The following is a 127,091-nucleotide window of genomic DNA, read 5'->3' on the forward strand; positions in this document are numbered from 1 at the left end:
GGAGTCTCCAGGTCTCCCACCCACCTGGGGGCTGTGCATGACAGTGAGTGAGAACCCAGGTTACCACAGCCTGTGTTTCTAGAAGACAGCTTCCAGGCTGGGGTCTTCATGCAACTGTCCCTGCAACCTGGAAGGGCTAACGTGACCAACAACCTTAAATCTCAAGTCATTGAGGAAAAACCTCTCAAAATTCAGTTAAGCATAGCTCTTCTGTGTCATCACCAACAGACACCTTCTCCTTGAAAATTCGTGAAAAATGAGAAGATATTGTGCAAGTATCAAGAAGAAAAGTGTTCAAACTGGTTCTATTTGTAGAGGAATGATCCGCCTTGGATTTCTGCAGCTGTGACTTCTAAATCTGGGCCCTCTGTCGACTTTGGGTGTATAATTGCTTGTCTTGCCTGTTTTCTCCCATATAAAATGGAACAAAGTACCAATCTGATCAGATCGCTCTGAAGAGTAACTAATAAAAGGGTTATATGAATCATGATACAGATGTTGTAGAAATGCCTTTTGTGAATGAGTCACTTTCTGCAAGAGGTGTTGCCATAAGATAGTAAAAAGGAGACTTTGGAACAGATGTGTTGAAATCCTAGCCTATCCACCTAGCTAGATCTTAGACAAATTAACTTAACCATTCTGAGCCTCAGATTCTTTATTGCCAGTTCTGGCTAATGATACCTACTTGCAGAATTTTTGTAAGAGCTGAATGAGGTCATGTGTGAAGACTCTGGGTATATAGTAGGTACTCCAAGGTGTATTTCCCTTCCCTTTATAACCTCAGTCTTAGTATGTGGTAGATTAGTTGAGATATATTCTTTTTTACAGTATAAACAAAGATTACCCCTCCTCCCCAAACAACAATAACGAAAGTCACATAAGTGGTTTTTTTTTTTTTCAATGTCTCTCTTATACAACAATCTGAGCATAAGGAATCCGGGCTGATGAGATATTTCTGGCAATAGGCATCCAGAATCTTTCTGTCTCATTATCCTGCCATTTAGAATATGTGGCTTCCAAATCATATTGTGACATGGTGATTTTCAGGTTGTAGAAAGGAGAGAAGGGACGATGGGAACAATCTCCCTAACTGTGAGGATGTGGCCTGTGAGTTCTCAAATCACTGAGCTGAGTGTGATGTAAGCTCAGAAGCCACACTTTGGGGGCTGAAGTCCCAGCTCTGCCACTTACTACTTGGCCAAGTACTTAATGTACTTACCACTTGTCCAAGTCACTTAATGTCTTTGTGCCTCTGGTTCCTATTACCTATAAAGTTATTGTGAAAATTAAACAGGCTAAGACATCTAAAGCACTTAAGATAGTTACCTGGCACATATATGAGAGAGTAAGCTATTATTATTTTTTTTAATTTGTTTAACCAAATGGCTACACCTAAATGTGAGGGGGTGGGGTCAAGAGAAATGTCTTTAACCAGGTGGCATTGTGTTGAGCTAGAACTTTAGGGTGTGTGTGTGTGTGTGTGTAGGGGATGGGTGATTGAACCCAGGAGTGCTTTACCATTGAGCTACATCCCCAGTCCTTTTTATTTGTTTTGAGGCAGGGTCTTGCTAAGTTGCCCAGGCTGGCCTTGAACTTGTGATCTTCTTGCCTCAGCCACCCCAGTCGCTGGGATTGCAGATGTGTACCACCACACCCAGTTTAGAATTCTATTCTTGTAGGAGGGGAGAGGGGGCATTAAGAGGCAACTGGAGTCTCTGCTGTGTCTTAAAAACCTACGTGCATTCCTCCTTGTGTGATGGGGTGAATGTGAACCATTCCTAAAGATAGGAAAGAAGAAAAAAAATACTCCTATGTGAAGCTCTGTCTCAATTGTCTTTAGGGACTGTTCAGAGGCCCCACAATTCTCTGCTTTTGTGAAAAGTAGCATTTCTTTTCACCCTATTCTCTCCCCAGGTCTCTCTGAATGTTTGCCATCTGCCAGGTGCTATGGACACAGGCTAGTGTCCATGGTGAGCTCTTCTCTCTGGCCGGGTTGTCACTGTGATATGTTCAAGGACCTCACAGGCAAGATGCTAGGATTCCCCACTTGAAAAGCATAGAACCCATTAAGGGGGTTCCCTTGCTCCTTTTCCATCAGCCCCACACTGGGAGTGGTGCCAGGAGATCTAACCGGCTTTTCTGGTTGCAGATGCACCAGGTCAAGGAAGGGGAGGATCTCAAGTTCAGTTTGTCATCCAGTAATTAACCTGTTGCTAATATTACTGCAGCTTGTGTAACTGAGTTCTTGCTAGACGGGCCCAGGGCTTCAACTCAGCTCCCAAAGCAAGCACATGCTGGGGACCCAAGGAAAAACTGCTTTCCAGTGAATTGCATTTGTACCAGAGGATAAAAATAAATAAACAAACAAATAAAGGAGAGGGTAGTGATTCTTGGCCTTATAAACAAATAGGCGAGAGAATTTCTAGAACAACCTTATCATACACTTTATCTTTAATTTTCCAGCAACTCTTCAAGAATGTGTAACTAGGGGCTGGGGTTGTAGCTCAGTGGTAGAGCACTTGCCTAGCATGAGTGAGGCACTGGGTTCGATCCTCAGCACTGCATAAATATAAGTAAATAAAATAAAGGTATTGTGCCATCTTAAAAAAAAAAGAATGTATTACTAAATCTTTTTGTACCCAGTTGGTGTTTTATTGGTGTTTCTTGGTGATGACTCCTTTGGATAAAGACACTAACAACCTTTAAATTCCTCCACTCCATCTTCCCCCAAATTATTAATTGACCATATACAAACATTTAAATATTTGTTGGCTCCTGGGGCTCAAAAAACCCTCCAATTATTTCTTTCTAAAGCAAAGTACTTAGTAAGCAGATATAACCACTCTGTGAATTGCTTGCTTAATTGTTCCTTTTGGAGAATACCTTCAGGTGAGTATGTTATGGGTATAATTATTCTGCTTTTTCATCTCTGCTGTCCAATTTTTTCAGTGAGTTTCTGATTGTATTTTGGAATTATCTCGGCACTTCTTTGGGTGTAGTCAGCTTTGGGAGGACAGGTATTTGCTCATCCAGTACCTTGGGCAGAAGAATTCACACGTGGGCGCCTAATGAATGCTAATTAACAAAGATGTTTTTTTAAAAAAAGAAACAAAGATGTTAGCATCAGAAATTTCAAATTCACCCCTGTTTTAAGTTCTTATAAAAGAACCCAGAGGGGCTGGGGTTGTGGCTCAGCGGTAGAGTGCTCCCCTAACATGGGTGAGGCCCTGGGTTCGATCCTCAGCACCACATAAAAATAAATTAATAGAAAAAAATAGATATTGTGTTCAACTACAACAAAAAATGAAAAAATATTTAGAAAAAAAGAACTCAGAATTCTTGTCATTGCTACAAATAAAGTCTGTAGGTTTGGGCCCCTGGAAGCTCAATGAAATATCATTGACAAGCACAAGGTATTTTTATCAGCCATGTCTTCTGACTGGATGGATTGATTTCTTCATGTCTTGTAGAACTTCTAGGGTGGCTCCTCTAAACTCAGCTGATATTGTCTCTGAAATCTGTGTCCATCTCACTAGGGACTCATCTTCAGACGTGGTTCATTCATGAGTCTCAGACTGCTTGTGATTCATGCCATCTGTTTCCTCTTTTGAATGTGATAAACGAACCCCTGGAAGATGTGGTTCAGGAAAACTTGACCTTCCTTCAACACATCTCCGTATTTTTCTGCTCTTCAATCTGGCTTGTGGGTCAAGTTGGCCACCCTATAGGAGAAAGTTAACTGGTATCCTCCCTTTTCTTATTGGTCTTTGTTTTTGTGGGTGCCAATTTCTTTTTCTACCTATTTGTCAAAGTAATTGCTGAAAAAAAATGTAGGGAGTCTGCAGAACAAATGAGATTCAAGTGTGTCACCCCTCTAAGAAGACTGTAATATAATCTGCACCCCTTCCTCTATCTCAACCAGAGTGAGTGAGCATGGTGAGACCTCAAGCTGCCTGAAGTCTTCTCGATGGGATTTCTCCATGTCTTCTCCTTTGCCAAGCACAGTGTAGTGAATGTGTGTGGGAAAACAGAGAAGGGGCAGTGAAGGCCCATTATATTCTACACCAGAATCAAGAAGCATTGAAACTCCCTTCAGCAGCATTTCTCAGAAAACACTCTGGCCTGCAGCTTCTGGTTAGAGGGGTTGTGTCCTCCTCCAGGGATTTCCTCCTCTATCCCCTTGTTCTTTGCTTAGCTAACTTTGAATGACCCTTGAGAACAGTGTAAATGTCTGTTCCCCGAAGTCACTGTTCACGAGGCCCTATCTTGCCACCCTCCTCCTGTGCTTGAGCCCCAGTCCACCTCTGTCTCCCACCTCTTGATGAAATACTCACCAGGGAAGAGATAGTGTCTTCCTGAGCCGTGTATTCCAGTAGTGAATGGTACAGCTCGGTAAATAAATGCCAAGCCCCTGAATGCAGCTAAGAACTCTGAGGAGTCTCTCTTCCTTTCTGAGATCAAGAACTCTTAAGATTTTTTTTCCTGTGCTGGAAATTGAACCAGGGCCTCATGCATGCACTCTCACTGAGCCACACTCCCAGCCCTAGAAGGTTTTTTAAAATTTATTTTTAATTGACATATAGCAATTGCACATATCAATGGGTTACAGCGTGACATTTCGATACATGAATACAATGTGTAATAAATAGATAGGGTAATTGGCTTAGCTCTGGATGTTATTTCTTTGTACTGAGAACATTCAAAATCCTCTCTACTAGCTATTTTGAAATATTCAATTACTTGCTTTCAACTGTTCTATGGAACATTAGATATTTGTCCTCCTATCCAACTGCATCCCTATACCATTTAACCATCTTCTCTCCACCTGCCCCCAAACCCTTTGTAGGCTCTGCTGACCACTGTTCTGTTCTTTACTTCTATGGGATCAACGTTTTAGCTTCCACATACATGTAAGTCTTTCTGTGCCTGACTTAGTTCACTTAACATAATATCCTCTAGTTCTAAACATGTTGCTATAAGTAACAGAATTTTATTCTTTTTTTGTGGTGATTAATATTTTATTGTGTGTGTGTATTTATATATATATATATGTATATATATATATATATATATATATATATACGCCATATTTTTCTTATCCTTTCATCAGTTGAGGGACACTTAGGTTGTTTCCATTTCTTGGCTGTTATGAACATGAGAGTGAAGTTGTTTCTTTGACATACTGACTTCATTTCCAACCAGATAGTAGGATTATTAGATCAGAGGACAGATCTAATTCTAGTTTTTTGAAGAACATCCATATTGTTTTCCATAATAACTGTACTAATTTACATTCCCACTGACAGTCAGTGGGAGTCCCCTTTCTCTGCACCCTCACTGCTTTATAAATTATTGTTGTTGTTGTTGTTATTATTATTATTATTATTATTATTATTTTATTTGTTTGTTTGTTTGGTATTGGGGATTGAACTCAGAGCCACATCCTCAGCCCTATTCTGTATTTTATTCAGAGACAGTTTTTCACTGAGTTGCTTAGCGCCTTGCTTTTGCTGAGGTTCGTTTTGAACTCATGATCCTCCTGTCTCAGCCTCCTGAGCCACTGGGATTACAGGTGTGTGCCACTGTGCCCTGATATTTTTTTGTTTTTTGATAACAACCATGGGGTGAGATGGTATTTCATTGTGGGTTTGATTTGCATTATCCTGATGATCATGAATCCTGAACATTTTTCCTTATACTTGTTAGTCCTATGTATATTTTCTTTTGAGAAATGAAATGTTTGTTTAGGTCATGTGCCCATTTTTAAATCAGATTAGGTGGAGTCTCTTTTTGATGCCATGTTTGAATTCCTTATATGTTCAGGATATTAATTCCTCATTGAATGAACAGTTTGCAAATATTTTCTACTGTTCTTCAATCTGTGTCCTTTTCTATGTGGAATCATTTTAGTCTGATGTAATCCCATTTGTCAGTTTTTGCTTTTGTGACCTATGTTTTTGGGGTCAAATTCAAAACTTTTGCCCAGACCAATGTCCTCAAGCATTTCCCCTGTTTTTTGTTTTGTTTTGTTTTTCCCCAGTAGTTTCAGGTCTTGCATTTAAGTCTTTGATCTATTCTGAGTTGAATTTTATGTATGGCAAGACATAGAGGTCCAAGTTTATTTTTTTCAAATCAGTGATTAATAAAATTATTCAAAGAGTTAAGATAGTGGTTGGCACAAAACAGGCCAACAATAAATTAGGTTATTATTATTTTTACGTCTTCTGAGAATCCCTGTTTCTAATCTAATTCTTAGCATCCCTCCATAATTTCCCAATCTTAACCCTCTTCTGCCTTTAGCACATCCCATTTTACTACCACTCTCTTCCGTATTTCTTCCCGATATTCTGCTCTTGGGTTGTCCTGTGTATGTAAACTCTATGTCCTCTGAGGTCTCTGGAGACCCTCACAGGGGAAGCCAGGGGTCCGAGGGAGCCAGGCAGGAAAAAGAGGGACTTTACTCTGTATCTTAATCAGAGGGTGCCACATTTTATTTGACCCACTTATAGTTTTTAAAATAATGAATTAGTTGCCAGGATTTAAAAATCAGGATTTCTGGCAATACCAGGTCCCAACTCCTATATGGTAATAAACAAGATTGAGGGGCTAGGGTTGTAGTTCAGTGGTAGAGCACTTGACTAGCACGTGTGAGGAACTGGGTTCGATCCTCAATACCACATAAAAATAAATAAATAAAATAAAGATATTATGTCCATCTACAATTAAAAATATTTTTTTTTAAAAAAAGATGAAATCAAGCAGAAACCAAGATAGTCCTTGTAGAGTATCTGTGCTCCAGTCTACCACAGAACCCACCACTCCCTATTACTCCCCCAACTGAGTTTGTTGAGGGTTAATTGCATAATATTCCCAAATTCCCCAGATGTTAGTTTGTTGAGGGTTAATTGCATAATATTCCCAAATTCTCCAGATGTTAGTCTCCTATGGAAAGATATTTTTATTTCCTATGGAGAAATATTTCTTCTCCCTGTCTCAAACCAACGTGGAAAAATGACAGCGAAACCCAGGAGGTCATACGTTTCATGAAAAAAAAAGGGAGTGAATGTTTTCTTTTCTGTAGAAAGTAAGGAAATCACCACGAAGTTAACATGTAAGCATGGAAGTGTCTGGTTCAGAAGAATACAGTATAAAAGGCCCCTCGGAAACCAATCTGAGTCTAGTCCTTCATTATCTTATTTGTCAAACTTTGTGTTCTTTAAGATTTAAGATCTCTGGTCAAAGTGATAGAACCTCTTGAAACCTAAACAAACCCCAAACCCAAAAGTTCATTGCCCAATGGGTTTGGGTCCCATCTCTGCCTGTTTTCAAACGGAGGCACCCTAGACTAACTGGTGGCTTTTGTGATTGGAGAAGGAAGAACACTCTTACTTCTTAGACAATGTCCTGGTTTCCCGCAGGACAAATACTAATAGTTGTGGGGTGCATAAACCACAGGATTCAATGTGCTTGGAGATGTGAACTATAATTGTGATTGGAAGTATACTTTTTTAAAAAAATAAAGGCATGATTTTATTGGGGTTGAATACATAGAATGTAATTGCTCACATGCAGTTTAAGGCAGTTTTGAACAAGAACAGCAAGGAAAACAAAATCAGGCAAAAACATTAAACATGACTTAGAAAGTTTGGAGGGCTGGACGTGGTGGCGCATGCCATAATCCCAGTGACTTGGGAGGCTGAGACAGGAGGTACTCAAGTTCAAAGCCAGCCTCAGCAATGGCAAGGCACTAAGCAACTCAGTGAGATCCTATCTCTAAATAAAATACAAAATAGGGCTGGGGATGTGGCTCAGTGGTCAAGTGCCCCTGAGCTCAATCCCCGGTACCAAAAGAAAAGAAAAGGTAAACAGACATACATAAAACCAATGACTTCTAAACAAAGAAGAAAACTAATGGACATTTAGAGTAAATCACAGAAAAGGTGGCATTTGAAATGGGCAGGGAAGGGTGCTGATTCTGAACTGTGTGTGAAGGTAGGAGGCTGTCTAGGCAGAAAAAAACTGGTTATGGACATAAAGTGGTCAATATGTAATTGGGTCTAGAATGGGAAGCTTTCTTCAGTAATTGAGAAAAAGGATTGGGAGAGATAGGTTGAATTACCTTATAAGAGCCCTTACACTATATACTTAGCCTGGGGTTTCAGGACAGTAGTAATACTTCATTTTGTTTATTTATTTAATGTGGTGCTGGGGATCAAACCTAGTGCCTCACGCATGCTAGGCAAGCTCTCTACCACTGAGCCCCAGCCCCAGCCCTTAGGATAGTAATTCTTGTAGGAAGGTAAAGAGTGGACTGAAAGATATTGAAGGAATGAACCCCAATCAGGCGGGTTCTAGGTGGAAGATGAGCACCTAAATTTAAGCAGCATTTCAAAAGTAGCAGGCCACTTCTAAGCAACCATGTATGATCACTTCTCTGCCATTCTGTAACCTCAAAAGCTGAAAACCAAAAAGTGTTTGTTTGTTAAGTTTTCAGAAGATAGAGTTGGTAGAAAAACCTGAACTGATGTGAAGCTATTTATCATTTTTGTTCTCTCTCGGTGCATTAAAAAATGAGCACACTTCCAGAGGTAGTATCTATTGTCCCTCTCTTTGAAACTGGGCTAGCCTTGTCTTTGGTTTTGGCCAACAGAATATGGCAGAAATGATGCTGTGTAGTTTGAAGATCTGGACCTTAAGAAATCTGCAGCGTCTGCTTTTGCATTTATAGAAAGTTCCCTTTAATAGCCAACTCTGCAGAAGTCCCATATTCACAGAGAGAAAGGTTAGTCAGAAGGACTCTGAAATACCTGAATGGAAGTGAAGCCTTTTTGGACTTTCTAGTCCTGCCTAGCCATCAGCTGAAAGCAGCTGAGTAAATGCCTCCAGTCAATACCAGATAGAGCTAAAGAACCTGCCAGCCAAGCTCAGCCCAAATTCCTGGCCACAGATTCCTGAGCAAATAAAGCACTTATTTTACACTACTCATGTTTGGGAACATTTGTTACAGTGCAATAAACAACCCAAATAGACTGTCATTGATACATTTTCACTGCAGAAAATTAGTGTATTTGATTAGAGTGCTGCTCCAGACCTCACTATGGATGCATGGTATGGTATGTGTGCATTTTATCCTTCTAAGTTAAAGAAAAATCTGAATTCTGAAATCCATCTGGCCCCCAGGGTTTTTGGAAGGGATTATCCTTTGCATTATGAAAACAATTGTCTCTACTTCCTTTTGTGTTACACATTCACTAAGTGTCAAGCATGTTGCCGGTCATTTCATGTATCTCTGATTTTCCCCCAAATGCATTAGCAGTTTCTCTAAGCTAGTAGCTCTCAAGCTTCACTTTGCATTAGTGTCTTTTGAAGGACTTATTCCCACACAGCTTCCTGGATCTATACTCAAAGGCTCTGATTCAGTGGGTCTGAGGTGAAGCCTGAGAACCTGTGTTTCTGGCAAGTTTCCAGGGTCGCTGAAGCTGTAGGTCCAGGGACCAGACGTTGAGACCTACTGCTCTAGGAAGAGCCCTATATTTAATAGTTTTATTGTGTTTACCCCCTAGCCCAAGGTGCTTATCCAGTGTACATGGACGGGATGGCTCCAAATGTTCATCTGTACCATGCTTCTGAAGCCCTTTACTCTGAGATCCACCTGGCTAGGCCCCAGACTTAAAAGAAACTAATTTCTTGTTTTTCTAGTTTGTCTTTTGTAAGTTCCTTCACTGTTGATTAAACATTGTGGATAAAATGTCTTTCTGATCTCTTTTTAACTTGCCTTGGACCAGATCAACGGGTATGTCTTCACTGAATTCAAAGCTCTTATTTGTGACCAAAGATTATTTCCTTTCCCTTTGGTGGTTTCAGAAGTTTTTTGTTATCCGTTCACAAAACAAGAGGGGCTACAGACAAGACACCTTTTAGGCCGGAGTCCGTCCGTCTAGGCCTGTCGTTTTTACAGAAGGCACAACTGAGGCCCAGAAAAGTGAAGCTATTTGCTTTTTGACCTACCACCAACAAACACAAGTACCCTGCCTGAGTCAGGTCTAATCTGACCTGCACAAGCCGCCACACTGAGGCGTCCTCATCCCCTCCCCCATCCCCCAGGACAGAGCAGCCGATTTGTCACAGTAAACTTCATTTTGCACAAACCACACCTTTCAGGCTTTTTTGGAAACATTTTCCCCCAAGGGTGATGGGTCGGTCACATTGATTCATCTTGAACCAGGAACCCCAAACATCTCCCCCCTCCCATCTCCGGCCCAGGCGACCGATCCCTGCTGGAGAGCGCCTGGAAGCGTCTTGCTCTCCAAGGCCAGCGATTAAGTTGGTTCCTCAAATTGTTCGCGACAGGAGGGGCAGGAAATAACACCGCGCTCCAGTGGCGGCCGCAGCGGGAGGGGGGAAAGGGACTCCCAGGCAGTCCTGGCGGCCTGGCATCGATCTCGGGTCTAAGGTCCGACCGGGTCATAATTCCAGCCACTCTTCCCCCAGTTCCAGTCACCACCCACCCCCTGCCTCGGTCATTCTTCAAAGGGTTGAGTCCCTGAAGGCCTGGGTTTCCCTGAGGGGCCCCGGATGCCCCAGGGACCTGGCCAGGTGGAAGGAAACAGGTCAGCGGCCGCGGCCGCCCGAGGAAGGCGGAGCCTGGCAGGCTGGAGCCTAGAGGGCAGGCGGCGGGGACCCCGGCCCTCGCCTCCGCGCGGCTCACGGGAATGCTGGCCCAGCTGCACTGAAAGCGACTTTCTCGGTCGCTAGGTGTCCCGCAACAGGTGAAGAGGCCGCGCGCCCGCGACGCCTCGGCGGGGCGGTCCCTCTCCAGCCCGCCTCCCGCCCGCCCCTCTCCACGCCCCCTCCCCTCCTCCGGGCCTCCGCCGCCTTCCTCGGCCGCCGGGCGGCCTCCCCTCGCTCGATCTCCTCCTCCTGGGCCCCCGCGCCGCCCCGGAGCCCGCGCGCGGAGCTGCGGAGGGCGCTGCGCACTTGCGGGACACGCGCGGCTCCTGGATTGGCCCCGGAGGGCGCCTCCGGAGCGCCCAGCTCCCAGCTCCAGCCGCGCTCCCCTCCCGCTCGCCGGTGTCCCCGGGGCACTGGGCCGCGCGTCAACCCCCGGACGCGCTGGGGGTCCCCGGGGACCGGCCAGCCCGATCCGGGCGCGACGATGGAGGAGCCGCAGCGTGCTCGCTCGCACACGGTCACCACCACCACCAGCTCCTTCGCCGAGAACTTCTCCACCACCAGCAGCAGCTTCGCCTACGATCGAGAGTTCCTCCGCACTGTGCCCGGGCTTCTCATCGTGGCCGAGATCGTGAGTGCCAGCGGGCCGGGGGCGGGGGAGGCAGACGGACCCGGCGCGTTGGCACCCGCTGTGCTTCTCCAATGGAACCTGCTCAGATCCTCGCGCAGGCTTTGGGGAACTCTTTTTTTTTTTTTTTTTTTTTTTTAACTCAGCCTCTATTCTTCGCAAAGTGCAAAACTCAGAAGGAGATCCTTTCAACCTCTTGGGGAGAGAGAGGGTGGTGACTCTCACGATGTCTGGAGGGGGGAAGAAATCTAGTTTGCTGGGCACTCTCAGTGGAGATGATCTGTGCTGGGAGCAGGATGCCTGGTGGGTATTCAAGTTTGTGTTGCATGTCAGGGACACTTGGTGCCTCCTTCACCTGATTTCCACGTGGATAGCCTCCTTCCTTAAAGTAAAACTTTCCTAAGATTGGGGGGGTAGTGTGTGTGGGGGGGCTTTTCCTTTTTCTAATATCTCCCTGGTAAGTAAAAATGAAGTGAATGGGGTTGGGGGGTGGATAATCACTGAGTAAAATCTGAGAGTATCAACCTCTTTGAGAATTAAAGGGCCTCCTGTCTGGTGCTGTGCACATCCTGGTGCGGGCTCAGAAGGTCCTGCCAACAGGTGACAGGACATGTATTTGCTCCCCTCCATTGTTACACATGGAGACTGAGGACAAGTGATCTCCCCAGAAGTCCCAGCCAATCCTTCATGGCTGAGAAAGGACTGGAGCCCTGTTAACAGCTAGCAGTGGTCATTTACTGAGTCTTCCCCCTGTGCCAGGGTTATCAAATCCCTTAGATGCCTTAGAGATCTCATGTCCTCCACACAACAACCCTCAAGGTAAAGGTGGCTTTAATTAAACCCATTTTACATGTGAAGAAACTGAGGCCTAAGAGAGGAAGTCAACTATGCCTGTGGAGGGTGGAGCTGGAATGCAGACTCAGGCCAGCCTTTTTCCTGGTCTCTGTTCTTAACCGCTAAGGGGCATTCCTTCCATTTGTCTGGCCAGTACTCCTTCTGCTATCTCAGAGACTTGTTTAAACACTGTGGAATTCAGAACTGAGCCTGTGTGAAAGCTAGAAAGTAGACATATACAGTCCTGGACAGTCCCTTTGAGAAACCTTTGGTGAAACCTGTGTACATCAAAGAGCTTGCTTGCTCCTCCAGCGGCTCAAACCCCATCCTAGAGCTAGGGAATCCATCTCCCAAGTGTTCCAGTGCACAGAAAGTTTGAGTGATGTTGGCCAACTGATTTCCTGGCTGGTACTAAAGACTCGGGAGACCCAATAAAAAGCTGAAAATATTGGAATCACCTTACAGGGCCTGACTTTACAAAGTTCAACAAATATTTGCAGTGAGAGTGAAGGAGCTGGCAGTCGCCCTGCTTGAGCAGGGCAAACAGAAGCTAACACGATGGAGTTGGGGCTTCTATTATGGGGTGGGTTTCAATCAGGCATGAAATAAAATGCCTCTTCGTTTTCTGACAACAAGCTCAGATGTGCTCTCTGTGCGATACTTTTTCAGACAATATGAAAGTGAAGGAAGAAATGTAAATAGCCCACAATCCCATCACTAGAAGTAACCATTGTTGACATGTTGGCATGTATCCTTTTAGATTTCAGTGAGGTTTTTTTTGGGTACTGGGGATTGAACTCAGGGGCACTAAACCACTGAGCCACATTCCCAGCCCTATTTTGTATTTTATTTAGAGACAGGGTCTCACTGAGTTGCTTAGCGCCTTGCCGTTGCTGAGGCTGGCTTTGAACTCGCGATCCTCCTGTCTCAGCCTCCTGAGCCACTGGGATTACAGGTATGTGCCACCGTGCCTGGCATTTCGGGGAGCTTTTTGAAAAAGGTGGAAAAACCATGTCACCCTTATTACTGCTGTAGGCGAGTTATTTATTTATTTATCTATCTATTTATTTATTGGTACCGGGGATCAAACCCAGGGGCACTTAACCAGTGAGTCACATCCCCAGCCCTTTTTTAATATTTTATTTAGAGATAGGGTCTCATTGAGTTGCTTAGAGCCTTACTAAGTTGCTGAGGCTGGCTTTGAATTCAAGATCCTCCTGCCTCAGCCTTCCAAACCATGCCCTTGCTCCACGGCACCTGGCTGAGTTTTTATTTTTGACAGAGATAATTATGGACATGTTTCAGAATCAAACAGTACTACAGGCAGAAATCTTTTCCTCGCTCTCCATTCCTAGAGACAACCATATTCAAGACTCTCAGCGCTCTGAGTAATGTGTCTCTAAGCTTAGAGTTTTCCCCCAGCTTGCCTGCATTGTCCCACCGCCTTTCTGCTCTGAAAGCTGAAGCCTTCACTGTCTCAGACCACCTCCAATTACATAATACCCTTCCTGTCTCCCAGGACGGTCATCAGGTGATTTGGTTTGGACCAACAGCCACTACTGACTCATGATACCATGAACACTTCAGAGCTGAGCCACAGAGCACTTTTCCTGCCCAATTTCTTGCTTTCTTTGGTGTTAGTAATGCCCTTTTCACATTTCTTATTTCCCCACATATTTAGTCACCGATTTAATTGGAGTTGTCCAAATCTCTGGCTAGAAAGAGCCCACTGTATTCTATCAGGGTTATCCTGACCTGCCTGACCCCCGGGCCTCTGACCTGCTCTCACTTGTCTGGTGACTGCACCGTCACGTGAAGTTCTGTGCTCTCTGTCTCGGGTTGGAGGCTGTACCTCTTCTGGTCAGTGTCCTACTCTGATTTGCTTTACCTGCAGGAGGTGAGCAGCTCATAGTTACCTAAGAAATGATGCAAGTGGAAATTGAGATTTTCATCTTTCAGAGTTCTACTGTTACACATAATTTGACTGTTAGACTGGAAATAGTTGATCTTCAGAATTTTAAAAGTATTCTATAGTCCTTTAGCTGTTCTGATTAAAAAAAAAATTTATTTCAATTCACCTCTGCTCACCACATTGGAAACCTATAGAATATTCCTTCTCCTCAGAGATCTGAGGTATCAGTGATGTGTTTTCTTCCCTTATACTGGGGACTTAGTGTGTTCTCCCAAATAAGGAAAACTCATGTAAGTTTAAGGAGATTTAAAAAAAAATTGTTTTTCTTTCCACTTTTCATTTCTTTTCGAAACTCTTTTTATACTTATTTTTTCTATCATGTGGTTTTTGCAATTTTTCTTACTGATTGTGACCTGCTATTTGTACCTATGATGCCATGAACATTTTTCAGATCTCTGTTTTCTTGCATTGTTAGTTTTCTCGTTCTTTTCTTTTTAATATTTATTCTTAAGTTTTAGGTGGACACAATATCTTTATTTTACATTTATGTAAATCTGGGTGCTGAGGATCGAATCCAGTGTCTCGTGCATGCTGGGCGAGCACTCTACCACTGAGCCCCAGCCCCAGCCCGCATCGTTAGTTTTCTATCATAAGGAAATACCATATTTGATTTCCTTGGTCCTCTTAAGACAAATACGTTTCTAAATTTTACTAATATAAGCAATGCTGCAGCTGCTGTCCTTCTTTGTCTATCTTTCTGGGCTTGCACAATGGTTTTCTTGAGGAAAAGTTCCTTAAAGTAAAATCATTGGGTCAAAAGGTATGCAAATTTAAGGATTCTGTGACATATTCTGCAGTTTTACTGGTCAAAATTGTCATCAGCAGTGTGCACTTTTTAAAAAAAAAATTACTTTTTTTTTTTTTTTTTTTTATTAAACGAACTCTTAACATTCAGAATGCTGAAGAGCCCCTGAAATGATATACTATGTTTTGATTCTAAGATTTTTTAAATTCATGATTTGACATTTGGATCAGGATGTAGCTTCAAATTGATGGTTTCTTGGATATTATGAATTATGGTACCACTGATTCTTTATCTGGAGGGGTATATGTGTATTTCTAACTATCACTGTCCCTTTTCTGAGATTATGCTAAACCCAAACGCAGAAAAATGCTACTTTTCCAGCCCTGTAAAAATATTGAGATGAAGAATTGCTGAGATCCTGACTTCTGCTTGGATCCGAGGAAATGAAATAATAGAACAAAACACAATATTTCCCCAAATCACTTGTCAAAATTGCTTTCGGGGCTGGGGTTGTAGCTCAGTGGTCAAGCGCTTGCATAGCATGTGTGAGGCACTGGGTTCAATCCTCAGCTCCACATAAAAACAGATACATAAAATAAAGGTATTGTGTCCATCTATAACTAAAAAAAAATATTTAAAAAAATTGCTTGCCCTGGCCTTCTTGCGGGGGCGAGTGGCAGTAGCTATGCCTACTAAGACACTTAAGGCTATGCCAGTGTAACACCGTGTTGAAACCAAATCATGGCAGTTTCCTTCCTTTTAAAGTTTTATAACAAGCTAGAAGCAATCCAGTACTTGACCTGTGAATTGTAGGATGCTGTGATCTCATACCTATTACAAGTACTTGAAGAATAACAGTGATTTATAAGAAGCTGAGTTAATTGCACCCTTCCTGTATTGGTGACCTTAAAATGAATTATAGCATCCACATAATAATGTTAGGTCACCTTTTATTTACTTACTGTCATGAGCAGACTTGGTTGGGGAAGGACAAATAGGGTTAACTGAGAACTGTAATCGAAATTGCTATCTTGTTCCTTTTTTAAAAAAGTAGTGAACGTGGCTTCCGTTTCACAAAAGCAATACCCAGACTTTGTAGGAAAATTGGAAAAATGCAGGTAAGAAAAAAAAAATCAAAAAATGAATTCTTGCTCCCACAGTGGTTTCTCAAGGGCACAGTCTAGAAGTGGGTAGGGTCCTGAAGTTGTTTTGGTTATTGTACCACCTGGGCTTTATACTGGTGTTTAGTGCCCTGGGGAGTAGAACTATTAAATGTCCTGAAATGTATGGAACAGTCTCCAACAACACAGAATCCCTTCACCAAATTCCAGTAGCCGTTGGTTCACTGTTCATTGTTGGGGAACTGAGTGAACCATTGTTTACCCTTTGGAGTAAAGTGTTCCAAAATTTCTTAAGTAATTTTATATTATTAACCAATACGTTTTGGGAGAAAAAAAATATTCTTATTGTTTCTTGCCATGACCATCTGTGCTGGTATCTGCCATTTGTCCCCAGATCCATTCTCCACCTGTTCTCTACCTGGGAGGCTGACCTGCTGGACTCTCAAGGACTCCCCACCCTCTGACATGCCTCTTGCTTCATTCATTGGTATCCCCAGCAGGAGGTTCTGGGGGAAAAGAAAGCAAATTCTGGGTACCCATTCCCCAGGAGTCCTCCTTGCTGGGTCTCAGCAGGTTGGCTGTGTCCCTCCATGGAAGGTGGGCTATCTGGCTGCTGTTTTCTCTGGCACTGATCACTGTCCACTCCCGCTCTGCTTACTGTTTCCAGATACTGTGCTATCACTTGTGGTTTTCCTGCATCCTGCTTTACAGATAGCACCTTTATTAAACTCTGCTCGGATTACCTAATGTGAGTGTGCCTGGTTTCCTGCTGAGACCTGACCTATTGCATTTCTTATCAATGATTAATTTCTTAACGACATTCTTAATGGCCACGTAGTATTCCAGAAATATCTAGGCTCCAACTATTCAATGTGTGTTTATTTCCTTTTCCTAATAGCCATGTAATAAATATCCATTAAGCTAAATCTTCCTGGATGTCTGATATTTTCTCAGGATCAAACTTAGAATTGATAAAAAGCGTCAATGAATCTTTTTTTTTTTTTTTTTTAAGTTTTTTAGCTGTAGTTGGACACAGTACCTTTATTTTACTTATTTTATGTGGTGCTGAGGATCGAACCCAGTGCCTTGCATGTGCTAGGCAAGAACTCTGCTGCTGAGCCACAACCCCAACCACCAATGAATCTTCTTTAAAGCCAAGTTTATTAGATGTGCAGTAAAATTTACACTTTTTGGTGTAAAGTTCTATGAGTTTGGCTGTGTGTGTTTTTAAAAAAAACAGCGTCATTGAGATATGATTCATATATAAAGCTGACTTTTTTTAAGGTCTACAGTTTAAGGAATTTTAGGTTATTCATAAGAGTGTACAGCTATTACCACTATTCAATTTTAGAACTTTGCCTGAAAAAAAAAAATCCCCTCTTAGCAATCACCCCCCATTCCTCCCTTTCCTCAGCCTTTAGTAATCATTAACCTGCTTTCTCTGGACATTTCATGTAAATGGAATTCTACACTATGTGGCCCTTTCTGTCTGGCTTCTTTAAGAACCATCCATCCATATATAGAATTCATAAGCACATTATTCCTTATGTTGTCAAATAATATTCCATTGTATTTATATGTTTATTTTTTCATTCATCAGTTGATGGACATTTGGGATTCCATATTTTGACTAGTGCGAATAATGCTGGGATGAATTTTCATGTACAGGTTTTTGTGTGGACATTTATTTTTGGTTTTCTTGGGCATTTGGCTGGAAATGGAATTACTGGGTTACATGGTGACTCTGTTGAACATTTTGAGGCACTGCTAGACTGTTTCCAAAGTGGAAATCAGCAACAGAATGTTCTGGATTCTCTGCATCCTCACCAAGACTTACATTCTATATTTGATTCATGTCATCCTAGGGGCTATGCAGGGGTGTCTCATTGTGGTTTTGGTTTACATTTCCATCGAGACTAATGATGCTGAGCAATCTTCATGTGTCTATGGAGCATTCGTGTGTCTTCTTTAGAGAAATGTCTATTCACATCCTTTGCCAGTTTTGGGACTGGGGTTGTGGCTCAGTGGTAGAGCACTTGCCTGTCACATGTGAGGCACTGGGTTTGATCCTCAGCACCACATAAAAATAAGTAAATAAAATAAAGGTACTGTGTCCATCTATAAGTAAAAAAAAAAAAAAATATATATATATATATATATATATTATATACAATATATAATACATATACATATTTATAATATATAAATATATATGTATGTATTTTTTAACAAACCCTTTGCCGGTTTAAAAATATGATTAATTTGGCTTTTAGGGCAGAGTTGTATGAGTTCTATACATATTCTGGTACAAATTCCTTTTCAGCTATATGATTAGAAAATATTTTTCTCCCATTCTGTGGGTTGTCTTTTCAATGAAGTTCTTGATAGTGTCCTTTAAAGTGCAAAAGTCCTTAATTTTGATAAAGTTCAATTTATGTGTTTCTTATTTTGTTTGGGTTTTTGATATCATATCTAAGAAGACTTTGCCTAATCTACAGTCATGAAGATTTACTCCTGTATTTTCTTCTAAAAGTTTTATAGTTTTAGGTCTTACATTTATGTTCATTTTGAACTTGTTTTGTGATCTATGGTTCATTTTGAACTCGCTTTTGTGTATGATGTGAGGTAGAGTTTAACTTCAGTCTTTTAAATGCAGATATCTAATTTTCCCAGTACCATTTATTTTTTTTTTTAACCATTGAATTTTCTTGGCATCCTTATTGAAAATAAAGTGACCATAAATATAAGGATTTATTTCTGAATTTTCAGTATATTTGATTGGTCTATATGTATATCCTTATACCAGTACCACCCTGTATTGATGACTATAGCTTTGTGCTAAGTTTGAAATCAGAAATCGAAATCCTTCAAATTTATTCTTCTTGTCTAAGATAATTTTAACTATTGTGGGTCCTATGCATTTCTACATGAATTAGGATCAACTTTTAATAACTGTAAAAACATAAAAAGGCAACTTCCAATTTCAGTGTGGCTTATGTTGAATCTATATACCAATGTGGCAAAAATTGCCATTTTCACAAAATGATCTCCCAATTCATGAACATGGGATGTCTTTCCTATTATTTAGGTCTTCTCTAATTTCTTTCAGTAGTATTTTGTGTTTTTAGCATACGTGTCTTGAGCTTCTCTTATTAAATTTATTCCTAAGTATTTTATTATTTTTGATGCTATTGCAAATGGAATTATTCTCTTAATTTCTTTTCCAGATTATTTAGTACTAGATTATTGAAATCCAGTTGAGTTCTACATCCTTGATATTGTATTCTACAACTTTTCTGATATTTGTTAGTTGTAATATATTGTTTTTGTATGTGTGGTTTGTCATATGTTTTTATTGTTTCTGATATTTCAGCCAAGTTGTACAAAAATGTTGTGTCAATTTGCATTTCCTCTAGTGGTGTTTCATGAGTAACAGGATTTGTTTCTGCAGACCCACTCTTTCTTTTGATATTTGCCAATTAGAGATGAGAGAGATTCAAAATAATAAAAACTCATTTGGCCTGGGAACCTGCCAATCAGAGAGAACACCAGCCATAAACAATATTCAGGGGAGCGTGGACATGTGAAAAAGAACAAATTGTTTTTGTTTGCATTTCTGTGATTATTGAAGGAAGTTGTACATTTTAAATATGCTTATTAGCTATTTCTTTCTATTTTGGGTAACTTCTTGCTTTTTCTTCTACCTACTTAAAAAAGGAGGGATATTTCTTTCTTTAAAAAACATTTTTAAAGATATAAAAGAGGAAGAATCCCTTAATGAAAATTACTACCTGGGAGGGAAATAATAATGAATTGGGTGTGTGTTTGAATGGGGATTTTTGCTTGCTTGCTTGCTTTTTCTTTTCTTTTGTATCTGGGATTCAACCAGAGGTGCTTAACCACTGAGCAATGTCCCCAGCCCTTTTTATATTTTATTTTGAGACAGAGTCTCACTAAGTTGCTTAGGGCCTTGCTGGATTGCTGAGGCTGGCTTTGAACTTGTGATCCTCCTGCCTCAACCTCCCAAGCAACTGCCGTTACAGGCATGAGCCATCATGCCTGGCTGGGATGCTTGCTTTCTAACTCTTTATTTTTATTTATGATTTAATTTAATTTTTTTTTTTTGGTGTCGCTGAGGAATGAATCCAGGATCCTATGCATGCAAGGCAAGCACTCTACCAACTGAGCTATATCCCCAGTCCCTATGATTTAATTTTTTAAGAATGAAGATAAATTTTTGCTTAAATGTAATTGAAGAAACTTAAAATATAAAATGTACGTTATAAAAATAAGTTTCAGGTCACTTAAATAGTCTCTTTCATTCCCTCCCTCATTTATCTGAAGTATCTTAATATTTTTCCACATTATTTTCTTGTATACATTTCCTGTATGTTATGGTTATTAATTTTCTCATCTGTCACCTGCTATTAATGTCATCATGCCATGTTTCATCAAAGAAAGTTTTTAATTTGTTTGAAGTCTTAACTTTCTTTAGCCTTCTGAGCTTTAACTTGCTTAAACAGGGCTTCCCCATGATTATAAAAATATTTGAAGAAATTATAGGAGACAAAAATTTTATGTTAAGAATACTTACATACTTAAATTGTCAGACATTCTCTTTGTGTAATATAACAATTTTACATTTCTTCCCAACTGGATATCCAGGTGTCTCGCTATGAATCAATTATATTCCCCTATGTGCATAAATATTTCTTGACTCTCTTTTGTTTTATTTTTAAGTCAATTCCAGACCTCTTTAATTATAGTTGTATTGTGCATTTTAATACCCACTAGGGTAAGTCATACAAGTTTATTTCTTTTTCTGTTCTTGTATATTACACTAACACTTGTGGCTTTTAGAGTCAGCATTCCTTAAATTTCATTACAACTTGGATTGTAGACATGTTACATTTATAATTTAATTTTAAAAGTTATCTTCCTGGTATTTTACCATCTAAGAATAGTGTCTCCATTTATACAGGTCCTCTTATTTTCTTAAAATTCTTAGTTGTTTTTATTTTTCCAGTAAGTAAAAGTTTTTATTTTCCAGGTAAGTCTTGTGCATGCCTTCCTTGATTTAATTATTTTTCATTGTTGATGAATGATATTTATAAAAAATGAATTTGGTTTATAAAATTTTGATTACTTGTGATATATAAAAGCTATAGACTATTATTTTTTGTAGTGCTGGGGATGGAACCCAGGGCCTCATGCATGCGAGGCAAGTGCTCTGCCACCAAGCTATATCCCCAGCCCTTTTATTTTGAGACAGGGACTTGCTAAGTTGCCCAGGCCACCCTTGAATTTTTGATCCTTTTGCCTCCACCTCCTGAGTAGCTGGGATTGCAGGTGTGCACCATAGAACCTGGCTGAAAGCTATTTGGTTTTTAATTTTGATCTTGTGTGTAGCCATCTTATTTGAATTATTCTCATAATTTTTATTATTTTTTATTTCATAAATAAAAGTAATATCTGTAAATACGGTTGTTTTTCACTTTCTTTTTATACTTTTACTTTTTCATCATTGTATGAGTTAAGACTTCTAGGATAATGTTGGATAATTGGGATAATAAGGATATCCTTGGTTGACTCATAATTTTAATTGGATGTTTCCACTGTGTTATGGTTTAGATCTCAGTATATCCCAAAGGCTCATGTGTTGAAGGTTGGTCCCCAAAGCAGCAATGTTCAGAGGTGAGGATTTTTACAAATGATTGGATAAGGAGAACTCTTATTTCATCAATGGATTAATCCGTTGAGGGATTCATAACAGTGGAGATGGTAGATACTGTAGGATTTGGAATCTAGTTGAAGCAGGTCTTCCCCTAGGGATTCTCTCTTGTCCCCAGGCCCTCTCTCTCTGCCTTCCAGCCACCATGCAATGAGCAGTTTTATCCTACCACATGCTGCTGCCATAATGTTCTGTCTCATCTCAGTACAGAACCATGAAGCCAGCCAACCATGGACTAAACCTCTGAAAACATGAGTCAAAATAAGTCTTTCTCCCTCTATGTTGTTTTCTCAAGAATTTTGTGTCAGCAACAAAAAATTGATTAACACACACTGTTAAAATGATAGTGCAGTTTTAGCTTCAGGGTCTGATAGGTCTTCTTCCTTGATTTAAGGAAGGGAAGTTCAATTGTGTACTCATTTTAATCAGGAATGTGATCTGTGACTGTGAATGGAAATGGAAAAAGGAGTTTGGATTTGGATGGGGGTAGCTTTTTATTGAGGTGATTGTATGGGGTATTGTTTTCTTTGGTTTGCCAATGTAGTGAGTTATATTAGGAAACCTAATGTTGAAACACTTTTGCTCTCTTGGGATAATCAATATTTAGTTATTCATTATACACCACATACCATTTAGTCAATGACAAACTGCATATACAATGGTGGTCCCATAGTTTATATTGTCTAGTGACATTTTGGTCATCTTGATTTGTGTAACTGTACATCATAATGATTGCACAATAACAAAATCATATAATGAAGCATTTCTCATAATGTATCCCCACTGTTAAAATAGCACATGACTGTAATGTATTCTTTTAATAGACTATTGGATTTAAAATGTCTTTTTTTTTTTTTAACTCTTGGATTTGAGTTTTTAATATGATATCTGGGGATATCGTGTCTTTTAGTTTCCTTTGCTGTGTTCTTTATCAGCTCTATTCATAGTGGGGATGGGAGGGGGAGCATGGGAGGATTAGATGAACTCTAGATAGGGCAAAAGGGTGGAAGGGGAAGGGAGGAGTCATAGGGGTAAAAAAAAATGGTGGAATGCGATGGATATCATTACCCTGAGTACCTGTATGAAGACACGATTGGTGTGAATATACTTTATATACAACCAGAGATATGAAAAATTGTGTTCAATATATGTAATGTAAATTGTAATGCATTCTGCTGTCATATATATAACAAACAAGAATAAAAAAATAAATTAAAAAAAATCACCTTATCAGCTCTTTTGGAGCACTTATCTATGTTTTCTTCCTGTTGTTTTTTTTTTCAATTGAGATGAGATTTACATAACAAAGTCAATCAGTTTAAAATGAACAATCAAATGACATTTAGTCTATTTCCAGTGTTGTAAAGTTGCCACTTCTAATTCCAAAATATTTTACCTCCTCCAAAAGGAGATACTTTATTTATTTATTTTTTTTAAACCTTCTTTGTCATCTTGTTATTTGTACATCTTCTATGTCATACGTTCATATAGCTAGATTTTACTTCTATACCCAGTCTGGGAACTTGTCTTTCAGTATGAAAATTTGACACATTTATAATTATTGTATTTTGGGTTTTTTTTTGGTGGGGAGGGAGAGGGGTACCAGGGATTGAGCTCAGGTATGCTCGACCACTGAGCCACATCCCCAGCCCTGTTTTGTATTTTATTAGAGACAGGGTCTCACTGAGTTGCTTAGTGCCTCGCTGAATTGCTCAGGCTGCCTTTGAACTTGCGACCCTCCTGCCTCTGCCTCCAGAGCCACTGGGATTACAGGTGTGCGCCACCATGCCCGGCTTAATTATTGTAATGGGTTATTTGGAATTCTGAGTTTTCCTTATTTTCTCTTCTAGTAATTGAAAGTTATTTGTTTGGAGTTACTCTGTAATTTCTGTCTACGTTTAAATTCATATTTTTTAACTACTTAGAGAATTAATCAAGATGTATGGCTGTATTACTACATTCAAAAGAACACTGTCTCTCCCTTGTCCATTTCTAGTCATGTACCTTGTGTTAGCCAATATTTTTCCCCTGGACTATTTTTTTTTTTAAGTTGGAAACCCCTTGCTTGTCATTAGTTTGACACCAAATGCCCCCCAGGAATCCCTTATTGCTCCAGATTGTGGTTGCTCTTTCTAGCTTTCAACACTATTAGGTATTTTAAATTTCTTCAAAATCATTTTAGTGAGATTTGGGGAGAATAAAGAAGTCAACATACAGACGTAGTCAGCTATAGAGAAGTTCTACTGTTTTGTTACATACAGATAGTTTTAATGTATATAAAGAATATTGACCTTTTGTTTTTATGAATATGTTTCCATTTTGTCATCCCTTAATTTTCTTTTTCGTAATTGTACCCATAAACCGAAGTTTATCTTCAGATCTATCAGCCTCATTTTCCCCTAACATTTGGTGTCATGCTTACTAGCAAAGCTAAGTATAGTTGATGAAATTGATCATACATTCATATTTATGTATATTTTTCTTGTGGTACTTAAAAATATTTGCTGTGGCTTAAATGTGTCCTCTGAAGTTCATTTGTTGAAAACTTTATCCCCAATGCAATAGTGTTAAGAAATGGGACCTTTAAGAGATAAGTAGGTCATGGAGACTCTTGTCTTCAAAAATATTATTGAGGGGCTAGGGATGTGGCTCAAGTGGTAGTGCGCTCACCTGGCATGCGTGAGGCACTGGGTTCGATCCTCAGCACCACATTAAAAAAAAAAAGATATTGTGTTCATTCAAAAAACTAATATAAATAAATAAATGTATGTTATTGAGTGAGTAGATTCATGATAAAAGAATGAGTTTGGCCCCCTTACCTTCTTTTACTCAGGAGAGTGAACTCTTGCCTTTAACCTTCATCCATGAGATGACCCCAAAAGAAGACCCTTGCCAGCCAGGCATGGTGGCACACCCTATAATCCCAGCAGCTCAAAAGGCTGAGGCAGGAGGATCACAAGTTCAAGATCAGCCTCAACAACTAAAGTGAGGCCCTAAGTAACTTAGCAAGACTCTGTCTCAAAACAAAAAAAAATAAAATAAGGCTGGAAATATGGCTTAGTACTTGAGCACCCCTGGGTTTAATCCCTGGTACCAAAACAAACAAACAAAAAAAGAAGGCCCTTGCCAGATATAGGTCCCTCAACCTTGGACTTCCCAGCCTCCAGAACTGCAAAAACCAAATCTCTGTTCTTTGTAAATTGTCCAGTCTCAAGTATTATGGTATAGTTGGCATAAAATGAACTAAGGTAATATTTAACCTTAGTACTGAAATTTATTTTAGCAGAAGTTGCAAAGTTGGGTTCTAACTTTGTTTTCAAATATCTACTCAGTTATCGCAACATTTTATGTAGATAAATCCGTTCTTCATTTACTGATCTAGATTGCTTCCTCCTTTTTTCCCCATTTACTTACTTTTTATATCTGCTTGGGTTAAATCCTATACCGTGTTTTGGTGTTTTACTATATCTGCAGCTTTAGAAATCATTTGAACATCTCATAGGGTAATCTACCCCAGCTGTGATTTTTCAAAGTTTCTTCCTAATTTTCACATGTTTATTCTTCAAGTTGACTGTTAGGATTTTTTTAAAGTCATTCACAGCTGTGTCCCCTGTCCGTTGTCAAATTATATTGGCTTTTTATAAAATGCCTGGGCTACTCTAGTTGCTAGGAGGGAAACTCCTCATCTGTTTCCTGCCCCATATTACCTTAGTTTTGGTTGTTTTTCAAGGTCTTTCCCAGTCTAAAATGCTATGAGTTTTAAAGTGAAAATTCACAATAATATCTTGTTTATTCAGTCATCAAAAATGTGGAATATTTATCAGATGCCAGAGTCTGTGTCTTTTGACACTTAGACCATAGAGAGAAATTTCATCTATTTTTACTTAAACAAATGATCAATGATAAGATGTAGGACATGAAAAAAAAATATGCTTAGGGAGATGTTGAATCATAGTAAGGGAAAAAAAAAAAAAAAAAAAAAACCTCAGGTTTTGAAATTTGAGCTGAAATTCAAGAGGCACTTATTCTTTCCAGGCCTTGGATCCTTTATTCACCTCACAGAGTTAAGTCTAAAATGCAGTTTGCTTCTAATTTTCACTAAGATTTATGACTATTTCCAGGAAGGTGGCAATACTTTTTCTTAGATGAACATTTACCCCTTAAAGGATTTCCACATTCATTGCCTTGCTTGATAAGAAACCAGCCCCTGTGTTCTAGGGAATTCCTCCTTTATTTCATTTCGTTTCTGGTTGAGCCATGATTTGAAGAAACAAATCATACATGAATGAGTTCATCATGCCCTTGAGGACTGCCAGATGGGAAAATCCCATCTGATTGCTTGTCCCAGCCAGGAGATCCTTGGTAACCAGCCCAGTAGCATCTTTCTTCCATGGGAAAGTAGGATATCCATTGTCTTGGTCAGGGTTCAGTTGCAGATGACAGAATCCATTTTAGCCAGCCATAGTAGCAAGGGATTTGCTGAGTATCATTGGATAGCTTTCAGATTTTCAGTAGGGTTGAAGGAGCAGGCTGTACACTAAATTTCCAGGAATAACATCTAGAATCATCCATGGACGCAGCCTGACACAAACAGGAAGGCGAGGAAGCAGTATCGACTCTCACAGACTGCCAGGTCCTGGTTCTCCACCATCTCCACTGTCACACATGGTACTATAGGGTACAAGCTCTCTGATTCACCTCAACACCATGAAGCCAGCAATAAGATACTGGAATTTCAGTTACCACCACCACAGCAAAACAAAAACTCCTCCCTAGGTTGTGTCTGCCAGTGGAAACACAGGTGTAGCCAAAGCGTGTCCTCTGGCCGTGATGTTGTTTGACCTTCTTACTCTTGGATGGGTGTGTCTGTGAAGCTACATAATCATGTGTGGGACCTGAGCGACAGTCTGGCTTTCCAGCCTTGTGTGGGCAGTGAGGGAGTCAGGGACAATTCAAGGGAATAGAGGAGAGGGGATCCACAGGTAGCTTCTGTTATATCTGCTTTCACAGTAGTCTGCCGGGTCACTGTATTGAAAACCAATTGTGATTTGCTGCATTACTAAAACATTGTAAGGACTTAACTGTTTTTTCATTGGAGACATGCATTTGATTTCTAGCTGTGTGCTCTTCTATAACTGATCTAATATTTCCTGAACTCCCATCTATGATAATGAGAAAAGTAATGATGACTTTACACGTTAGCAGCAAATCAAGTGAGCTAAAGCACATGAGAACTCTATCCCAGAGGTAAATATTAGCTTATTCCTTGGATAAAGGTATATTGATTCTGTTACTTCTTCCCTCAGTGCATAGGTCAATCCTGCTTGGACAGGCATTTGGGGTGAGCAGACATATCTCAGCTTCTAGAGCATTCTCACTTAGCACTGAGCATGAGCATAGAATTGAGCCTCTCTGATATATACCCAGCTTAAGATCATACCTTTAAAAAAGGTTTGAAGCTTAAGAACCACAAAGATCTGCTTATTTTAATTAAAAACAAGTTTTTTTTTTGTTGTCAATGGGTGTTTATTTTATTTGTTTGTTTATATATGGTAGAATCGAGCCCAGTTCCTCACATGTGCAAAGGCAAGTGCTATACCACTGAGCCACAACCCCAGCCCCAATTTTAACTTTTAACATGATGAGTTCATTCAGACTTTGTAAAAAACAAGTCAAATGATCTAGCCATAATAATGAACAATACTAGCCTTGCAGGTACAATAGAAAGATCTCATCAACTAACACACCTTTTTAAGCCATGGGGTGGTCCATTTCCTGGCGGTCTGAGTGTAATGACCTGTGTTGGAAAACATGCAAAGCTCTGAGCTGCTTCTTCCTTATCTCACCTTGCCCTTTCCTTCGAGTATCCAAAATCTAATTATAAGAGGTGCCACTTTCTGGGGGCAGAAAGAACTCAGAGGAGAAAGACATCTTTATTGTTTATTTATAAACCTGCCTTGTTTCTAGGAAGGGCTTGAAGCAGGACAAAAATCTTTAAATTGAGGCTTTAAAGGTTGCAACAAGAAATACATAACAATCAAGCATCAAAGATGTTTTTTTTAGAGAAAAAAAAACCTGGTCAGAAACATTAAGCCCCAACCAGGCTTGAAGGGGCATCTTTGACTAAGATACATGAGAGATGGCTAACAGTTTTCATGACTGCCGTGCATAGCAGTCAACAGCAGGAATGTATTGAGGACTCATCATCTAATCTCCCTTGAACTGTAGGTTTACTTTAGGGAGAAAAAAGTCTGTGTGCTTTGGAGCACTGACCTTGTGATTCATAGGACCAGAATTTCCTTAGAGATAGAGATGTTTGAGGAAGTCTGTAATTACTGAATTGAATATTCTATTGGCTTATACAGCGGAAATTATATCTAAATTTCCTTTAGCTGTGATGTGAATCTTGAGCGGTTTTCCTTTTCATTCACATTTGAAATCATGAGCTAGTGTTTGTACTGTCGTGGGAAGCTAATGTTGGATTTTTTTTTTTTTTACTTGCATGTGATTAAGTTGATTTTGTGAAAGGTAGAAGACCAGCGCTCAGTTAACTAGGATCCAGGTTAATGCTGCCTTAGCTGCCATCCTAGGAACCAGAGCTTGGATGGGAGTTGACACTTAAAGTTTCCTGTCTCCCAAGGTACTGGAAAAATCAGGCCACTGTGGTTCAGTTGCTGATGTGTGTAACTGGGAAATGGGACTGTGTCTTCTGCAGACTCCCATGCTTCCAGAACAAAGGTTCCTTCCTTTTTAACTGCAACTTTTTTGTGTGTGACATATTCATGAAGTACTAAAACCCACATGGAATTTAAAGAAAAATAAAACAACCATATGCCAATTTGGTCCATGCTACTATAACAGAATACCTGAGACTTGACAGGTAATTGAAGTTTGTGTCTCACTGTTCTAAACACTGGGCAGTTCAAGACCAAGATGGCAGCAGGTTTGTTGTCTGCTAAGAGTCCAGTCGTTGGTTCCAATGGAGCCCTGAGTGCTGCATCCTCTAGAAAACTGTATCCTCACATGGCAGAAGGTGGAAGATCCAAAAGGACCAAAGTCCTTTTGTCTAGCCTTGTTATAAAAGCATTAATCACCCTAAACACCACCCAAAAGGCCCCACCTCCCAGTGTGGTTGCATTAGGGATTGAGTTTCCTATACATGCATTTTGGGGACATATTCAGACCAGAGCATCAACCACTGAGCTTAAGAAATAGAGTACTGGGGCTGGGGCCATAGCTCAGCAGTAGAGCGCTTGCCTAGCACATGTGAGGCCCTGGGTTTGATCCTCAGCACCACATACAAATGAATAAATAGAATAAAGGTATTAAAAAATCCTTCCTTAAAAAAAAGGAGGAGGCTCTTGGAGGCTCTTTGGAGGCCCTGCCCTTCTTCCGGTAACCACTGCCCTGTTTTTTTTTTTTTTGTCTATTTTTGTACTGGGGATTGAACTCAGGGGCATTCAACCACTGAGCCACATCCCCAGCCCTATTTTGTATTTTATTTAGAGACAGGGTCTCACCGAGTTACTTAGCACCTCATATTGCTGAGGCTGGCTTTGAACTTATGATCCTCCTTCCTCAGCCTCCTGAGCTTCTGGAATTACAGACATGCACCACTATGCGCAGCTTGGGTTTGGTTTTATTGAAGCATGTATATTCTATTTTCTATAAAGTTCCAAATGTTCTGGGTATTATGAAGCCTTGGCTCATTTTGAACTTCACAGAAGATAAAACTTCATGAATATTTTCCCCTATGAGCTGCTGCTTTTTTTTTTAATCACTGAAAGCATTTTCCTACATTAATACATGTAGATGTTGTTCACTCTTTTAAAAGTTGTATCATATTCCATTTTATGAATGTATCATATTTTGTCCCTTCTATGTTGGTGACCTCCTGAATTTGCCATCTTTTATCCATTTGTATGTCTATGTCCCTTTTTTTTAAATTTATTTGAAATTTACTTTTTTTTTTAAAATTGTGGATGGACACAATATCTTGATTTTATTTTATTTTTTCATGTGGTGCTGAGAGTCGAACCCAGTGCCTCACACATGCTAGGCAAGCAGCTCTACCACTGAGCCACAACCCCAGCCCCTAAAGTTACTCTGTTCTTCAGTGGATTCTCTAGCTGTCTTAACATAGATTCTTAGTCAATTTAGGTTGAATTAATCTTTTTACCCTGCTCCCAAATAAAAGAAAGACCTCAGAGCTCTAACTCAGATGTCATCCCTCATAATTCGTTGTACTTTCTAGTTATTTAGTTCTATCCACTTTCCACCTACAAGTTAGGCATCCTAATTATTTTGTACAGTCAACACTTTAGCTGAGACCCACAACCCACGTCGTTGCTTGTTATCTTGGCTTATTGTTCCTTCTTACATCTCAGCCCTCCCATCTGTTTTTGTTTTTTTCTGGAAATCTTTTTCTTATTTTCTCAAGAGATAATTATAAGGGTTGTAGAATTCTAAGTCGAAAGCTATTTTTGTGTCAGTGCATTGAAGGTATCATTCTTCTGTCTGATTGGTTTCTATGGTTGCTGTCAAAGTTGGCAAATTGTAAATTGCCATTTCTTTCTAATTTAGCTGCTTTTTGCTTTTAAATTTTTCTTTGTCTTTGTATACAGCAACCCCATTAGGATATGTCTAGCCGAGGATTTCTTTTTATTTACCTTTGGGTTTGATTGGGATGATGCATCCTTCTATTGGAACAATCGCAGCCATTATCTCTTGACATGTTAGAAATATTGTCTTTCCCTTTTTACTTCAACTTATTATTTTTTTTACTTCAACTCCTGAAACTCTTAATTTTTTTTTTAAAGAACAAAATGAGTATATGTCTTTTGGACTACCTGATACAGAAGATAGTATAGTATGGTTGGATAGTATAAATGATAAATAATACAAATATATTTTATCTGAAGTAAACAAAGAAAGCTTACATTGCTTTCCCTTGGAGACAAACTCTTGCTTGACTGTATTACTGAGCAAAGATCAAGCTGAAGCTGAAACACCCATCTTGTTTGACATGTATTTGGAGACAGGCAGGAAGACACTATTTGTTTTTTTTTAAAAAAACTAACCATCCCTTAAGGCCTGGTCACAGAAGTGTAAACAATGCAAATGAATCCACCATTACCAGTTTTGGTGTCATATCTATGTCACCTGTGTATTCTTAGATCACACACATACCTGCCAATATACCTCGGAAGGGTTGCTATGTATCACAGTTACACTTGATTTCTTGGCAGGTAGGAGAACTGGGGAAGAGTAATTTGGAACAATTTTACCTCCTATTTAGAAGACAACACTAGTAATTCCCTTAAATAACAGGTTGTAATAGAAACATACTGCCTGGAAGTTATCTTTTCACTTTGGTTCATCTTAAGTTTTTGCTATTTACAAGGGAAGTTGTTTGATTCATTTGCTTGCAGTACAACCCTGCCACAAAGTATTAAAGCACAAGATACCTATTATTCCTTCAGCATCTCCGTCTTTCAAGTTTTATACTATACTACATCCACAGTATGTCAGCAGTTCTTAGATAGTCGAGAAAAATAATAAATGGACGAAACTCTTACTAAAAATACCTCGGAAGGGTTGCTGTGATATATAGCAACCCTTCCGAGGTATATTGGCAGGTATGTTTGTCTCCAAGGGGAAGGAGAAAATGAGGAATGAAAAAAGCAAACTTGTTCCAGGTGCAGGGAATGTGGTTCAAGTCTTTGGGTTTAAAAACGAGAAACTCTTTAATTTTGTATCAGATGCCTCAGACTTCATCTTCCATGTCTTTTCAACTGATAATTTTCAACTCTGGGTTCCTGGGCTACATTAATATTATTACTGTGTGTTCTATTTTAGGTAGTGTTTTCTTAGCTGTTTAATTCATCTGTTGAATTTTTAGTTATGTTTCTAGAAATTTCTTAACCTTTTCAGATCTACTGTGTTTTTCATAGCCCACATAGACTCAGACCCAACTCAAATGAGAGACTGACTGTGGTTATAAATTGAAAGGGACCCATCCCCATCCCCGCCACCCACCCACATACATACCTGTATTCATCGCAAAGACTGAGATAGTGAGCTTTCCTGCTAATTCATCTGGACAGTGAATTAATTTCCCTCATATGGAAGGGATAGCCTTTTAAGATACCATCTTTACATGAGTAGTTCTCCTTGAACTCTTGGCTTTGTCTTCCACCATCTAGCACCTAGATGGAAGCTTGGCAAGGGATTTGAGTAGTTGTTTCTCTGAAGAAGAAATAAATGGACAATAAGCACATGAAAAGATGTTAGATTATTATTAGATTTTAGGGAAATGCAAATTAAAACCACTGTGAGATGCCACTTCGTACCCGCTAGGATGGCTATAATTAAAAAGTCAGACAATAACAAGCCTTGTGGAGGAATTGGAGTCCTTTTATCTTGCTATGGGATTGTAAAATGGTGCAGCCACTTTGGAAAAGCAATGTTCCTCAAAAGGAAAAACAGTTACCATATGACCCAGCAATTCTATTCTGAGTATGTATCCAAGAGAATTTAATAAAACATATGTTGTCACACACATACACACACTATATGTGGATGTTCACAGCAGCAGTGTTCACAATAACCAACAGGAAGAAACAAATCAAACATCCATTAATTAATAAATGGATAAGCAAAGTGTTTAGTAGCCATACCATGGAATATTACTTGGCCATAAAAAGAAATAGAGTACTGATACATGCTGTAGTACAGATAATCCCTGAAAACATTATGCTAAGCAAAAAAAGTCTAATACAGAAGGCCACATATTATAAATTCCATTGTGTGAAATGTACAAGTAGACAAACCATAGAAAATAGAATCATGATTGCTAGAATCTGGGAAGAGGAAGGAATGGAGAATGACTGGTTTCTTATGGAGGTGATAAAAATGTTCTGAAATTAGATAGCTGTGATGGTTACACAATTCTATTAATATAAAATTATTAAGTTATATCTTTTGAAAAGGTTAATTTTATGGTATAGGAAGCATATCTCATAAAAGCTATTTAAGACAAAAAGATGCTCAAGGGTCTCCGAGGTTCATCAAAGTCTCATGTGCAAACTTGCTTTGGCATTTCAACATGCTTCTTCCAAGGACAAGAACAATCTCTTATGCAACCACAGCCTAACTACCAAGTTCATCAAATTTATCCTTGATCCTAAGAGAGTCCACACCTGTATCTTACCAATTATCCTAATAATGTCCATTTATTTTTTACTTTGAGACATGGTCTCACTAAGTGGCTGAGGCTGGCCTTGAACTCATGACTTCCTGCTTCCTGAGACATTGGGATTACAGACATGTACCACTGCACCTGCCTCCATTATATTCTTTTCCCCTGTTCAAGGTAAACTCCAGAATCATGTGTCGTATGCAGTTGTCTTGCCTCTTTAATCTGGAATAGTTCCTGGAGTAGACAGCGGTCTTTATCTATTTCATGACCTTGTCTGTTTTGAAGAACCTTGTGGAATGCTCTGCAAATTGGGCTTGTGTGGTGTTTCTTCAGGGGCAGATCCAGGCTGTGCGTCCTTGGCAGGAATGTTGTCCACGGCAGCATGTTGTCACCAGTGCACCCCAGCAGGAGGCACGGGTTGCTAGTGTGTCTCGCGGTTACTGAACCTAACCAGAATCCCTTTTTCAGAACCTAAATGTGGCACTTTTTTGGAGCAAAAGTGAAGTAATTTGACTGAAACAGATCTAACTTCAAGTTTTGGCCTCACTGTTGTTAGCTCTATGCTCTCAAGCAAAACATTTAATGTTTTAAACCCATTCTGTAAAATATGTCTCAATATCTATACTTCTTGTGATTATTGAAAGAATTAAATGTGAATTCTTGTGAACTGTTTATCACAGTGCTTGGCACATCGTAAGAACTCATAACTCTTGTTTTGGGAGAGGTGATATTACCCAAGTGGCTTGGGGACCTCCTGTCCCTCAGGAGTATTGCTGAAATGACTCAGAATCTCAGTATCTATGTAGACAGAGCCTGAAGGCCTCCCACATTCTTCAGTCTTTGCCCGGCCTTCTCTGCCCTCTCCATTATCTCCTTACCCTTTGATATTGCCCATCTCTAGTGCCAAATGAAGCCCACTCACCCCGGGTGGTGGATTGGTTTTGCAAATTGACCAGTAATGGAGGGGGGGACCCTGGCAGAATGCATACCGGCCTCCCACTTCTTTCTCCCCTCTTGTTTTATCACCTTTCCTTCCTGTATTATTCATCCTCCTCACCTCCTAATCCCTCTCCCTATACAATGCAAGGAAACTCTTCAGCTCCTACCACCTGACTTGTGTACCTTAGCCAAGTGATGGCGTCACTGAGCTAAGGTTCATCACCAGTTCAGGCCCCAGCTCCCTAGAGGGCAGAAGGTGTTATATTTAGGAATTCCTTTTTCAATAACTTGGCTGTTTTTGCTCTGTTCTTTGTGCTATTTGTGCGACAGCAGTGCCGTGATATTTCTCTTATCTGTATTGGCTTGAGAAGACACCTGTGGTTTGAACCTGGGGGGCCATGCCTCAATGGAGGCACCACCCAACTGGCAATTAGATTGGCTTCCCTTGGCTGCCCACAGACCTCAGCAGAGGTGAACCCTGAAGAAGAAAAATGGGCTCAGCTGAAGCTGTCACATAGATCTTTGTTTTTTAGGGGCGAGCATTACCTTGCATTCTGCTGATGTCACTTAGGTTGTCTTAACCCATCTGGTCAAGGTTTCGTGCATAATGAGCATTGGATGTTGCATCTCATGCATCTTCCTTTACACCACCTCCCACTGCTTCTCCAAGGAGCCGTTTATCTGGGTGGACTTGTTTGGTGAGGCTCCCAGAACTTCCACATGAAACTGAGCGCTATCTTTTTCACTTGCTATTTCTTGCACAAATGGGTGGTATTTCCATGGTGCAGTTTTCCAGCCTGTCTCTGGAGAAATTCTTTAATCTTGAAAAGATGTGGGGAAGGGAGGAGAATAATCAGTGTTCGTCCTGGCCCAGGCCACTCATGCTAGGGAAGCCCCAAGCAGGGGTGGGGACAGGGACTATGGGTAGATCAGCAGCATGGTCATTGCTCTGTTGACTTGAGGGACTTGCTCATTCTATTCTCCCGGGAGAATGTGACCGCCCTGAGAACTGCATTTGAGGGTGACAAGAGTTGACGAGAACCATCTTGTGTTGCCCAAACTCTGGGTCACTGTTATCATCCTAAACTAGGTTATTCTAATAAAAAGACTGAGAGAAGTCTGTGAAACAGAAGTGACACTGTCCCCCCAAACCAGTGCAGGCCTGTAAAGTGTTGCAAAATCAAAATTAGTTGGCAGTATGTAAAAGAATAAAATCCAGATTTCTACATTCTCTTGGAAAATTGGACAAAATGTTCAGCACTGAGCCCACAATCCCTCATGACAATAATTCTTTGGAACCAAGAAGTGGCTGCCCTCCCTGCATGTAAGAGTTGGGCAAGACGTGTGTTTGAGTGTTGTAACAAAGACCAGATAAGTGTACCTCAAACAAGGGAGAAACCAGTTTTGTTCTCATTTGACAGTCAAAGCGCCTGTTGCTCAAGGGTGGAGGCAGGTAGGTCGATCTTGTCTGTTCCACCGGGTCCCTTGTTCTAGTCCTGGATGCTTTCTTTCCCATTGTCTTGTGCGGTCCAGCCCACAGAAGGAAAGGGGAGTGGAGTGATCCCTTCAGGACCCAGCCTGCAAGATGCAGGGACCCTCTCCTGTCACATCCTCCTGGTCAGAACTCACTGGCCTGGCCACATTTGGCTGCAAATGATGCCGGGGAAATATGGTCTTCATCTTTGTGGTTCACTGAGTAGCAAAAACCCACTCCTTAATGAAGTGAGAAGACAAGTGTGGACAGGATAGAGACCCACGTTCTGTGCAGCGATGAGCCATGTGCTCACCTATTTGCAGCAGTCCTCAACTTTCACTCTCTGGTCTTCCTGTAACTGATGCCAAAAGCCTCTGCCTCATTTCTCACGTAATTGACTTATTTATGGTCCCTGCAAGGTCCCTAGGTATTTGAAGTTGCCTTCTCCTCATTGCCCATACAATCACAGGGCACCTCTGTGCTTTTATACTTGCTGCTGATTATGTTTAGAATCACCTGCCCTCCCTTCCAGACCTAGCAGACTCCCTCTCAGGCTAACTCGGTCTTCTGCTTCCTTTCCCTAATGAGGCTCTCTCTCCTTTGTCCCATCCGAATGCGGAAACTACTAGTTTGATTTTAGTTTACTTCCCTTTACATACTCCATGCCTTGCACAGTGCTTGGTACATAGTAGACTAGTGATCGGTTCTTCTTACTGAGCACTTATCCAAAGAGAGACACTTACTAGAACTCTTATAAACTTTTTTTTTGTACCAGGAATTGAACTTGGGGGCACTCGACCACTGAGCCACATCCCCAGCCCTATTTTATATTTTATTCAGAAACAGGGTATCACTGAGTTGCTTAGTGCCTTGCTTATGCTGAGGCTGGCTCTGAACTCACAGTCCTCCTACCTCAGCCTCCTGAGCTGCTGGGATTACAGGCTTGCGCCATTGCGCCCGGCATAAACGTTATTCTTAATACACCACAGTGAAATAGGGTATTGATCATGGTCTTTACAGTTGTAGACGATGAAACTTTGGCCAAATTAGCTTAAACAGCAATAAAAAGGAAGCTGAAGTATCTAACAAGTGGAGGCTGAGTCTGGATTCCATATGACTGGAACCAGGAGCTCAAATCACAGCAGCCTCAGGCTCTCTCCATCTCTTGATGATACTTTCTTCCATGTAGACTTCATCCTCAGGGATGCTTTTGCTATGAAATGACAAAAATCAAGCATAGTCTGTATTATTTGTACAGTTACTAATTCCAGATGAAAAAGCATGTTTCTCCAGAGTGGTAACCAAGTGGTAACCAAACACTGGAGGGATCCCTGATTGTCCTGGTTCAGATCACATGGCCATTCTAAATATTTTTTAGTTGTAGTTGGACAATTGTGCCCAAATAAATAAAATACCTTTGTTTTATTTATTTATATGTGGTGCTAAGGATGGAACCCAGGGCCTCGCACATGCTAGGTGAGTGCTCTATCACTGAGCCACAACCCTAGCCCCTCTCTTGTCTTATTTTACTATTTTCTCCCCATTTCTACCCAGTCTGTTGTCAACACAGCAGCCAGAGGGATCCTGGAAAATGTGGCGTATTATGCAACTTTCTCACTGGAGGAAGAGCCAAAGTCTGTTCAATCTACAAGCCCCTGGGGATCCTCCGGTACCTCTCCCACCTCATGTCCTCCTTCCCTCCTGGGTCACCACTCTGGCCTCCTTGCTGCTTCTGTAACATGGGGGTGGTCAGTGAAGCAATGTTTAGAAAGCTATTTTCAGGGATCAGGGGGCGATAATGAAGAAAAATTTAGAAAACACTATCTTAGCCCAAGCTGTAGGCAGCACAGGGTCCCTTGGTGCCTGCTATTACAATTGTTAGTGTCTTTACATTTTTTCCTTCCTCTTTTTCCTCTTGGGGACAGTCTGTGCTTTATCTACAGCATCTACATGTCTTACAGCAATACTTTGGGGTTGGCTGTAACTGGGGGAATGGCCATTTGCATTTCTTCTTTTTGGGCAGAGCCACGGTCTCTTGAGCTCTGGCTCTGTGGCTTCTCCTGGTCTCTGGTTCCCCGGGGAACAGCATCAGATGCTGGAATGCTGTGCCCCCTGACCAAGGCGTCGTCTTGTAGACAAGGCTGCTCCCACAGTGGGCAAGTGTGAAATGACCAGCACTTCATGGGCCAGTAGCTTTCTTCCCCATGCGGGAGCTGGAGTCTGCAAGACAGGACAGGGACTGAGGCTACATCACATGGGACGCTTGGCATTTCAGGCTGGCAGTTGAGCTTTGGGACTGTCCTCTCACAGCAGAATTTACACCTTCTCTGGCTCCCAGGAAGGGAGGCTCAATCTGCTTTGCGCGCGCGCGCACACACACACACACACACACACACACACACACATCCCAGGTTGAGAACCAAGGTGTCAGGGAAACTCCAAGCAGAAATAAGGAAGAAATAAAGACAATCCGCTCAGAGAGTCAAACGTCCTCTTGGATTATGGTCAGAAAACAATCCTTAGGTTGAAGGACCTTTGGTATTTTTTTTTTCTGTGAATCTCCATTTGTAAATATTTATAGATCACTTCTTTCCAAAAAGAATTTGAAGTAGTTTTATAAATATACACAACCCCCCACCACCACCACAACACACCTATAGACTTAATCAAATAAAAATGAGAGAAAAGGGAAAGAAAAGAAAGCTGGCCTGAGAGAACAGGAAGAAGCAGGGGAGGCCTAAGGGTTATATCAGGGCCTGTGAAGGAGAACCATGGGCAGGAGGAGGCCAGGTAGGGTGCTTGCTGCCTCACCTGGGCCCCACTACTTACTGGCTTTTTTATTATCATTCATAATTTTTCCCTTTAGTCATCATGTTGTGTTTTTTTATTGAAAATGCCAAGTAACTGATTATATGGTATCCTTTTTTTTTTTTTTTTTTAAGTGGACATAGGGCTTTTCGTAGGCATCTTAGAAGATTCTTATCTGTCTCTACTACTGGCCTCGGATCACGGCTCACTGAAGGCGTGAGCTGTGTCTATTCATCTTTATATTCCAGCATCTGGAAGTAAAAATAAATTAGTGGAATCACAGTTCTCCGTACCGGAATGGAAGAAGCCTGCCAATTGTTTGAGAGAAAGGTTTTTATTTTTGTTTTTTCCTGGCTCTATTTTGGGAGTTCTCACGTGTGGGCTGTTAGATCAGGAATGTTGAGTGGTGTCCTGCGCCTTCTTCTCAAGAAAACTGGAGAGAATTACAGGCATAGGATTGACTGGGCCTCTACTTATGAAGGGAAAGTGAAGGCATCTCAGAGGCCCCAGCTGATGTGATCTAGGTAGATCTAGGTACGTGCCTGTTGGTCATCTGATGTGGTCCAGGAGCAAATGCAGAGTCTGGAAGGAGAATAGAGGACAGTACCTGAATATATTGCTTTCAGGGCAGCAATGAGTATACACTGGAGATGGTTTGGTTTAAGGTTCTATAATATGATAGCATGATACAAAGACCTTGCTTAGAATGGTACGTAAAGATACACCACACACGAAAGTAATAAGTACCTGCAAAGTAATAAGTACCTGCAAATATGAGTAAAATCCATTGCAAGCTCTGTAGACTACTTAAGTACATTGTGCCCATATAAGTTTCCTTGTTTTGATAAGTGCTATAGTTACATAAGATGCTTCTATTGGAGGAGCTGGGTGATGAGTATAAAAATCTGTGCACTATTTTTGCAACTTCTGTAAGTAATTAATTCAAAATAAAGAGGTTTTTCTTTTATTATTTTTTCTCTTCCTTTCTTCCTTCCTTCCTTCCTTCCTTCCTTCCTTCCTTCCTTCCTTCCTTCCTTCCAGCAGAGCATTGACAACAGAGCTGGATTCAACTCCGTGCTACCCGGCTGAGTGGTGACTTTTTCTTTTAGTGCTTATGATTGGTAACCACATGGTTTCATGCATTGCTCAATGACAGGGGTAGGATCTAAGAAATGTGTCATTAGGCAATTTTGTCACTGCATGACCCTCTTGGAGTGTACTCACACAAACCTAGGTGGTACAACCTCCACACCTGGGCTGTATGGTGTATATGTAGGATACAGCCTAATACAGCTAGTGCCTTGAGGAAAGGCATGAGACTAAGCCAAGCATGAGAGAAAAATGGTGCAACCAAGAGATGTGGTGACCTCAAGATGTCTGAGGCTGCTGCCAGCATAACAGCTTACTGTCTTCCCAGAGTCTTTTTTTTAAATTATGATTATTAACAGAAGGAGTACACTGTGAAATAAACATGCAAAGCATAGCACACTAAATGCATACGTCAGTAACATAGTCATTTGTTGTCATCGTCAAGTATTAGGTACTGTGCATCATTTTGTGTGCTATCCTTTTACATGACTGTGGCAGACTAGGTTTGCTTATACCAGCTCCACTACAAACACCTGAGTAATGCCTGCACTGCGCTGGCCTGAAAGCTGTGACGTCACTAGCTGAAAGGAATCCCTCAGTTGCATTAGGATATTATCAAACCATCCTTGAATATGCAATTTTTTGTTGGCTGAAATGTAACATGGCTTGTGACTCTTTGCTCTTTGCCTTTCTCACCCATGGGTGCTAAATTTCCAGCTCCTACCATAGTACTTGACATTCCCGCCCTGCCCCTTTTTTTTCTGGTACTGGGGATTGACCCCAGGGGTGCTATACCACTAAGCCACAATTCCTGCCCTCCAAATTTTAAATATTTAAAGTTAAAAACAAACACTTTAAAAAAAAAGCTGAACTTGGAATTTCGTACAATATTCTTTTTTCCTCAAATATTTAAGTACATAAAAACCAATTTTAGCTAGTGATCTGAACGAAAGTAGGTGGTGGGCTGGTGGTAGCCCAGGCCCACACTGGTTCTCTGCAGTAGGCAGTACCATTTTTGGCAAGCTCATTCTCTGTTCCACTGGCCATTGCACACACAGCAGCTATGGAAATTAGGGGACAACAGTGCCCCCTTATCCACAGCTTCACTTTGTGCAGTTTCTGTTACCCAGTACAGTATAATAAGATATTTTGAGAAAGACCACATTCACGTAACTTCTACTCCAGTATATTTTCTTAATTGTTCCATTTTATCGTTAGTTATTGTGCCTAATTTATAAATTGAACTCTATAGGTACATATAGGAAAAACAGATATTCAGGATTTGGTGCTGTCCATGCTTTCAGGTATCTGCTGGGGATCTTGGAACACATCCCTTGCGGATCAAAGAGGACCACTGGTGGCAATGTCAGTGCTCCCCACAAAGCAGTTCTGTGACCTGAGTTTCTCTTTGGGCTGAGAAGAAGGATGTTCCTGAGGCCTAAGTAAACCCAGCCTGGACTTTCCTCAGGAAGTTTTGCAGGGTTGGCCCATTTCCCATATGAAATGTGAAAAAAATACTCTCGGCTCTAGGCATCTTGCTATGGTGTCCACTGAACTTGTCTGGTGGGGAGGACAGATCTGGGCTCACACCCAGCGTTACAGTTCCTCCCACCCTGTGCTTGGGCAGGGCTTGCAGGCCTGAGGAAGCTTGGATTCCTTCACTTTAAAGTTGGGATGGTGATGCACAGTGGATCACACTTGAGGCTGTTCACGGCTTTTGTTTGGGGCTAGCTAATATGTATTCAATTCCCCTTTCTGCCTAAAGTCATTATACTGATCGAACCCCATGGAAGCTTTGAGGACTGAAATGGAACAGTGTTTTAATGCACCTGGCACTTAACTGCCATGTTTATTGGGCTCTTTCTAAAGGGTTTAAATTTAGATGAGCTGAGATTGTAAGGTTGTCTCCATCCTTTTAGATACATACAACAGCCTCTCAGTTCTCTGAAATTGAAGTTTTCCTTTTTTTAAAAAAAATCTTTGTCAGAATTAGCATGACACAAAGTCATTAATTTTTTTAAAAAGTTTTATTTAAAACCCCCATTTGTTTTGTTTCTAGACAGATTGGAGACCAGTGTGATAATTGTCCTAACTCTTAAAATATTGAAACATTTCAGCTGTTAGTGCTATTAAACTTTTTTTTTTTGCTATTAAACTATTTCTAGGTGAGTTATTTTTTTAGTGCTAAAATACATTTTAGTATGAATTGATTTAGTAAAGTCTACCAACAAAGTTTTATATTATATATGAAAAAATGATGGAGAGGTGCCAATTCAAAGTAAGATTATGTTGAAACATTAGAGTTAGGGAAATAAAATTTTAGTAGAAAATACAAATGTCTTTTGAGATTTATTAGGTTAACAGAATTGAAATAAATATTTTAGAAAGTTATATTTTGAACAAAAATGCACATTATTTTATATATTTTCCCAACCCTATAGAGATGGCCAAATCAGAAAAGACAGTAAAAGTGACTTTGGTTTTAAGTGTCGGAGGCATAAGATTTTCTAGAGGCTGTTGGTAAGATTATGGTGGAAACCACCAACAAATCTGCAGAAACATCCATATGACAACCAACAGTCACAAAGCAGTTCTCTGCAGTTGAAGTTTAGCAAGACTTCAAGCATTTGTGGCTTAAGAAAATTACTTATGAAATTTTAATTCATTTTATATTTATATTTAATTCATTTTATATTTACTATTTACTTAACATTTTATTGTCAATCATAAAACTGAGGTTCTGGAAATTAAGTCACTGGCCAGATATTATAGAGCTAAACCTGGAATCAAAAACCAGGGAACTAACCGTATAACCCAGAGTCTTTTGACAGCACCACTTTGTTTCTCTATACCCAGAACTCTGCAAACACAGGGTTTTAGATGACAGGTCTTTGCCCCTGAGCTTACAACATAGTTAAGGAACTGGCTTTCATACCTGAGGGTAACTAGATGAAAATATAGCTAGCATTTCTAAGGCTATTTAGTTACTGTCTCATTTGAATTTGCTATAGCTATGAAACAGCTCAGGCACAAGCCATTAGTTGATTTTCCAGGTGAAGAAACCAAGACTCAAAGAAATACTGACTTAAGATTATACCAGTACATGATAAAGCTCAAAGTCTTAATATTTTTATTTTTATTTATTATTTTGGGTACCAGGGATTGAACTCAGGGGCACTCAACCACTGAGCCACATCCTCAGACCTATTTTTTTTTTTTTTTTTTTTTTTGTCTTTTACTTAGAGACAGGGTCTCACTGAATTGCTTCTTTGCTGAGGCTGGGGTTGAACTCACAATCCTCCTGTCTCAGCCTCCCCAGCCATTGGAGGTACAGGTGTATGCCTCCATGCCCCATTCAGGGTCCTGATCTTTTACCTTTAAGGTTGCTTTTACACCAGTGTTCACGAAATCAACTACATGTAGGGGTCAGGCAGGCAGCTTAAATGAGCAAAGTAGCTGGTTATAAAAAACAGAGAGCAGAAGGTTTTTAGTGAACCCCAAATTTCAAATTCCAACTGATTGTAGCCATGGAGAAAGGAAGGGCCCAAAGGAATCAAATGAATAAATAGGAAGTCAGGAAATTTCCAAGAGCCATGGTATCAGAGAAAGCTTCCTGGAGGAGGTAAAGTCTGGAAAGGGCTTTTAAGGATAAATAGTAGAAAGGAAGGAGTCTGGTTGGGAATTGTGATATGACAGAGAATGTATAGTAAATACCAAGCACAGCACTCAAAATATTATCTGAAATTATAATACCAACAGTGATATCAATGTGCTGTTAATGATATATATAAAAAAAAAAAAAAAACAGGAAAGCCAGTCTGACTGAAATACATTCATAGAAAACATAGGCCCAGCTACCAAAACTTCCAGTAAACATCATACTTAGTGATGGAACTTCCAAGGCATTTCCTTCTAAATATAGAAAAACATAAGAAATTAGGAACATAAGGATATTTACTGTCACCATTTATATTTATCTTAGTACTAGAGGCCCTCACCAGTGTAGTAAGAAATGTAGGAATTAGAAAGAAAAAAATCAAACTGTCATTATGTGTAGTCAATATCGTCTGCAAAGAACATCAAATGATTAAAATCATAGTGTACATAAGATTGTAATATGAAAGACAGTTTCATTTCTTTACACAAGCAATAAGCCACTTGAAAATATAATTTTTAAAACTTAAAATACACATGACCTTTAGGGAGCAAGACTATGACACTTCATTGAAATGTAAAGATCTAAATGGATAGAAGGCTATATATACCATGTTCATGAATGGAAAACATCAATATTGTAAAGATTTCAATCCTCTCCTCAAACGACACATTCAATATAATTATAGTCCAAATAACAACAGTTTTGTAATGGTATATATGATATGTGTGGACTAGGCTGCCTCTAAAATGCATTATTATGTGTAACAGATAATCTGAAGCCAAATTTGGAGGACTTTGGTACCAGACTATGGCATTTTGACCTCCAGTGTTCTGATGTTCTTCCCACTGAAGTCAGTGTTTGTGTTTTGAGGGATATAAATTTTTTTAATATATTATTTTAATGATATAAGCAAATTCTGGAATTCTAAATTTGCCTAAAACCTGCTAGGTAATTTTAGGACAGACACCTGGTGTTTATATTTGTAGTCACCTTGGTGCTGAAATGTAGTAATTGGTCCCGGACCTTTGACAAAGAAACAAAGCAGGTTGATTATGTAAGTATTTGGTTAGACCAAGTGTAGGCCAAATAATGTCACAGCTCAAAAAGGGATCATAGCAGCTGGAGTAGAATAGGTGGGGAATTATATAGGTTATGGTATTGTCACATAGGATATGTTAGATGACACAAACTTTGTAAACCCAAAAGAAATTGCCCAGCTCTTGTTTTATGTTGTTGTACTATATTTGAGTGGCAAATAGTGGTCTGAGTTGATAAAAATAAATAAGGCTGTTGATTTGAATTTCATTGGAGTTGTGATTTTTGTGTTCTATCTAATTCGCAGATTTAATCTAACTTTCTCAAAGCAGAACTAAAAGGTGTACATTTGGTTTTATGTTCATACCGACATTACATGAGTTGGTCATCACTGAAGATTGCTTTAAGAATTATTTTCACTTCACAGAGGATCATACACTATTCAAGTTTGAGAAATTCTACAATGGCCATCAGAATTTGAGTAGGGACGAGAAATGATATAGATTTTATTTATAAAGTTTTCACCGCTGGCAATTTGCAGGACAAATGAGGTGAGCGGCAAAGGTGAGTTTGTATAGAGAAGAATATGTATTGAAGGTCGACTGTTGCTGAGTCATTAGACACTTAATCCATTTGAAACAGCATCAGGAGTAACTGAGGCTCAGAAAAGTTAAGTAACCTAAATTCACATAGATGGAAAGAGAAGCAGATAGGATGTCAGTTCAGACTGCGTTCTACCAGGGTATGCTGATGCAGGGACAAGTGGCAGCCATACTGGGATGGCTGCAGTTGCCTCCAGAGAAAGGAGCTAATTCAGCTGGGTGTGGTGGCACACACCTGTAATCCCAGCGGCTCAGGAGCCTGAGTCAAGAGAATTATGAGTTCAAAGCCAGCCTCAGCCAAAGAGAGGCACAAAGCAACTCAGTGAAATAAATAAAGCACAAAAAGGGCTGGGGATGTGGCTGAGTGGTTAAGTGCCCCTGGGCTCAATCCCTAGTACCAAAAGGAAAAAAAAAAAAAAAAAAGAAAGAAACTCTAGGAACTAAGTATAAGGAAGCCTGGTTTGGGCCCAGGCCTTAGAGTACTCAGGGCACTGGTTTAATTCACCATGCCCCCAACAGAGACTGGGTATCTCAGGTTTTCTGGTGGAAAAGGACAATTCAAGATATAAGAGTTCCAGATTAGTTCCTTTCTTTTTTGGGGGGAGGGGTGGTGCAAGGGGCACCGAGGATTGAATTCAGAGACAGGGTGTCACTGAGTTGCTTAGTGCCTTACTGTTGCTGGGGCTGGCCTTGAACTAGAGATTCTCCTGTCTCCTTCTCCCAAGCCATTGCACCTACTCCTAGAGTTTATTATTAGAGGGGGAGGTCTTTGCTTCCACTCCACCTAGAGCTAGTAGGAACTAGTCTCATGGCCAGTCTTACAGTAATTTCTTATTACTTGCTGTAATAGGATCTTAGGCTATAAACATTTTCTTGGAACTTGAGAAATAAGTTAGGTGAGACGATATTTACTTAAACTCCTCCAACAGACTTACAGTTGTCATCACCTTCTATCCAGATCTACCCTGTGGTTTGAGTTTAGTAAGCTGATCAGGAAACACCGGATGTTTCCCGCTAATCAAGGTGCTTGTTGAAGGAAATATTAGAAGAATCTGAGCATTCGTGAGCTAGAGTTTGAGTGGTGGAAATGCCTGCATCCTACACTGAACCCACATCCCCTTGCATGTGACCCCCTCCTTGGGCAGGGCAGCTTGAAATGGGAGATTTCAGAGACCTCGAGCCCCTCTCCTATAGGTATGTCACGGATGAGGAGACGGAGCCTAGAGACAGAATCCTAAGTTTCTGACAGTTGAATCCCAAACCCAGGCTCCCAAGTTCTTATTGAGATGCTGTCCTGTTTCCCGTATGTTGCAATCGTGTGTTTTTCTTTTCCTAATTAAACCCAATTTTCAAATAGGCATAGTCAAGGTATATGTCCACATGACCCAGATGTCAAAATTATGACAGAAATCTTACTATTCCCCCTACCATTACCATTTACCCTGCCTCTTCCACATGACAACCAAAGGTTTCATGTTGATCCTTCCTTTATTTCTTTAGGTCAGGGTTCCTCAGCCTCAGCACTATTGACATTTTTGGCCTGGATGATCTCTGTTGTGGGGAACTGTCCTGTGCAATCTATATACACAGCTCTTTTTCCTGATGAGTCATCTGTCTATTATTTATTGTTCTATATTCTGATAGATACATAATCTAGGTTGTATATTATATATGTATATTATGTATAATATATATATATATCTAGGTTGTATATTAATAATAAATGGGTATATCATATATATTTCACACATATGTCCCGATGCATAACATAGGTCCTGTAGCTGTATGTTACTTTTACGTGTGTAGAGATCCTAGATCTCCTAGATCTCTGGGTCAGTGCGTGGAGTTTGTCCTTGCTTTGGTAGCTTCGTGGCATTCCATGGTTTGGAGGCACCATAGCAGACTGAGCAGTTTGCTGTGGGTGGTGGGCACCGGTTTCCAACCCACTGTTATCAGACTGTGCTGAGTAAGTGAGCCTATGTACGCATCATTCTTCCTTTTGCCCGTGCACCTGTGGGGTAGCTCCTCAGAACTTGGGTTGCTGGATCATTTGGTGGCTGCTCTCAGATTCCTCCTCCATGAGCGCCATGCCCTTTGGCACATCCTTTCAGCAATGATCTGAGAGGTCTGTTTCCCCATGGCTTCAACAATGGGGTTATGACACCTTTGGATCCTTGCCATTCCTGTAGGTGAGAAATGCCTCCGTGTTTTCTACTAGATCAGCGTGGGGCTTATTCAGAATAGCCTTACCCATCCTGAGCAGGAGCTGAGTGACCTCAGCCTCAGCCTGCCTTCCCCTGAGGACCCGTGTCCCGGCTGGGTCAGTCTCCAGACCTTTGTTTTACTCCTGCTGCCCTCCACCAGGAGTGCTCTGCCACCTGCCTTTCAGATGTTATGCTTCTCTCTGAGGCTTCCTAATGCCATCTCCTTGGTTCATCCCGGTTTTGCTTTACAAAATATATTTTTAGTTATACATGGACACAATATCTTTATTTTGTTTATTTATTTTTATGTGGTGCTGAGGATCGAACCCAGGGCCTCACATGTGCGAGGCAAGCGCTCGGCCACTGAGTCACAGCCCCAGCCCTGCCATCGTGTCTTGCTCCTCCTCATTCCCTTTAGCCAACTGAAGCTGCTCTGTGCTGTTGCCCGTCATATCTTGTCTCGTTGCCCAGTTGGGTGGGCATCTGGGGCTGGACAGGTATGGTTTTGAATCCCAGCTTTTCTACTTGCCATCTGCAGATCCTTGGTCAAATTTCTTAACCAAAGTGAGCCTTGGTTTTCTCACCTGTAAAAAAAACCTAGAAAAGCAAAAAACAGGAGAACCCATGTAGGGTATGTAGCAGCAGATAGGCATTTAATAAATAACCCCAGGAGGACAGAGGCATCCATCCACTATGTTTTGCACCTGCCTTCCATATATGTCTTTGCAAAGTAAATAAACTCATTGGGTCTGATCTTTAAGAAACCAAATTGTCCCTATAAATGGGCGGTGATTTATTCCATAAGTATTTCAGCACCTGTTTTGTTCTAGGCTTTGGAACAAAACATGTGGGAGCAATGAGGATTTAGCAGTGAAGAGAGACAGATCCCTGCCTTGTGGAACTTGCATTCCATTGGGGTGAGACACAATGAGCAGAAGTCAATGATACAGTAGTAGGTATAGATCCGCCTATTTTATATAATCTCTGAAATCCTCTAGCACCATTGGATTATCCATCTTTCACCCCTATGACAAAGTACCTAAGATGTACAGTTCAAAAGAGGAAACTTTTATTTTGCCTCATGGTTTCACAGGTTTCAGTCCACAGTTGCTGGGCCCCATAGCTTTGGGTCTGTGAGGAGGTAGAACATCATGGTGGTGGGACCATTGAAGAGACTGCCATGTCATGGTGGCCGTAAAGTAAAGACAGAGGAAGGGACCAGGGTTTCAATATCCCCTTCAAGGACTTGCCCCCAATAACCTAATTTCCTTTCACTAGGTCCCACCTCCTAAAAGATCCACTACCTCCAACCTCCCATCATTGTGGGAACAAGCCTTTAACACATGAACATTTGGGGACACTTAAGATCCAAACTGTAGCAAACATATTTTGTTAATTGTTTCAAGAATTATTATTTTTTATTTATTACATTCATGCCCTAGGGGATGGTACACAATGACTGTTCTTCATCAAACTTCCTTGGTGCCTAATACAATGGAGGAGAACCAAACCCAAATCTATTAGTATGTCACCTCTGCTTAAACCTCTGAGCCATTCCTCATGGCCCTTCAGGGTATGGCCCAGACTCTTGCTGGACCTGTGAGGCCGTGTGTGGCCTGGGGTCTCTTTTCCTCTCCAGCCTCCCTTGTTGTCTGGCTGCCTACTCACCCCTGCATCCCACACTCAGGCTCCACTGGACTCCGGGTTCTGGAACGCTCTTTGCTCTTTGATCTCTGCTTCTTTGCAACGCTTTTCCATTTGCCTGGAATAGTTTCTGTGCCTTTCTCGTCTGGTCATTATCTCTTCATCTTTTTGGTCTCTCTTGGATGTCACTTCTTTAAGAAAGCCATCCTTGATCTCCTAATCCCCTAGTCTGGGCCATACACCCTTCTTCTGTGCTTCAGTAACAAACAGGACTTCTTCATTGTCAGACTTCTACATTATATCGTGATTGTCAGGTTTTTTTTAAAAAAAAAAAAACATTTTTTAGTTGTAGATAGACACAGTATCTTTTTTTTTCTTTTTTATTTTTATGAGGTGCTGAGGATTGAACTCAGTGCCTCACACATGTGAGGCAAGCGCTTTACCACTGAACTATAGCCCCAGCCCGTGATTGCCAGTTTTTACTTGTTGAGTTTCTCTGTTAAAACCCCCTGGAAGCAGACACATCTCTCTCATCTTGTGGCCTGTCTGCAATGAGTGCCTGACACAATGAGTGATGGATTGAGCAATGGATGGTCAAGTTTGTAGAACGGGCCATGAATACATATTCTGAGGCTGTAGTTTGAAAAGTAAGTGTCCCCCACAGATCCGTGAGGTTACTCCTCAGCTTGGCGCTATTAGGGAGTGGTCAAGCCATTAGGAGGTGGGACCCACTGGGAGGTCATTGGAGGTGTGCCTTTAAGGGGATTGTGAGGCCCCATTTCCTTCCTCTTCCTCTCCCTCTTTTTGTTCCTGGTCACTTGGTGAGCCACTTTGTTCTGCCACATGCTTCTGTCATGATCTGTATCATCACAGATCCAAATAAGGGGGCCAATCATTCATGGAATGAAACCTCCAAAATTGTGAGCCAAAATTAAATTTTTCTCTTTGCAAGTTGATTACCTCGAGTTTTTGTTACAATAATGGAAAGCTAATACATCTGACTTGGCTCTATTCCTGTCCATCCCTGAACGGTTCCTAAAACATTCAAACCTGTTTTCCTTTGTAGGAATCTGTTGTCCCTTTTTCACTCCCTTGATCTGTCTCTGCTTCTGGTCCATCCCCCTGAAAAGATCACCTGTCACTCTGGGGCACTTATTTAAATCGACCCACTGAGGCTGTGGGATCATTGATGATGTATTTATACAGGAATGGCACCCCTTTGGGTGGTGTAATATGCCCATGTTGCTTTAGATATTCCAGATGTGAAGTTCCATGGGTGGGGCCCGCCAGCCTTTCTCACCCAGGTTTTTCTTGATAAGAGCAATGCTGAATTCAACTACAAAAGGAAAAGGGAGGGCGTATATTGAGGATGATGATGGTGATGGTGGTGGTGGTGCTTGGCCTAGCCAGTAGAGGGCAGCAGAGCCATCTTCCTTAATGTTCACATTGTAATCATTTTAATAAGCCACCATGAGAATACCTTTTCCACTCACCACCCCTCCACCGGGTGTTTGCCCTCAAAATAATGGTAAGCTTTTCTGGATGGTTTGTGGTCTAATCACTCAACAGGGATAATAAACGCCCCCTCGTCTCTGTTCCTTTAGAAAGATGATTTTAGAAAAGTTGCCCTCTAGATTTGAAGGGGGAAAAAAATCACTCCATTTCTTCACCTTGGAAGTAGACAGTGTGTACCTACATTTTTCAAGAAGCCATTCTTCTCTTCTGTGGACCAACATTTGTGACCTCATGGAGAAAATGGTTGATTTGCCCAGAGAATGAGTGGCTGGTGTCAGCACTGATTGCTGCTGGGGCGGACACTCCCAGCCACTCTGTGTGTCTGAGATCCCAGTGGTGTCGTAGGATCTTGCACAAACATGGCTGGTGGAAGATAACATTTTCTCCCATTGTTCATTCACCACTCTTATCTGGAGGAACATTTAATTACAGCTTGCGGCAGTTAAGGGAAAATAAAGTTCTTAAACTCAGGGGGATTTGGCAGGTTAAAATAAAGGCTTGCATGTGGGAAAATTAAGGCCTCTGTGTAGGAAGGACTTGGAGAAATGGTTCGGGTACTAATTTAAGGACTCACAAAGTGTTTGTGAGGAAAACCAGGATAAGAATAACATTTGAAAAATCAAAGATGATGAGAAACTCAAGGGCCAAGGTAAAGGGGTTGGTATGTGTTGTCCCCTTAGGGTTTCATGGTCCTTAGCAGCATTCACTACTCATAGAATTCCAACTAAAGCACCACAGTCTCCTAAGACTTCATGTAAATATTTGAGGATCGAAAACACATAGGACTGTTTTTTTTTTTTCTTTCCAAAATCGTTCACTCTTTAAAAAAAAAAAATCAGAATGTGACTCTTGGTCCCTGTTAAGGGAGAGACCCTACCTAGATATTTTTCTTCCATTCTGCTTCTGTTTATTAAACAGCCCCAACTTCATGTTTCATTTTTTGTCCTGTGATATAGCCCCTCATTGCTACTTTAAATCCTTCTTGGGGTCCTGAGCCCATCTGATGTTCCAGGGAAGAAGCTGGTAATGTTTGTTTATTTATTTATTTATTTTGCTTTTTTTTCTGTAGAGTGTCAGAAAGTACTTTAGGCTTTGCAGGGCAAAACATTTATTATCTGTAGCTACTAACTGCCATTGTAGCATGAAAGCAGCCAGAGGTAATACATAAAAATTAATGCCTGCAGCTGTGTTCCAGTAAAACTTTATTTAGGGACACTGAAATTTGGATTTTCTATCATTTTCATGTTGTATTTCATATTATAAAATATGAGTTTTATTTTTTAACCAAATAAAAATAGAAAGGTCATTTTTTTTTATTGTGTAGGTCCCTAGAAACAGATGGCTGAGATTAATAAGTTGCAAATGATTTTTATCTAATTAAGATGCAAATGTTTTCTCAAGTAGACCTTGGGGCCACTGTCCTGTTATGCCCTGAAGGACATCAACCAGTTTTGCCTAATTTCCAGCCCTATTCCAACATCCACTTTTCCACCCAGTTCCCCCACCTTAGGTTTTTGTACCCCGTGTTTGACCCAGCTTTTTCTCCTGCTGATCCTCACAAGGGACTCAGGAAATATTTGGCATGTGTACCCTCTATGAGTCAAATGCATAATTTTCAAAAAATTAGACTTTGACCACCATATATATTAAGAAAGATGGGACATTTTAAATAATAGTATATAAATTTACGTCTGTTTATTTTTAAAACTAAGAATGGGGCAATTAAATAATTATTCAAAGAAGGCAAACAGTTTATACTTTATCTTTCCGTACTACCCATTGGATACAGGAGATGACCAAGGGAGAGTGAAAGAGGATGGTGGGGGAGATACATCCTTGGACAGGGTCCTCCCTGTGCCCCCTGGACTCCTGTGTGGCCAACCCAGGCATCAATGGCGACATTATACTGGAGATTCTTGAATCTCATCAGTTCCTCACAAATCATTTTGGTTTTCATCCAGTAGTTCTTATCATTGATAGTATTAAGAAAAAGAAGGAGGAGGAGGAGGAGGAAGGGAGGGAGAGAGAAGGAGGAGAAGGAGAACAAGAAGAAAAAGAGAAAAAAAAATTTTTTTTGCAGGAAAATTGATGCGGGGGAGGGGGGGGGGCCGGGGCTGGGGCTCAGTGGTAGCGCGCTTGCCTAACATGTGTGAGGCACTGGGTTCGATTCTCAGCACCACATATAACTAAATAAATAAAATAAAGGTCTATATATCTAAAAAAAATATTAAAAATAAAAAGAAAGAAAATTGATGGGAGGAAGCTGGGTGATGTCTCAGAGAACACAGAACTGAATATCAACACGTTCCTAGTTTTGAATCTGTGATGTTGGGTAAAGGACAGTATGTTTTTGCATATGTCAAATGAAAAGTTAGAATGCTATAGATGATGTTAACATTCCTTCTAGTGCTGAGAATTTTATAGTAAAAAAAATTGATTCCAATTCCTTTGAGTGTGATTAAGAGTGGTCACTGATTCTTTGCTAAATAATAGCATAGTCTGTATTCAGAATCTAATCATTCTCCCGGGATCCCCAGGGGTGACTTCTTATAAAAGACAAAGTCATCATATAGAATAAAATAATTTATAAAAGATAATCATTTTTTAAATTAATTCTCTGTTTGGAAGAAATAGCAGTGGTAGAAAAGTACAAAAAGGAATTATCTGCTTTTATTTGCTATTTGGGTTATAGTACGAACTGACTTAATAGGATTTTTCTGTTCCCGAGTCAAAGTTAGCCTTAAGTCTGAGGGTGAAGATTTCCTTGGCTAAGGGACAAAGAGAAGAAGCCAAGCCGCAGACGGGCAGGTGGGCACTGACCTGCTGGAGCAGTGGTGAGGCAAACTGAAATAGCACATGAGGAATCAGAGCTCCTTTTGAATTTAGAAGTACACTTGTGGGTGTTTGAAATTCCCTGGGGATTTCAAGCCCAGGAAAGAGACTACAACATATCTTTTTAAAAATTTGTTCTTTTCAAGTGTATAGGAGAGTAGAAGGTATTTTGACATGTTATGCATACATGGAGTATAACCTCCCATTTTTGTGGGGAATTACACTGGTCGTGTATTCATATACGAACATAGGAAAGTTACGTCTGATTCCTTCTACTGTCTTTCCTATTGCCACCCCCCATACCTTCCCCTCATTGCCCTTTGACTAATCCAGCAAATTTCTATTCTCACATCCCTCCCGCCCCCCCCCCCCAGTTTATTTTGAGTTAGCATCTGCACATCAGAGAGAACATTAGGCCTTGGGGTTTTTGGAATTGGCTTATTTCACTTAGTATGATAGTCTCCAGTTCCATCTATTTATTGGCAAATGCCATAATTTCATTCTTCTTTGTAGCTGAGTAGTATTTCATTGTGTATAGGTATCCCATTTTCTTTATCCATTCATCTGTTGAAGGGCACCTAGGTTGGTTCCAGAGCTTAGCTATTGTGAATTGAGCTGCTATAAATATTGATGTGGCTGTATCACATCAGCACTGTATATGCTGATTTTAAGTCCACTGGGTTTGTGCTGAGGAGTAGAATAACTGGTTCAAATGGTGGTTCCATGCCAAGTTTTCTGAGGAATCTCTGTACTGCTTTTCAGAGTGGTTGTACCAATTTGCAGTTGAGACTACAGCATATCTTACAAGGCATTGGTCTTTTGGGAGGAGGTCTGACATTTATTGCTACAGAGGAAAGCTAAGGTCCTCAAGTTTTGCCTGTAACTTTTTGATCTTTTGAGACGCCTGACATAAAGACTTTGTAAGTTGAACAAGGGAACCCCAGGGCATTTGGCAGAGAACTTTGTTGTCTTTAAAAGAGAACCTGTTCTCCTATTTAAATATCCAAGTGGCCCTGTTTAGCTTTATTAAACTAATTTTGTCTCTCTAGCCTCCAACACCTATAATTACATGCCCAAGAAAAAATTTTTTATTACCATTACATAATCCCTAAATTGAACATTCCAATTGCACAAGTCTAGGATCTAAAATGATTTAAGATTTTTAAAGAAACATTTTTATATTTTTATTCTAAATGACAGTCTAGTTTTTTGGGAGGCTGAGGCACAAGGCCAGTCTGGGCAACTTGGCAAGACCCTGTCTGAAAATAAAATAAATAAAATTTTTAAAGGGCTGGGCTGGGGATGTAGCTTAGTGGTAAAGCAGTCCTGGATTCAACCCCCAGTACTGCAAAAAAAAAAAAAAATGTATATAAATAAATTTAAAAAATAAGTTGCTGAGAACCACTGCCTTCTGGAGAGTGGAGACCTTTCCTGACATGATCTCTCTATGTTCTCTTGAAAGCAGTTGTGTTCACAAGATGCAAAAAGTGCTCTAATGCTGTGCTTGGAATTTACTTAGTATATGCATAAATCTTCAAGCCCATTATCATATCAGTGAGGAATTCCTAGGGTTTTGAGAGCTCCAATGCATTCAGACTTCTGAGTTCAGCTTTCTTAGTGTGACAAGAGAATCAAAACATATTGGATTCGATTCAGGTGTTTTGTTTTGATTTTGTTTTTATCTTATGCTTCCAAACCCTTAAACTAACTCAGGCTACTTATCATCAGATATGAGGCAGAAAATAATATTTAGTTCTTATATTTCGTTCCCTGTGTGATACATTTGGAAACATTCTGGCTTGATTATATACTCATAGCAACCGACTTATACCTAGTTTTCTTTTTTCCCCAACTTTAATTTTGAATAATTGCAAATATATAGGAAAACTAAGAATAATACAGACTTCTTCACTTAAATTTGCCAGTGAGCATGTTACCACATATGCTTTATCCCTCTCCGTGAATATGCCTGTTATTTTTATATTTTGTGCAACCACTGGGAAATTGCAGGCATGACACTTATTCCCTAAATATTTCAGTATGTATCTCCCAAGAACAAAGATACTCACTTAAATCATTGCAATACTTTCATCACACTCAAGGAGTTAACATCAATTTAGTAATCTAGAATGCTGACCAAATTGTCCTATTAACAGCTTTTACCTTGGCCTTTTGTTTGAGGATCAAAAAATTCCATGTGGCTGCCAATGTCTCTTAAGTCACCTCTAATCTGAAAAGTCCCCTGCCTTTTTTTTTTTTTTTTTTGGGGGGGGGGGTCTTATGACATTGACATTTTAGATGAGTCCAGGCCAGTTGTCTTCTAGAAGGCTCCATAGCCTGGTTTATCTGTGCTCTCATGATGAGGTTTTAATTGAACAATCTGGGCAAGAACATGGGGCACAAGGGGCAATACACTGTGTCTGATTTTGATCACCTGAGATGGCTTGTGACCACTGGTTGTTCCAAAATAGGTCCTGTGAAGTTTGGTTGCTGAGGTGCAGGGGTACCTGCAGATCTTCCATGGGGTTCTGTTTGGAGGCCATGTGAATGAAGTTGACCCCAACAGCCTTTCACCCACTGATTGTAGCATCCACTGATGTTCTTCTTGGCTTCCTTTTGATTCGACATTGGAGGTGGCCTGGGGAAAGAGGAAAAGGACAAAACAAATGTATCCAGTCTAGTATTTATGGAACCATCTCCATTGCTCCTTTATGTGGATGGTTGCAAGAAATGAATGATGTTGAGTGCTGTGTGTTTTCAGGTTGTTATACTCCATCTCCATGAACAAAAGAAGCGTGGTTTACTTCAGTCTCTTGGTAGACAAACCTCCAAGGCAAATATTTGTCTGGAGTCAGTAGCCTACAATGATTACTGAAGGTCTGGATGAGGTTATTAAAATGCCTGATGTTTGCCCTGGTGGCACACACAAGATAAATGAGGCAGCATTCTTCTAACTTAGCTCTGTGTTGGCTTTTCATGTTTTAGTTAATAGCACAGTACAAGAATGTCTGCTTCGGCAGCTCAGCTGGATAAACAGCCTCTGCAGAGTAATAGAGAAAAATCAGCAGCATATACCATTGACTTAAGAAGACAGATTTAAACTTGGTAAATAAAAGGTTTCACTAAGGCTTAGGAGAAGAAACATTTCTAAGTGGATATGAAAACTCAAGTGAATTTCGTATTTAATTTTCCCCCATAGGGTAGTGAACTAAAACATTAGTTTTGGGCGAGTGGGTGAAAACCATCTCTCTAAGAGGGAAAAATGTTGATGCTCTTAAATCCTTCACAAGCAGTGTTAGGTATTAGATGATGTCATTTAATAACTTCAAACATTGTTTATTTCAGACACATTAAATGTGTCTACAAAACCATCGTAGGATCGTAGCTTTGTGGAGCCCAATCTTTCATAGCAGTGGTTTTCACCCGGAGTGCAGTTTGTTACCCCAGGGAACGTTTGGTAATGTCTGGGGATGTTTTATAGGGTCACAGCTAAGAGGGGTGGTGGGTAAAGACCAGGGATGCTTCTAGAATATCCTACAATGCCCAGGAGAGCCCTCCTCCCTCTTTTCTTCCCAGTAAAGAAATATCAGGTACAAAATGCCTCTAATTCCAAGGTTAGGGAAACTCTGTTTTATGGAATGGGAGTTTGTTTTGTTTTGTTTTGAGATGCTGAGGATCGAACCCAGGGCCTCCTGCCTGCTAGGCAAGCACTCTGCCACCACCTGTATCCTGAGCCTTAGAGTTACAGGAGTGCATGTTCCTATTCTTTTACAAGCCTGCTAAACAGAGAAGAGGGTGCAGCAGGCTATGAACAGAAGCTTTGTTGGGCGTGGCTTACAAGCCGAGCAAGCATTAAGTACAGAGGGTGGAGAAGCCACACTCCTAAGTCTGATGGCCCGCGGAGGCCTCTTACTGTTTTTCCACTTGTCCCTTCTTTCCCCTATACCATTGGCCACAATGATCATGGGTCAAATACAAATCTTTGATTGTGCATGTTCTTTTATTTTTAAAATAACTTTATTTTTTTTATGGGGTGCTGAGGACCAAACCCAGTGCCTCACACATATTAGGCAAGCATACTACCCTTGAGCCACAACCCCAGCCCTGATTTTTGCATGTTCTTAAAAACTAAAATATGTGCTATTGATGATATTAGATATCATCATTCCGTTTGCATAGATTGTCTCATTCAGTTTCTTGTCCAGTTAGCCCTACATTGCTAAAATGAAACTCGCTATGGAATCATCTATTTTGTTGTTTCTCGTTGTTTCCTGGTACTCCTTGGGTTGGGTATCACTTAGTCTACTTTGGGATAAACTATCCCAAACGTTAGTGACTTAAAACAACAGTCGGTCATTTTTCACTAGTCCGTTGGGGTTTGTTCCGTGGTTTGGCTGATTCGTGTCTGGTCTGCTGATGTCAGCTGGTGTCATCATTCATCTGTGATCTGCTGGAGAGTGGATGACGTAAGAGGGCCTGGTCACATTGTTGTCATCCTCTGTAGGGCAAGCCTGAGCTGAGAGGAGAAATGTGTAAGGCCTAGACTTAGAAATTGAACACAGTCATTTCTGCCACATTCTGTTGGCTAGAACAAGGCAGAAGTCCAACCTGGAGTCAGACCATGGGGAAGCAGACTCTGCCTCTTGATGGAAGGTATTCAAAGGTCTCATTGCAAAGGATGTGGTTACAAGGAGGTTAATTGGGGCCATTGATTGTTACACCAAAGTGAAGGCCACTGAAGTAGCCTCAAAAGCAAAGTGTCTCTCTGACTTCTGTCCTTCTGTCACCTGTGGCCCTTTCCCTACTTGCAAGGCAAGCCACAGAAACTAGCATTTCTCTTTCCCAAGGCGAGTCATAGAAACTGGAACCCTAAGGCAAGCCATAAAAGCCTAAAAATAGGACTCTAATTTCCCCCTGCCTTTCTGTCATGGAGCTGACCATAAAGAAATTCCCTGACCTACCTTTTGTGATAGCATATCAGAAAACTCTCATTTCACAAGGGATCCTGCCCGGTATGGTGGGGGGCAGAGGAGAATCTGAACAGAAAGGCCTTGCTGGGCCTCCCTACCCAATGTGTCAGCATGAGATCAGGCCCTTTTGGTCCAATCATGTTTCTGCACAGCTGTTCTTGCTTCATCGAACCTAGGCATAAAAATAGGTAGTTCACATTGATCTTCAATCTAAGGGCTCCCATGTTGTTCAAAACTGATCAAATAAATTTGTTATGCTTTCCTCTTATTAACCTGACTTTTGGTATAAGGGTGTTTCCCATGACCCTCTCTGATGGGTAGGGAGGGAATCACTCCCTTTTTGGGCCCTACAAACGCATCTGCCACCTTTTACCTGTCCATTCTCCCAGTGATGGATGCCTGAGTTACTTCTGTCTGTTGGTGCTATAATGAACATCCTGTGGAGCTATGGGAGTTCTCAAGAGTAAGACTTCTGTGACATGAGCTACACCAGTGCTTAGTTTAACCACATGTGTGTTCTCTGAGGTGCCTACTGCAGTTACCACTCCTCAAGTAGTGACGGGGATTCCTGTGTTCCCCACTTCAGCCAACTCTGCGTAGTCCAAGCTTTCTCCTGTTGGCTGGTTTAATGTGTACATCTCATCGTCATGATTTGTTTTGCATTTCCCTGTACTGAGTGGGGCCATCTCTTCATGAGCTTGTTCCTGGGCAAAAACATTGAAGAGGAAACAGAAGGGGGCGAAATGGTTACATCTGGAATGGCTGCAGAAACAGCAGGGGATGGGGGTGGGGACAGAAGCAAGACTTCCTTGTTGAGAACTTGGGACTTGGTGCTGAGGACGGTGGATAACCTGAGGTTTTAGGTTGGGTTAATGCATTTAGAAGGACTCTCTTCGAAACCATGTGGAGGACTGGAAGGGACACGTGCTATCGTGCTATATTAGGTCTTGATGTGCCTCAGTGGAACTTGAGGAAATAGGAACTTGAATGAAGGTCATAGAAATGGGGAGAAAAGGTAGAATCGGCCTGACTTGGTGGCTGATTGAATGAGGGAAATGAGAACAAGTCGGGTCTAAGGTGACTTAGTGGTTTTTGTCTTGGGTGGGTGGAGAGGTGATATTGGCTCAAGTTGTTGTTGAGCATTGAGGGAAGAGCAGATCCTGGGGAAGAAGAGCTTTTTGGGGTGGTGATGCGTTAAGGCGTCTGTGGTATGAACAGGTAGAGATGCCCAGAGAAGCCGGATGCAGTGGCGCACGCTATAATCCCAGCAGCTCCGGAGGCTGAGGCAGGAGGATGGTGAGTTCAAAGCCAGCCTCAGCAAAAGCAAGAAGCTAAGCAACTCAGTGAGACCCTGTCTCTAAATAAAATACAAAATAGGGCTGGGGATGTGGCTCAGTGGTCGAATGCCCCTGAGTTCAATCCCTGGTACACACACACACACACACACACACAGAGAGAGAGAGAGAGAGAGAGAGAGAGAGAGAGATGCCCAGAGAGCACACCTGCATGTCTGACTGTGCAGCTTGAGGAGAAACTGAGGTTATAGATGAGGATATGGGAATGGCCCAAGGCAGGAAATGGCCATTAAGGATGGGTTTGTCTAGAGCGCTAGCTATATCAGAGTCCCTTGGAAGATGGTTAAATCCTGAATGGCCAGGACCCACTTGGAGTTTCTGATTCAGGAGGTCTGGAGTAGAGCTAGGGAATTTGCATTTCTAACAATATCCCAGTGAGGTTGGTGTTGCTGGTTGAGTTGGTAGAGTGTTGCTGGTTTGGGACCACAGGTTGAGAAGCAGTCTAGGGCAAGAGTACAAAAGCCGAAGGCCCTGGAGGACCACGTTCAAGGAATGGGCAAAGGAAAACCAATCAGCAAAGGCATTTCAAAAGAATTTAGGTTCTTTAATGTTTTTTGTTTTCACTTTTTGTGATACTGGGGATTGAACCCAGGGCCTCACACATACTAGGCAAGTGCTCTATCTCTGAGCTACATTCCCAGCCCCAGTTTGGGGTTCTTAAAAGACAAGAGAATAGTGTTTTAAGGAAAGATTGAGATGCTAAGGTAGGAGCTTTATTTTAGAAGCTCAACTTAACAAGGAAAAGAGGAGTAGGGGTGTAGCTCAGGGGTACAGTGCATAAGGTCCTAGGTTCCATCCCCAGCATGGCCAAAAAAAAAGGAAAAGAAAGAGACAGAGAAAGCAGAAAACAGAAGAGGTCACAGGGTGACAATGATGTTTTCCTTGCCATTTAAATGCTAAGAGTCACACCTCCTTCAGACACTACCTCATTGCTTGTCTCTAACTTAGCATGGGTAGGAGGAGACTTACAGACTAAATGGCCTTGCTTTCTGCAGCATGTGGAAACACAGAGGCAGATGCATGTCTATGATGTTAGAGACAATAGTGATATATTGTGAAGAACAAGAAAAATCCAGCTCCAGAGCAATATATTGAGTTGTCAATACAGGGAAAGACAAGTGTAGAAATTCCCCCTCCCTAACCCTGTGCATATGCTTAAAAGAAAACTGATTTTTGCAAGAGAGCTCTTCTGCACACAGCTAGGCAGTTCCACACCTCAGGTTCTTCTCTAGGATCCTAGGTGTTCAGTGGGGCCATTGAATGGGCACTGGAACGCAAAGGGCAAAGGCATCAGGAGATCGGGTGCATCTTTGTTCATGACCTTACATCAGGAGCCTGCCACTGCAGTGTGGAGGCAAGAGACTTGCTGGCAATGTCAGGCTGCAGCTTGAATTTGCAGTCCACCCATGTCTGTGCTCCCAAGAAAAACTATACCTGAGCTGCAGACGTGGCTGTCCGGAGGTGCTTTAGAAATCTCCCATGCAAGAAATAACATCTTCATAGGAGGGCTCGTCCTCGCTGAGGAGGGGCAGGAAAAGAAGAAATGAGTTCCATGAGAACAGACTGGACTTCAAAGCAGCCTTTCTTCATGACTCTCTTTTAGGATTCCTTTCCTGCAGTCACGCTGCTAGGTGCAGCACTGCAAGTGTGCATTCAGTGTCCTGGGAACCTGAGGGTCGCCCTGCCAGAATCGTCCTTACTGTCAGCTGTGAGCACACACCCCCATGAATGGAGCCAAGCATGCCTCTGAGCACCCAAAACTAAGTTTTGCTGGGCACAGTGGTGCATGTCTGTCATCCCAGCAATGTGGGAGGCTGAGGCAGGAGGATTGCAAATTCAAGGCTAGCTTCTGCAACTGATTAAGACCCCTGTCTCAAAAAAAAAAAAAAAAAAAAGGTTTGGGGTTGTAGTACCTCTGAGTTCAGTTCCCAGTACCATGAAAAAAGAAAAAAAAAATCAATATAGTACAGGGGGCAGCATGCTTCCTCTGCCAAGGGCCAGAATATTTTAGGTTTTGCAGGCCACACCATATCTGTCACAAGTCTTCCGCTCTGCCCAAGAAGCACAAAGGCAGCCAGACAGTTAACAAATGAATGGCTGTGTTCCAATACAACTCTATTTGGTGACACTGTGTTCTGAATTCCATGTAATTTTTTTTCATATTACAAAATAGTTGTTTTTTGTCTTTTGTTCTTTTGGGGGCTAAGCATCGAACCCAGGGGTGCTTTACTTAACTGAGCTACATCCCCAGCCTTTTTTATTTTTTTGAGACAGGGTCTCTCACTAAGTGCTGAGGATCTTGTTGAATTGCTGAGGCTGGCCTCCAACTTTCCGTGCTCCTACCTCAGAGCCTCTTGAGTCACTGGGATTACAGTCATGCGCCCCCATGCCTGGTTGCAAGACGGTATTTTTATTTCAATTTTCTTCAACCACTGAAAAATGCTCAAGTCACTCTTAGCTTGCAGATCATTCAAAAACACAGCAGACCCTGGACACAGTATATACTTTGATGTCTGGCTTTTCTTATTCAATATTGCATCATCCCTAAAAAAAAAAAAAAAAAAACATGGAACATAAAAAACCATTTCCCTGAATACCCCCTTTTTGTTCCCCCCAAAACCTAACTAAGTTAAGGGAACAGTGAGAACAAGCCTGGGCAGGAAAATCCAGATGCATACTATCTTGGAGGACACTGGCTTTCTTCTGTGCACACTGAGAACCAGTGCAAGTTAGTATCATCTGTAGAAAGTGAGTAGGTATCCTCAATACTCTGTGGCCTGCAAAGCCTGAAATATTTACTCTCTGGCCTTTTGTCATGCTGCCCCCTATACTGTATGAGTCTATTTGTATGAAAAATACTAACTAATCCATAGTGATGGGGCTGGGATATAGCTCAGGTGGTAGAATGCTTGCCTCCCGTGTCCATAGTGATAGAAAACACAGACGGTTGCCTGGAGGTTGTGGGGGTGGGGTGAGATGGAGGGTTTAATTGTGAAAAGGCACAAAGGATCCTTGGGGCCATTTTGAGGTGTGCTGAAATGTTTTATATTTTGATTGAAGTTCTGTGGATGTTTATACAATCTGTCCAAACTTACTAAACTTCACTTTAAATTGAATGCAATCTATTGTATGTAACTCCTATTTTATTGGAGTTGTAGGGAGAAAAATCAAGTCTGAATTCTTCCACCCCCCATGGCAGTTCAGGGATTCTAAACTTTGAGTTCCTGTCTCTTTATTCAGATATGTGAACATTTTCCACATGTGTGATGTTAAAGCATAAAATTTTGAAATTATTTTTAATAGAGTCCTCATGTAGTGTCCATTCCTGGTGTGAGTTCTGGTCGAAGAAAGTTTGTTACCTTGCTTAGGGTGATACCATCAAAATCTGCTTCCAAATCTGCAGTTGTCCCTCATGATGCTGGAGGGCTGTGCCTCAGTCTTGCTTTAAGATTGAAGAAGAGCCCGTAAGCGCAGGTTCTTGGGCCCCTTTGCTTCTCAGAGTCATCTCAGTACTTCCTGCTCAGTGTCCAGTCGCCTTGGCCATGCTGACCCCTCTCTGGTCTAGCTCTCTCCTGGATATCCTCAAGGCCACGTTATGGAACATCGCCTCTTGCCATCGGCAGCCTGGCCAATCTAGACCTCACCGTCCCCAGATGGCTCTTTGTCCTGTCTCAGCTAGGGTTCCCACCCTCACTTCATGGCCACCCGAGAGCCGCCATTCCACTCCCATTCCTGGCTCGCTCTCTCATTGCTGCGTGCTCCCCCACTGCAGTGTGGCCTCCCTGTGCACACAGTGCTGACCCATATTGCAAGACGGTTAGGCTACAGTGATTTTACAAAGATCAGCCTAGGATAGTACCTGGCACAGTGAGGTCCCAGTGTGCCCCGTTATCACCAGTTCCACCCTGAGCACCCTCCACAAGCTCTTCCTGCCTCCCACTTCATCTGCCGTTAGGGCCAAAAGTGCTTTCGTTCTTTGGGTGGCTGTCACTTTTCACATAAAGTGCCTACCTCTTAGGAGGGATGTATATTTAACACCCTTACTACAGTGCTATTTTCTCAGGTTTTCCGTGGTTTGAGTGTGCTAGTGGCTTCGATCAATTCAAATTTATTCTCTTATAGTCCTGGAGGTCAGAAGTCCAAGATCAGTCATACTGATCTGAAGTCAAGGTGTTAGTGGGACTTTGCTTCTAGAGGCTGTAGGGTAGAAATGGTTCCCTGGCCTTTTCTAGGGCTTTCCTTGGCTTGAGGCATCTCCTCCTTCTTTAAATCTTCAGATCTCTCTCTGCCTTCATGTTTTACCTATATAAACAGTTGGGTTCAACCAATAATACATGATAATTTCTCCATCTGTGTATTTCTTTTATCTTTTTATTTATTGTATTATTATTATTATTATTATTATTATCATTATTATTATTTGTACTGGGGATTGAACCCAGGGGCGCTCAACCACTGAGCCACGTCCCAGCTCTTTTTATTTTATGTTTGAGACAGGGTCTCGCTAAGTTGATGAGGCTGGCTTTGAACTTGCTATCCTCTTGCCTCAGCCTCCCGAGCAGCAGGGATTACAGGTGTGTGCCACTGTGCCCGGCTGCATGTGTAGATTTTTTTTAAAAATAGTTTTTTCTATTTTTTTTTTTTAGTTGTAGTTGAATGTAATACTTCTATTTCGTTTATTTATTTTTATGTGGTGCTGAGAATCGAACCCAGGGCCCCGCACATGTGAGGCGAGCGCTCTATCGCTGAGCCACAACCCAGCCCCTGCATCTGTAGATTTTTTACTTAATCTTACCTTTGGCTATGTAAGGTGACTTTGCACAGTTCTGGAGACTGGGATGTGGGCATCTTGGGAAGAGGGGCATTATTGTACCTACTGTAAAGAATTATCTTTTCTCTCACTTTTCCCTCCTCACCTGATCTTTCAAGACATTGTTCCAAACTACTGTGCATCATCAGTCACCCATAAATTGTTAAACGTACATTCCTGAACAGTCCCTGCCCCAACCCGTCTGGACCCAGTAGTTCTTGGATGGGGCCCAGCCATCTGTACTTTCAACAAATGCACCAACAGATTTGGATGCTAATTAGCGTAAGTATCACCCTTAAAAATAAAGATGGCTCAGTCTCAGAGGCACTGCCCAGGCTGGTTCCTACAGAAGAGTCTGCAGGATTCACTTACGGGCTGGTACACAGCTGAGTAGAAGCCACACCCCACACAGGTCTCGTTAATTCCTTGTTCTGCATGAGCCCGTGGCAATGCAGAACAAGTGTGCTGTCCTGTGGTCATGCTGGGAGGGGAGCAAGCACTGAGTATCAGGGCTGCTGGTGCCCTGTGGGGGGATGAGCTGAGTGAGTGTTGGGGAGCTCCTGCCCAGGGCCACTCTGAGGAAGTTGAGGGAGCATGTTATGGAGGAGCCAGCCCTTCAGAATGGGGGTGTGTGAAGACGTCCTGCCAGGGAGAGGGTGGGTAGGTAGGTAAGCCAGAAATGTTCCAATACGCCTGCTTTCTTACTTTCCATTATCAATGAGGAGGAAGAATTTTCTAGAGGGGGAGGTTGGGGAGAGGGTCCAATTGAGGCATCAGGCTTTTACACAGATCTTGAGTTGGGCTTTAGGGAACGTATGTGAAAACTTAAACACTGAAAATTCCCGTCACAGCTGCCCTTTCCCTGTTGGAACTTTCTGGTGCCACAGTGAACCTTGGGTCCTTCATTTGGTTGGTTGGGAAAACTAAGGTCACAAAGCCACAGTCCCAGAGTCCCTTTACAATTCAAGGAAGACAACACGGGGATTCTGAACCATAAAGCAGGGCTGGTGTGAAACAAATGCTAGAAGAGTGACTGCCGTCCAGAGAGGCACCCCAGGTGGGGTGCCCGGGGTGCTCTGAAAAAGTGAAAGGCACCGTGAGTTTGGAGAAGGCTGAGTGAGACGAGATTAATTTCATTACTGTAGCTCTTCAGAGGCTGTAACTTGCCCATTTCCAAGGCTAGGGTCTGGGCTTTCCCAAACTAATTGGACCGTTCATCTTTATTTCTAGGTTCCTGAGAACTGGCTTTGAAAAAGGTGACTTATGAAGCAGGTGGCATATTTTTCTGATGGCTTGTGGTATTCAATACTAATTCCTAAACTATCTAAAGTTGACCATTTTATTTGTTCTAAGAAAACTAAATGCCTCTCATTCTTCTTCTAATTGGCTTTTTTTTTTTCTTCTTCTTCTTTTTTTTTTTTTTGTTTTAATGAATGAGATCTATTTTGAGAAACTCTTAACTTTCCATGAAATAACTGAACATCCTCAGGGAAGTTACAGAAAGAAAATGACAGAAATCTAAAATTACACTCAGTCCTTTCTCTGAGTCCACATTTTGCCTGCGTGGGTCCATCTACTGGTTGAACAGATTTGATGAAGGTTTTTTTTTTTTTTAATTCCTCTGAGATCACCTCAGACTCTTCCAGATGCCCTGTGTTTACACACTGTGTCCTGCATCTTGACAGATGGGCAACTTTTTCAGAGCAGCTTAGAAGAAGGTTGACAGAAGGCATGACAAGAATGTGACCTTTATTGTTGAGAGGTTTGTGGCTAAATGTGTCGGGCCTTATGGAGATGTTGAATCAATTGTCAGCTCTACACCACCTGAATATGAAGTGGAAGCTGAATCTCAAGGTGCCTGCTGGCTTGTTTTTTTTTTTTTTTTTTCGGATAGTTATCTTCTAAGATAGCAGCAGCAGTTTCAATTGAAGCTCAAGATTTATTCAACTTGAGTTGAAAGCTACATTTTTCAGTGAAATTTTTTAGAAATCAGTTGTTACAATGCAGAACCCCTCTTGACCTAAGTTTTAATTATTTTTTTCCAGGTCATAGACTTTAACTGTGGAATTGTGTGTGTGTGTGTGTGTGTGTGTGTGTGTGTAACATTTTCCATTTAGGAATATCTCAGGTTTTAACATTTGAATCAAACTCCTGACCATGAGTCCAGATTTGAAAGTCTTTTTTACCAAGGTGGTAGATATTTTTTCTATGATAGAAAGATGCTTTGTATACAATTTATTCCTAAAAATGTAGGGCAAGCCGGGTGTAGTGGTGTACACCTGTAATCCTAGAGGCTTGGGAGGATGAGGCAGGAGGATTGATTGCTAGTTCAGAACCAGCCTCAGCAACAGCAAAGCGCCGAACAACTCAGTGAGACCTTGTCTCTAAATAAAATATAAAATAGGGCTTGGGATGTAGATTAGTGGTTGAGTGCCCCTGAGTTCAATCCCCAGTACAAAAAAAAAAAAAAAAAAGGGCAAGCCAATGTTTAAAAATTGAGCACCAGATTTGCATATTACTATAAAAGAACTGAGTATTGGGAAATGGCCTAGGATCCTAATTTGTAAGTTTTCCAGCTCTCCTGTGGGTTATGCACAGGTAAGCAGTGGAGGAAGAGGGTGAAGTACATCTGATATCAGCTTGTCACTCAAGCTGCAGGACCCGGGCCAGTGGCTCATCTCTGTGCTTCTCTCCTCATCTGAAATCGAGGTTGGTAATGGGATTGACTTCAAGGCTGCACAAGAATTAAGCTTGTCAATACGTGGAAAGGGCTCAGAGAATAAGCTGGACCCGAGGGACTTCTCAGTAAATGTTAGTTTATTTATTTTTGTATAAGTGCTTAAGACATAGATTAAACAGTAATATGGACAATTGTGATGACTTTTCTAAAGTAAATTCTTCACACTGGCCTTAGTCCATCTTACTGGAAATGACATTTAGTAGAAAAATAAATGTTAGGCTCAGGAGAAAGACTAACTGTTTAAGGGAGGGAGGGAAGAGATGGTCACAACTTTGGGGTTTATTTTTAAATTCATGCACTGTTCATGGGTGAGTAGACCAATCTAACGTTCATGGCGGGCAGTGAACAGTAGCCAAGATGATGATGAAAGCAGGTGTTCTTTGGCCTTGCTGTTACTTCTGTGTCAATTTATCCTAAGGGGAACTTGACCTATAGAGGATGGCATGTGGACAAGGTGACACTGCACAGTACTGTTGGTGACAGCTGGAGCCTGGAAACCACCCACCATGCTCACCAGTAGGAGGTAGGACAGGCAGACACTGGCGTATCAGGAATGCCAGGGAAGGAAATAAGGATGCTTCCCAAAGTCCCTAGAAAAGATCTCCAAAATGCATTAAGTCTGGAAAGCAATGGGTGGGGAATTGGAAGGGTTGAGTATAATTTTGGAAGGATGCACAGGAAGCTGAGAACAGCTTCCACCTCTAGAGAGTAGGTAGGGTAAGCCATGGCAAGGAATATCCCCAAGGTCATCCCAAGGTCATAGAGGCTTCTCCCTGCCTAACTTACATTTTCTTCACTTTTGAGCCATGTGTTTGAACAATTAAAATAACCAGAAGGGCTGGGCACGGTGGCGCATGCCTGTAATCCCAGAGGCTCTGGAGGCTGAGGCAGGAGGATTGAGAGATCAAAGCCAGCCTCAGCAAAAAAGCAAAGTCCTAAGCAACTCAATGAGACCCTGTCTCTAAATAAAATACAAAATAGAGCTGGAGATGTGGCTCAGTGATCAAGCGCCCCTGAGTTCAATCCCCAGTACTAAAATAAATGAATAAGTAAATAAATAAATAAAATAACCAGGAAGAATTTCAACCCACACCACACCCTGTCATGGAGATATCTGAAGCAAGATATGGTTCAGACCTGAGAATTTCGGTCTTCATTTAGATCTCAGGAATGGGAGAGGGAGTGTTGCTTTATTTTTTTCCTTATGAGAAATTTGAAACTGAACATAAGAAAATCCCATCTATCCACCATGTAGCTCTAGTAATTATTAATTTATGGTCACTGTTGTTTTATCTATCTTTCTCCAGCAGAATTTGGAAAGAAGTCCTAGGTGACATATCATTTAATATATAAATATTTTAGTATATACCCCTGAAAGATAGGAATCTTCTTAATATTTTTTGAAAATATTGTATTTTAAAATATATATTTTTAATTAAATTTAACTCCCCCCACTCCCTTTCCCCCAGTTTCCTCCCATCCCTCCTCCCCAGGCCCCTGGCTATTGAAAGTCACCGTACTCTCACACTTGAAGCCTGACCAAGGTTTCCCCCTTCCTCCACCACTTCACCTAGCTTGTTAGATGCCCCTGAGAGCTCCTTCCAGCCTTGCCTACATGAAATCCGTCCTCAATTGAACAGTCTAGCGACTTTCATCCTGTGAATATGTAGCTAATGATTTTATCACCAGTTTCTCCAGCTCCACTTTTCTACTTTTCACATTTTAAAAGGCTACTTAGAGTAAAAAAGGTACAAAATAGTCAAATATGTGTGCACACTGGTGCTGCTGGGAGGCAGGCTTGGCCAGCTGTCAATGCGGTCCTGGAAAAACAACCCTCAGTGAGCTTGTCGGCTGATGTCGGGATGCTTAACATAAAAGGCATTTGGGAGTTGCACTCAGAAAGTGCAGAAATTCATCTTGGAAGTTGAGGTGTGTGTGTGCTGTGCCATGTAGACACCTCTGCTCTAAGCAGCTCTTGGCAGAAGCAGCACCAGAAAAACCTTCTGCCCCTTCAGGCTGGAGATCCAGTGATTGTGTTACCTAAAAAACTAAACTGACCCCAAATAGGCCACTCCTCCAGTTCCTTAGCAATAAATTTAGGAGAAATGAAAACATACCCATACAAAAACTTGTACATAAGTGTTCATAATAGCCTAAAAGTAGAAACAACCCAAATATTATCAGCTGATGGATTGATAAATAAAACGTGATAGACAGCTGGGTACGGTGGTGCGTGCCTATAATTCCAGCAGCTCAGGGAAGCTGAGGCAGGAGGATTGCGAGTTCAAAGCCAGCCTCAGCAACTTAGGAAGGCCTTAAGCAACTCCGTGAGACCCTGTCTCAAAACAAAATCCAAAAAAAAAAAAAAGGCTGGGAATATGTCTCAGTGGTTAAGTGTCCCAGTGTTCAATCCCCAGTACCAAAAATAATAATAATAATAATGGTAGATAAATTTCTGGTACATAAAATTGTATGAAATGGTAAATTATTCCCTCATTAAAAACAGGGCTGAGCCTTTGATGACATAGTACTAAATGACAAAGCAGCACAAAAGGCCACATGTTGCATGATTCCACTTCTACAAAATGTCTCAAATGGAATAGACAGTAAATGAGAGGTTACCAAGGGCTGCAGGTGGTTGTGGCAGGAGAAGATGGAAGCAACGGCTAATGGGTGAGGGGTTTCTACAGACTGGTGGCAATGTTCTAAAACTGATTGTGGTGACGATTCCACCAAGATCCATGAATTCTACACTTTCCATGGTTGCATGTGTGCTGTGGAACTTCCATCTTAACAGAGCTGTGATCTTGTGATCTTAGGCTACTTGCCGGTCCTCATGGAGTTAAGGCAGCTGTTCCTTAACTGATAACAGCTTCCTTCCTTCTCTGCCCACTCCCCGACTCATGCATTGTTAAGCATTTTTTGTGCTTCTTGGGCAACAGTCATTTGACTTTCCTTTTCTGGAGTTTTTCTTGGTCTCTAATTGCTTTGGTCTTCAAAAGCCAGTGTGGGCATCCGCTAATGACAGGCCCTTTTATTTATCTGACTCAACCAGCAGACAGGGTTTAAAATGACACCCAGGTCACTGGTGTGTTTTCCTACTGGTGAAGCAGCTGGACCAGCACGGTTCCCAGGGAAACTGTTTACACAACCCCTGGGACCTGGAAGGGGCTCAGGTCACACGCCAGCTCATTCACTTGAAAAGCTGCTGAATAGAGAAAATCGTGGTGGGAAGAGCTCACAGAGCGTGTGGAGAGCTCTGTGTGCGAGTGGAGTCCACAGGTGCCTCCGTGGAGCCTTGTGCCTGAAGGGAGAGGCAGACCCTGAGCTTTGAGGTGATGTGTTCTGCTGAGGAGGAACGTGCCCTCCCTGGTGGGGAGCCCCCACGTTACCCCCAAAGCCATTGGACACGAGGGAAAATATGGTGGCTGCCATCTGCTAGGTCAGGAGCTGCAGGCTGGGGCTAGCTCTGGCTTGCCACCTGTTTTGGGAAATTTTTGTTCAAACACATTCATGCCCACTGGCTTACATGCTGGGCTGCTTTCAGGCTTCAGCAGCAGAGGGGAGTTAGTGCCACTCTCTGTCCTGCAAGGCCTAAACTATTTACTGTCTGGTCCTGTCAGTGACTTTGGTGCTATTGTAGGTTGGATCTTAAATGTCCCCTAAAGGCCTGTGTTGAAGGCTTGGTCCCCAGAGTGATGCTTTGGGGGGCTGTGGAACCTTTGGTGGGTGGAGCCTAATGGGAGGTCCTTAGGTCATTGTGGGTGTGCCCTGGAAGGAGATTGTGGGGCCTCAGTCTCTTTCTTTCTTTGTTCCCTGGCTCCTGATGTAAGTGGTTTTGCTCTGCCCTGTGCTCCCACCACAGTGTGCCAACTCACCACAGGCACAGAACAATGGGACCAACCCATCATGGACTGATACTTCCAAAACTATGAACCAGAATAAACCTTTCTCTTTATTAATTAATTGTCTCGGGTACTTTGTTGTAGTGAAAGTAACATAAGTGCTGAAATGATGGGATTCTTTTCTCCTAGGAGTCCTGGGAGAGACCTTTAGAGAACTTGACCTCCAATGTGTTTGAGAGGAAAACCACAGAGTTGTGCAGCCGGGGTTCAAGGACCCAGGTTAGCATGCAGCCCATTTCAGATTATTTTCACATGGCACATGGGCTATGGGCTCATCAGACGATTTGGTTTTTTTCTCCATAGCATAGTCGGGAGGGCAATTATTTGGTCATCTTTTAAGCATTCTTTGTCTTTTTCTTCCTTCCTTCCCTCCACCCCTCCCTCTCTCTTTCTTTCCAGTGCTAAGTATTGAACCAGGATCTCTTGCGAGCTGGGCAAGCACTCTACCCCTGGCTTACATCCACAGGTCTCTCAACTATTCTTCAGTGATGTGCTCATCACTTACAGGAGCATTTGGAATCAGTGAGGAACAGACATGAGATTAATTTACATTTTTGCTTCCAAAGGAGGATGTTGCATGACAGCCTTGTTTTTCCATGAGATTGACCTCCTCATTGATGCCCTAAGTAACTTCCTGGCTGGGCCACCTTCAGTGCTGCCCTGGTTATGGAAACCTGTTGAGTTCATTGCTCACAATGTTTCTAGGAACCATCCATCCTCTTTACATATGGTAGTGGTAGAAATGGCCGTATTCACATGATATGATATCCTCCCACCCCCATCCCACCCCAGCCATGGCTACAGTTGGTTGGTCCAGGAGCTGACCCAAGCTGGGCTGATCACAGTGTTTCCTGGGAAATTAGATCTGAGCCCAGGTTGCTATAGACGCTAAGCGACAGGCACTCTAACAGTTCCAGCTCGGGCACCCTTTTTTCCTTCCACGCGGCTGGAACACAGAGAACTCCAGAGGCAGAAACAACAGATGAGAACTTCCTGAATGTTCCACATCATCTTGGTAGATCTTAGATCCCGCTTTTCCAAAGTGGCTGCTTTAGGAGCCGGGTGGGGTTAGATCTCATGGAGAGCTTCATGGGTTCTTGCTATGGATGCCAGCCTGAGGCTTTGCCTTTCCTAGCCAGCAGAGGTAGGGAGGTGGAAGGTAGCTGCTATGGAAGGACCCACAGGTGCTGCAGCCAAAGGGAGAGGATGCCTGGGTGCTTCAGTGCAAGCCTGGAGAGGGGGAGGGGTGGGTGGGGTCCTCCCCACTCCACATCTCCCAACTGCTGAGCTCCTAAGGCCAGTCTGGTTGGGGGACAGAGATGGGAAGAGCTGGGCTGCTGTTCTGGTAGCTTTCCACTTCCCACCCGTCTGGCTTCCTGTCCCCAGTTCATTTCCTTGTCATGCATTTATGGGTTTCCAGGAGCCTGACTCCCCTTCTCCATTCCCAGGTAGTTTTCAAAAATAAATTCATGTGTGTATACATGAACTGTGTCTTGTGGTTAATGCCAGCATGGTGGGACTTTCCACTCTCACCCTTTGTAACTTTTAGTCTCCATGTAACCCTGTAACTTTTACCTTCCCTTCATTTCTACATATTTCAAAGTTGTCAGATTTTCAATTCCACATATTGCCCCCATTTACCGAAGAATAGCAAAGCAGGGTGCCAGGAATCTGGTGGTAGAGCTGTTTGCTTATAACAGGGTAACAATTTTTTTCCAGTGTGGTCACTGAATCTGGTAAGTTCTAAAAACTCACCTCCATCTAAAAAATGCTTTCAATTTACCCCCTAGGAAAAAATGTTCTCTGGAATTTTCTTTCCAGAAGGGAATTTATGGACTTATTATATTTTTATTTATTTATTTATTTTCTTGACATATCATATTTCATACATTTGATTCAAGCAGACTATGAACTCCCATTTTTACCCCGTATACATATTGCAGAATCACATGGGGTTACACATCCACTTTTTTACATACTGCCATACTAGTGTCTGTTGTATTCTGCTGCCTTTCCTGTCCTCTACTATCCCCCCTCTCCTCCCCTCCCCTCTCCTCCCATCTTCTCTCTCTACCCCCTCTACTGTAATTCATTTCTCTCTCTTGTTTTTTTCCCCCTTTCCCCTCACTTCCTCTTATATGTAATTTTGTATAACAATGAGGGTCTCCTTCCTTTTCCATGCAATTTCCCTTCTCTCTCTCTTTCCCTCCCCTCCTCTCGACCCTGTTTAATGGTGATCTTCTTCTCATGCTCTTCCTCCCTATTCTGTTCTTAGTTGCTCTCCTTATATCAAAGATGACATTTGGCATTTGTTTTTTAGGGATTGGCTAGCTTCACTTAGCATAATCTGCTCTAGTGCCATCCATTTCCCTGCAAATTCCATGATTTTGTCATTTTTTAGTGCAGAGTAATACTCCATTGTATATAAATGCCACATTTTTTTTATCCATTCATCTATTGAAGGGCATCTAGGTTGGTTCCACAGTCTAGCTATTGTGAATTGTGCTGCTATGAACATCGATGTGGCAGTATCCCTATAGTACGCTCTTTTAAGGTCTTCAGGGAATAGTCCGAGAAGGGGAATAGCTGGGTCAAATGGTGGTTCCATTCCCAGCTTTCCCAGGAATCTCCATACTGCTTTCCAAATTGGCCACACCAATTTGCAGTCCCACCAGCAATGTACAAGTGTACCCTTTTCCCCACATCCTCACCAGCACTTGTTGTTTGACTTCATAATGGCTGCCAATCTTACTGGAGTGAGATGGTATCTTAGGGTGGTTTTGATTTGCATTTCTCTGACTGCTAGAGATGGTGAGCATTTTTTCATGTACTTGTTGATTGAGTATGTCCTCCTCTGAGAAGTGTCTGTTCAGGTCCTTGGCCCATTTGTTGATTGGGTTATTTGTTATTATAAATATTACTAATACTGTTTGGTAAAACTTGAGCAGGAAGTTTTTGTGGATGGTGGGCAAGCTGCAGATTGAGGATTAGGGCTTGTTGTGGGTGTGCCCTTGCCTTCCATAAAACTATGGGAGGCCTAACTGGGTGGGAAAGGTAGTAGACAATCTCACTTTCCTCATTCAGGCAATGATTACTTTTCACCTTATCTAAGGAAAAGGGGGTTGGGATCTCTTAGTCTCACCTCACACAGGAAGGACTTTGGTGATGTCAAGAAGGCAAAATTTGACCCTCCTCAGGTCTCTGAGGGGGCCTGAGAATTAAATTGATTAGCAGGAAGAACAAAAATAAAACACATAGTCAGATTTTTACATACACATGGGGAACCCCATAGACCAACCCCACAAAGACTGTAAGAAGTGATAAACCCAGGTGCTTACCTACGGAGCTCAACAAAGAGGCCATTGTGGAAAATTAACGAAAATAGATGGCGAGACCAAAGGGAGATAGAGTTATCTTAAGACCTATTGTGCAGACTCCAGGCCTCAACTCTCTGTCTCTGGAACTGAGAATGTTTTCTCCTCCTGATGCAGGGAAACTCCCCATAGAGAGGCTGTACTTCCTGTTGTCAGAGTGGACTTGGGGGCCTGGAGATATAGCATCTTCTCTTAGGAATGCAGGCCTGCTCCCAGGAGGAGGCAGCAGCAGCCAGGAAGGTGTGGAAGCCATCCTGGCAGGGCCCTCCCTGCATCTGTTGCTTCTCAGGCGTGTGGAGCTCAAAATAATCTTTATGCCAAAGTAGCAAATTTGGAGGTAGCATATTTTGCCATTTTTCAGTGAACTGTTTAAAATTTTGGCTCATTTTACAGCAGTATCTTATATCAGTTTTTGGGGAGGCACTGATATATGACTATCCCTAGTGAGTCATTAACGGCCGATTTAAATTGTGAAATAGACCTGTGGGTGCTTGGGAGTCATGGAGTTACAGGGAGGGGGAAAAAAAAAGTTCCAATAAGAGAGATGGATTGTCATTGGCAGGCTTTAAAATGCTTTCACAATCATCTGTTCAGATAAAAGGACATCTTAACTTCTAGCTCCTTTAGGAGTCAGGGAAGAGGACTTTTCTTTGTTTAAGACTTAATGGGGCAGGGACTGGGATTGTAGCTCAGTGGTAGAGCGCTTGCCTAGCATGTGTGAGGCCCTGGGTTCAAGTCTCAGCACCCCATATAAATAAATAAAATAAATTCTATTGACAAACAAAAAATATTTTAAAAAAAGACTTAATGGAAGGGGAACGTCACGTAGATATCTAAATGAACATGTTGTCTCTACACACTGGACTTTTCAGGTTTTCCAAAAAAATATGGTCGACCTCTGAGAGCGAACTCATTCTGTCAGCAATCTGAGGGGAAGGCCTGAAGCTGCTCAGGTTAAATTTTTTTGATTTTGAAGTTTTGTTTCATATTTTTAAATTCCTGTGGGCTGTCTCCCCTACAATATTTCTGATTTTTGATTTTCGGTGCACAGAGACTTCGTTATTTGTCTGTGATAGTACTTACTATCTTCCCTAGCTCTCCCCCAAACCTTTGAATCAAATTTATGAATCAAATTGATATTCCAAGAAAACATAGCTTCCCATGCCCCAGCACATAGCCTGGTCCCCCAGATTTGTCATGTGCTTTATAATGTCCCTTCTCATTACTCCACGGTCACAAAGCACGTTCCAAGGAGCCAGAGACAGGCTGTAAAGTGTCAGGCTGAGCATCTGAGCCCCTGAGTGGATGGGCATCGCTCTCCCCGGGGCAGTGGTGGCTCATGGCATGAACTAGAACAGTGGTGCTTAACAGGACCTTAGGAATACAGATCTGCTCCCAGGATGAGGCAGAGACAGCCAGGAAATGTGTGGAAGCTGTCCTGGCAGGGCGCCTTCACTGGCCTCTAAGGCCTCACAGCACGTTGAACGAATGTTCCCAATGACCAGCCATGCTCCGTGATTGACTGGCTCTCCCCGTATAACCATTGCCAAAGAAGATTCTTGAAGGCATGCCAGGGTGAAACACTGGTGCCAAAACAGATTTCCAAAAATCCCTCTGGCCCCATCTCTGCCTGCTCAGTCAATAGAATCTGAACTCCTTCACCTGCCATTCCAACTGTCCATGACGCGGCCCCAACCACCCTCCTCTGCATCTTGCACTGCCAAGCGGACTGTTGCCAACCTTATGGCCTCTTAGCCCCAATCTCAGTAGGTAGGTGCCAAACGCCAGCCTCATCCCTGCCTGCAGCACAGCTACTCACACGGAGGTGCTGGCCTTCCTAAGGATCAGAAAGGGAATCCTCTCTGGGTACCTAGAGTCATTTATTGCCCCCCGTGAGTGAATCTCTGTCGGCATGTCTTGACAGGATTCCACTTCCTTGGCCCCTGTTTAGCTGCCCCACGGTGTTAGTTTTCTGTTTGTTTTCTCTCCCTGGCCACACTGAGCATTCTTTAAGGGAAGGGACTCCATTGTCCTTCTTGAATGCACTGGCCTGGTGCAAGGCCTCTACGGTTGTCCTGGTATCTAGTAACCTTAGTGACCCTCATTCAGTGGCTGGAAGACTAAACAAATAGTTTTTCACAAACGTGCTATGTATAGATGCAATCCAGGAAAACCATAGTTTACATGGCAACTGAATTAGAAAGCCGTTATGCTCCCAAGTAGGATTTTATGCATCCCCCTTGTGAATCTCTCTTCCCTACAGCTTTTAAAATAAATTTTGATTAATAGCAACTTAATATGTTACAGGAAAAAAAAAACAGCTCTTAAAGTGTTGGGGCTCAGATTTAAAAATGTAGTTGTGGATGTATTTATTAATGGCTGTTACATGTAAAAAATAAAACATATTCTTATGACTTAACAGTTCATTATCTGCCAAGAAGAATTTTATGTTTAAGAAATTTGTCTACTTTAATTACTTGAAGGTTTTGGGTTTCTTTTCTTCTAGACTGAGGTTTGCATTGAGGACTCGCAAGGGAAATTGTCAAAATTATCCCTTTGCATTTTTCTTCCTTGCTAAGACATGGTTTGTATTCCCAGCCATTGCTAAATTTTAGATACAGCACATAAGGGGCCTTCAGAGAGCAACTAGAGGGTTCTGTTTCCATCTGCCAGATTATATAAGCTGTGTTATGGTTTGTCTGAGTACTTAATGTAGGTAGAAATTTCATTTTTTTTTAAATATGACAGGTCAAAAGATTGAAGTGTGGAATATATTGATAGAGGAAACTGCCTGGACAATCATCAATAGAATGGAAAATGTTCTTTTGGTCCATGCAGAGTCTTTTCCTGTGATACTAGGTGTGAACCAATCATCAGTGAATATTAGAACCCAAAACTATATACATATCTCTGTACGTGGTTCTCACAATCAAGAAAGCAATGCTTAATTGATTTTTTTGAAAAGATTGACAAAATTGAAAAACCCTTAGCTCGATTAAAAGACTCAAATGACAAAAAACCAGAAGGGAAAGAGGATACATTACGAACAAAAATAACTGTGAGAACTATGAGACTACTCTGAACAATAAATTGGATAACCTAAAAGAAGTGGATATATTTCTAGAAACATAGCAACCTACCAATACTGAATCGTGAAGAAAGAAAAAATCTGAACAGACTTTAACTAGTTAGGAGATTGAATCAATAATCCAAAATGTATGGATAGAGAAGAGCCCAGGATCACTGGAAACATCTACCAAATGTTTAAGGAAGAATTAACACCAGTCCTTCTCAAATTCTTAAAAAAAAATGTAAAGAGGAACTGGGGTTGTGGCTCAGTGATAGACCGCTTGCCTAGCATGTGAGAGGCCCCGGGTTCCATCCTCAGCACCACATAAAAACAAATAAACAAAATAAAGATATTGTGTCCAACTACAACTAAAAAATAAGTATTTAAAAAAATTTAAAAGAAAAATAAAAAAAACAACAAAACACTTCCAAACTCATTCTATAAGGCCAACATGACCCTGATGCCAAATTAGACAGTATCTACTACAAGAGAATAACAGATTTTATTCCTAATGAATATTGATGCAAAAATCCTCATCAAAATACTAGCAAACCAAACTCAACATGGAAAAAGAGATGATACATCATAACCAGGTGGAATTTACTACTGGAATGCAAGGATAGTTCATCGTGTGAAAATCAGTTTATATAATATATCACATTAACAGATGATAAAGAAAAACTACATGATCATCTCAATTGATGCAGAAAAGATTTGACAAGATTCAACACCCTCTTATGATTTGAAAAAACAACTAGGAATAGAAGAAAATTACCTTAACATAATAAAGCCCATGTATGACATGCCCGTAGCTAACATACTCAATGGTGAGGCATGGGAAGCTTTTTGGCTAGAATTAGGAACAAGACAAGGATACCCACTCTCACCACCTCCATTCAACACAGGACTGGAATTCCTAGCCGGAGCAGTCAGGCAAGAGAAGAAATAGAAGCCATATAAATGAGAAAGGAAAAAATAATTATCTCATTTTATAGGTGACATGATCTAATGTAGAAAATCCTAGAACCCCAAGTAGGGGGGGGGGGGCTATTAGAATAATAAATGGATTCAACAAGATTGCATAATATAATACAAATTCAACACACAAAAGTCGGTTGGCATTTCTATACACTAACAATGAGCAATGAGGAAATTAAGAAAATAATTTGATTTACAATATAATCAAAAAGAATAAAACACTTAGGAATAAATATAACCAAGGAGACAAAGAAAAATGTACACTGAAAGCCATGAACAATGCTGAAAGAAATTAAAGGAGTTATAAATAAGTGAAAAGACCTTTTATATTCATTGCAATGGAAAGTTCAATATTGTTAAAATGTCTCTACCACAAAAAGCAACCTACAGATTAAACATAATCCTATAAAAATTGCAAGGGCATGTTTTATAGAGATAGAAAAGAGTTCTGAAATTCATAAGGAACCAAAAAAGAAAAAAAAAAAGACCCTGGGTAACTGGAACATTGATGAGAAAGAGCACAACACCATAGACCTCACACTTCCTGATTTCAAAACATGTTGCAAAGCTACAGTAATCAAAATAGTGTGGCACTTGTATGAAGACAGACATATAAACCAGTGGTACCAAGTAGAAAGCCCAGAAATAAACCCTCATTTATTTAGTCAAATAATTGCTGGAAATTGGCCATTTATGATCAATGTGTCATTTATGGATGATAGAGCATTTGGAAAATAATCCATATGGGAAAATGGACAGAGGTGCCAAGGGAAAGGACAGTCTTTTCAACAAATGGGTTCTAGTTCTGCCTTCCATGGACCTGCCGTGGGGATAGCCACCTCTGTGGGCATCAGCATCCTCACGTGTACTTGAGGAAGTAAACTGTGCCCTGTGAGACCCAAAACTGGATATCCATCTGCAAAAGAATGAAGTGGAGCCTTTGTCTCACATCATATGTAACAATTTACTCAACATGGATTATAAGACTTGAAACTCCAAAACTCCTAGAAGAAAACATAAGAAAAAAAACAGTGTAGCATAATTCACAATAGCCAAGATGTAGAAACAACTTAAATGTACATCAACAGATTAATGGATAAAGAAAATGTTGTGGGTACACACACACACACACACACACACAAAGAGAGGGGGGATTATGAGAGAGAGAATATTATTGAGCCCTAAAAAAGGAAGGAAATTCTATCACAGGCTACAACATGGATGAACCTGGAAGGCATCATGCTTAGTAAAATAAGCCAGTCATGGAAAATCAAATGCTGCTCGATTCCATTCAAATGAAAAAATTTAAAGTAATCAAACTTTTAGGAATAGAAAGCAGACTGGTAGTTTCCAGGGACCGGGGGAAAGGGGAGCTGATATTCAGTGGGTATACAGTTTCACTTTGCAAGTTGAAAAAGTTTTAGAGATTTGTGGCACAACCGTGTGCACACAGTTATTACTGCTATGCTGTATATTCTCAAATGATTCAAGTAATACATTTTATGTTGTGTGTTTTGACTGCACACACACGGAGGTAATTCATGAATGAAAAGGGGAAAAGAGAAGCACTTAAATCACGAAGCAAGTATAAAATGATCTGGAGGATTAGAGCAAAGTTTGGATTATGAAGTTCAAACCCTACAGAGGTTCAGCAAGGAGTTGTCCCTGTGGGACTGGATTTGATGCAGCCTGTTGCAGTAGACGCAAGACAAGACTAAGGCTGGGCCCTGGGTTCTAGTTCTGCCTTCCATGGACCTGCCGTGGGGATAGCCACCTCTGTGGGCATCAGCATCCTCACGTGTACATGAGGAAGTAAACTGTGCCCTGTGAGACCCAAGGGAGAGAGATGAGGCTTCTTAGCTGGAGAAGAATCTCAAGCAAAATCAGAGTAGAATAATAGAAAGGGGGCCGAAGGGGACAGGGGCTTGGGGAAAGGGCACAGAGTGGGAAGTGGAAACCTGGCCAACAGAGTGAAGGACTTGGGGAAATTGCCTGAGCTCGAGCCGCTTGGGGCAGCACCTCTAATCCTGCTCTGAGCACACACAGAGCCCTCGGTCCATCTCGAGTCTGCACCCAGCAGCTAGCCTCTGAAAATAGAGCCCTTTCAATGGGGCCTCTGAGTACCAAGAGGGCAGGATGCTTCACAAGACCACCTTGGCTGGCGATTCTCAACCTCTGTTGCACCTGGGAGGAGAGTGAATTTCCCAGTCCGGTTCATGGCACCAGACCTGCACTGATCCTTGAAGGATCCTCGTTTGATTTGTTGCCTTTTAACCTCATCCCATTCAGCCAGCCCCTTTCCCCATGGACTACCATTAATATGTGTTTGATGTATGTGCAGTTGGTTTGTAAAACGAAGTGGTTTAGAATGTGTGTGATTTAAATTTACCTAGGGAATAGCAGCCTACATCAGGAGTAGATAAGCTTTTTGTAAAAAGGACCAAAGAGCCGGCCATGGTGGCACACTCCTGTAATCCCAGTGACTCAGGAGGCTGAGGCAGGAGGATCTCGAGTTCAAAGACAGCCTCAGCAACTTCGCAAGGTCCTAAGCAACTCAGTGAGACCCTATCTCTAATAAAATATTAAAAAGGGCTGGGGATGTGGCTCGGTGGTTCAGGGTCCCTGGGTTCAATCCCTGGTACCAAAATAAATAAATTAATTAAATAAAGAGCTAAAGAGTAAATATTTTAGGCTTCATGGGTTGTGTTGTCTCAATTGCAATTGCCTAACTGGGCTACTGTAGCACAGAAGCAGCCAAAGATATTTGTAAAAGAATGAGCCTGACAGTGTTCTAATAGAATTTTAATTGTGGACACCAAAATTCAAATGTCGTTTAAGTCTTGATATGTCACAAAGAACTCTTCATTGGATTTTTCTTTCTGCTATTGAAAAATGTAAAACCATTTTTAGGTTGCAGACCACGAAAACAGGTTGTGGCGTGATTTGGCCCATCAAGTGTGATTGATCATTCCTCGAGCTCCTTGCTTCTCAGTAGATGGACCAGCAGCAGGGGCATCAACAGGGAGCTTGTTAGAAATGCAGATGCTCAGGGGGCTGAGGTTGTGGCTCAGTGGTAGAGCGCTCACCCAGCTCTGGGTTCATTCCTCAGCATCATATAAAAATAAATAAATAAAATAAAGGGATTTTGTTCAACTACAACTAAAATAACTATTTTTTTTTTTAAAAAAAAAAGAAGAAATGCAGATGCTCAGACTACCACAGACCTACTGGGTCAGCTTTGCATTTTAATAAGAACCCCGGATGATTTGCCTGCACACTCTTCTTTGGGAAGGGCTACCTCTCATATTTTTCCCTTTCTCATTTAGTGCTGCTTCGAAGATCTAACTATGTTGCTGGATGCATTTCTAATGCATTGCTTCTAACTGTAGCATAAGATTTCTCCTTTACACCTTGAGGAAAAAGCAAAACTTTGGAGATATTAAAAAATGAATGGTTGCCAGGGCCCGGGGGTCTTGCAGGTTCTTGCTCCCTCAGCCCCTGGCCATTTTAGGGAGAGAAGGGGAAGTCGCTGGGGCCTTTGAGAGCCGTGTCTCTGAAGTGCCTGCCTGCTCTCCTAGCAAGAGCACAGTTCTGCCATGCTCTGCCCAGCAGGGGAGTGGGGAAGCTTAGCCAGGGTCAAGGATTCCATCCCGCCAGGGCTTCTGTGTCTGAGATGGAGGGAAGGACAGGCCTGATTTGGTCTCCAGAGACTCTCTCGGGTCTTCCCACTTGGTGTCAAGCTGTGCCCTCCACACCTGTTCCCAGATGTTTCCCAGAGTGTCCATTATGATTTATGACTCTCAAATTTCTTTTTGATTGGAACCAAAAGCGCACCATAACCCAGGGATGACAGAGCCGAGAATGGCCATGGAAAGGAGCATAAATTCCTGCAAGGAAGATGTGTCTGCCAGGGCCCTGGCAGCTCCAAGGACGCAGCATGACCTGCTGGTCGGGAAGTCAGAACTCCACTCAAAGATGTGGCTGTCTTCCTTCCTGCACTTGGAGGCAGTTGAACATCCAGATGGCGAATAGACCAAGGGAAGGACTTCAGAAAAACAGCAGCTCGTAGAGGGCTGGAGAGCCCCCTTTAAGTGCAGGGGTGGGGCAGATGCTCCCATCTTTGATGGAGGGAAGTACTCCATGATCCTCCTTGTTTGATTTTTTTACTTTAGTTCTTTTGAGATGGACTTTAAAGGGTGGCTGAGATTGACTTTTGCTACCTGCACTGTTTACAGTGTCTAAACCTTTTATATGATCACCGTCTCTCCCTGGTGCCCAAGAGTAGGACAGAGGTGGAACTATCCCCAGTAGAAGCGAGCTCTTGTCTCCAGGGGACCAGTGATAAACTGGAGTCTACAGAAATCAAGACTTGTATGTTTAAGATGTTACCTTGTCCTCAAAGGGACTATGGAGCCTAGGCACGGTGGTGCATGCCTGTAATCCCAGCAGCTCGAGAGGCTGAGGCAGGAGGATCGCTAGTACAAAGCCAGCCTCAGCAAAAGTGAAGTGCCAGGCAACTCAGTGAGACCCTGTCTCTAAATAAAGCACAAGTTAGGGCTGGGGATGTGGCGTGGTCGAGTTCAATTCCTGGTACCAAAAAAAAAAAAGAAAAAAGAGGAGGGACTGTGGACCTGTGGGTCACCCCTGGAGACTCTGTGGTATAAAGTAGCCTTTGGATCTGGCTTTGGGTGGGACTCCACCAGCTTCATAGAATGTGGTTCTAAATGGGGCCTTTCACTGCCAGAAGCCTTGGTTCCCCTCTCTAAAATGGGAATTCTCATACTTACCTCTACGACGGTTCTCTGCCTAAATGAGATGGGAGGGATGCAGTTGGTAATTCCATGTGCAAATGCTAATGTTAGTGTTGGCAGCAAGATGACAAATGTGGTTATGGCATTAAGGGTCTCTGTCCCTCGTAGAAATGGAAGAAGTTGTTTCGTGGTGCCTTGTCTGCCCCTCACTCCTTTCTACAAGCCTTTCCCATAAGCCTTTGTCTCTCTTCTGTTCCTTAAAACATACCTGTCTTCCATATCCTCACTTCACCAAAACCACTCAGCGAGGTAAAGTGTTGAAAGAATCTGGTAGAGCTGGGAGGCAGATTGACATCTGACCACGGATGACTCCGTCCAGCCCTGCACACACTGGGACATCCTTGGGATATCACCAGATCCAGACCCCTCCCTCTAGGAGTGTTGTGACCACACATTTCTATTTTCCTCCAGACTCTATTTGGCTTGGGCTGCCTGCTCTATTGACATCGGTGGCCAGGACTGTAAAACCAAGTGTTTATGGAAGATTCATAGGGAAAACTGAGATGACCTGTGCTCTTTATGAGGCTTGAGAAGATCTTTAATCTGGGTTATTGGCTCTCAAGATCCCTCTTAGGTCCCTGCTGCAGGGAGCACCCTGTGGAAAGGAGGGAAGAAAGTTTGGGCCAGTCCAACTGGAGCTGCCTGGATACCTGGGAGAACCTTGCCAGGCCTTTGCCCCAAAGGTGCTGATTTGGGAGGTCTGGGGGGAGCCTGCAAGTCTGCGTTTTCCTACAGGCTGTGGGTGATTCTGATCCCCTGGTCCAGGACCACACACTTGGAGAAGCAAGGCTAATTGCAGCTTGCCAGCCAAATCCAGCCTGCCACCTGTGTTTGTAAATAAAGTTTTGAGTGGAGGACGGTCACTCCCATGCATTCCCACATTGTCGGTGACTGCTTCCCTGCTACAGTGGCAAAATGAGTAGCTGTGACAGAGACCATATGGCCCACAAAGCCAGAAATATTTACTATTTGGCCCTTTACCGAGAAAGCGTGCCAACCTCCACTGTGGAGGTTCCTCAACTCCCCAAGGCTGGTGGTTCTGATTATAGGCACAGCACCCCCCACTCCCTGCTTTCGTTCACTGGCTAAGTACTCTATGACCCTCACCACCAAGACACCAGCTCTGCTAAGCATTGGATCATGTTTCCTGGAAGAAATAAACACAGGGACTAGTAATCACTGTTGCTTAACCTAGATTTTTGTAGATCACAAAACATCTTCAGACCCTGCGGTAACCTGGACAGTGCTGTATCCATCTCATGGCGGTACAAACTGAGGCTTAAAAGAGAAAGATTACCCATGGTCACAGGACGTATTTGTGACAATCCCAGGTCTCCTATCCTTTCTACTGCCTACCTCGCTGCCTCTTATGTACAATGCAAAATTGGATGGTATTTAGTTTATTCATGGCCTATCATAATGTAGCATGTTACCTCAAACTCCATGGCTCAAAACAACAGTGGATATTTATTATCACTCCCGGTTTCTTTGGGTTAGGGATTCAGAAGCAGGCTGGCTAGGCAGTTCTGCCTCAGGTGGTTTTCTGAGGCTCAGTCAGACAGCAGCCAGGGCTGTACTTACTGAAGACCTGACTGGCGCTTCACGCATGCGGCTGGCAGGCTGGTGCAGGCTGTTGGTGGGAGGCCTCGGATCCTTCCCCGTGGGCGTCTGCTCAGGCTGCTTGTGCGTCCTCACAACATGGCAGCTAACTTCCCCAGACCCAGTGATCCAAGAGCCAGACAGCCAGGGGGACACTGTGTCTTCATTCAGACCTAACCTCCCAAGTCACATAGCATCGTCTCTGTCACATTCTCTTCATCAGAGGCAAATCAGCCTACATTCAAGAGGAGTGTCAGAGAATGTATAGACATTTAAAAACCCACCCAGTGTGCAGATTTCCATTTCACTGCCTGCTGGGAATGTCAGGGACCCGTGGTATGCCCCAGAGCTGGCCTTTAGTTGATCATAGAATGTCAGACTGAAGTCCTAAGCCAGAGCAAGGTAAGTTACAAATGACTGCTAATGTCTAGGCTTCAAGCTTCTTCTGCCTGGAGCACCCAAAGGACTCCACGGTGGGACTTGAGAAAGGGTCAGAGAGGGCCAAAGGGACACACCCACCCTTGTGACATGCTTGAAAGTGGGAAGAAGTCTGTAGGCTTGAAATCACCCAGGTGACTTGGATGTGCTCCTCCTAGGTGCTGGGCACCCCATCCTGTTGATTTCTTTATCCTCTCTGTTTCCCAGACTGGCAAAGCAGAGGCCCAAAGAGCCACGTGCCTGGCTGGAGAAGGCACCCAGGCCTGAAGTCGCCAGGCTGCACTGGTCATTGCTTCGCACGGTTCTCCCATAGAGCATTAAACACAATTTGGTAAAAACTCTGCAGGGCTCAAGGAGGAGGCTGTGAACGTGTGGATGGAATTTGCCCTTCCAAGTCTTTGTGTTAATTCATCCTTATCTCGGCCAGCTGACTGCGTTTTGTGTCAGATGTGTTTCCAGGCAACGTCTGGGACTAATGGGGGAGAGTCGAGTTTATTCTTCCACATCCTGCCAACTCTGTGCGATGCACCTTACATGTAGGAACGCATCCAGACCAGCTCTGATCTCTCCGTGGAGCAGCGGCCAGCCAGAGCGCCTTTATAAACAGTGTTTGGACACCCTCTAGTGGATAAGCGGAGATGCTCACCTCTCTTGCTGAATAGCCGGGACCAGAGGGGACGACTGGCTTAAAGACCCTCTTGACTCTATGAAGCGAATGTAGGCAGAGGGCAGCTTGAGGATCACGTGGTTCCTTGATGATCCTGGAAAGGGATACACTCTTGTCCTGCATCTTCTCCAGCTTGATGCACTAAATAACCTGGTTTGTTTGGAAAAAAATGCAAGAAATAAAAGCAAATGATTGCACACATTTGTATGTGTGTATATTTCTGGATGCAGAGAGTATGTGTGATGGTAAGCAAGAATTGGCAGACTTTTCGTATAAAGGAATATTTTTAGGCTTTGTGGCCCAGAAGCTTTGTACTCTGCCTTTTTAGCCCCCAAACAAACATAGATACTATATAAATGAATGAACATGGCTATGTTCATTGTCTACAGAAAATAGGCAGTGAGCTTCATGTGTCATGGGCCATAGTTTGTCAACTCTGGTGAAGAAGAAAAAACTGAATCATGTTTGTCTCTCACAGTGGATGGTAAATTTCTCAGGTGCACGGACCCTGTGTCTCACTCACCTTTGTCCCCGAGTATCCAGCCCTGTTCCCAGAGGCAGCAAGTAGTCAAAAGTTGCTGGTCCAAAATTGCCTTTATGTCAATCTCTGTTATACATGGACTTTCTTTGAGGACTTCCTGGCATTTTTTGAAGAAAGAGCCGCATGCTTTCTGAACTGGATGTTAAATGATCAGAGAAATAGGACTAAGTGCCCTCCCCGTTTTCTTTCTATCTGGCTCTATCTAAAGTGAACCAACAAGCTGCCTGAGAGACCGATAGATAAAAAGGCCTTGTGATAATCAGCTTGATCCCATCTGAAGAGGACATTCCCTGGGTTTAGTAGCAGTGGACAGCTTTGGGGAATCTTGTTTTGCAGAACTAGGGGTAGTTTGCCCTGAAGCATCTGCTATTTTCACTAGAACCTACTTATGTCCACAGATTTTGCACTGGGGTGGGGGCTGGCTGGGGTATTCTAGGTAATGCTACATTCCTAACACAACAAGAAAACAGCAGGAGGGTTGGGGATGTAGCTCGGTGGTAGAGTGCTTGCCAAGCATGCAGGAGGCCCTAGCTTCACTCCCCAGTAAACTGAAAGAGAGAAACAAGCAAGCAAATAAATGAGGAGGAGTCAGCTTCTCTGCCTCACACACCAGCCTCTTCAGCACTGTACCTGGCTATTCCTAGAAGGTAGTTTTATGGTCTGCCAAATTGTGCAGTTTCTTTAGTTATTAACAGTAGCTATCATCAGTAGAGCATATTGTCTCATCACGTGGATTTTGGAAAGTGCTTATTATCCCAGAACTATATAGATGAGCACAGAAAAGTTCAACAGAGCATGACGTTGCTATTCTGTCGCATGAGAACTAAAAGGCTTGGACTCTGTTGTTGGGTGTGCTTCCGTTTCCCCATCTAAAACAATCATGATTGAAATTGTTTCAGGGGACAATCGATGAGGTTCAAATGGAGCACTTACTTACACTTTAGAAGAGATTGTGCTGTTGCCTGGGGTTTGGTCCCATAAAAAGTGCTTGGTAAATATTGGTTGAATAAATAAGTTATTTGCTAGTCACACACTGAGAATTCAAAGCCTGAAGCTTTCCACTAGCCAGATGCCCTTGACATTATACCATTAAACCAAATAGCAACAGAGAACATGGTAACCATAGCCCTGAGGCAGACCTGTGGCATTCAGCATGTCTCCACTGGGCAGGGACAGGAGCTGAGGGTCAAACATCCCCAGCTCACTTACGTTGAATCTTGTTGGTAGTACTGCTCACTGAAGAGCCCTCAAGATTAGTCTGTACATCCATCGTGGTGGAAATAGGTAAGATTTGCAGGCTCCATACAGGTGTGAAAAGCTTGAGTCAGAGAAATATAAGTGTTTAACCTGAGAAACGAAGAGGGAAGGCACACACCTGCCAGTCATGATAAACCTTGGTAATAATTTTAGAAAATAAACGGGCGTGGTGCCATACGCCTGTAATCCCAGCTGCTTGGGAGGCTGAGGCAGGAGGATCACAAGTTCAAGGCCAGCCTCAGCAACTTATTGAGGCCCTAAGCAATTTAGCAAGATCTTGTCTCTAAATAAAATATAAAAAGGGGCTGGGGATGTGGCTCAGTGGTTAAGTACCCCATGGGTTCAATTACCAGTATCAATAAATAAATAGATAGATATCAATTCCCAGTACCAATAGATAGATAGATAGATAATAGAAAGTAGCAATAACTGACATAGCACCTCACTCATACCAAGCACTGTTGTGCACACATTGCTCAACTCAATTTCCCCTCCCACAACCCTGTGAGGGATACTTCTGTAGTACATTCTCTAGATGAGGAAACTGAAGCTCAGGGTAACAACTTGCCTGAGGGCAGGGAATGTGTTGGTCTGCAGTTACCACCTTGCACCTCCCCCCACTCCCGCAGCCAGAGAGGAAGGAAAAGGAAAGAAAGCATCAATAAAGAAATCAAGATGTCGTTATGAGTTAAGATAGCATTGGACCAAAAGATGCCACTGGGCCCGGTTCTGCTCTGACCATTGACCAGCTCTGTCACCCTAGGCTGATTGCTGCTGAAAATGGCCTCCACTTCCCAGCAACTATAAAACGAGGAGCTAATCAAATTCCAGGGGAAACACTACTGGGCCCTTGAACCATGCATGGAGTAAGTCTTGAGGAAATAGTGCCATCCTTGGAGACTGGTGTCAGATGCCGAACATGGGTCAGCCTCCTCCCTAATTGGACTTCCACCTGGCCTTTGCCTCTGAGGTTGGGACTTACAGGATACACACATTATCATCTGGGGGGTCTCTCAGAGACTTGTTCCTTCCATCCTCAAAATTTTGCCTGATTAACTCCCTTTCACATATTTAAATCTCAAACTTCCTTCAGCCGTCCAAATGATGGGGTCCTTGTACTTTGCATTCCCATATTAACTTCATTTCTTCTTATAGACTCATCACAGTTTGTAATTAGATATTGATTGAGGTCTGGGGGCAGCAACCATGTCAGTTTCCCCCCAGCTTTGTACTGCCAGTGAGAACTTGGTAAGAATTTTGAATGAATGTATGTTGCCATATGTTGACCATATTAAACACAGGTCAGGAGAAGAGCAGCCAGGCAGAGGAATGTTGGTTGGTTCTCATGGTGGGGTACGTCAAAGTAAAGCTACAATAGCTGATTTCCAGTGCCACTTCATTGAAATGAATTTGTAATGATAATATGACTTAAGGTCCAAAGAGTTACTTCAGAGGTATACTATTCTCAAGCTCACACCTGGAGCCATGCAGTGCCTCTGAGCAAAATCTGCTGGGAACACTGGTACTTGGCTCCTAGGGAACTTTGTCAAAAATCACCTGTTTTCAAGGCTGAGGGGTAGGTATACTAAAGGTGCTTCTGTCAATCAAAACTAATCTCAGAAGTAAATTAGCCAACTCATGCTATAGCCATGTGGCATATCCTGCCCCACCAGCAGTGCCAAGAAAACCCGTGTTAGTGGTATTTGAATATGAATAAATCCCACCATGAGTGTACATCCTCATGTCTATCATTTTAACACTACCATCAGATAAATCTGAGCAGCAGAATTGCTGTCACAAGCTTATAGACTTGACTCCTCAGGAAAGTCCTCAGGGACAAACTTGGTATCTCTTACATTTAAAAAATGTAAGATATCTGTTTTCTTAGTCCACAGAATGTTAGAATGAAGATGGTATGGACGTAGGTTATACACACAAAGAGCAGAGGAGGGCTGCTGGAATCCATTTACTGAGAACCATAGAGGTGACAGCTCATGCTTTTCAATTTTAAAAACTTTCTTCATAAACTGGGCATGGTGGTGCATGCCTATAATCCCAGCAACTCGGGAGGCTGAGGCAGGAGGATCATGAGTTCAAATCTAGCCTCTGCAAAAGCGAGCAACTCAGTGAGACCCTGTCTCTAAATAAAACATAAAATAGGGCTGGATGTGGCTCAGTGGTTGAGTGTCCCTGAATTCAATCCCTGATACTCCCTCAAAAAAAAAAAAGTCTTCATAGAAAACCTGTACCATCAGAATAGAAGCAAGGAATCTCATCCTATAGGACAAGATGGTAATTGAAATATTTGATGTTTGCATTGACTCTGAATCATCAAAAGGAATTAGGAATACTACATTTAATTTTAAAAGGAAGATAAAGAAAGGCATTTGACTGAGCTAATTGTCCTATTCAGGAGAGACATTGGAGAAGAAAGAAGCTGATTAGTTCACTAAAAAATAGAAATCTCTAGCTTGATCAAGGATATCTACCATCTGTCAAAAAACAATAACATCATCAAACTATTTAAAAAATTAAAATAATAAAGATGGTTACTATCACTTGTGTTCTGGAAGATAGTTCTGGAGAGTCTAGCTAATGTAATAATGCAAAAAAATAAAAAAGAAGGAGGAGGAGGAGAGAAAGAACCGGTATAAATATTGGAAAGCATCAAAGCAGATGTCTTAGCCAGAAAAGTCCAGGGAATCAACTGACACCAGTAGATTGATAAAATACCTTTAGAACTAAAAGGCTTATCACAAGCAGCTATTCTCACCCCATATCTTCTTATTCCAGCATCCTCCCTTCCCAGAGGTAACCACGTGAGTCACCTCTTGCTTTATCCACATTCATACTTGTAAATAATATGTGAGCTGCTGTCTTCGGTTTTACATGATAACTGGTAACTTCCTATCACCTTTTGTCTTAGCTCAAACTGCCATAATGAAATGCCATAGACTGAGTAAGTAGCAGGAATTTATTTCTCACAGTTCTATAAACTGAAAGTCCAAGATCAATGTATCAGCAGGGCAAGTTTCTTTGAGTCACAGAGAGCTACCTTCTTGTTGGGTCTTCACAGGGCTTTTCCTTGGTGCATGTGGTGGCAGGGGGGTGGGGACAACGAGAAGAGAAGCCAACTCTCTGATGTCTTTCTTCCAAGGCCAGTAAATCCCACCATGAGTACACCACCCTCATGACCTAAGCCTAATTACCTCCTAAAGACCCACCTCCTAATACCATCACACTGGGAATTGAGGCTTCCACAAATGAATGTTTCCAGAGACAAGTTTCAGGCTGTGGCATCATGTCTATCATTTTCCTTCTTCATGTTATCATTGAAGTCAATATTCAGTGTTTATTATCTTCATGCAAATATTAGATCTGAGTTTTTCAGTGAACAATAACTTTTTTGTATGTATGCGGTTCTGGGGATTGAACCTAGGAATGTTCTACCACAAATATACATTCCCCAGCCCTTTTTATATTTTTATTTTAACACAGGGTCTTGCAAAGTTGCCCAGGCTGGTATTGAACTTGAAACCTATCTGCCTCAGCGTCCCAAGTAGCTGGGACTGCAGGCATGCACCGCTGCCCCCTGCCTTTCTTTTGTTTCATACTGAGGTATATATAATAGCATAGTGTCTCTTGTGTGTGTGTGTGTGTGTGTGTGTGTGTAGTGCTGGGAATTGAACCCAGGGCCTTGTGCATGTGAGGCAAGCACTCTGCCAACTGAGCTATATTTCCAGCCTAGTATCATTTTTTAAATTTGTTCAATTATCTTTGTAGTTAATGGTCTCATTTTTTCCCAGTAGCCTCTCAATAACGTTTTCTGTAAGGTAAATCACACCAGATAACCAGAGTTCCAGTTTTTATCTTATGATGAATTTCTCCTAGGGATCTCCCCTGGCTGCCATCTTAAACAAACCTTTGCCTTTCTGTGAGGTTGTTGCCTTCTCTTCCTCTTTCTTGGTTTCCTGCCTCATTTTGCTGGAGCAAGTTCTCTAGTAGCTTCAGCAGGTGAAGAAAGGAACATGCCATAGTCATGATGATGACAACCTGTAATATTGTCTTCCGCCTGACCTGGTTACCCTCCAAGTCTGGGCACCTCTCCTGTGTGGATTTCACTTCATCTTGGGGATGACCTTCACCTCTCTCCTGGGTGGTTCTCCTGTTGACTTGTTTGACATTTTCTTTTTAAAGCTTATGCCTTGTTTTGGTGTCGATTCCCGAGAAAGATTGCATGAGAGGAGGAAAATTTTTTAGACATTGCAAATCAGGAAAAAAAAAATGCATTCTCATCTTGCTCTTCATTGATAATCTTCCAGATAATTTCTGGTTAGAAATCGTTTTTCCTCAGGAATTTGAAAGCATTGGCCATTATCTTCTGACTGTTCACTTTTAGAAAAATTAAAAGCCATTCTTGCTTCTGATCCCGTGTAGGGCATCTGTTTGTTCTTTGGTTGTTTAAAGAATTTTCTCTTTCTGATTAATGTTCTGAAATTTCATGATGTACCTGGGTTTTGGTCTTTTTTTAATCCATTGTGCTAGGTATTCAGGAGGTATAAGCCCTTTTATGTAGAAATTTGTTCCTTTAATTCTGAGTTTTCTTGACTTTTCTGATTGGTTTCTTTCCCTCCATCTTCTCCAGACTCTGTCCTGAAACAGTAATTAGATGTTTGGCCTCCTGAACCTGTCTTCTAGCTTTCTGTATTTCACACTAGTGTTTGGGGTTTTTTTGTTTTGTTTTGTTTTTGTCTTTTTGATGTGTTTCTAGAAGGTTTTCTCCGTTTTACCATCTGACATTTCTATTGAGTTGTTCATTTCTGCTGTTCTCACTTTAATTTCAAAAACCATTTTTATTTTTGAAGGACAATTTGTCCTTCTTCTAACCTCCTATTTCTCCTATACAGTCTCTTCTCTCTGGGATGCAGAAGACTCTTTTCCTGGGATGTTTTCTTCTCCCTCTTGCAAGTCACTTTCTCCCAGTTTGTATATTGGTCTCAGATCCCACCCTTGCCAACAGGCTTTGCTGTCTCCATAGATCTGGGAAGGCTGGATTGTCTGCCCATGTTTTGAGACTGCAAAGCTGTTTAGCTGTTCTGAGCATGTGGCTGGGGCTTCTCAGCCTTGAACTTCATGGTGAATTGACCTAGCTGGGCTGTGTGCTGAAGAATCCTGGAAGTCAGTATCTTTAGCTTTTTTCTTCTACATTAGTCAAGACCCGGCTGCTAACCATCCAACCCAAGTAAAGGGAAAAGTCTAGGGATTGAAAGTGTGGATAAGTCTTCACATTGAATTTAAACCTTTGCTTACAGTCTGATGCTGAAACTTTCAACTAAGCCCCTGCATTCAGAGACTTAACTTCGTTTCACCTTCTGAAGAGTGGTTCTCGTTCAGAAGTGATTTTCACCTCCCATGTTGGCAATTCTGGAAATATATTTGATTGTCATCAAGAGGGGAGAAGTGGAGGTTTGCTGCTTCCATCTAGTAAGTAAGAGGACAGGAATACTGCTCCAAACATCCTCTAGTGCACAGGACAGTCCTCTCCTCCAACAAGGAATTATTGATCCACCTTGTCAATGGGGCTGAGAGTGAGGAATCCTGACCTAGAAAATAAACCTTCAAACTAATGAAGAGGTGAAGAGACATGCAGCAGCTTGGAGCAGGGCAGAGGGTAAAGACTAAGCTGCTTTCAAACAGCCTTCCATTCCCCCTCCACATTGCAGCCACTGCTCCCCACCCAAACCCAGCCTAGGCATCCAGGCCCAGAGATACCAGATCTTCTCAGACTTTGCAGCAAGGTTGGTTTTGTTCTTGACTTCCCTGCTAGCCATCTTAGCATTTAGCCCTCTCAGAGTGGCTGAGTCCATTATCCCTTGTCAATCTGTGTTCTTAGCTCCCCCAAATGTGTTCCCTTTGCCTTCTCTCCTATTCATCCATCCTCCTGATAATTTTAGAAGAGTTTGGGGAAGGAAACAAAATTAGATTCTTCTATTCAGTCTGATATCTTTATCCAGAAGCCTAACATACATTAAATACATTTGTAAGCTACATTGGTTGACACAGGCACAGCAATGACTACGGGTGAGTGGAATGGAATAAAAATTCCAGAAGTCCAGAAGCTGAGCCCCGATATATGGAAAGTCATCAATAAGTGATATTTAGGTTGATTTGCTAGGAAAAAAAAATGTTAAAAGCTCTTCTCAACTTACATATAGAAGTCAATTCAAGTTGCATTAAAGGTGTAAACATACATACAAAATTTCAAAAGAAGATACAAGAGAATATTTTTATAATCTTGTGTTGAGGAAGAATTTCCTAAGTGGGTAGATATAGAAGAAGAGTTCAGGTAACCAATGAACAATGTAAAACTTTAAAACTCCTATTGACAAGACTTCATGACACTAAAAAAAAAAAAAAAAAAAAAAACTACATGGGGAAAATATGTACCACATGTATTGTTGGTTACTATCCCTCTTATGTAAAGATCTCTACCAATCAGAAAGCAATTTTTTTTAACCTATCAATTAAGGAAAGCTCTGTAAGTTACCGATAAACATTTGAAAAAAATACTTAGCACAGGTCAGGAAAATGTAATTTAAAGCAGAAACAAGAACAGTATGTATCGGTGGTTCATAACTTGCTGGCTCCTGACAGCAGTATCACCAGGAACTTGCTAGAAGTGCAGATTCTTAGATCCCACCCTAGATCTGAATCACAGACTCTAGAGCAAAGTCTGTGCAATCTGGGTGAACAAGCCCTCCACGTTTGAGAACTGTTGCTGGTAGTCAGGAGGACGAAAGAACTACATTCTGTGTTGTGTCTGACTCTCAGCGCTGAGTAAAGGAAGCCGGGTGTGTTGAGTACTGACTGTACGATTCCATCTGTATGAAGATGGAAATTGAGCAAAACTAAGGCTAGAAATCAGGATCATTGTTGCCCTTGGAGGGGAGAAGCAGTAACTAGAAGCGGGTGCTGGCTGTGGTGTGTTTCTTGATGGGGATGCTAGGTACACAGGTTGGTTCAGTTAGTGGAAATCCACCACACTGTTCCCTTAGGATTTGTCACACTTCTCTTGACTGTATTTCAATAAAGTAGTGAAAGGCAAAATATGAGCTCTCTTGCTTTCTATTTTGAAGTAAGTTTTTAATCATTCAAAGCATAGGAATTAGCCATTTGTGGTGGCTACACACCTGTAGCCCCAGCTACTAGAGAGACTGAGGCAGGAGGATCACTGGAGCTTACAAGTTCAAGACCAGCCTGAGCAACATAGTGAGACCCTGTCTCAAAAACAACAAAAATTGGGGAATATAGTCCAGTGAGAGTAGAAAGGGGAAAGCATGTATAAATGAAGATATAGAATATAGATACAGAGGGCTGGGGTTGTGGCTCAGTAGTAGAGCGCTTGCCTTGCATGCATGAGGCCCTGAGTTCGATCCTCAGCATCACATAAAAATAAATAAATAAATAAATAAAAATGTTGTGTCTGTCTACAATTTAAAAAAAAAGAATATAGATATAGAATATAGGTTATAGATATATAGATATAGAATATCTACATGTATACATGCTTTGTGATGGAAAGGTAAATGAGTATAAGGTTTTTGGAGAGTGATTTGACAGCATCTGCTTGTAAGGACAAACAGTCTAGAAATTCTACTTCTAGAACTGTGTCCTGGAATTCAGGTATGCAGAGATTATATTGTAAGAATATGCTCTGGGCATTTTTGTACAAACATAAAAAGAGATAACCTAAATGTACCTCCATAGGGAACTGGTTACATGAATTATGGAGAATCAGCAACTATTAAAATTGACCTAGCTCTGTACATAGTACATAGGATGTCCTCCATGAGATTGCTGACTGAAAGAAGCAAGTTATAGGCGCCATGTACAGAATGATCCATATTTATAAAGAGAGAAAGAAAAGGACACTCAGGTGGTGGATTAGGAATGCAAGAGAAAAGGTTGGTAAAATTGTTGGTATTGATTTTTTTTTCTTAAATTTCCAACTCGTGGATATATTTCCATGTTAATTTTTTAACCTATATTTCTCACTCTTTTTTAACCTATATTTCTCACTCTTGAATTTTTTTTTTTTTTTTTTTTTTTTAGGCTTGGCCTTACAAAATGCAATCCAGGGGAGAATAAATGGTATTTGTGCAGTCTAAGCAAATAAAGATCTAGGACTTTTCTTAAATGTATGCACATACACATGCACATAGGAGATGAGTGACATTTTTGTAGAGTGATCTTCATCAGTACTGCTTATAGAGGGAGATAAAAGGTTTGCCTGAAGATAGATTTCACTTACCTAGGAAATTCACTGGGGTAGAACAATTCTTCTCTTGACAGGGACATTCTTTATACTATGTTTGCTGGTGAGGTCAGGGGTCAAGTATTCCTGCTCTTTGAGAAACAGCTCAGTTAAACATATTGTCCTGCATCTGCAAGCGACCGTTGCTAGCAAATTGGACAACTGCAGCTCTGGACAACAGGCTCCATTTGCTTATTAATGAAAAACATTTTTGCATTCATAGCCAAGAGCTGTCAGGTGAACCTTAAACCTTTGCAATCCTGAAAGAGCACCATAAACACATTTGCAATCATTCATTCACTGTTGTTTCTTGTGTGAATCATCAACAAAAGGCCCATCTGACCCTTTCAGTTTGAATCAAGAGGCCCTAAAATGTTGTTTCCGATGCTGTTGTGCTGGATTATACCCATTACCAACCTTACTGATCCAAGGGAATGTCAAACATAGGGGTATAGATTACCTGTCAGTTGGGATGAATTCGGGCTCAAAATCCCCATTAGTGTGAGGCTTAGTGCTTTCTAGAGTCACATCCATTTTGTACATCCTCACTTTTTTTATTGCCACCAATGTAAGCACAAACACACATCTCCATTAAGCACCTTTTCTTTGGTATCCATATACAACATCAAGGAGACAAAAGAAATGTCCATGTTCAACTCTAAAGAGGAGAAACAGCAACACTCAGACTCTGTCACCTGCTTCCCAGCACAGGCATGCAGACTTTCACAGAGAGGTGTGCTTCTCTCAGGAATCAACTGTAGGGTGTCCCTGGGAATCCTACCTGAGGCTTCGTGACTCACTGAGGTCTTCTTAAAGAAGGGCCCAAATCTCCTCCCTGTTGTTATGGTTTAGATGTGGTGTCCCCCAAAAGCTCACATGTGAGACAATACAAGAAGGTTTGGAGGAGAAATTATTGGGTTATAGCCTTAATCTGATCAGTGAATTGATCTCTGATGGGATTAACTGGGTGGCGGCTGGAGGCAGGTGGGGTGTAGCTGGAGGAAGTGGTTCATTGGGGGCGTGGCTATGGGGTATATATTTTGTATCTGGCAAGTGGAGTCTTGCTCTCTGCTTTCTGATGGCCATGTGAGCTCCTTCCTTCTGCCATTCTCTTCCGCCATGATGTTCAGCCTTATCTGGAACCCCTGGGGAATAGAGCCTGCTGTCTATGGATGGAGACCTCTGAAATCATGAGCCCTTAAATAAACTGTTCCTCCTCTACAATTATTTTGGTCAGGTCCTTCAGTCACAGCAGTGAAAAAGCTGACTAAAACACCTGTCTTGAAAGTCTGGCAGCCACCTCAAACTTGACAGATTAAGAACTGAGCTCATCAACAGCATCCCTCCCACCCCCCCACCCCCACAACCTTTCCTCCTTTGTCACTCCAGCTGAACAAATGAAACCCTAAACCACGTCCTAAACCTTTCCAGAGACCTGGGACCAGTCATTCCACTGTATCCTCTCACACCACCGTATGTAATCTATAAAGTCCTGCCTACTCCTGAAATTTGTCATGAATTTACCAACTGTTCAATATTCACTCCCACCTCACTGGTCTTGAAGACATCCCCATCTCCCACTTGGGTACCTGCACCATCTCTGAACTCATCCCTCAGACCCACCTCTTACCCCTCCACATGTCCATTCTCTGCATGCAGCCAGTGTGATCTGATAAAAAAAAAAATTAACCAGATATCATCAGTCTCTGCTTAAAACCCTCACCCTTAGGATAAAGTACAAAATCCTTAGGTTTCCTGGGCCTGCATCATGTGACCCTTTTTAACCTACTACATACATGTTCCTTCTGGTTTTGGAAGGTAGCCCAGCCCTCCCCACCCCCAACCTTTGCTCATGCCACACTCTGCACGAACATTACTTTCCCGCCTGTCTTAGGAGCTTACTTCTCTGACACTTCTTGTACCTGCCAATAATGTGATGTCCCCCTATATGGAACCTGACCATATTCCTGTATAGTGATTTTCAGTTCTAATTAGTCTGATGTTCCCACCCCTAGACGTTAAGCTGTTTACAAGCAGGATCTGTTCAGTTCATATCCCACTTTCCGATGACAAGAAGCCTGACCATTGTAGATGTACACGTGGTATACGAATGAGCAACATTTATCTTCCCAGCTTTGTATGCTTAGCGTTACTTTAGTATTTGTTCTGCAGACTGCAAAGAAAGCTAAAACAGAAGTGAAATTTTTTGTCCTGAGTCACCCAGCAAGCCAGCATTTATGGCCAGAGTTCACCCTGAATTTTTGATGGTATCCCTTAGGGATGTGGTACAGACTCTAACTTTCCCTTGACTTAGGAATAAAGTCCTTCTGTCCAGCACTCTGGAAAGTGTTGGAATGCAAGTGCCTACCTTTCTCTGGCCTTCCTTTGCTCAGGACTCTAGACACCTCCGGTTTAGGTCAGTTTCTTGTGCCTGGATATAGGCCTCCAGGACTCGGCAAGTGATGTTGATGTGGCTTTTGGCTCTGGCCTTGCTCTGCAGTGGTGAAGAGTTGAATGGCTGTTGCTGGGATAGTGTGCCACTTGTGATAAGATGCCAAGTATCGTGTCTGCACGGGGACCTTGGCTTGCTCTTCCTCTGACAGCTCTCTCAGGCCACCACTCTCCACCATCTGTGAGCAGGGCAGCGATGGCAGGCAGGGAATGCCCAGAGGCTCAGAGTTTGGGAGCAGATGAGCTCCGGGACTGCCTCTGAGTGGACCTGCAGTCATGTTTCTTTGACAAGTACTGCTCTGAGAGCAAATTCCAGCCACAGTTGCTGTTTTGCCCTGAGTGGTGTTTTAAGACTCTTAATTAGTGCTAATATTTTAAAAACAAGATTATCATGGGCAAACTTGAGTTTCTGTGTTCTTCTAAGGAAAAAAGGGGGCAGATTTGTTGAAACCAGCCCACTAAAATCCGCCAGAGCTGCATAGAGAGTGCCTCCTTAACACAAGACATGGATTTTCTTATTTGCCATGGCTTTATTTGTGGGCATAAGAGTTTGCAATCCCTATTTTTAAATCGTGTGTTTGTATGTGTGAATATTCAAGTAAGTTGTAATTGACACTCTGTATAATTATCTTTTTCTCTGTCCCCTGTTCCTCCCCCATCCCCTTTCTTTTCCACTGCCTCTACCATTTTACAGGTCTTGGGTCTACTGGTATGGACACTTATCGCTGGAACCGAGTACTTCCGGGTTCCCGCATTTGGCTGGGTCATGTTCGTAGCTGTATTTTACTGGGTCCTCACCGTCTTCTTCCTCATCATCTACATAACGATGACCTACACCAGGATTCCTCAGGTGCCCTGGACAACAGTGGTAAGGAAGCCAAGGGTGGTGTTCCTGTCCAGAGCCCACTAGGTGGGATGGCCCAAGAGTCCTGTACTTAGTTCAAGATGGTTCTCTGCCCTTGCAGAGAGGGCCAAGCCATAGACAACCCAGTTTAGCATACAGGGTCAGCATCATCTGATGGCTTCTCAAGTGTTTTACTGAGATGTATGAAACTGGACACGTTGGAAGATCCAGGAATTCATTTCACTAGCAAACCAATTCTCAGGAGTCTGAATCAAGAAAAGCTGGGTTCTCGTACATAGATGCTTGCTTCTTTGTTCTTTGTAGACAGTGTCACTGGAAGCAGGAGTGTCAGGGCACACCAGCCTCTGTAGATCTTCCTTCCTTCAACCCTCTCCTGAATATTTTGCACATCACATCTCTTTGTGTGTAAAGAGTTTGAATGGAAAATGAAAATTACTGTAGAAAACAAGTAGCCACCCTCACACTCCAATCAAGGGTGACTGGAGTTTTGTCCTGCTCCAGGAACTCTGCTACCTGAAGGTTAAAGAAAGCTAAACACACAGGGTAAGGGGAAGTAGATAAGAAAATGTGCAGATAACAGTCCCTCTGCCACATGCCATATGGGATTATTCACAGTGTGACAGAGTTGCCACCTCAGGTTGGAACTCTTTAGAAAGGAAGTGACATTTAGCTTTATCCTGAAGATTCAATACATGTCCTCAGTGGACTCACAGAGATAGAAGATGGAGGTCCTTTTGCCTTGGAGCATGGGCAGTCTTGTTGGGGAATTTGAAGTGGCCATATGATTTTTTTAAAAAATCCAAATGGTGCCACAAGTATGTATGTCGGTATGTATAAAACAAAGCTCTGAGGTACCTTCTGATGTGCCTAGTCTCACATTCAGGTATACTATTCTTTTGTTTGCTTTCAACCAATATGTCAGAAAAAAAAATTATTGCTGAATAACTGACTTCTGAACTAACTTTGAAACATTTCCCACTTGGAGGCTCTGGACCCAGGTTAAGTTGGCAGGCTTTCAAACCACGCTGTCGCTGCTCAGATGCACCTGGCTTTGTTCTCTCTGAGTTGCCTTCAGAACTAAGTTAAGCCCCACAAGAAACTACTCTCCTTTTATTTTACAAAATAGATTGACTGACTCTTGGCTGTTTTCCCACATCCAAAAGTGAAGATTCTCCATTAGAGTTTTTAAGAGTATGTTGCAGTTTCTGAAAGGAATTCCAAGCAAGGCGCTCATGACTTTCTAGGGCACTGGAATCAATGTCCCACTTTCCCCCTGGTGGGTACAGGAAGGACAGATTCGTTTGTATGTTGCATTCAAGGACAGGTAGCACCCTGAAGTAATAGTAGCTATAGGAACTCAGGGTGAGGGAATGCTCAAAGTATGTGGGGTCATTTAAGGAATGCTGTTTATGTTTTATTTGAAGATAGGTTCTCACTGAGTTGCCCAGAGCCTCACTAAGTTACTGAGGCTGGCCTCCTCCCTCTGCCTCCCAAGCTGCTGGAATTATAGGCATGTACCCAGCTGAAAGATGAGTCTTTTTTTTTTTTTTTGTAGTTGTAAATGGACAGCATGCCTTTATTTTATTTTATTTTATTTCAATGTGGTGCTAAGGATCAAACCCAGTGTCTCACACATGCTAGGCAAGTGCTCTGCCACTGAGCTCCTGCCCCAGCCCTAAAAGATGAGTCTTAATGTCAGTCTCAAAGAAAGTGACGTGAATCTGGAAGAAGAGGAGCTCAGACAGTGTAGCAGGGAACCAAAATGTTGGGCTACTTACTTACCCTTCTGTACAAGTCTCAATTTCTAGTTATGTTGTCTAGATTAGAGGATGGCAAGCTCTCTCTTTAAAGGACCATACAATTGGGGCTGGGGTTGTGGCTCAGCAGCAGAGCGCTCGTCTAGCATGTGCGAGGCCCTGGGTTCAATCCTCAGCACCGCATAAAAATAAATAAAATAAAGGTATTGTGTTCAAGTACACCTAAAAAATAAATATTAAAATAATAATAATAAAGGACCATACATTTAGTATTGTCATCTTGAGCTATCCTGTCTCCGTCACAACCAGTCACCTCTTCCTGCTGGGCAAAAGCAGCCACCTGCAATTTCTGATTGAATGAGCATAACTGTATTCTAGTAAAACGTTATTTCAAAAAATTCTTGTTGGATCCATAAGGGAGACTAAACATTTTTATGGAATAAACCAAGAAGGGAACTCAAAACTCTCATATTGATTTATTCTATTAAAATCTTTAAATCTTGCCTTAAATAGCAGGTTTTCAAAAATTAACTTTGACCCTGCAGACAATCCCTGATTCTAAGAGATTGATTTGCGAAGTTTATAATGTCCCCATTTTGTAGATAAGGAAACTGAGGTTTGGAATCTCATGGCTGCATAGATTCATATACACTGGGGGTCCGTGTGTCTTAATTTTTACCCAGATTTTTTTTTCCTGACCTCCTGCTCCAGGTACTCCTCTACCTTGGCAGTAGGTAAGAACCCCAACAAGAAGTCAAGGGACTGGGACCTTTAGTCCCTTTGAAATCATTTCATTATTTATCTCATTAAGCAAAGCAGTCAGGAATTGGGCACTCATACGTGTGAGGACCAGATAGGTCAAACAAGTGAGAAAACTCAGCTTGGTGCTGAATTCTTGCCACCCCAGGAACAGTTTCTTGGCATCTTAACTTGAGAACATTCGTCATTTCACAAAGAAATAATCTGAAACTCTGCCCCCAGGATTGCTGACTTGTTTGTTTGTTTTCCTAAGAGAATCCAGAAGTGTGAACTCTACCAATTATAACATATTTACAGCCAGTTTTTTTAAAACTTCATTTTCTGCTGATAGAAGCTAGAGCTCAAACATGTCTGGTTTTTGGTTGGGGTTTTTGTTTGCTGTGCCAGCTAAGAAATGCCTTTGCGACCTCCCAGAGCATCTGTGATTGGGTAAATGGTGCTAACTGAAGATCCAGAGGGGGGACTAGAAAAGGTTTCCATCTGCTAACAACTGAAGACTCAGACTAAACTTCTGTGTTACCTTCTGCCCAGCAGACTCTCTTACAGAGCAGTCTGGGGGCCAGGGGTGCTGGCTGTCCCTGTTGGGTCCTGGTACTGATGGGGAACACAGCAAGGGTTAGGCTAGGACTGTGGACTAAAACAGCCAATTGGCTCCTGGTGCTGGATGAGCCTTCCTAGGATCATGATGCTAAAACACAGGCCCTGAACAAGCTACATCCCTGGATGCTTGTCAAAAATGCAAAATCCTGGGTCCTACTCTACTGACTGGCTCAGAAACTCTAAAGGGCATGGAAATCTCTATTATGAAAATTATTCCAAATAATTTTTAGGCAACTAAAAGTATGAGAGAAACACTGGTCTGGAGATAATTATAGGCCCCAAATCCCTGAATTGAAACTTTTAGGCCAGATGTAAGTTAAGATATTTTTTCAAATTCTAGAATGGTAATAAAGTAATTTGGTGCCTTTACTACAATATGTGACATATGCGCCCAAGTCTGGGATGGCACTCTAATAAGGCATGTTAATGTTTCTGCAAGAACGTATGAATTTTCTTGCTACGAGGGATAGTAAAGACCATATCGCTCCCATGTCAGTTCCAGTCAGTTCTTGCTACCAGATGACTTTTGGATTTGCTCTTGATTTTCAGAGTATTTAGGGAATCTACAATTGCAGAGCAGGGATTGGTAGTCCCCAGGAACTTGGCTGGAAGAGCACTTCTGGAACACTGGAAAAATAGTTTCATAATCCAGCTCCCCAGCTGGTAAGGCATGAGCTCTCCACTGGAATCTATCTTAATAATAATCCATTCCCTTAATGTGTCTGCAGAGGTGTACAATCACCTTGTATCCTCTTTTGATATAGAGCAGCAAGAGCAGCAGCTGGTCTCCAGTAGTACCTCTATGGTCCTGGACTACAGCTGTTCTAACATCATTTTCTCAGAGAGGCTTGGATGCGTTTTATGATAAATCTGATTGGAGCTGAAAGTTCAAAGCAATAAAATTGTCCCTCCTCTTAGCACCAAGCACTAGGGCCTCCATAAGGGTACTTCCCAAGGACTCATCCTCTGTTGCTCATTCCTTTGGCCTCCCTGCAATCCCTGTGAGCTCCAAAGGGCAGGGGATGCTTGCATTATTTCACCAGGAAGAGCACCTGCCATTTCTTAAGTACCTACTGTGTGCAGATGTTGTTCTGAATCCTTTATTTTTTACGTCATTTAATCCTCATAATAACTCTGCAAAGGTGGAATGGATTGTTTCCATTTTTCAAATGAAGAAATTGAGGCCTTCAGAGGATGTTTGGTAGCCAGGAGTGGGAGACAGGTCTCCTAATGCTGACAACAGTTTTCAACCCTGGAGTCTGCTTGGTTCCCATTGCTCATTGATATTCAAATTTCCCTTGACCTTGGAAGTGACCATTTCCACTGTACCATCTTGAGTAGGAAGTGCCCGCCTGGATGTGCCTGGTTGACCTTTTCAGTATAGCAGCTCCAAAGAGTCCTGTTTGTTATTGCAAAGCTTCCAAAAGACCCTTCAACAAATGGTAGTACCAGTATTAAGGACATGATTCATGATCGAGGGCTGAGAGACATGAAATGGACACCTTCCTGTTGGCTCTGTTTCTAGCCAGTCTACCTGAGCCTACAGAGCTGAGGCCCTGCTATCACCTGGTAGGACCACATTGTGACTGGTATTCCTTGAGTCTTCCTGACTCCCATTAACCAGTAGTGATTTAGTATGAAGGGCACAGTCAGGTTCTAAGTGACTTGACTTAGGCCTCTATTTGGCCTCTAGTTGATACAGTCATTAAACACAAATAAGAAGAGTAGGTTATACAAGTAGATCACTTTACAGTTCACATGGGTCCTTGTGAAGCTCTGTCTCCTTTGAAATATGTGAGACTTGTATGTTTCCCCATTTTGTAAATTAAGAGTAGAATCGGTTCAGTTGTCAGTTTGATCCCTACACTAGAGAGATCCAAGCTAACACTGGCTCATGTAAGTCACATGGTCTATGAGATCAACTAGCATTTCACATTCTTCCTATCTGTGGCTCTACCATCTTTAACCCTTGGCTTCTGCCTGGGGTCCAAGATGGCACCTTCAACACCTGCCATCACATCTATTTTCTAGTCAGGAGAGAAGATTAAAAGGAGGCAAGGGGAGGGCACATTTCTTCCCCTTAAGCCATGATGTAGAAGTTGCATTCATTACATCTGCTTGCATCCTATTGGTCTAAACAGGGCCATGTGACTGCAACTCCTTCCAAGAAAGATGAAAAGTAGGATCTTGACTCTGAGTGGTCACTACACATGCTGTTATCATAGGAGAAGAGAGAACAGATAGCAGAAGGCACAGAGGAAAGAGCTTAAAGAGGTGACTTGTCCAAAGCCACATAGCCAGTGAGGGGTAGGATGAAGGACAGAAGTTGGCATCCAAGTCTGTTCCTCCATCCTGTATCCTTTCTTGTTCACCACATTCTGTCTTCATCATTTCTCCCTTTGTAGTGGATTCAAAATACAGTTCTTCTTCATATTGCTGAGAATATGTCCTACTTGGAAATTCCCGACAGACCTGATTCAGTAGGTCTGAACAGGGTCTGAGAACGAGCTATATCTAGGTAGTGCTGCTGCCCCTGGTCTGTGGGCCACACCCTGAGTAGCATGGAGCTCCTCCAGCAGCTGCTTGTGGACAGGATAGGGAGCAGTCTGGTGTCACACTGTACCCTCTCAGCCTTTCCCTGGACCACATCTCTTCCATCAGACCTGGATATCTCTTCCACTAATACTTGGTGATGGAGGCCAGAGATCTAGAAAGGCAAGTGGTGGATAAGTAGGACATCCTACTGCCCTCAAAAGATGAACTCTGATGGAAAAGACAGAGGAGATGCACAAGGCTAATTATAATATTAAGCAAAATGACATTTTGTGAATACTAAGAAGAGTGTCAAAGTTCCAGGAGCTAGAGGAAGGACCCATTCTTCCCAGCTGCTCGCTTGGACCTGAGCCTTGGGGAATGCCAGATGGTGATCCAGGTGGCTCTGCCTTCCTTGGAACTCTTGAAGACCCAGTGCCAGATGCTGACCTGAAAGTCTTGTACTCTTTGCTCTCTGAATAGATTCAGCACCAGGGGCTGTTCATTATCCCTCCGTATCTATTTTCTTCTCTAGTCAGAACTTTCAGCTAGGCCCATGGACACCCAGCTAGTTTAGGTTTCCTAGTTGGGCCTTAGGGTTAAGCTTGGCTATTGGATAAAAGAGGCAGGGCCACACCTCTGGGCCATAACCTTAAGACAGGGCACATTCTCCCATGTCCCTATTAGCTGGGATACATCTGGGTCAGTGTTAACCTTCTTATGTACAAAACAGTAAGACCTTAGAGATGGCTGACTGACACAAAGGAAAGAGGCTGTGTTCCTGTCACCCTGAGGCCTTCACGCCAGCTCTGGCTGCTCAAGCCTGTGATGTGAGAGAGGAATAAACTTTTTCTTAAGTCACTCATTTGGGGTCGTGTTCCCAACAGCCAAGTCCACATGCTCACTACACATGGTCAGGGCTTCTTCCCACTACCTTCAGACCTAAAATTTCTCTTAGTATTTAGGGAAGTTGTAAGTAGGCTTCCTCTCAGTACCTCTGTGACCAAAGGAGTTGAAGGGATGTTGGAAGTAGTCGAGCTAACTAGACAGTACTGTGCACAGCAGTGTAAAAATAAACCAGTTTAAATAAAGCTCAGTTCTGACCCTTTGAATCAAGAAGTGTTTATTTGGTATGTGTCATATGTATAACACTGCCCTCAATTATGTGGAACTTCTAAAAACAAAAACAAACAAACAAAACCTGTCCAGTACTGACTGGGCCACTGCAGAGGGCTGTGAGTCACCTGTTGTTGGAGCTGGTCACTTGGAGTCTGGGTCTCACTCAGGGCAAGGAGGTTGTGCAGGGCTGACCTGTGTGGCTCAGAGTCACGTATAATGAACTCGACTCTGAAATTCAGTAATTGGTTCCAGCCTTGAAGAAACCCATGAACCTAAACCTGCTTTCTCTCTACCGTGAAGGGAGTAAGCATCCTCAGCAGTTGGGTCTTTTAAACTGTAGACACCAATAACACAGGGTGGAGGATCAACAAAGCTTTGCCAGCTATTGGATGGCTTTTGTCTGTGTGTGCCTTTATTTGAGAAAAAAAAAAAAAAGAGTGCCTTTGTGTGAAACAGGGATCAAGTAAGGTACAGTGTTGTCCTTGTCACTCTGCCGTTACCATGGCCCAGGGATGTGTCCAGAACTGGGATTTGCAACAGGGAAGCTTTAACTTCTTTCGGCTTGAATAGCCCCTGCTTCTTTTACAGCAGTAAGACCTCATATTTCTGTGAGGCTCAGTGATGTTCTACAGCCCTCTGAGGTTTCTGTAATCACCTGTTCTCTTTGTTGAACCTTTGAAACAACCTCGGGTACTGGTTTCTTTGCTCTTCTTATTTCTTTCATGTCTCCACATGTTTCCACTCCAGTTCCCCAACTCAGACATCCCCTGGGACATATTTACTTTGGGGAGTATTAAGCAAGACTGAGAAACCAAAAAGTTAGGCTCTGTGAGATGGTATTAATGGAGTCTTGTGAATAACCGGCAGGACCCCTGGCAGGGTATATGGAAAAGAATGGCCTATCTCCTACTCATCCCTCTCCCTGTTTGCAAGGGAAGTAGAGGAGTTTCTCCTTTCTGTAGAGTTCAGAAAAAAGGACTGGGCCACACTTACTGGGAGACAAGGCCATTGCACGTCTTCATTATTCATATATTTGCTCAAGGACTCTTTTTTTTTTTCCCCCTTGTACCAGGGATTGAACTCAGGGGCACTCGACCACTGAGCCACATCTCCAGCCATTTTTTAGTATTTTATTTTGAGACAGGGTCTCGCTGAGTTGCTTAGCGCCTTGCTAAGTTTCTGAGGCTGGCTTTGAACTCGCAATCTTCCTGCCTCTCCCAAGCTGCTGAGATTACAGGTGTGTGCCACCATATCTGGCCCCTTCATCCTTGTTGGAGAACTGGCCATGCATGGGTACCCCCAAAATACACATTCAAAGATGGTTATTACAGTAGTGTTTGTAATCCTGGCAAACAAGTAATATCAACATGCCCATCAATAGGGGAAGAGTTTAATTTTGAGGCACTAATACCATGACAAGAATCACAGTCTGTTTGAACTACCTGTGAAAATGTCTTTGGTATCTTTTAAATGTAGGTGGAGGAATCAAGTTAATAATTCCATGGCTCCATTTGTATTAAAGTGTTTGCACCCAAAAGGAGGGGTTGGAGTAGAAAGGGAGACGCTGCCTTTTTTAATCCAGATTGTTCTGTCCAGGTTGGATTGTCTGGCAACCATGAGCATGTATTACCTTAAAATAAATAAATAAATAAGCCTCTTAATGTTTCAAAAGTAATAGTTAATGTGCAAAGCTCTAAGTTCTAAAAGGTGATGTGAAAAGAGAGCAAAGTTTTCTTTTTTAAAAATGTACAGATGGGGGTTGTGGCTCAGCGGTAGAGGGCTTGCCTAGCACGTGGGAGGCCCTGGGTTTGATCCTCAGTACCTCCAAAAAATAAATAAATAAAATAAAGGTATGTGTCCAACTACAACTAAAACATAAATATTTTTTTAAAAAATGTACAGATGCTGTGTGCAGTGTCACATGCCTGTAATCTCAGTGACTTGGGAGGCTAAAGCAGGATGATCACAAATTTGAAGCCAGCCTCAGCAACTAGACAAGGCGCTAAGCAACTTCATTAGCCCTGTCTCATAATAAAAAGGGCTGGGGATGTAACTCAGTGGTAAAGCACTCCTGGGTTCAATCCCCAATATCGGGGGGGGGGGAATCTTCAGATGGCTGGTCATGGTGGCACATACCTATGATCCCAGTGATTTATGAGGCTGAGGCAGGAAGATTGCAAATTCAAAGCCAGCCTCATCAACTAGTTAAGACCCTGTCTCAAAATAAAAGAAGAATAAAAGGGCTGAGGGTGTAACTCAGTGGTAGAGCACCCCTGGATTCAATTCCTGGTACTAGAAGAAAGAAAAAAAAAACAAAAAAACAGTCATCTAGGGAAACCAGAGCTTCTTGGAGACACATTATCAATGATAGATGAACATCAGGGGCAGCCCAAACCCTGCATGTGATCCTGACACAGCCCTTGTTTCAGAGTCTCATCACCTAACCCAGGGGCCGTGTGAACAAGGGGCAGAGATGGTCACAAGGATGTTCAACTCAAAATTCTGGGACCCACATCTGGAAAATTATATGTACCTTTTCTCCTCTGAGAAGGAAAAGATTGCCTCCTCCTCTTTCCTCTGCCCATCCCTCTCCCCTCTGAACTGTGGAGGGGGAGGTGCTAGACCACAGGGGACTGACTCCTTGAGATGCCTCCCTCTTCTTACCTGTAGGCTGTTAGGTTTTTCCCGACCCCACCACACTCACACTGGTGTTCAGAAATGACCAAGCTTTGCACATTTCAGACTATGAATTCCTGGAGTTTAAATATAACTCAAAACCAATTACCTCCTTGGATTTACATATCTCCGTTCTCTAAGAATAGAAAAAATAATAATAATAAGGTGAAACCAAGGGCAAGATTAGTTCCTAAAGGGCTGTGATGATATCTACAGTCTTCTTTTTTACTTTGAAAAACTGGCCGTGTGGCCAGAGATGCTCACTGAAATGCCCATGCCTGCTTAGAGCCATCAGCCCCGTCTGTTTGGAAAAAGGGCTCTCCCAAAAGGTCTCTTCTCACCATGTGGCCCCTGCCTCTGCCTGCCTTGCTCCACCAATGTGTCACCATGCTGAAATTTGCATTAAATGAGAACCAAGAACCAGCTGAGGAAGAATAAGGGCTAATTTAGCAGCAGCATGGAGGTGCCTTGCTGGGTGGAATGGCTTCTGGTGCGTGAGCTGGTATGAAACCTTCTCCTCTTTTTTTTTTTAATTTATTTTTATGTGATGCTGAGGATTGAACCCAGTGCCTCGCATTTGCTAGGCGAGCGCTCTACTGCTGAGCCACAACCCCAGCCCCAAACCCTCTCCTCTTGCAGCTGTTTCTCACAGCTTCCTCCCCCTCCTTGTCCTCACCTTGGGCCCCTTACCAATTCTGCACTTCTGAGATTTTGCAATTCTGGCTGGTTCTGAGGTCCCTCTCACCCTGAACACTCTGCCCCTCTGCCTCTCCCCAGGGCCTGTGCTTTAATGGCAGTGCCTTCGTCTTATACCTCTCTGCCGCCATTGTGGATGCATCTTCTGTCTCTCCAGAGAGGGGCAATCACAACTTCAACAGCTGGGCGGCCTCATCGGTGAGTGAGCCCTCCCATCTCCTCACAGCCCTCCTCCTCTTCCTTCCCCCAAGGATTACTTAGGGAAGAGGACAAAGTTATCTACAGGAAAAAGTGCCACTTGTAATAGTAACAAGTGGACAATTGATTTGCTGTTTCAAAAACTGGTGAGATGACCTGCAGGCTGCAGAGCCATCGGGTTGAAGCCCTCTGCTTAAGTGAAAGTGGAATGGAGGAAGGTAAGTACCTGAGAGAGAAGAACTGTCTGAAATGATTCCACTGCCTACAGCTTATTAAGTGGAGGAGGTTGCAGAGAATGAGCATAATAGTGGAAATGTTTGTGCATTCAGAATGCTCAGAAAAACAGATGGAGCTTCCATCCAGGGATTGGGACTGGAAAATGAGGGGAATAAGATGAGAAACCTCCATTTTTTAGTTTATGTGTTTGCATACTGTTTTAAAACCATAATTGTATATTATTTTTCTAATTAAAAAAAAATGTCGGGCATGGTGGATCACGCCTCTAATCCCAGCAGACTGGGAGGCTGAGGCAGGAGGATTGCAAGTTCAAAGCCAGCCTCAGCAAAAGTGAGACACTAAGCAACTCAGTGAGACCATGTCTCTAAATAAAATACAACATAGGACTGGGGATGTGGCTCAGTGGTTAAGTGCCTCTGGGTTCAATCCCCAATACAAAAGGGAAAAAAAAAAAAAACTAGTTTGAAGAATGGCTCTGAGATTGGCCTTAAAATATCCCATGCCCCAAAGAAGCCTATCTGGAGTAGAGATTGGTGATTAGACAGGAATGACAGAATGAGAACATTAAAAATGATGGTATGGCCAGGAGCAGAAGCTGAGGCAGGAGGATTGAGAATTCAAAGCCAACCGTAGCAACTTAGTGAGGCCCTAAGCAACTTATCCAGACTCTATTTCTAAATAAAATGTAAAAAAGGGCTGGAGATATGGCTCAGTGGTTAAGTGCCTGTGGGTTCAATCCCTTGTACCAAAAAAAAAAAAAAAGGAAAACTAATGACATGTAAGGGTTCATTATATTCTTTTGTTTAGATTTGAAAATCATGTTTAAAAGGTAGAGAGCATAAATGCACATGATGTTAAAACATCCCCAGCTTTGGTAAGACTGGACTCCAATTAACATACAGCAAGGATGGGCTAGCAGTGAGTGTATTTGCCCCCTTAAGAAGGGCCTGAATTTTCCTCCTCCCCCATCTAGGTTCGTTGCTTATTCTGGCCCCCTCAATTTGTTTCTGCGAGCTGACCCTGTGGTAATCCAAGGTCGAAAATTGCCTGTGCTGAATTAGAAGTGATAGACTTTTCATAGATGCACCACCATACTCACTCCTAAGGGATCTCCCCGAGGTGGTTTGAGCAGAACTATAGACTTTCCAGACATGTTCCAAAAGCTAAAATCAGCCTGGCCAGAAATTGCTTGAGAAGAAAGTAATTGAACCAATAAAGTAATTTTAGATGAGAAGCCTGGAGTCAGGGGAATGTCGTGAGTACATGATTCACTCAGTGGAGGTGAAATGATAACTTTTGCTAATTAGAATGTGCCCTAAACCCCTTTTCTATTATGCTTTGTTTTCTCCAGTTCTTCGCCTTCCTGGTCACCATCTGCTACGCTGGAAACACATATTTCAGTTTTACAGCATGGAGATCCAGGACCATGCAGTGATTTACCATTTTGATAATTAAAAGGGGGGAAAAAACTCAAACAGGAAGAATCTCACTGTAAAAACAACTGTAGGTATAATGTATATTTCCAGAGAATTGTATTTAACTAATGTTTTTATATACTTAGTTAAATTCGCTGGTAGTGATTTGTTACAATTAAACTGGATACTCATTTGCAAAGTGCTATAGCTTTTAATGAACTCTTAAGTATCTTGTTGATGTCTCCCAGACCTTATTTTCTTAGACAATGTATAAATAGATAAATTGCTAATATTAAGAATGTGTCAAGTTTGTAAACTAACTTTTAAAATGCCAGATTCTTTTGTGATTAAATGTTGCAAAACTCCAGCTAATGTGTCCGCTGAAAAATGAAGGACTCTGGAAAGTGTTCTTCCTCGCACAACCCAACTGGCAGGAGACACTTGTCCACAGTCACTGGTCAGGGTAGTAGGAGAGATTCATCTTCTCAAATCTGAGTATCACAGAGCCCATGATTCTCACACCCTAACAAGTTGGGCCCCCAAATCATCTATTGAGACCTGGCCTTGAGTTTGATAATGAACTTATGCTAGGTGATGCTGCTTAATGTAGGGATTGATATATTTTTTCCCTCCCTCTCTCTTTCCCTCTCCCTCTTCTTCTTGCTCTCTCTCTCTCTCCCTTCTCTCATTCTTTCCTAATGCATATTAAAAATGAATATATAACCATTAAAAGGATAAGTAGGATAAATGTTTTGCATATACCTTAAAACTATCTTGCTGACCAGAGTGACATGTATAGAAACTCGTGGACCCCAAAAGTCTCAATATCTCAAATCTTTGGCACAGATATACTGTAACATTATTAGTAGGTGTTAACAGATGGTGGGTGGAGCTCTGATCAGGGTTGTACTTAGAAGTGTTTTGGCAGGATGGTTCTTGCTGGTACAGCAGGTATCTTGGGTGATTTTTCAATATGAGCTTTTGAAAAACCATAAAAACCACAGAAACACTAGTAGATGAGTCGATGACATGAACAGAGCTGACACCATGCACTCTTGTCGACATGACTGCCCATGGTCTCTTCTCAGTATCTTACTTGCTTAGCAGTGCTGTTTCTTTCTGTTGGGTCTTGTTTGTGTGGGTCTTCCTGTTCAGCTGCTTCTAATTCCTTCTCCGAGCTCTGTCTACACCTAATCAAGAGAGTTAAGACTTCTTCAGTATCTAATAATAGCCACCCCAGTCCTTTAAAAATCCAAGTGAAGAAGGTTCTTAGGTTGTAGATCAGGCCCAAAGAGATAATGGGGAGGAGATTCCAAAAATGAGATGTAGAGGTAGGGTAGGGATAGGGCAGGGGGTGGGGCTTGGGTGGCCAGGGGGCACATAGGACCACTGCGCCAGCAGGGAGCAACCTGTTGGAAGGTCAAGCTTTCTCAACACTGACCTGCAAAGAGATTGGTGCCCTGAACCTCTCAAAGCTGATTTTATGTCATCACCAGGAGAACCTGCCACTGAATAGATTTTGAAGAAAGAAAGAAAAAGAAAAAAGCTGAAATAACTTCTCTGTCCATCTGTTCTTCTCAGGCTCATATGCACCTTCACATACCTGGTGGGGACTCTTTTAGGCACATGGTATTGCAATCAAAGCTCCAGACTAGGCAAGAAAACAGTCATCTACACAGAGGTTTGTTCCTGGAAATGGTTAAAAAAAAAAAAAAGAAAGAAAGAAAAGACTGCTTTTATATGCTGTGGGAGAGTACCTTATTCCTATAACCATGGCCATGTTTACAGGAAGTAACTTCCAGGATGCCTTAAACCACACTTTGAAATGGTCTCCAAAGAGATTACAATTTTGGGTCTCTCTTAAACTGGTATCCCCCAAATAGTCTATTTAAAAAAGCAGTGATCAGTTGGTGTCTGGGCAGGCCACTTGCTGTCTTGTCTTTTGTTGTGGTTTTCCAGGAGCAGGACTCCGTGTTACCCTGAGAGTTCACCAAAGCAACAACAACAAGAAGTGTTTATTTTTTTTTTTAACTGAAAGGAAGATCTTATTTCCTCTTGTGCATGCTGAGAGATCTTGTTCATGAATAATTTTTAGAAAACAAAATGATGCTCTGTCACTAGATGAAACTATAAGGTTTGAACTGGGTTAGTTTTCTTTATATTTTTTTCTTTTCAGCAATAGAAAAAGCCAGGCACGGTGATGCACACCTGTGATTCCAGACACTGGGGATGGAGGGTAAGGTAGGAAGATCGGAAGTTCAAGGCCTGCCTAGGTATCTTAGTCAGACCCTGTCTCAAGGGAAGAAGGAGAAGCAGAAGAAGAAGGAGGAGGAGGAAGAAACAAATGAACAAGTAAACAAACAACAAACAAAATTGCCTTGTACCTATAGCTAACATTAAGAAGAGGTTTCTGGCCAGGCTCAGTGGCACACACCTGTAATCCCAGCAGTTTGGGAGGCTGAGGCAGGAGGATCAGAAGTTCAGAGCCAGACTCAGCAAATTAGCCAGGCCCTAAGGCACTCAGTGCAACCTTGTCTCTAAACAAAATATTTTTAAAAGGGCTGGGAATGTGGCTCAGTGGCTAAGCACCCCTGAGTTCAATCCCTGGCACCAAAAAAAAAAAAAAAAAAAGAGAGAGAGAGAGAAGAAAAGAACAGATTTGAAAAAATCTTATTACAGGGAGAGCATACAATATACTTAAACTCATCTCTACCATCATCTGTGCTCAACATCTGCCTTCACCTCTCAGCCCTTCATGTGCTTTTTGATGGAGATGGGGGAGTTTTTAATTTGATGTATTTACCCACTCATGGCAGATCAATAAAATGCTTTAGGCAATTAATCTCTCCCCATAGCTATTTCCAACCCATACCCCCAAAAGATAAATATTTAGCCAATATTTGAAAACTACAAGAAAATCTAGAGACAAGAATGTTCAATACCAATAATTTATTTTCAGATTTTTAAATTGCTCCCTTCACAGGAAAACCCCCTCAGGGTCTTAGCACACAAAAGGTTTTAAATACATAACGAATCTCTGTGTACAGCACCGACATTTAAAAATGCTAAATGAAGATGAACCTCGGGTGGAAAACCAATTTGAAGTCCATAGTTTTGTTCCCCAGACAATTATTGCTTTAATTGAAAAGATGTGTTTTAAAAGGAAAAAAAAATGGGTTTTATTGAAATGTAATTGAAAAGATGGATCTTCAAAGAAAATAATCTGGGCGTATAATGCTAAACTGTACACACACACACACACACACACACATACTAAGAATGATGGCACCTACTTGGCCTTATATAAATGTCCTTCTGGTGATATTCTGTTACCAAATGTGAATTGTAAGCAGGCAGTTGTAAAAGAAGGTAAGATAACTGTACCAGTGCTGATGACTTAGGATAATAAGGAAGATTATAATGAATATTGTTATAAATTGGAGATTATATAAAGTTAGGTATAGATAAAAGAAGACAGAGTTTAAGAGAAAGTGCTTGACCTCATATGGTATGTGACTTCAGGAACTTGAGGAAGATTATTTTTGGAAGATATATTTTGAGAAAACTTTCCTATCAGTGGTAAATATCTTTTTTTGCTAAAATATTCAGAATAACTAAAATAATCCAGGACATAAAAGACCTTGTAGCTCCCTCCTCTCCCCAATATCTTTTCTCCTTCTTACTGTTTACTGCCCCTAGACTTCATTTGATGTCTGTTCTACTTACAACCCAGGTACTTAAGGGAGGCTGACTCCACTTTGACTCTAGGAATGGAGCAGGTGGCTCCTAACCCATCCCTTGGCCACTGTGATTTGTTCACAGATGATCATGTAACCCAGGGCTTGCTTGGGAGTTCTGGGAGCATGCTTACTCTGTGCGTGAGATACCTAACGTATATTGAAGCTTCTCTGTATATGCCAGGCACCGTGCCAAGGGTTTCTATCTTATGTTTGTTTCATTTACTCTCAGAACAACCCTATGAAGTGGGCACTAGATTATCCTCATTTTACAGACAAGGTAAAAGGAGATTAAGAAATTTGCTAAGTCATCCACCTAGCAAATGTGAAAAGTGAGTATATTCATTGCAGGTGTCAATGTGAGGATTATATTACATAATGTATTTAAAGCACTTGGCATACAGTAGGTGCTCATTGAATGTTTTATTATCCTATATTTTAATTGATATTTTTATTGACAAATAACTATATATATATTTGGGGAGTACAGTGTGATGCCTTGGTATATGTGTAGATTATGGAATGATTACATAACTGACTTTTCTAATGCAACTCCTTGAAGTGACAGTCCTCCCCTTGGAAGGCAACTAAGAAAATATGTATCTTGGAAGTCGTTTGCAAATATTTTGAACCAAGAGGGGGAGCCATTCATAGAGAAGAAGAGCCACTGAATCAGTTCATCCCTGAAAGCTTCCAAACTCTGACTTAGCAAATATGTAAACAATTCTACTCAAACTAATTCAAATTTCTTGCAACAGCATGCATCCTAAGCAGTACATAAGACATCTTGGAGACATAGTAAGCCACCATAGAGTCCTGACAGTAATGATGGGATAGATAAGTCAACGTTAGACAAAGGGAATTTTGAAGCTGGGCGTGGTGGTATATGCCTGTAATCCCAGCAACTCTGAAGGCTGCGGCAACAGGATCTCAAGTTCAAGGCCCAGCAATTTAGTGAGGCCCTAAGCAATTTAGTGAGACTTGTCTCAAAATGAAAACTCAAGAAGACTGGGGATGTGGCTCAGTGGTAAAGCATCCCTTAGTTCAATCCCCAATACCAAAAAATAAGAATGAGAAAAGGAAGAGGCAGAAGAAGGAGGAGTAGGAGGAAGAAATTTTGAAAAGCTATTTGAGAGAATTCCTCAAGGCTTCCTGAGGGAGTTCAGAGGGTAATTGCATGGACAGATTCTAGAAAGAGAAACAGGAGGGAGGACAGGTGCTCAAAAGAGAACCTCATGACCTATCTTTGATCATTTCAATAGAAAAGCTGAGTGTGAAGGAGTGACATTTACAATCAGAACTCCAAACATTTTAACTGTTAGTGAGAACTTCACCTGTTATGTCTCAAAGGTCTACCGTCTCTTGAGAAGTGGTTTACATCTCTATAAGTAAGTTGGCCAGTAAATGCCAAAGAACAGTGACTCTACAAGAATAGGACTGGGCTAGGTGCAGTGGCGCATGCTTGTAATCCCAATGGCTCGGGAGGCTAAGGCAGGAGGATCTCAAGTTCAAAAAACCAGCCTCAGCAAAAGCGAGGCTCTAAGCAACTCAATAAGACCCTGTCTCTAAATAAAATACAAAATAGGGCTGGTGATGTGGTTCAGTGGTCAAGTGCCCCTGAGTTCAATTCCCAATACCAAAAAAATAAAATAAAATAAAAAAGACTTGTGCAGGATTATACGTAGTAACTATATTCATAATTGACCCAATTTGGAAACAACTCAAACATCTATCAAATAGTGAATGACTAAATAAATTGTGGTATGCTGTAGTCATGTGATGGGATAAACTACTGATACATGTGACAATGTGAACATGAATCATTGAAATGTCACACTAAATGAAAAAAGTCAGATCATAAACCTAATGTTAGATTTTATCTGTATGAAATTCAAGCAAAAAACAAAACAAATCTGTAATGACAGGAAGCAGATCAGTAGTTGTCTGGGGCTGAAGATGAATTGTACAGAAAGGGGCGCAGGAAATATTCTTTTTAAAAAATTTTTTTTAGTTGTAGATGGACACAACATCTTTATTTATTTTTATGTAGTGCTAAGGATTGAACCCACTGCCTCATGTGTGTGAGGCAAGTGCTCTACCAGTGAGCCACAACCCCAGCCCCAACAGGAAATATTCTGATGTGAGAGATGTTCTGTCTTGATTGTGATGGCTATTGCTAAGTGTACATGTTTGACACATTTCACCAACTTTTCACTTAAAATGGTACATTTTTAAGTAAGTTATATCTTGATAAAGCTGGGTTTTTTATTTGTTTGTGTTTTGTGTTTGGGTACTAGGAATTGAATCCAGAGGTGATTTACCACTGAGCTACATCCCTTGCCCTTTTTATTTTTTATTTTGAGACAGAGTCTTGCTAAGTTCCTGGGGCTGGCCTTGAACTTGTGATTCTCCTGCCTTAGCCTTTTTGGTTACAGGGACAATGCCAGATGATAATAAGATCAATTTTAAAAGAAAGTGTGGGATATTTTTCAATGTCCATTATCACCTTGATCTCTTCTGCTGTCAAATCATTTCCTACCATCTACCTCTCATTTGACTTGTGATCTTTTGGAGAGCTGGAATGATGAGTTTTTATCTCCGTCTTCCCTTTGGAGCTCAGTACGATGCCTAGAATAATTTGTACTCAATAAACATCTACTGAAGTGAAGACTCTGGTTGGTCAGGAGGAGTTCTGGAACACCTTGAAAGATTAGCAAGATAGAAGATGAGGCAAGCTTGCCGAGGTGATTAGATCTGGGGCCACAGGGTCTCTGTGCATCACAGGGAACCCAGCACTGAGCAGGTCAGCAGAGACCTGCAGGTGAAGAGCTGAACCTGTGGATCTATTTAGGGGTGTTCCAAATTAGATTGTTAGAAAAATGACTAAGTGATTAATAAGCCAGGCACAGTGGTACATGCCTGTAATCCCAGCGACTCGGAGGCCGAGGCAGGAGAATCATGAGTTCAAAGCCAGCCTCAGCAACTTAGTGAGGCCCTAAGCAACTCAGCAAGACCCTGTTTCTAATAAAATATAAAAACGGGCTGGGAAGTTAAGCGCCCCTTGGTTCAATCCTTAGTACCAAAAAAAAAAAAATTGATTAATAAATTAGAGCTAACAAATGGTTCATGAGCTGAGTACCCTAACAAACACACAACTTAGCTGATGTGTTTCTAGAACATGTAGATGATTATTCACTTATGAGCCATGGTGTGTAATAGCTTCCGGCCACTTAATGATACAGTGTTAGACTGGACCACATGAAAATACCACTGTTAGCTTCTTTGACAGACAAAATTGACAAGTTCATATGATTCATCCTACAAACTTTCACTTGACAAGTTACTTTCATATAGAGTGTGGATTGACCTTCAAAGAAGTCTTCCTTCTGGACTGGGCATAGCTTAGTGGTAGAGGGCTTGCCTAGCATCCACCAAGCCCTGGGTTTGATCCCTAGCCCTGCAGGAGTGAAAAAGTCTTTTCCTTAGGCAGTTTCCACAGCTCTGTTTATCTATAAGGACAATCAAGGCTCCACTGAGTGGTCAGTGACTTGCTTAAGGTTTCAAGAAAAAAAAATAGAACCATGTGGGCTGACTGAGATTTTCTCACTAAGGATCTTCTCTTCTCCAGCCTAGTCTACTGCAAACACCGGGACTATGAGGAAAGGAATCCGGTGTAAACTATGTAGGGTGTGGGGACACCATGGTACAACGTTTCCAGAAATTTACTTGGCAGTATATACAAAGAATCTTTAAAATGTTCCCTTGGACTTGGGGATGCCTATCTTAGGAGTATAAGTTTCATGCACAAAGATGTTAATCCTGGTCTTATGTGTAATAGGGAAGAAAAAAGCTAGAGTCACCTAAAAACTCCACTGTAGGAGAAGGCTTAAATAGTTACATGCCTGGTCAATGAGACCGAATCAATGGACTCCAACTGATTCCCTCCCAAGTTTATACAGAACCCCAGTCGTTCTTCACACTGCACTTCACTGATGAATTCCCTTTGCATTTCTTGCAGAGAAGTTTCTCAAACTGTGCTGAACAGGGGCTGCTGGATTGCTTATTTAAATCAAAGATCAGTGTTAAAGTGCTATCTTTCTCAAAATACATGATGGAGAAAAAAAAAGTATGCAAAAAAATCAATGCCACTCAAACTGTTTATGAGGAGTTTCTATGGGAAATGTTTAAGGTATACTGGAGTTTACAAAAAGGCAGAGCAAGTCAAGTAGTAAAGAGTGGAAGGACTATCGGACAATTTTGATTTTCTTTGAATTTCTCCCCAGTTTTCTCCAGTGAGCATAAAATACTTTCACAATCAGAAAATAATTTTTAAGTAGAAGACAAAAGAAAGCAGTAGTTTCATCAGGCAGAAAAGATAGGATCCTCTTAGTGGAAAAATGAACATCTTCAGGCTCCCTTATAAAGGTGGACAAGTGGCCGGAGCCACTGCCTTCAAACCATGTGGAGGACTGTACCCACTCATTGCCTTGGTCTCTTCGGAAGGAAAGGTAATCTTTGGCCACCATTTATCTTTTTTTTTTTTTTAACATTTTTTACTTCTCAATGGACCTTTATTTTATGTATCTATATGCGGTGCTGAGAATGGAACCCAGTGCCCCACACATGCTAGGCAAATGCTCTACCACTGAGCCACAACCCCAGCCCCACCATTTGTCTTATTTATGCAAGGTTTCATGGGTAAAGTAGGAGCTAAGAATGAAGGGAGTGTGGGCTTCTCATCTTTGAAAGTTTGTATTCTGTTCCAAACATCTGCAAAGCTCTCATTTACAAATTTTGATAAAAATGGATAAATGGGAGAATTTGCACCTGTCTATCTTATACCTAATACAGAGAACTGTGAGAATTTACATCTGTACACCTCACCTACACAGAGAGAAGTTCTTGCATTCACACTATTCTACTGCCTTACATAATTCTAGAACATTCTTCCACCATATTTAGCTGACATTTTGGCTAAAAATCTTTATTAAAAAATGTAATAGTCTTCCCTAGTTTGTTAGCATTGGACTTGATTTCACTTTTTGAAAATAAGGGGTGATAGTCATGAACAATGCTATAATCCAGCAAAATCCCACCCAAATGGCCTTGTTGTTAATTTTGCACCTGCTTTTTATATATTTGCAAGCATTTTCCTCACTGTGCAGATTGATAGCATAGACTCTTATATGATAGTACATCTCCCTTCTACGGCAGCCTAACCCCTTTGAATTAACTGCTTTTAATTTTCACTACACTTGTGGGAACTGTGTGTAAAATGAGAATAGAGTATGAAAGACAACCTCTCCTATAAGCTAAGTGCATGATACTTAATGCTTGAGCACTTAAACTTGGTCTTAGTTAAAAGATTAAGTTTAGAGAGACAATATTTGCAAAGCTACACATCTAAAAATGGGTTAGTAAGCAAAATATATAAGGAATTCAACTCAATAGCACAAAAACAAATAGCCCAATTTAAAAATGGGCAAAGGAATTAAATAGACATTTCTCAAAAGAAGATACACAAATGACCAACAAGTAAATTAAAAAACTTACAACTAATTAATTCACTAATTATCAGGGAAATACAAATTAAAACCACAATAATTACACCTATTAGAAAGACTATTATCAAAAAGATGAAAGACAACGATTAGTGAGTATGTGGTTAAAAGGGTGCACTGTTAATGGAAATGTAGATGGAAAACGGTATGGTGATTTCCTCAAAAATTAAAAATAGAGCTACCCTATAATCCAGCAATCTCACTTCTGGTTATATATCAAAAGGAAATGAAGTCAGTGTGTTAAAGAAACCTCGGTACCCCCAAGTTTATTGCTGCATTGTTCACAGTAGCTAAGTAGTGGAAGCGACCGAAATGTCCATCAACTGATAAGTGGATTGAAAAAAAATGTGGATATATACAATGGAATACTGTTCAGCCTTTAAAAAGAAGGAAATCCTGTCTTTCTGCAGTATGGATGAACCTGGAGAATATTATGCTAAGTGAAGACAGACACAGACAAATTCTGCATGATTTCACTTATTTGGAGTGTGAAGTCTAACACAATGGTGGCGAGTTACTGGTGGGAATGAGGGTGGCAGAGAGAAGTGTTGGTCAAAGGAGAGAAATTTCAGTTAGATGTGGGGGACTTTAGGCCTTGATTAAAAATCTTTTTTTGTTTGTTTCACTTTAAATGATTGTTTTAATGATTACAATTTATAATAAACACATATTATCTTTGTAAGGCAAGGAAATATTATTCCCAAGTTTTAAGGATTAAATAAAAACACAAGTTTTTCATTTAAAAGATTAAGTATGCTATCGATGTTTTGGGCAATGATTAAGAGATTTGTTTTTTTAAAAAAATCCCCATACTGAATTAAAACATAAATGGCATATTAGTTGCCAAGGCTGACATAGCAGAGTGCCACAATGGGGTCACTTAAACAACCAAAATTTAGTTCCTCTTCTGGAGGCCAGAAGTTCAAGGTCAAGGTGTTGACAGGTGTGGTTTCTTAGGAGAGACTGCTCTCCTTGGCTTGTAGGTGGCTCTCTGTGTCTCCACGTGGTCTCCTCCCTGTGTGTGTTGTCTGTGTTCTAGACTCTTCTTAGAAGGACGTCAGTGATGTTGAATCAGGCCCACCTTCACAACTCCATTTTAACTTAATTACCTATTAAGACCCTGTCTCCAAATACATCCACAATGTGAATTCAGACCAAAACAAATAGCAAGAGTTTCTTGACCCTAGAATCATGTCTTGCCTTCCCCACCCCCATCCCTATACACACATCCACACTTCTTTCTCTGCTGGTAACTCTGCATAAGAACTAGCAGTCCTGGTGGAAAGTGTTGGCACACTCGGCTGTGGATCCTCACATTCATGCGATGCTGCCTTGGCATTTTCACACATCTATCTGCTTCAACATTTCACAAATGGAAACTGAGGTCCAGACAGCCTCACTTGCAGGCAGACCAGCTAGCAGAGTCCCACCTGCTTTTTCCAAAGGGCCACTAAGCAGAAGCAGGCCCTGTAAGCAGACCTTTCACTCCTTAGGGAATTAGGGAGTCCTCTCCTTGACATAGCCCAAAGCATGGGCTAGAAACCCGACTTCCAAGTTACACCCACGAGCATTCATAAAGTGGATTGTCCACGGGAGCCTGCAGACTACTTGGGGAGATAGGGCAAACACAGGAAATAATTAGAAAATGAAAGAAAAGTATCAAAGGCTTCACTGTCTGAATCGAAAGTCAACTTGCCCTCACTGGCCAGGGTCAAACTTCCCTCCTGGCTAGCTATTTTGAAGCAAACAGCTGGTGCCAATCTGCCAGATAGCATTCTACCTTATGGTGGCCTTTCCAGAGACCCATGCAGGGGCGGGGGGAAGAGATGCAGGGACCTCTGGTGTGTGCAAGGCCAGAAACCTCTCACAGGCAGGAACTAGCAGAGGACAGGAGCAGGAAGCAAGTGTCAGCCATTTCCCCTGTCCCTTCAGTTGAGCAAGATCAGGCTCTTCATCTGATGCTCTTTGCATTATACTCTTCTTAAATCTCCAAATGTATTTCCCCATTTTCCAGCAAAGGATTATTCTGTGTGCATGCATACATGCATACACCACGCACACGCACACACCACAAACACGCACACACAAGACATAATGCAAACTGAGCTTTCATGTTTAGAGTTAGTTTAATAAAACAGTGAAGTCAATCTTACTGTTTATTAATATGCATAATTATTCTTGGGTTCTATGGTCAGTAACCATGAATACATGGTAAACGATTTTCCCACTATCAGATTTGGACATGATAAATCTGGACTACCATGTACCAGGCACCTTGGATGGTGATAAGGATGTTGGGATGAAGGCCAAGAAGCGCCGGCACACTTGAAAGCCTGCTGGCAGGCTCTGTGTTGAGCGCTCCAGGCCTTACTGTATTGAATCCTCACACAGGTATGGCAGATTGTACTTTTAAAAATGGTCATAGGGCTGGGTTCGTGGCTCACTGGTAGAGCACTTGCCTGGCATGTGTGAGGCACTGAGTTCGATCCTCAGCACCACATAAAAAATAAATAAGTAAGTAAATAAGGTCCATCAACAACTAAAAAAAATTTTTTTTTAAATCAGTGAAGTTTATTTCAGCACCCCCTTGAATGTGGGCGGGGCCTTGAAGGTTCTGACTATTAGAACATAGAGGAAATAGTGATGGTCCCGTTCCAGGGGTACCCCTAACTGTTTGCAGTTCCTCTTGCTGCTTCTTGGAATGGGGCCCCTGTCAATGCTCCCTCTCAGAACCCAGCTGTCAGGCTCTGAGAAATCCAAGCCCCGCGGTGAGGCCTCATGTAGACACCCCAGTCCCAGGCCTAGTTGAGCTCCAGCCAATTGCCAGCATCAACTGCCAGCAATGTGAGAAAGCCATCTTAGATGTCCACCCCAGGGGAGCTTCGGACCACTCTAGCCCTATCTGCCATCTGACTATAACAGTGTCATAGACCCCAAATAAGAACCACCCAGCTGAGCCCAGTCAAATCACAAAACCATGAGAGAGAATAATAAAGTATTTTAAGTCACTAAACTTTGTGGTGATTTGATATGCAGCAGAAGAAGTTTGTTTGTTTGTTTATTTATTTATTTATTTTGGATTACCAGGGAATGAACTCAGGGGCACTCGACCACTGAGCCACATCCCCAGTCCTATTTGTGTATTTTATTTAGAGACAGGGTCTCAATGAGTTGCTTAGCAGCTTGCGTTTGCTGAGTCTGGCTTTGAATTCGCCATCCTCCTGCCTCAGCTACCCAAGTCGCTGGGATTACAGGCATGCACCATCACGCCCAGCTAGCAGAAGAGATTTGGATTAGGAAGTATAGGTATGCGTTTTCACATCCATTCGACAGATGGAAACTGAGTCCCAAAGGGGGTTAGAAATTTCCCACTTTCTGGGCACAGTGGTGCACACCTAGAATCCCAACAGCTCAGGAGGCTGAGGCAGGAGAATTGCAAGTTCAAAGCCAGCCTCAGCAAAAGTGAGGTGCTAAGCCACTCAGTGAGACCCTGTCTCTAAATTAAAATACAAAATAGGGCTGGAGATGTGGCTCATTGGTCGACTGCCACTGAGTTCAATCCCCAGCACTCCCAAAAAATAAAAAATAAATTTACTACCTTCGAAGAGCTGGTAGGTGACAGAATCAACACATAAACTCAAGCAAGCATGATGCTGCATGCTGATTTTTTTCCCTGTGTGAACTCCCAATCTGGGAAGAGAGATGACAGCAAGGCTAAAGTGTGAGAGGCCACATACTTCCAGCGTGGGTGCAAGGTGGGTGCACATACAAGAGTGAGGGGACCATATTTGCCATGTTGTCTTGCCACCTTTCCAGCCTCATCTAGCACTTGCCTAAAACTCTCTTCTCCACCCACCTGAGGCTGATTAATAGCTTTTTAGCCTTCCCAGACGTTCCCATTACTTCCCTTACAAGGTGAGGTACCCCCCCGGGGCCCCCCTAGCACTTCACTTTAACCCTACTTTTAGTTTTCATACTGTATTAAAATTGCCATTTTTTGAGCCAGTCGTGAAGCATCACCTGTAATCCCAGAGACTGAGGCAGGAGGATCACAAGTTCAAAACCAGCCTCAACAAAAAGTGAGGCACTAAGCAACTCAGTGAGACCCTGTCTCTATAAATAAAATACAAAATAGGGCTGGGGATGTGGCTCAGTGGTTTAGTGTCCCTGATCAATCCCTGGTACCCAAAAAAATATAAAATAAAATAGTCTGGTCCCTTCATGTCAGGAAGCCCCAGGGGAAAAGAACATAGCTCTCAATCCTAACATAGAGTCTGGCACTTTCTAGATGCTCAGTAAATGTTGGCTTAATATGTGGCATGGAGAATTTCGCATTGCTCAAAGAAGGCCTCACAGAGGTAGTGACATTTAAAGAGACTTAGTTAAATTGCCAGGAACTTTGCCAGGTCAGTAGTTTTCAACCAGATTCATGAAGGCATTGAAACTACTCATGAGGGCTAGAGTTGTGGCTCAGCAGTAGAGCACTTGCCTAGCACATGCATGATCCTCAGCACCACATAAAAATAAATAAATAAAATAAAGGTATTGTGTCCAACTACAACTAAAAAATAAATATTAAAAAAACTACTCATGAAACTTTCTTCATCATAATACTAATCATCATCATCTCCATCATAAGGGCCAGCAGGGGTTCTCAGTATTTGACATGTTTTAACTCATTAGATCATTCAGCTTCCACTACTTATATAAAACCCGATCCTAAAACTGGCATCCACAATCCTGCAGTATCCCCACAGGACTACCTCTTCAGTCCAGCCCCTATCAGTTTTCCACATATCCTTACACTCTAGCCACCCCAAACCACTGGTAATTCCTGGGTTCCATGTTGCTATTTATGCCTCCTTGAGGTGGGCCATTCCCTCTTGCCTACCCAGTAAGTTTGTTTGTTTTTGTTGCTTTTGAAGTACTGAGAAATGAACCCAGAACCTCATGCTTGCTGGGCAAGTGCACTGAGCTACATCCATGCCCCCACCCCCATCCCCTACCACTGTAAGTTTTAATCACTCTTCAAGACTCAGTTCAAACACCACTTCCTCTATGAAACTTCTCCCTGGTTCAGGACAAGTTGGTTACTCCCCTATGTGGACTATCCCTGGAACTCTACATTAATCCCACAGATATATACTGAGTACTACTTTGGGCCAAGAATTCTGCTAAACACTGCATGAACAGGGAATTTTTAGTCCAGACCTGGACTCCACTCCATGCAGATGACAATCACAGCTACCTGCTACCTAACTCCATTCCCCTGTATTACCAAAATTACAGACTCCCCGGGGAAGGAGTTCCTCTTCCAGGAATTATTTGGTCTGAAGAGTGCATAGGTGAATTGCCTTTTCCTACCTCCCAGACACTGGAGAAGTGAAATTTCCCTCAGATGCTCCCTCAATTTCTTGTATTGCCTAAATCCAAAAAAAAAAAACAACAAAAAAAGTCTTTTATTTCTTTATTAAGCTAGAAACAGAAGTCCTGACCAGGTCTGATTTGAGTTCCTGGATCAAACCATGCCTGATATAGGAATTCACCTCTGCATATTGCAGTTACACAAAGCCAATGAATTCTTTTTGCTCAAGTTAAGTTTCTGTTTCTGCAACAAAAATCACTATGACAAATAGAGAGCCAACTCTTGTTTTTATTAATTTTTTCCTTATATCTGATCCGGATATATCATCTTAATTGTGTTGGTATAACAGTTGCAGTCACTGACATTCCACTTGAAGTCTTAGAACTGTTGATAAGCACCTGAAACCCTCAGAGTAGAGAAAAGGAGAACTTGGAAATTCCTGAATTCTCAACAGCTACTCAGGACCACCCATCTGGCTCCCTCTTATAGTGTGACATATTTAGAGGACTATGAAGTCCTTTGTCCAAGCCTTTGCTCCCTCAAGTGGCAATCATTAACACCCAGCAGGCAGTGCAGGGTGCAGACATCTCCTTGTACTTGGCAAGATCTGATCTCTGCAGCCCTTTCTTGTACATCAGGCCAGTGAAAGTCTCTTGCAGTGCAAGTATCTTAAATGATTATGATAAAATGATTAGCACAGTGGCCAGCATCGGTGATTATTTCCAATCAGGGTTGGGTTGCACAATGGTCAACACCAGGCAGAGAAACCCAGTAATGTGTCAGCAAGCTCAACTGGGTAATAACAGCTCTCAACCTGGAGCATGCAGGGTAGGGATAAACACCGAGGACTTATTCAAACACAGACTGCCACGCCCCATACCAAGAGCTTCTGATCCAGCAGACCAGAATGGCATCCTAGAATTTGTATTTCACACAGGTGATAACGGTGCTTCTGGACTGGGAGCCATTAAACTGAAAAATCACCAGACGATTCCTAGAGATTTGCACGAAGACTCTTCAAAGGAGAAATTATCCAGCGCTTGTGTTTTCTGCTTCTTTGAAGCCTTCACTTTAACAGAGATCTCCTGTCACCTCTGTTGTGGGTTTCAAAGACTTGGACAAGTGCAGGAGTGAAAACGTAAATCTACATGAGAAGTGAAGCAATACCAACTTCACGCCATCTTCATGCTTTGGCACGTCTGCATGTCTGTCACATTGTCACAGCAGCCCCTAGTTGCAATTATACCTGTTTTACAGAGAAAGAAATAGAGGTATCAAGCAGCTGTGCATGTTATTTAAAGAGAAGACAGATGCTGAAGACAAAAAAAAAGTGTATATCAAAGTAGAAAAAAAGTAATGTAATGTCTCAACTCTAGTGTATCTGATCATGACAGTGGTTCTTGAACTTGAATGTGCCTCAGAATCACCTAGGAGACCTGTCAAAACAGAGAATGAAAGAGTATTATCCACCCTCTAGAATTTTTAAGACTTTGCCACGTTGGAAAATCTTCTGATGCCAGGACAGTGCTGGTACCTAATAAGCTCATGGAAGCAAGCTTTGTTTGCTTTTTTTTTTTATTGTGTTTGTGCAT

General features: G+C 41.9%; 1 protein-coding gene across 1 annotated transcript; it reads left to right on the plus strand.

Moving 5' to 3' along the window:
- Nucleotides 1–10,885: 10,885 nt before the first annotated feature.
- Cmtm8 (CKLF like MARVEL transmembrane domain containing 8) lies at nucleotides 10,886–111,203 on the plus strand. The gene is made up of 4 exons (XM_046437115.2): nucleotides 10,886–11,302; nucleotides 98,677–98,850; nucleotides 109,068–109,184; nucleotides 110,773–111,203. The coding sequence occupies exons 1-4, from the start codon at nucleotides 11,156–11,158 to the stop codon at nucleotides 110,854–110,856; spliced, it is 522 nt and encodes a 173-aa protein (XP_046293071.1). The 5' UTR covers nucleotides 10,886–11,155; the 3' UTR covers nucleotides 110,857–111,203.
- Nucleotides 111,204–127,091: the final 15,888 nt, after the last annotated feature.

This window comes from Marmota monax, unplaced genomic scaffold (genome assembly GCF_021218885.2).
Source record: "Marmota monax isolate L192 unplaced genomic scaffold, Marmota_monax_Labrador192_F-V1.1 WCK01_AAM20220418_F8-fsc00021, whole genome shotgun sequence".
In the NCBI taxonomy this organism is placed as follows: domain Eukaryota; kingdom Metazoa; phylum Chordata; class Mammalia; order Rodentia; family Sciuridae; genus Marmota; species Marmota monax.

Excerpts from the sequence above, each read along its gene's own strand:
- Cmtm8 (XM_046437115.2), top strand. The coding sequence starts at position 11,156 with ATGGAGGAGCCGCAGCGTGCTCGCTCGCACACGGTCACCACCACCACC. Across the intron at positions 11,303-98,676 it reads TTCTCATCGTGGCCGAGATC|GTCTTGGGTCTACTGGTATG; the intron begins GTGAGTGCCAGC and ends ACCATTTTACAG. Across the intron at positions 109,185-110,772 it reads ACAGCTGGGCGGCCTCATCG|TTCTTCGCCTTCCTGGTCAC; the intron begins GTGAGTGAGCCC and ends TGTTTTCTCCAG.